We start from the raw sequence: 144179 nt of genomic DNA on the forward strand, positions 1-144179 counted from the left end.
TTTGCATTACATGTCTCTTGACTATGATGAGCTTGTGATAGGTTAGAAAACTACTCAAGATCGTATTTATGAGTCCAAGTTAATCTATCTTGGAACCTAATTGGCTTGAGTAACAATCTAGCCTACACACACTCATTTGTGTGTACAGTGTTTGTCTATCACCCACCTTAGCTAGCACAATCCCATTCCCATCAAGTGGTATCAAATCTATGGTGTGCTAGCTAGGTTTGTTGTTATGCATTTGTGTGTTGGTGATTAGCATCTCCATTCAAGTGATTATGATTTCTTAATCATCGTTACAATCCATTGGTATTTTCCATCATTAGTTGCATCTCTCATTAATTAAACCCTAATCTAGCTATGTGTGGGCATGTCCTTGGCACACCCAAAAGGCCACTACCATCCATGGCTAGGTAGGCTTGATTAGGGAGACGATTAGTATCCACTTTTGCAGTTTAGTTATTTTTTGGTGTCGATTTTCTAGTAGTTTGCATCTTCAATTAATTTCTCTGATTTCGTGATCACCGTGCATTGCTCACCTAATCTCGAAGTCACCTTCACAAGCTCTCCATAGAGCCTTCCAGATCTCTGCAATCTGACAGTTGAGAGCTCCATCAAGCTCATCACCATTTTTTATGTTATAATTGGGTATGTGTGCTCATTTTGTGTATGTGCACTACTACATGGAAGAATTTAAGATCTCTATTTTTTGAAAATGTAATCACCCAAAAGGGGTTGGGCACCTTGGTTAGGTGGGTTGACTCTGTCATTGCATTTGGTGGGTTGTGAGTTCAACTTGAGCATCCTATTTTAAGTGGGCAACGTGGGTGGAATTGAGCCATGCGGTAAATTATAGATGAGGTTTCGAACGGATTCGCTTCTTGTTGCCGGCTGTTCCCACTGCACCCCAAGCCCCTACAAGGGCTTATTACCCTTGGCAACTTATCACACTTGCAGAGGCATCCAAGACTCTGAACCGTTCAAGGGCCATTCCCATCGAACTGTAGCAAAACCAAAGGATCAAAAAAGGCTTCAAGGCCACTCGAAGGCATCTTCAAGCTTCACGTCAAGAAAAGCCCTTCAAAGGTCCTTTAAAGGAAACTTCAAGGATTCTCTCGAGCATCAAGTGGGCTCCTTCAAACATTCTAAAACTAAAGGAGTTCAAAGCTTCTTCAAGGGCATCAAAGAACACAAATTTTTTTGTGAAGGATGACTTCACTTACATGAAGAGGTACTTTATCAATAAATAAATAAACAAAAATTTCTCTCTCTAGCAATTAACTCTTTAAAAAATTTGCAACCAAGCACCATTTTCAATGCATGGCACTACATCTATCATTAAGTAGAATAATGTCATTGTGCACTTGTACGGAGTGAAGACCAAGCCTTGGAGAGTCAAGTGCAAAGACCGTTCCAAGGCACCATGGGGGAATTTGAGAATTCCACCTCAAGGGGAGGGAAAATCGGCAACAACAACATTAGCATGTGCATTAGTAGTTCTTTTGCATCAGTGTTTTAGCATTGTACCTGTTTTCAATAAATCTCAAGAAAGGGCATGTCGATGTCACCAACAAGGTGTGGATAGAAGACTCCAAGAATTAGATGAAGAAAAAAGGGGGAGGACATGCATGTTTCAAAGACAAATATTTCTACTTCAAGGGGAGATTTTTTGTCACCTTGTGTGGATACCATTTTTATCATCCTTTATGGATCTGTCATCCTTTGTGGATACGTATTGACATCCTGTGTGGATACCAGTGTCATCCTTAGTGGATATAAAATCTTCATTGTATTGTCCTTGTCCAAACTACAAGGAGAGGATTGCAAGGTATGGGCTTTGTCCTAAAGTCACTAGAGTGTGAATGAATGAGAGAAGAGGTGGGATTATCCCACATGTGAATGCGTGAGGCTATAGAGCTACTTAAAGCTCCTTTCATAAATAAGCAATCATTCCAAGTTTGTATTACATATCTTTTGTCTATGGTGAGTTTGTGATAGGTTAACAAACTACTCAAGATCGTTTTTATGAGTCCAAGTTAATCTATCTCGGAGCCTAATTCGCTTGAGTAACAATATAGCGTATACACACTCACTTGCGTGCACAATGTTTGTCTATCACCCACCTTAGCATCTTGGTACCTTTCCTTGGCTTTTGTGGTGCATGAGTGGTGCATGATTTGCTTCCTCCTACATCTTGAAATGTTAAGAGTAGATGCAGATAATTTTGGAGACACAACCGAGCAATTTCACAATCCCTGGACTTTGTGAGCTGCTATAGGAGGTGGTTACAACAAATGCTTTATATCAATAGCATACTTGGATATTGTGATTTTCACTTCATCGCTCGAGGTGGACACAACTTTGGGCAAATTTGTGTGGACTTAACACAAGCAAGCTAGCTACATTTCACTTCTTGATTAGTACCTTAAACAAGATGTATCATGCTGTTTGTTTTGGAACTTTTCCCCATGATCTCATTGTATATCTTTGAAGGTTTTTTTTCTCTCTTATATATGGACTAATGGTTGATTTTATGTAACACGAAAGGTTAAAAGCCCTACATTTTGTGCACGTACATGTGTGTGTGTGTGTGTGTGTGTGTGTGTGTGTGTGTGTGTGTGAGAGAGAGAGAGAGAGCATCTCCCAAGATTCCCCTGTGTTTGTTTTCTTTTGCAATCGAGGGAGATGTACTACAACTTACTAAGTACTAAAAAAAGCTAAGAGAAATTATCTTCTAAAGAGTAAAATAGATGTACTACAACTTCACAACAAAGATGAGATGAACAAAAAGCAACAAAGAAACCCGAAGAAGAACAAAAGAAACCAAAGCAAAACAATGCTAGAGTGCCGATTGCCCCAACTCTTACAACGGTTAGCACCCCGCTATCATGCACACACCAAGGCTAGCAAGTTGAGTACACCAAATCTAGGAACCTCATACTACCATGGGAACACCCACCCGCTCTCCAAACAATCGGTCAATAAGGTTGCTAGTGGATTGAAAGCTCAAGTGAGACGGAGTGGACCAAGTAGTTGGCGGTCACAACTGTTGCTGCGACCGAAGGCGTACATGAAACTAAAATACTCTCTCTCTCTCTCTCTAGCCCTTTGCATTACATATAATTCGATCATTGATCAATATATAAGAACTCTCTTTTTGGATAGAAACTTTTATCCTTTGAATAACATAGAATTTGATCATAGATCATTATATAAGAAATGTGTGCATGCGTGTGTGTGTGTGTGTGTGTGTGTGAGAGAGAGAGAGAGAGAGAGAGTTTTAACGTCGTAGGAAACTATCCCAAGAGACCTTATAGATCTAGCCGACGAGGAGAGTTGAACTCAAGACCTTTTATTCAAGAGGGAAATGGCATAACCAATCTACCACACTTGGGTGATAGAAAAGTTATACCATTTTCCTCTTTTTATTAGCGCGCACATCCACACCCGAGAAGAAGAGAGTTTTAACGTCGTAAGAAACTATCCCAAGAGACCTTTTAGAGAGAGAGAGAGAGAGAGAGAGAGAGAGAGAGAGAGATCATAGGGAAGGACACCCATACAACCACAAGATACATCGATGATAAGGTACAATCAATCGGGAAGCTGGTAGAAGCTAAACTGGCTGCGGGAAGCCTACACACGCCCAAAAGCTTTGTCCGCCTCTGGCAGTGTAGCGGAACCGTGTAGTCCAATGCTAGAAACCAAATGATATAACGTATCTGCTGTAAAACCCAGTCTGTAGCAGCTCATAGAAATGATGGGACTGAAAAGCCTTATGTTGTACCTCCAAAATCATCCGCATGCACTCCATCAAGATAGGATGCACACTTCCTCCAGAGCCATACTGTAAGAGAAATGGGAGAAATTCACTTGTCCTACACTACGAAGGTCAAGGTAAGGTACCAAGATAAACTTCTCTCTGATCATACCAACTTTCCCACGGCATTCATTCTCTCTCTCTCTCTCTCTCTCTCTCTCTCTCTCTCACACACACACACACACACCCCCGCACAGAAAACACTTGCGTGCATGCACATTCTCTCACAGCAATCTGTTTCATCGGGGACAAAACACAATTTCAATAACACATCCCTTAAAATTTGTTAAAGTGAATCCGTTTAGAGGCAGAAAGCTGCTGAAGCTGCTCGAGCTTCAGTGCTTCCTCAAATCTTTTTGCATTCTTGAGGCCAAAACAAAGGGCTCGGAATGTCCAATCATCAGGGGAGCACCCAAACTGAGGCATTTCATTGAAACAGTCCAAAGCATCGTCTATCCTGTTGTCTCTTACTAGTGCGCATATGATGGAATTACACACAGCCACAGTCAGGCATGTGCCCAAGACTTTCAATTGGTTGAAAACCTCTATAGCTGTTTGAACTGAGCCCGACCTGCCCAGCCCATCAATCAGACTACTGTAGGTGTATGGATCAGGCCCACAACCTCTAGCTTCCATTTCGTTCATTAGCTTATTTGTAAGCTCTGCCATACCCGCTTTCGCGAACGCATGTATCAAGGTATTGAAGGTTACTGCATTCGGTTCACACCCACTATTCTCCATCTCTTGGAAATATGCATACCCCTCTTCGAGCTTGCCTGCTTTGGCTAACGCACATATCAGAGAACTATAAGCAACTACATTGGGCGTAAAACCCCGTTCCTTCATTTCGCCAAAGTACTGTACAGCCTCATCCACATACCCTGACCTACCCATTGCAGTGACGAGGCATGTGTAAGTGACCATATCCACCACGCCAGGTTTTCCTTTGATCTTTTCGAACAAAGATTTCGCTGCAGACAGCTTGTTTGCCTTTCCCAGACTGTGAACAAGAATTGAGAATGTGTATGAATCAGGGTAAACTCCTTCCTCCGCCATCTGCTCTACAATGTAACTTGCCGCATCTATATGTCCTGACCTTCCAAGAGCTTTGAAGAGTGTGTTGTAAGTGACCAAGTTTGGCTTGATTCCAAAATTCTTCATGTCTGTCCACACTTCGTAGGCCTCATCAATCAAGTTGGCCTTTCCCAGTAGATTAATCAGCGTACTAAAAGTTATCACACTCGGATCAATCTTTCTCTTCTTCATGGTATCATACAACCTAAGAGCCTCTGGAAGGTTGCCACTTTTACCTACCATGTCAATAAGAGTGTTGTAAGTGATCACATTCGGCTGCACTTCCTTTTCCTCCATTTCCTTGAAAAGATTCATTGCATCAGTAAATCTGCCTTCCAATGAGTACCCTTTCAAAACAGAATTAAAAAGACTTGGTCTTAAAGCGCCGGATTGCAGAATGAGCTCCTGTAATAATGCGTAAGCAACATCGACCTCACCACTTTGGGACCACGCAAAAACCAAATCATCCAAAATGGTAGCATCTGGGACCCTATTCTTAGCCTTCAGCTCTACGTAAAGTTCATATGCCGCCTTTGCGTGCCCTGATCTGACAAGGTTTTGCACTAAAAATTTGAAGACAACCATACGAGAACCCACACCATGCTTTCTTGCTTGTTGAAGTAAGTCACTTGCCTCTTTGATATGACCTGCTCTACTAAGGCTAATAATCAAGGCAGCATAGATTGTCTTTTTATAGAAACCACCCATTCCTTTCAATTGTATGAATATGTGGAAGGCATCCTCCAATAACCCTAACCTGGCTAGTCCACTCACAAGTTCAATAAGTGCTGGCAAGGTTGCTACTTCATCTTTTGCTTTCATACTTTTGTACGCCCTATAAGCTTGCTCGACTTTGCCTTGTTGACAATAGGAGCTGATGAGAGTACTTTGTCGCAATACCTCTTTTGATATGCCCTCTAAGATCATACCCTCCTCACCGTTTCCTTGTGACTTCGATGGATCCTTTCTTTTGCCTTTTGTATGGTCCCCTGACGTACCTGAAGCATAAAAGATGAATGCCATTAACTTCCAAGGAAAGCACATAATATGCATGTTCCACCAGGGACAAAAACAAGAGCATGAATGTCTTTACCCATCCTAAACAAATTACCTTCAAACTCACACTCACTCTGATGATCCAATTAACAAGGTTGTTTCCAAGTAGCTTGTTAACTTGATAGGGGGAGATTTTGCAAAGTGAGGCTGATCAATATCTGGTATGCATACAACTTATTTATTACCAGAATGTATCCACATCGGCACATGTAAGCAGAGACTCAAAACTCTTTCTGTGTAAGACAAGTACAAAATTGTGTATAAGTACAAGTTTGTAATAAAGGATTCATGTTTACTCTTCACTAATGTTAGTCCCAGTCCCTCCCCGCCAGATGAGAGCCCAGGACCAGCGTCTCATTGGTATGCATATAGCACCAGACTGAAGTGTATAATCCTATGATCCAAAGAAAAACTCTCTCTGGGAGATGCCTCATACCCGTCTTACTGTAGTGCAGCCATAGAAGACTTCCCTGAGGATAAGAGCCCTGATCCCCAGAAACCAAATATCTAGACCACATTGAGGCTTCTCTTTACGCTGCACACTCAATGCAATAGAGGTGAGCCTTTTTCTTAGCATGGGATTGTGCATCATCGAACGTGCATTAACAAACACAGCATGTCCCTCACAAGAAGCGTCTATGACACCTACACTTTCATGGTGACAATAAATGAGTCCCACCTAGGGTTCATTCTCCCAGGACCTTATAAGCTACATTAGGACCACAAAGCAGCCACTGTCATTCACCCTTTCATAACACAACACTCACTTATGCTTTGGGGGCTAATATTTTGTGCCTTTCAAATGAGCTTCTCGTAATATATCAAATTCTTTGATGATGGAACTAAGAAAGAAAACTGTGAACCTCCTTTCCTAAGATGGGTCAAGTGTGGGGGGTCATATATAACAAGTTTGGAGCGACAAGTTACACATTCTACTGAAGAAGAAAATCCCATATAGAGAGATCTCAATACCTTCGTAATCAGATCTCTCTATGTGTGTGCACGCACGGACGTGCGTGTGAGAGAGAGAAAATGAAATGAAATGAAATGTTATATTAACGTCTTCAAAAGGCCAAAATGACCTATGAGACCAATCTGTTAAAAAATGGTGAATCTAATACCATGTCTGGGTACAAAAGAACTAGAACAAAGATACTACTACTAGAATCGATCCTCATCTGCACTTTGGATGTCGAGAGAGTATGGCACGAATCCTCTGTTGTAGTCTCCGTCGATGCTGTGTAGCCCCTCTCCTCAATCGTGGCCGTCTGGGGAGAGAGAGAGAGAGAGAGAGAGAAAGAAAGAAAGAAAGAAAGAAAGAAAGATTTTTAACGTCTATGTCAGGCCGAAATCGGCCTATGAGACAAATCAAATGTACATGGTGTGTATGTCATCCGTCTATCGGAAAGACAAATGAAACAAAACTGATACAAAACTGAACTGAATGTAGGTAGGGGAGTATCTGAGGAGGGATGGAGCTCTATCTCTAGGGGTGTATGCATGTCTATATGCTCAAGGTAGTACAATCATGAGAATGAGAATGCATCAAGCTATCTAGCTCCATCCTGTACAAATGGGGGGATGTAAGATGTGGTACATGGGCGGGGCTGGTGCCAAGGCTACCCGGATGAAAGCTGTCGGGTCAACCCTCATCTGAGCTACTCGCTCCTCAGTGGCACGGCGCTCCCGGGCTCGGATCTCCTCGATCTGTCGGTGGTGGGAGCTCGCGCCCCTGTAGCCTGTGACTCGTGGTCGTCGTCTAGCTCGGCTCACCTCCGCCTGTGGGAGTGTCACTCCCCTCTGAGTGTCTGGTGAGGGAGGGGCGGCAATCCTCTGAAAGAAGTCTGTGAGCTGCGACTGTCTCCCCTCTGTCTGTGTAGCTGTGCGTGGCTGTAGTAGTGTGTCCCGATGGCTCTGTATCTCTAGTAAGAAGCGTCCGAGCTGTCTCTGATCTCGAGAGTCCATGATCTCTCGGAGAGTGGGCTGTCCTCTAAATAAGGCCTCATACCTGCCTCTGATCTCAGTGTATGCTCTGCATCTACATACAAAGTGCTCCTCACTCTCCACCTCCTCTGTGCAGGCTCTGCAGACTCGCTCCTCCCTGGGAACACCAGTATGTCTCCCGATCTCGATCTCTAACCTGTGTGAAGCCACTCTCAGCTGACCAATCGCCACCCGTGAGCTATGTGGCATATATGTGTCCATATAGCGTGGTCTCTGTATGAACCCCCCAGACAGTATAGTGAGAAACTGGTCTCTGTAATCTGACATCCTCGTCCCCAAGCCAGGTGACTCCCACACTCTCCTGGTGTATAGCTGCCACAGATCCTGTCTCAATACCAAGTTCCTCTCACTGCGAGAGAGGTGAACAGATGGTGAGTGGGGGTCGTACTGGAATGGTGGTAGGCTCTCCATGTCAAGACCGTGTCCCTCAAACCATGCTCTAACCTGTGAGTACCATGCTCTCTCATGCCCACTCTCTGATAGCTGTATAGCTGCCTCAAATGCTCTACGAGTAAGTCTGTCAGGAGGTAGCTCTCTCATCCTCTGGATGAAGCAGACTGTCTGGAATAGTGCCTCTACAACCATAGGTGGTGTGGCGAGCTCGGCTCTAATAATGTCATGTGGCACTGTCTTCTTGCTGCGGAGCAAGCGTGAGATCATACATACCTGTGGCCTCTCAAGCTGTGTCCACTGGTCAGCTGTCAATCCTGGTGCCCATACTGCCGCCGAGTACATCAGGGCCGGGGTGACTAAGGTGTCGAAAAGCCACCCCTTCGTGCGGGGCTCCTGAAAGTGTGCCTGGTGGCATCTCCGCTCTAGCATGGTCAGAGCTGCATATCCTCGGGTGAGCCTGTCAGCAGCAACCTGCCTCATAGTGAAGGGTCCTGGTAGGCTGGTGAATGTGATGCCAAGGTAGACATAGGAGGTGACTACATCAACCTGTCCTCCTGCTGCTGTGAAGGTGGCAGCGCTCCTCACTGCACTGGATGTGTGAAAGATCATGACCTTGGTTTTGCCAAGGTTCACAGTCAACCCCCTGTGTGTGCTGAATTCGTCCAAGGCCTCAAGATGGCGATGCAAGCCCTCGGGTGACTCTGAAATCAACACAATATCATCAGCATATAACATGATGTGGACCGGAGTACCTGCCAAGTCGCTCCCCTCTCCCCCTGCTCGTAGTATGTAGTCGGAGATCTCGTCGATGTAGAGCCCAAAGAGTGTCGGGGAGAGTGGGCATCCTTGCTTAACACCAATGGTGCTAGCAATGGTCTCTGAAAAGCCGCCTGGGCAACGAACTCGACCCGTCACCCTCTCGTAGAGAGTATATGGCCCAAATCATCTCTGTTGGTACCCCAATGCTGTGAAGGCGCTGGAAGAGTCTCTCGCGTGGGACTGTGTCAAAGGCCTTGCGGAAATCCACAAAGCAGCAGTAAAGCCTCTTCTTCCGCGCCTTTGCCCCATCAATGAGGCAGCGCAGAACGAAGATGTGATCAGTGGTGGAGAAAGCTCGTCTGAAACCTGCCTCGCCTGGAGCTCGTAAACCCTCGGTCTCTGCGTAGCAGCTGAGCTGTGCCTCAAGTACTGCTCCATATAGCTTGGCCATCGTGTGGCCAATCATGATAGTCGTGTAGTTCCCTGGGTCCAGGGTGTCGCCAGATTTGTGGATAGGCAGAGAGAGAGAGAGAGAGAGAGAGAGAGAGAGAGAGAGAGAGAGAGAGAGAGAGAGAGAGAGAGAGAGATGTAATATTAACATCTTCAAAAGGCCAAAATGACCTATGAGACCAAAAGGTTACATGTGGTGAATCTAATACCAGGTCTGGGTACAAAAAGTACAAAGGACTGAAAAGAAAATAGTGGGTAGGTCTGGGGTGAAAGCTGATACAAAGGGAATACAAAGGGTGAGCCGATACAATGGAGCTCTCTGATGGTCGAGGCATCATATACATATACATCAGTATACGGGACGGCTCCTATGTCGCGCCAGTATGGTATGGATCCTCTGTCGCAATCTGCGTCAATATCGAGAGGGCCCTCTTATCCGTGGGCGACGGGACCGCCCCAACTCTATCGCCCGATCAAGCAGTATGCCTTTGGTGCCTCTGGTGTTGTTATGCTCTGGGGGCTGCTCTAACTCCTTTGGCTGTGACTGAAAGAAATCTGTAATCTTCCGTTGTCGCTCGATCTCTCATTGTGCCCCTCTTCAAGAGGTCCTCTCTGTGTTTGCAAATCTCCAGTAAGTATAATCCAAGGCATCTCTTATCCTGGTATCTCATGACTCTAGAAAGTGGCCCAAAACCCTCTTTGAATAGACAGTGAAAGCGGTCTCATATCTCATAGTATATTGGGCAGTGACCATAGCAACTACGGTACGGTACGGGACGGGACGTTTAATACGTGGTGTACAATACGCGTATTAGACGTATTTTTGAGAATCAAAAATAAAATACGTCAACTTTTTTTGACATGATACTTTAATAAGAACAAAAGAAGCGGTTCATGGACCTCCTCAATGACTCTTCAATATTAAGCCATAGCATACATAAACAAGCACCATGAAGCTCTAAAACACAATTGATCAATTAGAAAAAGACATACGTTTTGAGCAAAAAAAACGTTGGAATAGAAAACACTATGAGACGTATTGTACGTTTCAATACGGGACGTCATGTATTCTAAATAAAATACGCGTATTTTAGCTGCTATGGCAGTGACATATGTAATGTAGCTCTGTCTCTGACTCTATTTGGCACACCTGACAAATCCTGGACTCAACGGGTACTCCTCTAAATCTACCTGTCTCGATCTCTAGCTGATGTGAGGATGTGAGCACATCGTATCCCGTAGAATAGATGAGTATCCATGTATCCTAGTTTGATCAGAAAACCATCCTCCGTGAGTTAGAGAAGATGCTCTCTATAGAAAGTCATCTTCCTACCTAGCTCATGTGTAGGTTGTATCCATGTCCTCTTCGTATCCAATTGAATCAAGTCCTGTCTGATGAGCCTGGTAATCTCTGTCCTAGTGAGGGGAGGGGAATAGAGGGTGCATCCAGAGAGTACTGAAATGGGGGTAGCCGGTCCATACTAAAGCCATGTAACTGAAACCAAGATGCCATCTCTGCATACCAACATGATCTATCTCCCTGCAATGCCAGTTGTCGCGAAGACTCTAGTGCTAATCGAGCATATCTATCTCTAGGAAGAGCCCAAATGCTATGCATAAATGAAACTGATCGAGTGAGTGCCTCCACTACCAATGGAGGAGCAGCGAGCTCCACTCTAACAATGTAATGTGGTACTGAGGCCTTGGCCCTAATCATCCGAGAAATCATAGACACCAAGGGCTTCTCCATCCATCAGTACTGCCAGCTCTGCTATGATGATCAACTGAGGGGCCCCATATCTCCGTTGTGTACAGCATGGCCAAAGTAACCAAAGTGTCAAAGAGCCAAAGCTTTGTCTGAGGTTCTTGGAATTGAACCTGCGAACATATCCTCTCAAGTCTTCCCAATGTTGCATAAGCTCTGGTCAATCGCGTATCTGTTGCACGCCTCAGGGAAACTACTGGACCACTGGAAACCGCCCCAAGATAAGAGTATGTATCTGCATACTCCACAATCTCTCGACCATATGTAAAAGTGGGGGCGGACCTCCTTACCCACTGCGCCGTGGTGTTCACACCATTACCTTGGTTTTACCAAGGTTCACAGACAATCCACTGTCCTGTGCAAATACATCCAATGCATCCAAATGACGTTGCATCCCTTCTAGAGAATCAGAGATCAGCACAATATCGTCAGCATATAATAGCAACGGAATTCATGTCCCTGCAAGCTGAGCACCTCTATCACCCTCTGTATGTACATAATCTGAAAACTTATCTACATATATCCCAAAGAGAGTCAGAGATAGGGGACAACCCTGCTTCACCCCAATGGTGGAGTGAACCATATCGGACGTGCCCTGAGTAGTGCGTACCTGTCCTACCACTGTCTTGTATAAAGCTAAGATCCCCGAGATCAGCTCTGTGGACACCGCCATGTCTTACAATCTGCGTATGAGTTTGGCTCGTGGCACTGTATCAAAGGCTTTGCGGAAATCCACATAGCTACAATATATCCTCCTGCCATGGTGTTTACCCTCCTCAATAATGGCTCTAAGTGTCAAAATCTGGACAAGAGAGGAGATGAACCTTGTCTGTCCTGCTGCCCGTATGCCCTCTCTCTGCCCATCCACTTACCTCATGCTCAAGAATTGATGCATATAGCTTAGCCAGAGTGTGACCAACCATGATGGTTCGGTAATTCCCGGGAAGCATAGGATCTCCCGACTTGAAGATAGGCACAATAGTGGACATACTCCAAGTCTCGGGGAAACCCTCATACATGGCTCTATTAAACATCGTAGCAAGAGGCTCTGCAAGCATACCTCTGGCATGGATAAAGTGCTCTGCTATTAGACCATCATGATCTTGTGCTCTTCCTATCTTCATCTTGTCAATGGCTTTCCTTACCCTCTCAGCAGTAAAGAAACTACATGTTTCTAGGCATGCCTCTGGAGGGTTAGGCAAAGGTGGTTGCCCTGATGCTGTATAGAGAGATGTAGCATCCCCCCATGTCTCTGTGGAAGTGACGGCTGGCGGTGGAGAGAGCTCATTGAAAAGCCTCCATGCCTCACTAGAGTCCTGACTCATAAACAGCTAATACAGATCACGCTCTAATTGAGATAGGTAAGCCCTCTTCTTTCGTCGCACTAGGCGGCGGAAGATAATCCGTGACTGTCTATGTGTAGTAGTACCCATGAGCACCTCTCTCTGTAATCTGATCCTCATCTCTCTACACTCCTCATCATACCAACTGTTCTGAGGCATGCTCCCAGATCATCTGCTTGTAGGCTGGTTGTGGGGATATGCCTCTAATGCTGCATCATGTAGCGTCTCTGTCAGAATCTGGGTGAGCTCATCTAGTGGTCGTCTTGGCTCCTGAGTGCATAGCTGCCTGTATATCTCATCAGTGTACACGTGATCCGTCTCCCTCGTGAAGGTAAACCGAGTATATGTGGAGGCCTCTCCCAATGGAGTTGTGTTGAACTCGAACGATAGAGTGAAAGACAAAATAGCATGATCAACTGCTACCCCAACCGGCCTAGTTCCCACCATGAAATCCTGAAAGGAAGGAATGAGTCCTGGCGGAGCCATAACATAATCCATTGTACTAGCGCCATGTCGATGTGGAAAGCATTAACACCACCAGCTGCTGCAGGGAATCTCTGTAGGCCATTCAAAATGGCCAATCCATGTGCAGTCCCCATATCAATCAAGTATCTGCCATACTCAGTGTGCTCCTCATCCTATGATAATCTAGACAGGCCCATTTTTGTAATATCAAGCTCCCGCATCAACCCCTCTAAGGTATCATAGAATACTGTCTGGTGATGGGCAGTCCTAGCATTGAAATCCCCAAGATAATAATGTCGCCATCTTTGGAAAACTCCCATATATCATCATCTAAAATAGAGAAGGGGGATTGTCCTCTAGGTGATGCATAAACTGACGTACTAGGAGGGAAATAACAAACAACGATGTAGAGATATCTGCCTGTCTCTGCCTTTTAGTCTCACCCACATGTACCTAGCATGCTCATCCCTCCGAGCTATATGTATCAGAGATTGTAGCTCCTCCCTGAATAAGACTGTCACTCCTCCTGAACCTCGTCCTCTGCGCTCTGGTCGAGTCTCCTGTCTACAAGTTGTCTCCCATTTGTATCCGCTCACATGGGGCATGGACTGCCCAGAGGCCTGATGCGTCTCAGAGTAGAAAATGATGTCTCTCCCTGTGAAACTATCCTCAAAGGCCCCTACATCAAGGCGCAAAGATCCATTACAATTCCATGTAGCCACTCTGAGTGAGGTCCCACAAGTCTCGCACCGTCATGCGGGGTGCTTCTCCAGAATAACTACTCGTCCATCCCTGTAGAAGGCCACTTTTCCCTTCTCTCGAGCTGTCATTATCTCGGGCATTACTTCTTTCATATGAGCAAGTTGTGTGAGTGTGAGGTCATCTCCAAGGAATATGCCCGTTTTCTTTAGTGTAGGATGCTTCTTCAAGAAGTCCTTTGCTTCCATGGATGGGAAGCGCATGATTAGAGCTCTTTCTTTTGAAGTCTCCCCATTTCCTTGCGTCTTCTTCCCTACTCTCCATGCCTTTATATGAGTAGCCTCACTACCCATCATGCGGAGAAGTTCCTTGACTTCCCCTTCCACATCATCTAGATCTTTTAGACCGGTTCTGTCTTCATGATTACATCCACCCACGAAGACGTCTTTGCACCATTCTGTTTCTCTTCCTCTTTGATCATCCATACCTGTTCCTTGATGACCTTGATTTCCTCTATCACCGAGGGCTGGAATTCACCTTCCTCTAGTCCATTGCTTGCTCTATCAGCAAGCTCTCGCTCCTCTTCTTTGAGTGCTTGTGAATCCGCCTTAAGTGCTTGAATCTCTACGTGCAGGTCCTCTTTCTCCTTCTTCCATTGCGTGCCTTCGTTGAGCAACATTTGAAGAAGGTTGACCTTCTCCTTCCACCATCCTTCCATCTCTGCTTTCCATTCCTTCATCTCCCTTTCCACTTGTGTATCCGCTTGTTTGTAAGTATGAAGGTCGCCTTCGTACGGGACTTGCAAACTAGTGAAGCGCTCATGACCTCCATCGTAGCGGCCCCTGTTGCGCAGGCCCTCAGTTTTGCTCGTGTTTAGAGAGAGAGAGAGAGAGAGAGAGAGAGAGAGAGAGAGAGAGAGAGAGATCTTTACGTCTATTAGAGGCCGAAGTCGACCTATGAGACAAAATCAAATATACGTGTGTGTGTCCTGTATCTATCAAAAAAGGACAAAAGTACTATAATCACGTCCGACCAGGGATCAGGTGGAAACACAAATAACCGCGATCTACACAACTCGGCAACACCTTAAGCTCTTCAAAACAATTTGAATAATTGAGTGTGTGTGTGTGTGTGTGTGTGTGTGTGTGAGAGAGAGAGAGAGAGAGAGAGAGAGAGAGAGAGAGAGAGAGAGAGAGAGAGAGAGAGAGATGATGATGATGCAATTTACGTCCTCGGGGGGCCCAAATGACCCATGGGACCCAAAATCTCATAAATGAGACTCCCCCCTTCCCATGTGAAGGAGGGGACGTGTCATGATTCTGTGGTGATTTTGTTTGTGAGTGTGGTGTGATGTTCTAGCACTTTGGCAAGATAGATGCCTAGTGCTACTAGAGAGGCATGTGTTCTTGAGAGATGCTCCTCAAATGTAGTACATCCTTGAATAAGTTGGGGAAAGTCGACCCGAATGTGTGCATATGCTGGACATTCAAGGGTTACATGTGCCTCATTTTCCAATGAATTCAAGTTGCATTGAGTGCATCTCCTCATGTTTGCATCAATATTCAGCCATCCTCCCGTTTCACTCTTGAGCATGTGTGATCTTGTCCGCATCAAGGTGATGGCCCGTCTCGCACGGTAGGACATGGGTGTCCTGATATGTATTTGGGTTTCCCCGGTTTTGTACTCTTCCCAGTATCTCGTGTTTATGTGCTTGCAATAGTATTCAAACTTGGACCTGTGCATTGCATTCTTTCATTTGTTGTGAAGGGCCTCAAGTAATTGTAGTTCAAAATTCAGCTCGTGCTCATGCTCAGTACCTTCCTCTACATGCATGTCCACATGTGCTCCCACATTCCATTTAGAGAACCATTTCCTGATGTCCTCAACAAGGCTAGAGGTGAGAAACTTGATTTTGTGGTTCTTTTGCGGCTTACATCCTACCTCCCATGCTATGTGAGGCAAACGGTTATTAGGCATCAACTTCACCTTCAAGAGATATATATGCATTCTTTGCAAAGCAAGCATTTCCAATGGTCTTTGTTTAGTCTCCAATAGCATCACTGAGTATGGTGTTGTGGTTTTTATCCCCATATGTCTACATAAGAACTTTTTCTGAATTTTCTCAATGTCATTCCATGTGCTGGCCGGAATACTTGGTCCCCATACCTCTACCCCATACAATAGCGTTTGGACCACACATGCATTGAAAGCCATGGACTTTATGTCCCACCTTCTAGTGACGCTTTGTTTGCACATGTTTTCAAACTCGTAATACCTTGCTTGTCCTGCCTAAATTCTTGTTTTTGCACATTGCCCCCATCTATGATTCGAGGGTATAATGATGCCCAAGTATTTAAAGCTGTCCACTCCTTGAATCTCTTGCCCATCATACATAAGGGCGGGCTGATCCTTTGATTTGTGTGTACAAGTCGCCATACATTTTGTTTTTGTGACATTCACTGAGAGTCATGTAGCTTCGCAGAAAGCATGTACCGCATCCAAAAGTTTTTGCAAGAGAGACATGCTATGCGCTAAAAGAACCACATCATCAGCATGAATGAGGAGTAGCAAAGTAATGAGAGAGAATCCACCCGAGACATGGAGTAGTAGAGTTCTACTCCCAAATAGTACTGGCCCCAAATTGTGGAGCCCATTTCAATATTTCTTTATATTGCTTCAGCAAGGTACAACTCTATGTGGCTCTGTGCTTCTCCACATGGTAGAATGCAAAAGAGAGAGCCCACAACACTTACTTAAAGACCCATGGCCTCTAAAAGCAGTTTACATGAAATGCAACTCGTCCAAAAGCAAGAGCCCCAAAATCTGGCGCCCAAAAGCTAATAGCACGAATCAAGAAAATCCATACAATCATCCACGTCATCATCCCACACAAACTGAGTGCATGTGTGTTCTGCTTTGTTTTAGGGTTTAGGCCCCTGGGCCAATGTTTGTCGAGTTGCGATTTTTAATCCTAACCTAATTTATCTATTAGGCCACTTGGCTAGTCTTCAGTAAGTTGGTAGATCTTCTTCTTCTTCTTCTTTTGTTAGGTTATAGGCCACTCAGCCGAGATCTGCAAGTTGGCTAGGGTTAGGATCAAGGAGTCTTAAACCCCTTCGTCTTCAGTGGTTGACACGTCAGCAATTTATGACATAGCCCCTTTCTTGAAAGAAGAGGATGATTAGATCTGCAAAATCCATCAACTTAGCTCAAAAATCCGAGGGTCATTCAATGTTTCTCTTTCCATAACAATGCAACAGAGATGATTACAAATACAAGTACGTAAAAGAGAAAATTTGTGCGCGGCATAGAGGATTCTGGCTCTGACAAAGAGATTGGAATGGACCACCTTTCTAGGAAGAGAGAGTCTGTGACTCAGCCAAACAAAAGCGGTGATCAGATGCGCCTATGACCTCGATGTAGAAACCCTAACTCTATCTCCAAGGGGTGCGAGTGCAAATCTATATGCTTAGGGAAGTGCATCAAGCTAACTAGCTCCATCCTATGTCAAACTGGGGGTGTCACATGGGTGGGTGTGATCGCGGCTAGGTCTATCTAGTATCAGCATCTGAGCAAATCTCTCTTGGGCTGCCTGCTGGTAGCGAACCTAGATCTCCTAGATTTGTATGCGATGGAGTCTCGAAGCTCTATCTCCTGGAGCTTAGGGGCGTCTCCTAGCTTTGACCGTCTTAGCCTGCTGTAGGGTGACCCCTCTCCGTATCAATGTGACGGGCGGCGGTAGGGTTGTGGTTCTTTGGCAGAAGTCAGTAAGATGTGATTGTTCGCCACCCTCTAGTGCCACTACAGTTGCCAGCAATGTATTTATGTCTATGTATCTACACTAGAAAATAGGCAAACTGGCGTAGGGTGGGCTGTCCTATGAATAGAGCCTTATATCTGTCTCTCATGTTGTAAAATCTTGATGTGTAAACCTCCTGGAAAAGCTCACCTGAGAACTCTCTCCGACATAGGAGCACTTACAAAAGAGTGTCTTCCCAACCATAGGAATCCCTTTTCATAGATTGACCCTAGCTGTTTACACTTGGCCGGACATGACCCCTACGCATGTCGTGTCCGGCTCCCTATGGCCATAAAGGCCTCCTCAAACCCCATGTGAACTCCACCATTAAACTCTACATACACGGTGTGCTCTATGCACCTATCCGTGCATGACATTTGTGCTCCATGGTCCCGATGCTATAGATGATGTGGCATTGTCTCCCTCTACAGAGAAGTTTACGTCCTCATAAACATCCTTGGAACCCTAAGAAGAGAAAACCATGAGGTATAAAACTCTCCTTCATTGAGTTCAACCTATGAACTCATGTATCCTCTTCAAGTGAGTTCTCTCATTGAATACTCCTTGTTACCTTAAGGGTTTACTGTTGTAAACTCCTTATTTCTTTCTTATTTTCATTGTTATGAACTCTTTTCATATCTTGAATGGCAATCTCTAACCCTTTAGGCTCTTTGTGACAAACAATTACCTTTGGCACTATAGTGAAGAAAGCAAGAAAGCATACAGATGTTCAAAGAAAGCATACAGATAATATTTAGATTGGTATACTCTTGTTCAAGGCATCTATCATAGATATCTACTTCCAATGTAAGGTGCAGCGGAAGTGAATGTTGAACTTTAGTCAAGATGAGTGCTCCGAACTTTGCTCAAGGGTTCCTTTTACTTACGGAAGGGAGAGCCTTCCGTTCCTTTAGTGAGAGAGTGCAATGATCACAAACAAAGTGAATGACACTATGAATGAAGGTGCTGAGACTGAGAGAGAGAGAGAGATAGATAGATAGATAGATAGATAGTTCTATTATCGTCCTGGGAGGTCAAATATGACCTATGGGACCAAATGAACATGTCACGTGGTGTGAGTGGAGTTCATAAGTGACTCTCGATGCTCAAAAATGGCTGAAATGAACGTCGCAATAGAGAGTCCACATCGTGGTTGGGAGAGGAAGGTATGTAACTGGACAAAAACTCCTTAGGAGAGAGAGAGAGAGAGAGAGAGAGAGAGAGAAGAATATGACACCAGACGGTTCTCAAACCCTCCTCCAAGGGTCCCCCCTCTCTGTGGCGAGAGAGGTCTATGCTATTGATTGCACAAATCTGGTACAATGGTCTAGATGAAATGGACTTGCCAACGATGTCAACGACAATGATGACAACGACGAGGGCGGGCTGAAATCTGAAAACGCTAGGGCTGAACTGCTGCAATCTGCTAACTGCTGACTCTCTGTTGAATACTGATACTGTGTCGCCGAGGACGACAGCGACGATGCACTGAAAATGCAGATGCTGAAATCTACGGACAGCGGGCTGAATATGAGAACGCTAGGTGAGATTTGTTGTCACGTGCACATATAACCCTATGTGTACGTGGACAAGCTACCTTATAACAAGGGTTCAGTTAGCTTAGCTTAGGAAGTGTTATGGCACTTTTGTGAGTCCTTCGTAGACCGTGCATGTCCAGGCACTTAGAGTAGATGCATATCCTCTGGTTGCACACAGCATGATCATCAGAAATACCATCAGAATCCATTAGGAGTATTTTACAGTGCAGAAAACCTATTTTTCCTATTTTAGCCATTTTTCACTTATTATTAATAAGTGACTTTGTTGGGAAACTGGGTAGGGCAAATTGGCTAAGGATATATATAAGAAAACCTAGCACTAGCACTTTCAGACAGAAGAGGCAGCAGGGACCAAGTGTTCGACAGTGCACCTTCTCGGCAGGCAACCTAGCGTTTTCAGCCACCAAAGACTAGCCAACGTTTTCAGCATTTGCAGATCAGCCCAGCGTTTTGCAGCTGCAGATGATGCTTGGCGACAACACATCACAGCAAACTCCCTAACGTTTTTGCATCAAAGAGCAGATTAACCCAGCGTTTTTGCAATTGCAGACTACCTCTAGCGTTTGCAGATTCCCGGCGATAGAACCCATGATTACATCAACGTTTTCAGTTTTCAGCATTTAGATTCTGTACTGCAACCCCCAAACCTCGCACATCTCACCTTTTGGCAGCAGATCTTCGTCACACGATCAGATCAGCCAATGTTTGCAAATTCAGCCCGCTGCTATTCGCAGATTTCAGCATCTGCGTTTTCAGTGCATCGTCATCATCGCTGTCGTCATCGACATAGAGTTAGAATTCAGCAGATACAAGATTTACAGATTTAAGCCCTTAGTGTTTTCAGTTTTCAGCCTGTCTCGTCGTCGTCCTCATTGTCATCGACATCGTCGGTAAGTCCATTGCATTGTAGAGATTTATGCAATCAATAGTAGACCGCTCTCGCCATAGAGAGTAGGGCCTTTGGAGGAGGGTTTGGCAACATTCTGGTGTCGTATTCTTCTCTCTCTATCTCTCAGTCTCAGCAGCTTCATTCACAGTGTTTACCACTTTGTTTGTAATCATTTGCACTCTCTCACTTAAGGAATGGAAGGCTCTCCCTTCCGTTAATTAAAGGAACCCTTGAGCACAGTTCGGAGCACTCATCTTGACCAAAGTTAAACATTCACATCCGTTGCACCTTACATCTGCGAGGCTAGGGGCTGATCTGCTGTGTCTAAGACTCTAAGTGCTGAAAACTGAAAACGCTGATGCTAGGGGCTGATCTGTCGCCAGAAACTGCAAGATGCAAAAACACTAGGCCTAATCTGGGATCTACAGCTGCCAAGTGCTGGAATTTGGAAACGCTCGTTGACTTGGGAAGTCCAAAAACGCCAAGCTTGTCTTGTGGCTGAAAACGCTAAGTCTCCTGCCGGTCTTGCTGAGAAGGTGCACTACAAGTCACTGGAACTTCTGCTACCTCTTCTGCCAGAAAATCCTAGCGCTAGGTTTTGTTTATAGACACTTAGCAAATTTGCCCTACCCAGTTTTTCAACAAAAGTCACTTATTAAATAATAAGTGAAAAATGGATAAATTGGGAAAATGGGTTCTGTGCACTGAAAAATGCTCATGATGGGTACTGACACTCATGCTGATTTCCTAAGTTGACCTCAACCCTAGACCTGAAGTAGCTTGTTCACATGCACATAGGGTTAGATGTGCACATGCCATCCCCTCCTTTTCAAAGTGAGGTACCCAGCTATATGGCGTCGAGGCAGTGCGCCAATAACTCTTGGAATCCTGAGAAGGACTCTTCGCCGGCCCACTCTGATGCGAGGGTCCTGCGATACTTGAACTTTATGAAGGTCTGCAATGCTTGCTTCTTTGGGCGGTGCCGAAAGTGACACAAAGTGATATGTGGTTGCTTCAATGCTCCAACCTTGGCTATGGTCGTAGGTCCACCTTCATCAAGAATCTCCCAGAAGGAAAATTCCTAAAACCACTTCCAACACAAATTCCATGTAGAGTGATTGGAAAAATACTATGCTTTCGAAATGATTGTGCATCAGTGGCAAGGTTGTATGTACATCAAGGTGAAAACTGAGAAGAATGATGAATAAACGACCGTGGAGAGGAATAATGCCACATGATCGTGCCTCCATCCATACTAAAAAGAATTGTAGTACGCGCCCATAGTCGAAGAAACTGATGTCGTCTCCTCTCTGCTGCCCTAGAGAGGCCTACTGAAGAATCCCATTGGCTGTGCAAGGTATGCAAAAGCTCAAACCAAACTGCAGCCAAAGTAGTGGTCACATGGGAAGGACGACCACCTAGATCCTGAGTACAGCAAGCCTTCCATATAATCCACAATACTATGCTGCATATCGTAGCAAATAGAATATCATGAGGCTGTATGTCAAACTCATGTACTAAAGCAGGCACCATGTCCAGTGTGCCCCGTCTGTATCCATAGTAGCTATGGTACGGGACTGGACGTTTAATACGCGGTGTACAATACGCGTACTAGACGTATTTTTGAGAATCGAAAATAAAATACGTCAACTTTTTTCGATATGATACTTTAATAAGAACAAATGAAGCGGTTCATGGACCTCCTCAATGACTCTTCAATATTAAGCCATAGCATACATAAACAAGCACCATGAAGCTCTAAAACACAATTGATCATTTAGAAAAAGACATACGTTTTGAGTAAAAAAACGTTAGAATAGAAAACGTTATGAGACGTATTGTATGTTTCAATAAGGGACGTCGTGTATTCTAAATAAAATACGCGTATTTTAGCTGCTGTGTCTGTATCCCAAGGCTGTCAACAAAAATACTGGATCGGTGGAAGATCCCTCATACATGGTATGTGAGCCCGGATGTCGCAAAAGCTAGGTGACGGCCCCCCACGTCACAAAACCCTCCTGAATCCCAAGTCTACAAAAAAGGTAGCAAACAGCACGCCATACATAATGCGCATGTGGGCAGATCCAGAAACAATAGTGAAGCCATCATCCCATATGGCCCAATCAATATGAATCTACTCCCCTAACTAACGTCCTTCACGATCACGAGGGCGGTCTTCGGTGAATCTTACCTTGACGTACAGTCAACCAAATCCGTAAAAGTAATCTCATAAAAGGAGATAACGGAGTATAATCCATAGGAGCATTAGTGAAGATGAAACGAATAGTCGTGTGCCAAGGCCCCTCTGCAACTAATGATCCAGAAAGTGGCACTGCACGGGACAAAGCATGATACAAAAATTGTTTACAAGGCTCGGCCCAGCCTCTAACTGTCACGTGACACATCCAACCCTATGTGTCAGTGGACAAGCTACAGCATGATCAGGGTTCAGTACAATCAAGTCAGTCTAGAATAGGACGTGATCTGGCACTTTTGTGAGTCTATTCGAAGACCGTGCATGTCCAAACACTTAGATTAGATGCATATCATCTGGTTGCACACAGAATGACCATCAGATTCCAGTCAGATCCCATCAATTGCATTTTTACAATGCATAGGCCTATTTTCCCTATTTTTGACATTTTTCACTTATTATATTTAAGTGACTTTTGTTGGAAAGTAGGTAGGGCAATTTTGCTAAGTTAATATATAAGCAAACTAGAGCGAGCACTTTTTGGCAAAAGAGGCAACAGGAGCACCTGCTCAACAGGCAACTTCTCAGCAAGACCGACCCCCACGACAACTCTAGCGTTTTCTCTCAACAGAAGGCCTAGCGTTTTTGCACTTGCAAATTCCCGGCGACAATAGACAGCAGATCAGCCCTAGCGTTAGCAGATTTCCCCGCAAGGTCAGTTTTCAGCCCTAGCGTTTTTGGTTTGCAGATCAACCTCAGCGTTTTTGCAGATCTTCGCGACAGAATCAGCCCATAGACCAGCGTTTTCATATTTCAGCAGTCAGACATCACAGAAGAAGTCCCGAACCTCACAGATCTCACCTTCCCGCAGCAGATCCTCGCCGCACGGTCAGATTCCACAAGGTTTACAGATTCAGCCCAGAAAACGCAGATGCTTTCAGCGCTCGTCGTCGCATTGTCGCCATCGACATCGTCATCGACATAGAGTCAAAATTCAGCAGATAGAGATTTGCAGATTTCACCCTTAGCATTTTCAGTTTTCAGCCCATCTCGTCGTCGACATCGTCGGCAAGTCCAAGCATTGTAGAGATTTGTGCAATCATAAGTGGACCGCTCTCGCCATAGAGAGTGGGGCCTTCGGAGGAGGGTTTTACAACGTCTCTAGTGTCGTATTCTCTTCTCTCTCTATCTCTCAGTCTCATGCACTTCCATTCACAGTTTCCATTCACTTTGTTTGTGTCCATTGCACTCTCTCATTAAAGGAACGGAAGGCTCTCCCTTTCGTAAGTAAAAGGAACCCCTGAGCACAATTCGGAGCACTCATCTTGAGCAAAGTTCAAACATTCATTCCGCTGCACCTTACAATAACTAAAAGTTTGGACAGCCTAGCACCACTCTGCATCTCTAGATCAATGATGCCCAACCCTACCTCTTCGCAAGGCAATATAACGATACGCGAGCTAACTCTCGGACGGGTGTCGTCAATGCCATCCAAACCTCCCCACAAATAGTTGCGCACCAAACGCCCAAGCCAAATCAATACCCCAGAATGCATACTCCACCAAGAAGCGTTATACCAAACAGTTGCCAGGAGAACCTGGTTCACAATCAAGGCTCTGCCCGCAAGAGAGATGCATAGACGACCAATGACAAAGCTTCCTCCTGACTGACTGTAGAACTGGCTCAAATTGCTGTTCCGGTGATACATCAATGCCAACGTGAAAGCCCAAGTAACAACATGACTATCCAGGAGCCAACAAAGTAAACCCATCATGCACACCCCATTGTGGAGCTTCATCAACACCAATTAGAAAACCAAACGATTTATTCCAATTGATAAGAGTTGCGCTCGCAATGCAAAAAACAGTAAGAGCATCCTGCAATCTATCCAACAAATGAGATGCATACTGAGAGCAAACCAAGGTATCATCTGCGTACTCTTGATCCAATAAATCTGGTTCCCCTTGCACTGGCATGTGAAGAAAGTCCAGCGAAGGAGTTCTACCACGCAAGTATAAAGACATAGCCTCTGCAAAGAACAAGAAAAAGTAAGGAGCCAAAGGACATCCCTGTCGCACAGATCTCGAGAGGTGAAACCAGCGACCAATACGACCATTCATAACAACTGCACTATAAGAAAATTTGTATAAGGAAGAAACCCCCGTAATCCACCGTGTAGGAAAACCCATCCTCTGTAGCGTGCCTTCTAGAAAACCCCAATCCACACGATCATAGGCCTTCTCAAAGTCAAGAAGTATAAGAGCCACCGGCTGGCCAAACCGGTGTGCCCACTCCAAAGCCTCATAAAAAGTGAAAATGTTGTCCAGGATGCATCTATCTTGAACAAAGCCAGTCTGTGAAGCATGAATGAGATCACGTATAAATGGTCGCAATCAAGTAGCAATCATACGGGCTAGAATCTTGTACACAGAAGACATGAGAGTAATCGAGCGCCACTGGCGTATATAAGTAGTCCCCACCTTTTGGTATAAGAGATACTAACCCAGATGTAATGGCAAGAGGCCTCTCCCCTGTATCAAAAATATGTTGCAACCATCGCAATAGAGTGTGACAAATCAAATCCCAATGTACCAAAAAAAATTGGCGGATCAATCCATCTTCCCCTGGACAAGAGGCACCATCAATGCCACGCACCGCATCACACATCTCCTGTAGTGAGAATGGAGCTAATAGAATCATGCTCATATCCGCTGTAACTACATATGAGACCAAACCTCCGCTCTGCCCTCTAGGATGGCATGCGTTGTCGGCTCCGCTATAAACAAATACTCATAATAGTCTGAAGCCAAAGTGAGCACTACATCTGGGTCTATATGTAGAGTGTCTTTGAGTATCCCACAATGCCCGTAAAGATGTCCCAAGAGGCCACTCTCCAAAATATGCGAAAAAAAATTTGTTCATCCTATTAGCTTTAGAAACCCAAGAGGATAATGAAGCATGATAGGTGTAGTCAGACTTTTCCACCTAAAGCTGAGTGAGTGTCTCTTTAGTGTCTATCTCTCTATCTCCCAGGAATGCATCCCCTCGATAATCCTCAAGCAAACGTCTATCGCTCACGTCGAAACAAATCTCTACGTCTCGCCTACAACATGTCTACAGACATCAGATGATGCAGCAACGCAAGAAGCAAATTGTTGAGCCGGACCACATGCAGTAGAAACATCTGCAGACCAAATCAACTCTAGCGAGTGGGTCAGCAAAGTACCTTGCAATATAGTATCGGGAACACTCTCTCTCTCTCTCTCTCTCTCTCTCTCTCTCTCTCTCTCTCTCTCTCTCTCTCTCTCTCTCTCTCTCTCTCTCTCTCTCTCTCTCTCTCTCTCTCTCTCTCTCAGCTAGCTCTGTGGCGCACAGGCTCACGCCCTCTTCTCTCTCTATGTCACGCGCTGGTGATGCGCCCAACCCAATGCTCTGTGGCGCCCAACTTTGCGCCCTCTGCTCTCTCTCTTTGTGTCACGCGCAGCTCTGTGTCGCGCAGGCACACAGGAGCAGAACCCCCCCCCCCTCTCTGGCACGCAAAGGGCAGTCGGTGCTGGTGCAAACCAGGGAGCTGAACAACATGAGAAAAAGGGACCTTGAACTGGCAGGGAGCAAGGCACGTAGGGCAGCTCACAGGTGGGCTGAGGCAATTTTAGCTATAGATACAGGCCGAAATGGAAGCAAAACTAAAGAAGCTCGAAAAATCCATGGACAAGGCGATGAAGGATTACAAGAAGACGGTTGATAGTAACATCAACACGATCAATCGGGACCTTCTAGCCCGCATTGCAAAGTTGGAGGTTGACACGGAAGAGTGGAAGAAGGAGAAGCTTGCCATGCAAGCGGAGATGGAACGATGGAGGATCGAGACAGTGGGGATGCAAGAGGAGATCAACCTCCTCAAAGCCAAAGTAGAAAGTATGGAGGAGAAAGAAGATGGAGAGATTATGGAATCGGAGAAGGAAGCTCTAAGAGAAGAAATCACAAAAGCGCTCACCGAAACAATGGAAGAGAAGATAGAGGCCAAGAGAGAAGGATGGGTGGAGGTAATCAAGAAGAAGATAAGGCAGAGGTCAAAGAGGAGGTCAAAGAAGAGACTAAAGAAGAGCGCAAGCTTGAAGGAACACTATTGGTGAATGCCACCATAGAAGAAGAGAAGATGCGGCAAGCTCGGAAACTCAATGTGAGAGTAACCGGGCTCATGGAGACAACCGCCAAAAACGATGGGAAAGAGTTATGCAAAAAGCTTGGATATGTAGATACCCCCGTCCCTTTCGTGAGTGCATGGTGGGTAGGGAGAGACCCTACCAAGAGAGCGCTCATGTTACAATTCACTAACCTAGAAGCAAAAATGGCCTTTATGAAAAAAAGAGTGGCGCTCAAGGCATTGGAGGGAGACCCTATCTATCTAGATGATGACCTCACCATACTTCAAGTGAAACATAGACAAAAATGCATGCCTAAGATAAAAGAATTGAGGAAAGAGGGGAAGAAGGTATTCTACCGAGATGGGCGGATCTTTGTGGACGGAAAACCCCTCGCATAGCGGTTCATGATGATAAAGGATGTGCCTAGAGAGCTACACATCGCAGTTTGGAACTGTGACGGGGCCATATGGACACACCCAAGACGGCTAGAGGAGGTGATGAAAAGACATGACATACTGCTACTTACAGAGACACATCAGAGCCCGAAGAGAGGGTTACCTAGAGTGGAAGGGTACCAGTGGGAGTCAGCTTACAGGAAGACCATGCGGCAGAGTACGGCACGAGAATCAGGAGGCATAGCTATGCTTCTTAAGAGTCGGATGCAAGAACGAGTCCAAGTGGTGGCCCGTGACCCCGAGGCGAGGTACACGTGGATTAGGTTACAGTTATCTGAGGCTCGGATGCTCTATATTACGCTATGCTACTTCCCTCCCAGAGGATCAAGATATGCCACACGTAGAGAGGACACTTCTACTATTGCGGAAGAGGAGGAGACCACCTTAGTAGCGGCACCAGTGGGTGACTCCCCATACTCGGTTCTTCTCGGAGGACATCTTACACTACTCCACACAGGTGAGGTGCTCCTGATGAGGGACTTTAATGCCCGGACACAGAGCAGGCAGTGTGAGATATATGACAAGGAGGACCCAGAGCTGATGCTTGCTATGGAGGCAGAGGAGATAGAAGCCATTTGGCTCTCTGCCCACAAAGGACCAGATAGCACCAGATATGGGCACCACTTACTAGAGCTCGACGCCCGACACCATCTGGTTATTTATAACGGGATGCCACTGTGGCCCGGCTCCGGTGCACTAACTTGCTTCCCTTTGGGAGGAGGCGGCAATGTAGTAGATTATGTCTTGGGGTCCAGAGAGACAACACAGGTAGTGACCTCTTTTACCGTCCCACCTTGCCTGATCGGAGCAGACCATACATACCTCTATCTCTAGCGGGACCACCCAGCACATCTCCTCCATCTAGAGGCACACCCCATACCACTGTCTACTTCACAGAGGACCTGGCGGACATTTATTCGCATCATGTCTATGATGGCTTACTCAGATGGATCCCACAACACCCCTGAGTACACTCACTACACAGCTCTCTTCATTGCTACACACGGCAGCCATTAGCAGCTTCCCACATCACACACATACAGGCCACACAGTGAGATCTGGGACTATGCCCCAGAACCGATGGTAGGATGATGAGTACAAGAGGCTCTACGGGCGCTTCCACATACAGCAAGCATTAGGAGCGATCACCCAGAGGGAGGCCAGACGACAGATGCGACATCTTACACGCCGCAAGCGGCGGGTATACGAGGAGGCTCAGTATTGGGATCTATATCATTTATTCATAAGCAGAGATGCAGCCACAGCTTGGCGCAGGATTAGGGAGCCTCGCCCCCCTTCTCCCATAGAGGACCCACAGATATGGCATACTTATACAAAGAGCCTCTACCATGTCCCCCATCAGCCACCGATACCGCAGCCACTAGAGCCTCGCCCCACCACATCGACTTTCTTCATTGCACACATGATAGAGCGAGCTATTTGACGCCTACAGCACGGGAGATCGTCAGATCATACAGGTATACAGAGTGAGCACATTATACATGCAGTCGATACACTTGCTCCTTTTATTGCTTGCTTGTTTAACAAGGCACTCGCAGAGGCTTCCCAACTGAGTGGACCGTGCATACTATAGTCTATAGCACCTATCCACAAAGCTGGGGACATGACGGACCCAAACAACTACAGGACTATTATGATTGGCCACACGTTGGCCAAACTCTATGGTGCCGTGATGGAAGCGGAGTTGAGTACTTATGCAGAGAGAGGGGCTACGCGCTCCTGGCCAGGCCGCCAGCTTTAGACGAGCCTTCTCCACCATCGATCACATTTTCACGTTGCCTTGTCTAATTGACCAGGCAAAAGCACGGAAGAGGAAACTCTATTGCTGCTTTGTGGATTTCAGCAAAGCCTTCGACACAGTCCGCGTGAGTGACTCTTCCAACGACTTCAGTCGTTGGGGATACCAGCTGAGATGACTTGGGGATCTATGCATTGTATTGTATGAGCACGTACTGGGGCGAGTACGATGCCCAGGAGGCCTATCTCATACCATTGCTAGCACCCTTGGTGTGAAGCAAGGGTGCCCACTCTCACCTACTCTATTTGGGCTCTACATCGACGAGGTAGCTGATTTTATCATACGGGGAGGAGGCGGTGGGGTTGACATCTCAGGTACACTGGTTCACATTATGCTATATGCTGATGATATCATTTTAGCGTCCGAGTCACAGGAGGGACTTCAGCTACATCTACAGGCCTTAGATGACTTCTGTGCACAGAGGGGGCTAACAGTGAACCTTGGGAAAACTAAGGCTATGATATTTCATACCTCTGGGCAGGTTCGACGATAGACGACTCTCACTCTCACAGGAGGTCAGGTCGAGGTGGTGGACTCCTATGTATACCTGGGGATCACATTTGCTAGCACATCAGGGCGCTTTTCTATGGCCCGCGCAACCAGAGATAGATTGACACGAGGATATGCAGCTTTGGCCATGCTTGAGCGACAGTGCCATCAGGCACACTTTCAAGAGCCCGGCACAAAGGGGTGGCTATTCGATACTCTGGTTACACCAGCATTGATGTATGCAGCGACAGTATGGGCACCCGGACTCTCAGATTACTCTTGGATGCAGATTGACATCAGGCACACTTTCAAGAGCCCGGCACAAAGGGGTGGCTATTCGATACTCTGGTTACACCAGCATTGATGTATGCAGCGGCATTATGGGCACCCGGACTCTCAGATTACTCTTGGATACAGATTGAGAGACCTCAAGTTTTGATGCTCTCACAGGTGATCCGTAGCAAGCCTTCTGTACCACATGACATTGTTAGAGCAGAGTTTGTTGCACTACCCATGCTCGTAGAGGCTCTCTTTCAGGTTTGTTGCTTTATCCATCGGATGCGAGATATGGACCATGACAGATTATCACGCAGAGCTTGCATCCAGACAGTTAGTTGAGACCGGTGACACAGGACCATGGTATGCGGAGATGATACAACTACTGACGCACTGCGGCTGGGATATAGATCATTTACCACCTCTCCAGTATGATCCCCATGCTCCACATTTGCAGCTCTCACATAGTGAGAGGAACACAGTTATGCGACAGGACCTATTGCAGTGCTATATGAGGCGGACATGGATCACCCCTCCCGAGCCCTTGCCCACGAAGATGCTATACTATAGAGATTGCTTTATGAGCATCTCCAAGGATGGGTTTATTCAGAGACCTAGATATATCGATGTATACATGCCACACAGTGCCAGAGTGGCGATTGGTCAGCTCAGAGTGTCATCACATCAGCTTGAGATCGAGACAGGTAGAGCAGCACGGATCCCCAAAGCCGAGAGGATATGTAGGTTATGTCAAGAAGAGGTGGAGAGCGAGGAGCATTACATTTGCAGGTGTAGAGCATATGGTGACATTAGAGAGAGATAAACTACCATCTTCCGTGGGCTCCCTTCACTCCGTCAGATTATGGAGTCAGTAGATCAGCGTCGACTTGGCCAGTTCTTGGTCGAGATACAACGTCATAGAGATGCTCTGCTACGGGTCCCTTCTACCACTATGAGTGGCGGGCGACAGTCAACTCACTGACTTTTTCTAGAGATTTATACCAGTGACGTCTCCGACACAAGGGGGTTACACTTCAGCGGGCTGAGGACCTCCGAGCCAGACGGAGACCGCGAGCACCAGGTTACAGGACCCCTAGATCACATTAGGCGGAGATTATAATGATTCGGGACAGGCACCGTCGTCATATCTAGGAGCCGATAGCCTACCTCCACACACACCCAGAGATTATGCTCCAAGGGATTTTTACCTCACCATCACCTATGTACCATATATTACACCCCCACTATGGTATTGGATGGAGCTAGATAGATATGCATTACATTCTTGTATACCCTACGCATATAGGTTGCATATTGAGCCTTAGCAGTAGGGCTCCATCCACCATCCACTACATCACACCAGCAGCTCGGTACTTAGCCTACCTCTTTTCATGTTGTTATTATCATTCTGTCCTCTTTTGATATCCAGAGGACACTGACAGTTGTACACTAATTTGTCTCATAGGCCGAGTTCGGCCTCCTAGCAGACGTTAATAATAAAGCTCTCTCTCTCTCTCTCTCTCTCTCTCTCTCTCTCTCTCTCTCTCTTCCTTCTTTTGGCTCTGTTTTGTTGCATGCCCACAACTCTATCAAGTGGAGTTCTTCTGACTCAGGCAGCTGGAGCGAATACGGCTTTGGCTTTGTCATTGACATTGATTTCGAACTTGCTTGGTATTTTTACGGTCTCTCTCTCTCTAGCCGTCTCAGGTCGCCGACACAGGCAACCACAAGTCGCGAACCCTAACTGCGCAGGCGTCTGGAGGTTTTCCTCACCAGCGCGCAGCCATTTTGCACGTCAATCCCAACAGGTGCCTTGCACATTCTGCCCACCTGTGCGAGCTATCTGTCTGTGCGCCCTACACGTGCTGACATGCTCCAGCCCTGCACGTCTTCACCTGCAAGCTCTGAACGTGATCTGTCCTGCACACATTGTGCGTGATTTCCTCGCAGCAGTATCCCTCAGCGTGGTGGTTTTGCCTCTACGCAGTCAGCTCCCCGCAGGTACATACATCACAACCCCCCCCCCCCTCTCTCCCCTTCAACCCGCAGGTACATACACCCGGCAAAATTCAAAAAATTCCAGGAGGAATTCCCGCAGTCTCGGCTTTTCCGGATTTTCCAAACTTTCGAATTTTCAAAAATCTGCATTTTACAGAATTGCAGGGATTTTTACAAGGAATTTGGAAACTGCAGAATTCACAGAAATTGCACATTGACACGTACGGAAAGCAAATATATGCCATGTAGGCTGAATGTGGAAACAAATGTATGCATAATGCGGTGCGTATAGGTCGCTCTCTCCTCTCTCTTAGAAAGTGAATCAAATAACTGAAACAAATAAGGCAACAAAGATGGCGGCGCACTACATGGTCACAAGCAAGAGGATGACAGCCATTGAAAGGGAGTTGAAAGAATGCAAAGCCCACATGGATGAGTGGAAGAAAAAGAAGAATTTAATTCTTGAATGGAAAAAGAGGGAGGAACGGGTGAGGGAACTAGAACGCAAGGAGTTCCGGGATGAAATTCAAGCTTTAAAAGGTAGCATCTCAGCCCTTAGGAAGGAACTCGACGAAACCAAAGAAGGAGGACGCCTTGAAGATGGAGAAATTCAGCCATCAATGATCGATGAGCTGAATAGTATACGAGCACAAGTCAAAGAAATAAAGGAGGAAGGAGAAAAGAAGACCTCATGGGTGGAGGTTCTCTCCAAAACGCAAAAGAAGATGGATGAGGCTGAAAAATGGATTGAAGTTGTCAAGAAGGGAAAGGGCAAGGAAATCCCGACTACACCTGACATCATCAACAAGACACTTGAAGAGGAACAACGAAGAAGGGTACGCGCTCTACACGTGAGAGTGACCGGCCTAAAAGATTCAGATAAGGTGGACAAAGAGGTGAAGAGCCTCATGTCCATGATCGGGGTGGAGAAGCCCTCGCACACACAAGCTTGGAGAGTGGGCAAGAAGAGTGAAGGTAATGGGGAGAGTTCAAAAGGACGGGCTCTCATTTTGCGCTTTCCCTCCATGGAAGAAAAGAAAGACTTTTAAAAGAAGAGGCCAACCCTCAAGAAAACAGGTATCTTTTTAGGAGATGATCTTACGTTCTCGCAGCTTGCACATATAAGAGGGGTCATGCCAGAGATTATAGCGACAAGGGAGAAGGGAAAGTTAGCTTTCTACAGAAATGGACGAGTAGTGCTTACAGAGCACCGCTCTACATGACGGTGCGAGACCTATGGGACCACTCTCAGGCTGGCGGTTTGGAACTGTAATGGTTCGTATAGACTTGATGTGGGGGCCTTTGAGGATAGCTTCAGAGACAGAGACATTGTTTTCTACTCAGAGACTCATCAGGCTCCAGGACAGTTGATGCCGCACATATCAGGATACAGATGGGAGAGCTTGCCGGACAAGCACCAGATCTGCGCATGGGACTAGAGGATCAGGAGGTGTAGCAGTTCTTTTCAAAGAGGAGCTCCAACCACTACTGCACATAGTTCGGAGAGATGATCAGGCCAGATACTTGTGGGTGAGGCTGAGGGCAGAGACTGGACGTTTCTTGTACATCGCCATATGCTATTTTCCTCCTAGCACTTCAGTATATGCTTCACCCAGAGGACAGTCTCCTTACTCTGTACTTGATGATGATATCTGGGAGTTCTCCAGAGATGGAGACATCATACTCCTGGGGGATTTCAATGCCCGTACAGGCAGCTCACGGACGGTCTTCTATGACACCTCAGAGGAGATGCTTAGAGAGCTAGAGCCAGAGGAGATGGGACTTGAGAGAAGCTCACACGACAGAGAGCATACAGAGTATGGGAGATACCTGAGGGAGATGACGACTACTCACAGTTTAGCCATACTGAATAGCTTACCAACTTTCCCATTGTCTACAGGTTTTACTTGTTTTCCACACAGGCATGGGTCCAGCACTGTAGACTATGTTCTGACACATCCGAGCTTTATCTCTCACATTCAGGATTTCACAGTGGGGCCCAAGCCTGTAGGGATAGCAGTAGATCATGCACTTTTGACATTATCAGACTCCTTTGAGTACAGTACATCTCAGGCCTCACGGGGTGGTAGACATCCACGCTATACTTTTACACCAGAGACTGACTCAGTCCATGCAAAGGAGATACGTAGGCTTTTATGCACATCAGAGCCAGTATACACAGTGGAGGACATCACATCTATGCTGACAGTGACATTACATGGGGCAGCGACAGAGGCATACCCACACACTCAGCTTGGTCAAAGACGTCGTTCTGGGCACATGCCTCAGAACACCTGGCATGATGAGGAGTGTCGACAGAGTAGAGCTCAGATACAGCGCGAGCTTACATTGGGAGTGATCACCTATAGACAGTCTCGTATTGCTACACGACGACTAGTGCGACGGAAGAAGCGAGCTTTCTTGGTCCAGATGGAGCAAGATTTATATCAGCTCTTCCTTAGTAGAGATTCAAGAGAGGCTTGGCGTCTATTCCATGAGCAGTCTCCCCCACCAGTGATTACTTCTACAGAGATATGGGGACAGTATGCAGCATCTTTATACACTGTACCTGGACAACCACCACTACCAGATCCACCACAGCCATGTCCGGCTACGAGCACCTTCTTTACCACCGAGATGGTAAAGGAGGCCATTGACAGGATGAAGACCAAACGGGCACAGGATCATGAGGGTTTGGTAGCAGAGCACATTTTACATGCTGGGGATTTGTTGGCAGCGATGCTCGCACGGTTATTCAACTGTGTCATGTGTGAGGGCTTCCCTAAGTCTTGGAGATTATCTACTATTGTACCTATCTTCAAGACAGGAGACCCCACAGTGCCGGGGAATTACCGTACTATCATGGTAGGACACACATTGGCACGTTTATATGCATCCATCCTTGAGCATAGGCTGAGCAGTTGGGCAGAGATTATGGGCATACGGGCACCTGGGCAGGCTAGTTTCAGGAGGGGTTTCTCCACACTAGATCATGTCCTTACACTCAGAGCTATCATTGAGGAGGGTCGAGCACATGGTAGACGGATATACTGCAGCTTTGTGGATTTCCGCAAAGCTTTTGACACAGTACCGAGAGCCAGATTGATGCGCCGACTTATAGAATTGGGGGTACCCACAGAGCTGATATGGGGGATTATGGCATTGTACAGTTCAGTGATGGGCCATGTACGCACATCAGAGGGGATATCTGACATAGTTCACTCCACTATCGGAGTGAAACAGGGATGCCCACTGTCCTCTACTTTATTTGGTATGTATGTTGATGAGGTCTCTGATTATATTGACAAAGGAGGAGATAGAGGTGCTCAGCTTGTTGGGACATGGATCCCTCTTTTATTATATGTTGACGATATCGTGTTGATATCAGACTCACCAGAGGGTATGCAGAGACATTTGGACGCATTGCATAGTTTTGCAGAGGATAGTGGATTGTCTATCAACCTTGGTAAAACCAAGGTCATGGTATTTAATACCACGCCACAGTGGGTTAGGAGATCGGCACCTACTTTCACATATGGGCAGGACAATATGGAGTACACTGATGTATACACATATCTTGGGGTGGTCTTTAGTGGACCGAGGTTCACACTGAAAGTGGCAGCAGACACTAGATTGACTCGTGCCTATGCAGCCCTAGGCGGTTTAGAGAGGATTTGTTCGCAGGTTCGGTTCCAGGAACCTCGAACAAAGCTATGGCTTTTCGACACTTTGGTCGCTTCAGTTATGCACTACGGGGTTTGGGGGCCGTCTGTTGACAGTGCTGGATGGAGTAATATGGAGAGACCCTTGATATCTATGATTTCTAGGCTAATTAGAGCCAAGGCCTCAGTCCCACATGACATCATACGAGCGGAGCTGGCTGCCCCACCTATGGAGGTTGAGGCTCTCACCAGATCAGTATCATTTGTGCACAGCTTATGGGACACCACCGGGGACAGGTATGTCAGGCTTGCTCTTGAGTCATCTAGACAGCTGGCATTACACGGAGATACATCATGTTGGTATGCACAGATGAGCTCATGGTTTCAGAGGCACGGTTTCAGCATGGACAGGCTGCCCCCTTTCCAGTATTCTCTTGATGCACCACCTTTGGCTCTTACACGGATGGAGACTACTAGACTCATTCGGCAGGATCTTATCCAGCTTGATAGCAAGAGGACATGGATAGAGCCAGCACGGGAGTTGGGTACGAAGAGGGTTTTCTATAGACAGCATCTTCTCCAACTCACGACAGACGGATTTGTCACACGGCCCAGTTACATGGACACACATCTATCTCATGGGTTACGATGTGCTATAGGCCACATTCGCACATCTTCACACCAGCTTGGGATTGACACAGGTAGATTCAGAGGCATACCAGCAGACAGTAGGATATGTCAGTTATGCCATGCAGAGCCAGAGACAGAGTTTCACTACATATGTCGCTGCACAGTCTACTATGAGATACGAGGACGCTTTCATTGTTTATTCAGAGATGGTTTTGACTCGCTAGATAGAGTCATGAGATATCAGGATCAAAGATGTCTCGGATTATTCCTACTTGAGATACAGAGACATAGAGACGCTCTATTGAGTGGGCAAAGACAGAGACAGTCCCAGAGACGCATCTCAGATTTCTTCAGTCTGAGTACCACAGAGGCAGAGGGGACACCACCATCACAGAGCTCGGTTCCCACCCATACACACACCAGCGGTACTCTCATTGATCGAGCTATAGAGCTAGGGAGATCGAGACCACCACGACTGATGAGCAGGGGAGCCACGCAACACCGGCAGAGATTGCGACAGAGGATCCACAGGATTCTAGCACGACACCCAGAGTGTTGATCAGGATAGGCTTCATGCTACTGTTATATTGTATCATGATGACATTTATCCCCACTTTGTACCTTTATGGCATGATACCATTGATCAGCCTACCAGCCACCCATAGGAGTCGGTAGCACTCCTATCAGTTTCCTTGTTTGTAGTTTTCTTTGTTTGTACCCAGACTTGGTACTAGACTCATCATTGTAATCAGTTGGTCTCATAGGTCATTTTGGCCTTTTGTAGACGTTAATATATCATTTCATTTCATCTCTCTCTCTCTCTCTCTCTCTCTCTCTCTCTCTCTCTCTCTCTCTCTCTCTCTCTCTCTCTCTCTCTCTCTCTCTTTCTCTCTCTCTCTCTCTCTCTCTCTCTCTCTCTCTCTCTCTCTCGGCCGTTTTCTGACCTAGTAGACAGCAGTTCACTCTTTTGACCATAACTTGCTCATCCGAACTCCGATTTAGGTGATCTATAGCCTCAATCGAAGAGCACGAAGCCCTCTACGCATTGATGTAAAGACAGAATTTTTCTGTGTAATGGAAGGCTTTGTTGTAATAGCATCTCAGAACTGAAAAAACTGTCAAAACTTTGCGTTTTTGTTGCCGACTTGAAGGCAATGTCAGACAAAACTCGCAAGGGTGGAAAAGCCACACTCGCCATGGAGAATGATGCAAAATCTCCAAGGAATTTCGATGCTAATCCAACCACATCATCTACAACAGCGGAAGCGATGATCATGGCTTACTTGATCTCGTTACAAGAAACCGTCAACAAACAAGGTGAAGAGTTGCGCGCACTTGCAATGGAGAATGGTACTTTAAGAGTTCTTGTTGTGGAGAATGAGCACCTCAAGAAGGTTCTTGAAATGCAAACAACACGCTTGATGCATCTTGAGAATGATGTTCAAGAATGTAAACGCTCTCTTGTTGACATGAATGTATTGAAAGAGCGCTTGAGCAAAGTTGAGAGTAATCATGTATTGAAAGAGGAAACAATAGATACAATACGACATGATGTATGTGAGATGAGAAATGCATCCAAATCATGGGCTGATATATGTAAGGATAATGTGGTTTCTACATCTCCTATCACGCAAGCCGTTGTCCAAGCAAAGAATGTAGAGAATGTGGACACTCAAGAATTGCACGAACGACAAAAACGCTCAAAGAACATCGTCATTCGTGGAATCAAGGAGGAAAGCATGGAAACACCCCAATCTCTTACAGTTGCTATTGAAGAGTTTTTTGCTATACACTTTGGCATGTCAAGAATCATGGCTTATGGTGCACATCGAGTTGGAAAACAAGGAGTCCCTCGCTCGGGAGAAAGACCTATTGTATGTACCATGGCTGGTGAGATAAAGAGAGAGATCATCCTTGATAATGGTTGGATCTACCTCAAAGAAACAGGTTGTAATGTATATGAGGATCGCACTATTATGCAACAAAATGTACGTCGCAAAGCATATGAGGAAAGAAGCAAGAAGGTTAAGGTATCACCTCAAGAAGAAAAGCCACTTAAGGAGGATGCAAGTCCACCCAACAAATAGGGACACATGATCTATGAGACCAACTCACGCTTGCGAATAAGCTTTTGGAATTGTAACAGGTATCCATGGAATGCGGGAATTGACATTGATGAGCTTACCAATGACTCCGATGTGATACTTCTTGTCGAAACATGGAAGCATGATGCGCAACGAATTCTTGGATTTGACAAATACGATGTGGATTCTTTGATGTAGGCCAAAAATGCAAAGCAACGAAGAGGCCAAGGAGGCGTAGCATGTATGACCAAAAAGGGTTTGAAAGATGTTTCCATTGTCAAAGAAGATAAGTATAAACGCTACTTATGGCTGAAAATCAACCCACCAAATGGTCAAGTCATGTTTGTGGCCGGTTGCTACATTCCTCACTATGACTCCAACTTTTATGCTTGCTTGAATATGGATAGAGATCAGCCCTTTGTTGAACTAGAGGAAGACATTGCTCATTACAAAGATCAAGGTGAAGTCATTGTTTTTGGAGATAAGAATGCTCGCACAAATATGCTACAACACGACACACAACAAGTAGACATGCCACATGTCTCAAGAAGAATGGATGACTCATACATGTATAATCGAAGTTCTAATGATGCAAAAGAAGTGGATCACTATGGAAAGTCACTTCTACATATGTGCAATAGTACCGGAATGCTCATTGCAAATGGTGTATCTCTATGGCAAGGCACCAATGACTTTACATGTAGAAAGCACAACGGTGCTAGCGTGATTGACTATATGTTGTTCTCGGAAGCCACTCTAGAATGCATACAAAGCTTTACACTTGGTGAATGGAATCCGGAATCGGATCATAGGATGTTATGTATTGACCTCAAGTGTGGTAAACGGCCCGAGCATGTAGCCTCCAATCATGATGTGAATCATTTGTACCTACGTCTAGACTTCAAACGAGCACTTATATATGCTGATATGGTGGACCAAATGTTAAGCATGATAGAGCATCAAGAGAGTCCAACATTAGAATGCAAGTGGAAAGTTTTCAAAAAAGTAATTTTCTCTTGTGCGAAGGAATGCTTTTCGGTGAAACACATGTCTTGCAAAAGGTCTAAGAAGGGTAGCACCAAGAAGAAATGGTTTGACATGGAATGTAGTCAAGCCCGAAAACACTTGCTAAGATTGGATGCAATCAAAGACAAGGAAGTTTACTTGGAATGTTCACACACATACAAAGCACTTGTTCAAAAGAAGAGGAGAGGGTGGGAAGTCGAAAAACAACTTCTTTTAGCACAAGAGAAAGCACATGCATGTGGCAAGTTTTGGCAAAATCTAAAAGGCAAGCGCGTTGAGAGCTTTGGTGACTTGACTCTTGAGGATATGTATATGCATTGTAAGAATCTCTATGAGCAACCCAATGTTGATAAGATGGAGTGTTGTAGCTCCCTTCCGTTTATGTCTCCCTTCTTTACCATTGAAGATGTATGTCGCGCGCTTGAGAAACTTGCTACTCGCAAGGCAGGTGACCTTCAAGGTGTCAAGGCTGAAATGATTAAATGGACAAGCAAGAAAACACGATATTGGATATGCGATATGTTTAACCTTGCACTTCAGTATGGCATGCCTCATGATTGGAGTGCAAATTGGATCAAACCTTTGCACAAAGAAGGAGATGTAAACAATGTGAACAACTATCGCACTATAATGGTTGGTTCTTTAATGGCAAAGTTATTTGGATGTATCATGGAGATGAAGATAAGTGAATGGGCTGAAAAGAATGGCAAGCGTGCACTTGGCCAAGCAGGTTTTCGAAAGCATCATAGCACTATTGATCACCTTGTCACTCTTCGAGTTCTTATGGAAGCGTCTCGATTGAAAGGAAAAAAGTTGTATTGTTGCTTTGTGGATTTCAAGAAAGCTTTTGACATGGTACCGCGAGGAAATCTTTGGAGACGTATGCAAAGCCTTCAAGTGCCGAGAGAATTTATGCATGCAGTCTTTCGCATCTACCAAAAAGTGATATGTCGATTACGTATGGGAGATGGAATTTCAGAATTTTTTGCAAGCACTATTGGTGTCAAACAAGGATGCCCACTTTCCCCAACCCTCTTTGGGCTACTCATTGATGAATTGGAATGCATGGTTCTTGACTTTATGCAGCAAGAAGGCATAGAAGAGATTAAGATTGGAAATGCGGTGATCATGCTTTTGCTTTATGCCGATGATGTAGTGCTCTTGGCACATACCTTAGAAGATGCACAAAAGCTTATGAGTGTCTTGGAACGCTTTTGCCTACATAGCAGGCTGATCGTGAATGGATCCAAAACCAAGGTTATGCTTGTAAAGACCCTCAATGATGAAAATCCATGCATTGTATATAACAATGAGAAACTTGAAGTGGTAGATCACTTCAAGTACCTTGGCCTTGAGGTTCCATCCAATCATAAATGGAAGGATTGTGCAATGCAGGAGAGATCAAGTGTTGGGCTCTCAAAAAGTACCTCTTTGACACATTGGTGACACCGGTGCTTCTTTATGGAGTGGAGGTGTGGGGTGGAAGCATCGGGAAGTCTACTTGGAAAGAGTTTGAGAATGTCCAAAAGCGTTTTCTCACCAACTTTCTCCAAGTCAAGACACAAACACCCTACATGCTCTTACTTCTTGAGTCCGGATTGCTTCCCATTGAGGTCTTGGGCATGCAAAGGGTTGTGGAGTACATGCGTAAGACACAACGTAGCCCTTTGCATCGACTTCCTAGAATCGCATATGAAGCAAGTCAAATGGTTCAAAAGACATGCAAGAGCAAAATACTAAGTTCGGGGTGGATGCTTGATATCAAGAAATGGTTTGGAAGATGGGATGCATGTCACTTGGTCAAGGATGCGTCGATCGACTCCCAAGTTAATGAGGCCTTCTTACAACGCCAATGTATCACCGCTTGGGAGAAATCCGGAGGTTCTCGCTTCAACCATTACACCACACACTAGCCCCAAACTACAAATCTCTCTTCTTCTCGGAACGAGGTAACCGAACCCATTCCTACATCCTTGAGCCCATCCCGTTGAGTGCGATCCGCACCATTGCCTCCATTCGTCTTAGCTCCCATTCTCTACGCTGCGAGACAGGACGTTGGGGCACTGGCGAGGAGTGTCATCGACTTTGCACCTTATGCCCTCGTCAAGTGCGAGAGAGTGAGTACCACACACTACTTGAGTGCTCAGCTTTTGACCACATTAGGTCCTCTTTTCCCCATATATTCAGCCATGATCTCTCCCTACATACCTTCCTCTCCCAACCACGATGTGGACTCTCTATTGCGACGCTCATTTCAGCCATTTTTGAGCATCGAGAGTCACTTATGAACTCCACTCACACCACGTGACATGTTCATTTGGTCCCATAGGTCATATTTGACCTCCCAGGACGATAATAGAACTATCTCTCTCTCTCTCTCTCTCTCTCTCTCTCTCTCTCTCTCTCTCTCTCTCTCTCTCACACACACACACACACACACACACACACACAAAGATCAAGTCTAGAAATAGCCTATCTCACAGGATGTACAGGGCTGAAAAAAAACATAGAAGAATAGTGCAACTCCTCAAGGTGGATTATGAGAGGAGTGCACGATGAACCACTGTGGTGGGGAATAATGCCACGGAATGTAACCTCTAACAAAACTGAAAACCATCTAGGAGTGAGCCCATCATCTAAGAAAAACAAGCCTACGCTCCCCGGCTACCCTCGAGGAACCCGCTACTCAATCCCACAAGCTACGTACACTTTGGATAATACCACGAGGATGTCCGCAATAGAGGACGGTGCAACACTGAGAACGTGACGGCAACAAGCCTGCCAAACGTTCCACATGTAATGGCAACTAGCATATAGAAGAACTAAGGAGCATCAATCTACGCATCCCCTCTGGGTATCATACTCAAGGTACCTATCAGCATAAAAACCGGATACGTAGCAACACCCTCAGAAAACAAATGATTGCCAGAACTCTGCATCAACCACGAGACTGCTCCCCGCGTAAGAAAGCAAAACCTAACCACTGTTGTAATGCAAGAGCTCTCCAAACATGGAGTGATGTGAAGCAAACCCAAAGGTAGTGGCTGGGAGTCTCCACAATCCTACCTGTACAACGTTTACATAGAGGATTAAAGCCATAGCCAACTAAAAGACCACAATGAGTAAATAGCCAATGGAAGTAAGGAATACTTTGTGCCACTATCAAAGCCTGTAACGTAGACCAAAACTGACATATAAAGCATATGATAAACCTGCATGTAACCACTCTCTCTGTGGTTTGGGCATCCGCGATTTTTGACTCGCAAGTAATGTGCGACCTATCCTGACAAGTGATTGGAGCATGTTTCTATACATCCAACGGCCACTGCCACTCACCAAGATTCCCATATAGTTGAGATAAAGAACGACCCTCTCAAATCCAAAGCCTCCAATAGGCAGCCTCCTCTACAGAGAGATGAGGATCTACACATTGCTTTCTGCTACAGGAACCTACTATTCTAATCAGCTACCAAGCAAGGCTAGGAAGAACAGACCCTTTCTCATCAAAGTAAAAATGGGTTTGTATGTGTGCAGAGGAGTCTCTAGAAATAATGAACGATAAGAACAAATACTTGACAAAAAGGGTTGTGCCAGACTAATTGAAGTAACCTCTCTCTCTCTCTCTCTCTCTCTCTCTCTCTCTCTCTCTCTCTCTCTCTCTCTCTCTCTAGTAGGTAGGGATTTTTGATATTTTTTCCAACATCCCACTTTTTATCTTTTGTACCCAAACATTGTACTAGATTCCACCATGTTGTAACTTTGTGGTCTCATAGGTCATTTTGGCCTTTTGAAGATGTTAATATAGCATTTTATCTCTCTCTCTCTCTCTCTCTCTCTCTCTCTCTCTCTCTCTCTCTCTCTCTCTCTCTCTCTCTCTCTCTCTCTCTCTCTCTCTCTCTCTCTCTCTCTCTCTCTGTCTCTCTGTGTGTGTGTGTGTGTGTGTGTGTGTGTGTGTGTGTGTGTGTCCACCATGCCTGTCCACCACCCTCCTCGCCAGCCTCGCCAGAGCACATGCAGAGGCATCAGGGATACGCGCACCAGGACAGGCAGGCTTTCGACGCACTTTCTCGACTGTCGACCATATCTTCGTGCTTCGCTGCCTGATCGATGGAGCGAAAGCACGGAAGAGGAGACTCTAATGCTTCTTTGTGGATTTCCGCAAGGCTTTTGACACTATCCCTAGAGAGAGACTCTTTCAACGCCTTCTGGAGCTACAGATACCATCTGAGATGATATGGGCCATTCATTCTTTGTATGCACAGGTCTTTGGTAGAGTGCGATGCCCAGGTGGACTATCTGATTCCATTGCTAGCACCATTGGGGTGAAGCAAGGATACCCCCTCTCCCCTACTCTATTTGGTCTCTACATCAACGAGATATCAGATTACATTCTACGAGCAGGCGGAGCGAGATCAAACTTAGCAGGTATACCAATCCATATTATGCTCTATGCTGATGATATCATTCTAGTTTTTGAGACACAGGAGGGACTACAGAGCCACCTACGAGCCTTGGATGATTTCTGCACACATCGAGGGCTCACAGTGAACCTTGGCAAGACCAAGGTCATGATCTTCCACACCTCCAGGACAGTTCGGAGCACAGCAGTACTCACAGCAACAGGCGGGCAGGTCGATGTGGTTGATTCATATGTATACCTGGGGGTGACTTTCACTCGCACCACAGCAACCACTGGCAGATTTTCCATGGCCCAAGCAGCCCGAGACCGGCTTACATGAGGATATGCAACGCTGGTCACCTTGGAGCGCAAATGCCATTAGGCCCACTTCCAGGAGCCTCGCACCAAGGGGTGGCTGTTTGACACTCTAGTCACACCTGCCATGATGTATGCAGCCGCAGTATTGGCACCAAGGCTATCAGAATCTCTATGGTCGCAGATAGAGCGCCCACAGATCATCATGATCTCCCGTTTGCTCCACAGCAAACCCTCAGTAGCACATGACATCATTAGAGCAGAGCTAGCTGCACCTCCGGTGCTAGTAGAGGCCCTCTTTCAGACAGTTTGTTTCATCAAGCGCATGCGAGAGCTCCCACCAGACAGACTCACCCGCATAGCTTTTGAGGCATCGATACAATTGCATCAAGAGGGGGACACGAGGGCATGGTACTCACAGGTCATACAGTGGTTTACATCCCATGGCTTGGACATCACGGACCTGCCTCCTTTTCAGTATGATCTTGACTCCCCTCACATACGCCTCTCACACCGAGAGGAATCGAGTTCTCCGACAGGATCTATGGCAGCTATACATTAGAAAGACATGGATCACACCCAGAGAGCCTCTTGCTACGAAGAGACAGTACTACAGAGACCACTTCTTGACCATTCTAGCAGATGGGTTCATTCAGAGACAGAGATACATGGATGTATACATGCCACATAGAGCACGGGTCGCCATCGGACAGCTCAGAGTATCATCACACCAGCTAGAGATCAAGGTAGGGAGAGCAGCACATGTTCCCAAAGCAGAGAGGATATGCAGACTTTGCACAACAGAGGTTCAGAGCGAGAAGAATTATGTTTGCAGATGTAGAGCATATGAGGAGATTAGAGACAGATATCCGACCTTGTTTGCAGATCAGCCCACCTTACATCAGATTTTTGAGTCTAGAGACCAGCGGCAGTTCGGCCGCTTCCTCATAGAGGCACAGCAGCATCAGGACTCCCTCCTCCAGGTGGTATCAAGTGGGAGAGATGAGCGTCAAACACAGCTCACGGAGTTTTTTCAGAGGCCCACAGCAGCACCATCACCTCCGACCATCCAGAGAGGAGTGACTCTACAGCAGGCTGAGGAGGTCCGAGCTCACAGACGCCCATGTACCCATGGACGTAGGGCACCTCGCCTACACCAGAGAGAGATTCATGAGATCGAGGAGCACTACTATAGATCTTTGGAGGAGCGATGTATTCGAGCTTTCGCAGATCCAGCCGCCATCTTGCGCGGATTGTTCACACCCTATCCGCCCATGAATTATGTATTACATCCTGACTATGCGACTGGATGGAGCTAGAGATAGGATAGCATCTCTTGTTTGTACTTACCCCAGCATATAGGTTTGCATCTTCCCCCATTTTTGGAGTTCGCCCCCCACCCTTGTATCACTTAACTTCTCCCCAGGTCATTACACAGGATAGCTTACTTTTACTTTTGTACCTTTTATCCTTTATGGATACACAGAGGACACCCACCTCATGTACTTTGATTTGTCTCATAGGCCGACTTTGGCCTTTTATGGAGGTTAAAAAATATTTCTCTCTCTCTCTCTCTCTCTCTCTCTCTCTCTCTCTCTCTCTCTCTCTAGAGAGAGCATCTTCTCCACCTCACAGGAGATGGGTTTGTGATTCGACCCAGCTACATGGATACACATATGTCTCATGGTTTGCGGTGTGCCATTGGTCGCACATCCCCACGTCAGCTGGACGTTGAGACTGGTAGATTCAGAGGGATACCAACAGACAACATGATATGTCGCTTATGCCAGCTAGAGCCAGAGACAGAGCTACATTACATATGTCATTGCACAGTGTACTATGACATTCGGGGCCGTTTCCACTGCTTATTCAGAGAGGGTTTTGATCCTTTCTCTAGGGTCATGAGTTATGAGGATTAGAGATGTCTTGGTGTAAGGTGCAGCGGAAGTGAATGTTGAACTTTGCTCAAGATGAGTGCTCCGAACTGTGCTCAAGGGTTCCTTTTACTTACGAAAGGGAGAGCCTTCCGTTCCTTTAGTGACAGAGTGCAAATGATCACAAACAAAGTGGAAGACACTATGAATGAAGCTGCTCAGACTGAGAGATAGAGAGAGAAGAATACGTCACCAAAATGTTGTCAAACCCTCCTCCGAAGGCCCCACTCTCTATGGCGAGAGGAGTCTACTATTGATTGCACAAATCTCTACAATGCAATGGACTTGCCGACAATGAGGAGGACGATGAGACGAGCTGAAAACTGAAAACGCTATGGGCTGAAATCTGCAAATCTTGAATCTGCTGAATTCTGACTCTATGTCGGTGACGACGGCGATGATGACGACGCGACGACGATGAGCTGAAAACGCAGATGCTGAACTCTGCGAATAGCGGGCTAAATCTGCAAATGCTGGCTGATCTGACCGTGCGGCGAGGATATGTTGAGGGAAGGTGAGATATGTGAGGTTCGGGAATTGTTTTGCAATGTCTATATGCTGAAAACTGAAAACACTACTGCAAAAGGGTTTTCTCGCCGGGAATCTGCAAAACGTTGAGGTTGGTCTGTAATTGCAAAAACGCCATGTTGTCTTGTGCTCTGCTACAAAAACGCTAGCTTGCTGCTGTGAATCTGCTAACGCTAGGTTGTCTTGCAGCCTGCAAAACGTTGGGGTTGGTCTGCAGTTGGTGAAAACGCTAGGCTGTCTTGGTGGCTGAAAAACGCTAGGAGTTCCTGCCGGGTCTTGCTGATAAGGTGCACTGTCAAACATTGGGTCTCTGCTGCCTCTTCTACCAAAAAGTGCTAGCGCTAGATTTCTTATATATTTCCTTACCTAAATTGCCCTACCCAGTTTCCCAACAAAGTCACTTATAAATAATAAGTGAAAAATGGCTAAAATAGGGAAAATAGGTTCTGTGCACTGTAAAATGCTCATGATGGCTACTAACTGTAATTTTGATGATCATTGTCACGTGCACATCTAACCCTATGTGTACGTGGACAAGCTACTTCATGACATGGGTTCAATCCAGTTCAGTCAGCCTAGCTTAGGAAGTGTTCTGGCATTTCTGTGAGTCTATTCGCAAACCGTGCATGTCCAAGCACTTAGAATAGATGCATATCCTCTAGTTGCCCACAACATAATCATCAGATTATCATCAGAACCCATCAGGAGCATTTTTACAGTGCATACACCTATTTTCCCCATTTTAGCCAATTTTCACTTATTACTTTTAAGTGACTTTTGTTTGAAACTAGGTAGGGCAATTTTGACAACCAAGTATATAAGAAAACCTAGCGCTAGCATAATCTAGCAGAAGAGGCAGCAAGGACCTGACATCCAACAGTGCACCTCACCGGTGGATAACTTAGCGTTTTCAGCCAGAAGACCAAAGAAGAAGCCTAGCGTTTTCCATCAACAGCAGGCCCTAGTGTTTTTGCATTGCAGATCAGCCCCTGCATTAGCAGACTACAGCAGATCCATAGCGTTTTTGCAGCAAGACAATATTCAGTCCTAGCGTTTTTGCATCAGCATGACAACCTAGCGTTTTGCAGATTCTCCGCGACAAGACCATCAGAAGCACCAGCCTTTTCAATTTTCAGCAGTCAGACACCACAGTAGAAGTCTCGAACCTCGCAGATCTCACCTTCCCGCAGAAGATCCTCGCCACACGGTCAGATCCAGCGTAGTTTGCAATTTCAGCCCGGAAAACGCAATTTCAGCATCTGCGTTTTCAGCACGTCATCGTCGTATCGCCGTCGTCACCGACATAGAGTCAGAATTCAGCAGATAAAGATTTGCATATTTTAGGCATTAGCATTTTCATATTTCAGCCCGTCTCGCTGTAGAGATTTGCGCAATCAATAGTAGACCGCTCTCGCCATAACGAGTGGGACCTTAGGAGGAGGGTTTGACAACATTCTGGTGTCGTATTCTTCTCTCTCTATCTCTCAGTCACATGCACCTTCATTCACAGTGTTCACCACTTTGTTTGTGTCCATTGCACTCTCTCACTAAAGGAACGGAAGGCTCTCCCTTCCGTAAGTAAAAGGAACCCTTGAGCACAGTTCGGAGCACTCATCTTGAGCAAAGTTCAACATTCACTTCCGTTGCACCTTACATTGGTATCGAAGCTTTGAAAGTGTTCTGTATCACTCAAGGAAAGAACCACAGAAAAAAAAAATTGCTTGTTGCGGTCGCTCGTAACCCAAGTCCTCTTTGGCGTGTCGATTCCTAGTCGTGTTTTTGAAGAGTGACAGGAAACCCAAGAAAGAAGGGCTTGTCCAACCTCCCCTTCTGTCTCTTTTCACTCATTGAGAGCGGACCGTGCACTTAGCAGCCGGCCAATCGACGTGAGGTGGGAAAAAGCAACCTTGGTGTGAGAGCAAGACCGCTAAGGGGTGCGCCCACGGAAAAGAGTAGAGCTTGAGTACGAGAAGATCCTTCTCTAACATAGATTGTAAGCGAAAGAAGAACCTCAAGAACCCAAGAACCAAGAACCACAAGAGCTCAAGTTCCTTGTGAACTTAAGAACTCAAGACTTCAGTGGATGGTCATCACCCGAAGCGGAATGGATACTTCACATGGGGGTGGTGAGCATGGGAGTAACGAAGACAACCCTCCCCCTTCCCCACCAGGGGGTTTTTCCGGCCCTCCCCCTTCCCCATCTACGCCAAGGATTGCACCAACTCCTATGGAGGCTTTCGACAAGATGATGATGGACATGAAGTTAGAACGCGAAGAAAGAACAGCAGAAAGAATGGCAACCATAGAGCGTAAATACGAAGAAAGAATGACAGCCATAAAGCGTGAGCGCGAGCAAGCACGCTTGTCGAAAGTCTCCAGCTCCTATGGAGACTTTCGACAAGATGATGATGGACAGGAAGTTAGAACGCGAAGAAAGAACAGCAGAAAGAATGGCAACCATAGAGCGTAAATACGAAGAAAGAATGGCAGCCATAAAGCGTGAGCACGAGCAAGCACGCTTGGAGGCCCAAGTATGGAAAGCCGCATTGGATCGTGAGCGCGAAGAAAGAAAAGCAGAATTGGATCACCCTCACAAAGAAAGACAAGCGTTGAGAGACCGACGCATGACAGAGTTGTTGCGACTCTTTTCTAGTGTGCAGGCACAGATTGCAAAGGATCAAGAGAAGGAGACTCTCTCAGTCTCTTCTTTTCCAAAGCACAACACACATGATTTGCATGATAATGATAAGCATGATGATTTGCATGATCAAGATGTGATTACTCACAAGCACGATGATTTGCATGATACAGGTGTGATTGTTCACAAGGATGATGGTTTAGTTGATACTTTTTCTAGTGAAGCTAACCTGATTGCAAATTCGATCAATCACGACGAACCGATCTTGGCTCTCAAGTCGAGGTCCAAAGAACCCCCACAGGAAGATTCAATCAATCACGAAGAACAGATCTTGGCTCTCGAGTCGAGGTCCCAAGAACCCCCACAAGAAGTATTATATGTACGAATGATTAGTCAGCACGCATTGTTCAAGTGTTTCATTCGTGATGCTTTCCTGTATTTTAGTCACCGTCCTTATGTGATCCCTTTTCATAGGCATGACATTGTAGCACGATTAACTCATGAATGAGCACGGATATATGCGGATTACTCATGAAAAGATGAAATGTTTGCATTCAAGGAATTCACATTCCATGTCTCTTCCTTGGCATGACACAGTATCTGAAAGAGCACAAGAAGGATTGAGCATCAAGCATAGGCATTTCCATTGTGATTTGCCACAGTTGATTGATTTAGATCAGAAAGTCAAGATTCGACTCCATTGTTTGCGTATGTTTGATGAACGGTTTGGCACTCTGTCTATGTGTTCATCTACATTGCATGCACAGTCTTTAAAGAAGACTAGAATTTTTCCAATCACTTTATATGGAATGGGTATGTTCATGTTTTTGTGTTGGAAGTATTTTCATCCTCGGAGATTCTTGAAGTTGAAGGTAGACGCATGACCATAGACGAAGTTGAAGCATTGAAGGAGCCACAGAAGACTGTCTCGCTTTCAGCGCGGCCCAAAGAAGCAAGCGTTGCAGACATTTATGAAGTTCAAGTATCGCGTGACCCACACATAAGAGTGGGCCGGCGAAGAGTCCTTCCAAGATTCCAAACGTTGTTGGCGATCTCCCTCAACGCCATACAGTTCGGTACCAGTACCTCACTTTGAAAAGGAGGGGATGTCACATGCACATCTAACCCTATGTGTACGTGGACAAGCTACTTCATGACATGAGTTTAATCCAGTTCAATCAGCCTAGCTTAGGAGGTGCTCTAGCACTTTTGTGAGTCTGTTCGCAAACCGTGCATGTCCAAGCACTTAGAATAGATGCATATCCTCTGGTTGCACACAGCATGATCATCAAATTACCATCAAGAGCATTTTTACAGTGCATACACCTATTTTCCCCATTTTAGCCAATTTTCACTTATTATTTTTAACTGACTTTTGTTTGAAACTAGGTAGGGCAATTTTGATAGCCAAGTATATAAGAAAACCTAGCGCTAGCATAATCTGGCAGAAGAGGCAGCAAGGACCTGACATCCAACAGTGCACCTTCTCAACAAGACCCCTCCCCCCGGCAGATAACTTAGCGTTTTCAACCAACAGACCAAAGAAGAAGCCTAGTGTTTTTCATCAACAGCAGGCCCTGGCATTTTTGTATTGCAGATCAGCTCCGGCATTAGCAGACTACAGCAAATCCATAGCGTTTTTGCAGCAAGACAATATTCAGTCCTAGCGTTTTTGCATCAGCATGACAACCTAGCGTTTTGCAGATTCTTCGCGACAAGACCATCAGAAGCACCAGTGTTTTCAGTTTTCAGCAGTCAGACACCGCATTAGAAGTCCCGAACCTTGCAAATCTCACCTTCTCGCAGCAGATCCTCGCCACACGGTCAGATCCAGCATAGTTTGCAATTTCAACCCGGAAAACGCAGATTTCAGCATCTGATGAGCGCGGAGCGATGTGTGCAAGTGATAGAGCACGCGAAGAAGTGCAGGGCTTGTGCTTTGGAGAGGGGCGAAGGCTTGCAGAGTAGAAGGCACTACAGATCGAAGAAAGAGAGAGAGAGAGAGAGAGAGAGAGAGAGAGAGAGTTACTCGATAGTTGAGTGGATTGACTTAGTGAGTAAAATGAGAGAGAGAGAGAGAGAGAGAGAGAGAGAGAGAGAGAGTTACTCGATAGTTGAGTGGATTGACTTAGTGAGTAAAATGACTCACCTTCCCTTTATTAAAAGTATAGGACCAATTTTAAAGTTAGTGGCCAAGTTCAATGTGAACTTGGCCAAAGGTTAATAACCTTTAAACTATACACAAAAGGGGGCAACAACCTCCCACTTAAAAGCATGAATGGCGCCTTTAAGCTACGTGACTCCCACCATCTGTATGCATAGTTGATGTTGTGCTTTGGATAAGCACTTAGTGAGAGCATCTGCTAGATTTTGTGATGTATGGACCTTAACCAATGTAATAAGGCCATCCTCAAGCACTTCTCGAATGAAGTGGTACCGAACATCAATATGCTTTGTGCGTGCATGAAACATGGCCTTCTTTGCCAGACATATGGCACTTTGGCTATCACAACCAAGCATAGGTGCCTTGGCAGGCAAACCAAACTCACTGCATAGACGTGCTAACCAAATAGCTTCTTTAGAAGCCTCAATGGCTGAAATATATTCAGCCTCTGTAGTAGAAAATGCAACGATCTTTTGCAATCTAGAATACCATGAAACAGCACCTCCCGCAAGAGTAAACACATAGCCTATTGTGGATTTCTGTGTGTCCACATCACCAACCATGTCAGAGTCACAAAATCCCTTCAACTCCAATGGTCCTTTACCATAGCAGAGGCATTTGTTTTTAGTCCCTTTCAAGTACCTCATAATGGACTTCACTGCATCCCAATGCAACCTGCCTGAATTAGCCATAAACCGGCTCACAACTCCCACTGCATGAGCTATGTCAGGCCTAGTAGCAACCATAGCATCCATAAGTGAAACACAAGCTGAAGCATAAGGCACACTAAACGACAAGCTGAAGCATAAGGCACACTTTGCATGTCATTGGCTTCTTCCTGTGATTTGGGACAATCATCCTTGGAGATTTTGACATATGGTTGTAATGGCACACCAAGAGGCTTTGCTTCAACCATGTTAAATCTGTCCAGCACCTTTTCAATGTACTTTTCTTGTGACAAATACAATATGTGCCGGTCTCTTTGCCTTCTAACACGCACTCCAAGTATATGTTCAGCTGCCCCAAGGTCTTTCATTGAAAATGCAGATTTCAGCTGCCCTTTAAGAGCATCAACAGTGCTTCTTTTCTTTGCAGCTATCAACATATCATCCACATAGAGCACAAGAATGATAGGGCTGCCATCCTCATCACGTTTGGTATACGAACAATGGTCTGCATGGCTTCTTTTGTAACCATGTTTGAGCATGAAGCGGTCAAACTTCTTGTACCATTGTCTACATGATTGTTTCAGCCCATACAAGCTTCTATTGAGCATACATACCAAATGTTCCTTGCCAGGAATAACAAAACCCTCGGGTTGCTTCATGTAAAGCTCTTCCTCCACATCACCAGGCAAGAAAGCAGTATGTACATCCATTTGGTCCATTTCCAAATCAAGAGCAGCCACTATGGCAAACAATACACGCAAAGTGGTCATCTTCACTACAAGAGAGAAGACTTCCTGAAAGTCTATGCCCTTGGTTTGAACATATCCCTTTGCAACTAGCCTTGCCTTATACTTGGGTTTTGCATCAACTGTCTTGATTTTATACACCCATTTGTTAGGAATAGTCTTCCTTCCTTTGGGCAGTTCCACCAAATCCCAAGTATGATTAGCATGCAAAGCTTTAATCTCTTCTTGCATAGCAAGCTCCCACTTGTCGCTGTGCTCACATGTCTTTGCCTCTTTATACGTAAGAGGCTCTCCCTCATCTGTCAACATAATGTAATGCAAAGAGGGATCATATCTGCTCACAGGCCGTCTTTGACGAGTAGACCCCCTCACCCAATGATCCACATTATCCGGCAATGGGTTTACATCAGGTGGCATGATAAAACCATCAACAATGGACTGTTGTACATCATTTCAGCACCATTTTCAGCATTGTTTCGTGGCTGCAAATGTTCTTCAGCAGCCTCAATTTCCTGCCCAACATCATCTGGCTCAAACACCACTGGATCATCTACATTTTCAGCCATATGTGGTGCATCGTGAGGGTCCAAAATAGGCCTAACAGGTGGCTGGTCATGCTGAAATTTGACCCTTTTATGGTCATGCTTTGAGGCACAATTGTTTTGAAGCAGCATTGCCTCATTAAAAACAACATCCCGGCTGCGTATAGCCCTTTTGAGCTGAGGTAACCAAATCCTGTAACCCATTTCGCCTTCTTCACCATATCCCATGAAAAGGCCTTTAATGGATTTGGCATCTAGTTTACTCCTCAACTCAAGTCTAACATGCACAAAAGCCTCGCAACCAAAAATGCGTAAGTGATCATATGAAGCAAGCTTGCCAGACCAAACATCTTCAAGGATGTCACCTTTCAAAGACATGTGAGGAATCGATTGCATATATGGACTACAGTTTTCAAAGCTTCTCCCCAAAATCCATGAGAGAGATTAGTTGTGGACAGCATGCATCTCACCCTCTCACAAAGTGTCCTATTGAATCTTTCAGCCACACCATTAGAAGAGGGGCTGTATGGCACAGTAAGCTCCCTCTTAGTGCCCAAATTTTCACAAAATTTGTTAAATCAGCACTTGTGAACTCCCCCCAATTGTCCGTACGCAAGCATTTTAGTTTTCTACCTGTTTGGGTGGTAACAAATGCATGAAATTTCTTAAACGCAGCAAAGGCTTCATCCTTAGACTTAAGCAAATAAACCCAAATTTTCCTAGAATGATCATCAACAAAGGAGACAAAATAGCATGCACCTCCCATAGACTTAGTAGGCATGCTACATACATCAGAATGTACAAGATCAAGCACACAAGATTTACGAGACACCAGAGTAATAAGAACACGTTACTTGCTTGCCATATTGACAGTCATGACAAAAGTCAAGCTTTGTGCCTTTAGCATCAAGCTTGTTCAAACTTCAAAGTACAAAGCTTAGAAAGGCCCTTTTGGCTCATATGGCCAAGCCTCTTGTGCCACAACTCCAAGTGAGAGTTAATTTCAGCCAATGCAATAAACTTGCCCAACACGGCCTTTCCATGCATGCAGTAAAGTGTCCCTTTCTTTGTGCCCTTTAGTCATTTTCCATGATCCTCTCTCAAACAAGATGCTGTAACCATGCATATCCATCTGACCAACAAAAAGCAGACTCTTCTTGATTCTCGGCACATATCTAACATCATGCAAGACAAGCTCATTTGTGCCATCTATGGAGAGATGCACAGTGCCAATACCCTCAATGGAACATGCATGATTGTTTCCAAGCCATGCTTGCTTGCATCAAAAGTAGAGAAACACTCCTTGGTAGGAGTCACATGAAATGAAGCACCGGAATCGACGATCCAAGTCTGGGATAATGCATCATTGACAGTCAACAAAGCATCAATAAGATCACTAATAAGATCACTCTTGGTGATCTGCATGTCTTGTGAATGAACATTAAGAGAGGCATCAAGGTCATAAGCATCATCATCTAACAAAGTGGCACACAAGATGTCCTCTACATCTGACAACTCCTCAATCACAACACTAGAAGCCACATTGGCCTTCTCTTTGTCCTTTGAGCTATCATGTGCATCTGTCTTGACTTCCTTCTTCTCTTTCTTTTTGTCTCCGCCATTCTTTTTCCGTTCTAACTCGGCTTTATAGTACCTGCAATCGGGTTCCTTGTGACCTTTCCTGCCACACTGATAGCAGGTCCCATCACCCTTGCCTTTGGTGATGCCTTTGTTGGCATTTCCCCTTTCCTTACTCTTACTCTTACTCCTTTGTGCATAGACATTCTTCTTCTCTCTCCTGCCTTAACCATGTTGGCAGAGTTGCCTCCCTCTCCACTTGCTTTCCTCCTGATTTCCTCATTCAGGATAGAACCCCTAACACCATCAAAGGTCAAATTGGGGTTATTGGACAATGAAACCAACAATGTTTCCCATGACTCAAGTAAGGTCATAAGCAAGAAGATAGCTTTCACCTTATCATCAAAAGGAGGCAAGCCTGAATCCTGTAACTGCGACAAAGTACCTACGAACAACGATAAGTGCTCTGCAGCGCTCTTGGACTCATCTAGTTGCATGCCAACAAGTTTTCGCATCAAATGCACTTAGTTGACAGGCATTGTATTCTCATACATTCCAAGGTTGTTTCCGTACGTACGTACGGCTGCATTCAATACCGTACGCTACTTCCGTACCAAATCCGTACGTAGAGTATCATTCCGTACGTACAGGGCATTAAAAACGAAATTTCGCCGGTCGGTTCCTTATCCGCCTAGTCGGACTGTTTGGGCGAGGCTTTTTATAAGCCAACCTATGCTATACCTCTTACTACCACAACACAGTAGCAGAAAAAAGCCCCTGGAATCTGCACACTTTCTGCACAGAGACCAAGTGCAGGTGGGGTTGAGGGTGTACGTGGCCCAAGGCAAACCACATTGCCATCACGTGTACACAGTGATTCATGGGTAAAAGAGCGACAGAAAGTTGCAGAGATGGAGATTGTGCGGACTCTCATAGAGTGCAACATTGCATTCAATGTGTTGAAGACTGATCAATGGAAGAGGATGGTGAGAGCTATTTCACAGGTTGGTGCTACAGATTCTTGGAATGGTCTTGACTACCAAAAGATGCGCACTACCATGCTTGACAACCAAAAAGAGACCATAGACCGAGCATTGACTCCAGTGAAGGTTGGGTGGCAACAATTTGGATACACTATTCTTTCTGATGGGTGGAGTGACACGCAGAGGCGCCACATTATCAATATCCTTGTTTCCTCCTACTTGGGCACATACTTCTTACGAGCTGTGGATGCAAGGAAAGCTGGAGAACGCATTTGGGGAGAAGAACGTCGTGCAGGTAGATACTGATTCCTGACCATGTGGCATGCACATTTGAATTTTGCATACATTGTCCAACGTAATAATGTCCACACTTCATTTAATATCTTGTCATGACTCATTGTAGGTGGTCACTGATAATGCCTCCAATTGCAAGGCCATGGGGGATATGGTGGAGGCTGAGTTCAAGCACATTGTGTGGACACCATGTGCTACACATTGCCTAGACCTTCTCATGGAGGACATAGGCAAACTTCCCTGGGTGCAGCCTACAGTGTCTGATGCGTCCAAGCTTACCACTTTTTTCCGCAAAAAACACCATGCCTTGGCAATCTTTAGGAGCCACAACACAGTAGACATGGTGCGTCCCTCGAAGACCAGATTTGCATACATGTATCTGGTGCTTCAAAGGCTGTTCAGATTGAGAGATCCACTGTTGCAGACAGTTGTACATTCAAAGTGGAGATTGATGCACCATGCTCAGTCAAAGGCGACCAAGTACATTCAAAGAAAGGTTCTTGATGAGACCTTCTGGACACAGGTGCAGTCCTTGGCAGTGGCTCTACAGCCATTGTATGTACTACTACGGGTCACAGACGTGGAGGGCTCTACACTTGGGTTGGTGTATCATTTGTTTATGCAGATGAAGACACACATTTCTGGATGTACCTCATTGACACAAGATCGGTAAGTACAAACTACAAAGTGCTCTAATGTCCTCATGTGACATGTCTATTTATGATTTTTCAAAACACATACTTACTGTGACTATTTTGTTTGCAGTCGTGATGACATTTTGGCTATTGTAGAGACTCGATGGCAGTTCATGCGTCGTCCCATCCATGGGATGGCTGCAGTTCTCCATCCTCTCTACAAGAGCCAAGAATTGTTTGAGGAGGCTTCATTGCTCACACTACGCTCGGAATATCTGAACATTATATATGATGAGGATGAGCAATTGATTCTGAATTCAGAGATGAGTAGCTACATGAACAGTTTAGGACCCACCTTTGTACGGTCCGTGGCATTGAGAAAGGAAGCTACCAAGCTTCCTTTAACATGGTGGCAGAACTATGGACGCCAGGGCCTTCCCAAGTTGTGCCACCTTGCATTGCGCATCCTTTCTCAGGTGAATACTTAAGTCTGAATTATAATTTATAATTATTGAATGATGAATCTATATTGTCACACGTGACACTTGTGACCCATGAGTGTTCGCTATTTGAATTGTTGTAGGATTGCTCAGCTGGGGCATGCGAGCGCAACTGGAGTGCATACTCTCTTATTCACACGAAGATCCGCAATCATCTTAGCACCAAGCAGTTAGAGAGACTGGTTTATTGCCGTCCTAACATGCGGCTTGTGCGTAGCTTTCATGCCTTGGGGACACCCAAGCAGGTGAGATTTACATGCACATTTATGAAAACAAGTCAATGATCAAAAGACAGTGTTGAATCATGGACTCTGTTTTAACTTTTGTCTTGTCATTGTAGGTGGATCCCACAGAGTTGAAGATGGTGGCAGATCCTACTACGGAGGAGGTCGATGCACGGATTAGAGATGAGCAGGAGAAGATCCTTCAAGAGTTACACAGGGAGCTAGAGAGCGTGGATCGCCGGGTCACTAGATCTCGCTCTCGAGCTTACAGTATTCCTCTTCGCATTGCTGCTGCAGATCCAGAGGTTGCACACACAGAGAGCATTCGTAGAGGAAACTTACTCGTTCGGCCTGCTCGTAGACGAGCCAATGAGGCTGTTCGACTCATCCACACCCAAAGTTCAGAGGCTGATGATCCAGATAAGGGTGATGCACCCCTAGCATCTGTGCCAGAGGAGAGAGCCCGATTATGATGATGAGGGCAATGTCTTGACAGATGAAGACATGCTCTCTGAGTCTTCATCAGCCTCTGATGATGATTTTGAGTAGTAGTGATTGCCCAATGCTTTGGGTCTTGAGACTTGGACATTTATCATGACTCATTTATGCTTTTTATTTTGTTGCTTGAGCCACCCAGACTCTTTATTGAGTGACTATGTTATTTTTGTATCAGGATTCACTAATTCAGCATTCAGTTATGTACTTTTGAGTCTTGACTTACACTATGCCATGTGGTCTGGACTCGATTCTAGCGGTTACTTAACTTGTGGGGTGATTTTAAGTGTTTTTTAAAAGTTGTGGCTATGTTTAAGTATTGTGCAGTGTTTTTAAACTAGATAGGTTATATATAAATTTGAAATTCTTTGTATTTTTAGCTTTTAAAAAATATACTACGAATTTTACGTACCTTATGGCCCAATCCATACAGTACAACATAGAGTACATACCGAACATGTACCGAATACTACGTACCTTACAACCTTGATACATTCCCTTAACTTCTCCCACACATCAAAAGCACTTGTGAGACCTTTCACATCAATGACTGTCTCATCGGTCATGGCCATTTTAATGTATGTAATAGCCTTCCTGTTCACGCTAACCCATGCTTCATCCGTCATATTCTGTGGCTTTACCTATTCAAGTGCCCCTTCACAATCCTTAAGAAATAGGATTCCATGGATCCTGTCTTTCCAAAGGTCGAAACCTGTTCCATCAAACCTCCTAATCTCGAAGAGATTCTTCACATCCGAAGAAGATGAGGCCATAGTTGCACGAATAAGAGGGCTAATACGTTGAATTTTTGGGCAAAATGCACAACAACCGGAGTATAGCCTCACAGAGGTGTCCACTACAGCTCCAAATGGTCACAAGAGCAATTTGGGGCAAAATAGGTCGATTTAGGCACAAAAAACAATTTCTGAAATTTATACGCAGGAAATTTCAGCGTGCTCAAAAACAACAATTTTAGTTGTTTTTAGCCTCACAGAACATACATAAAGCTAATGCATAGCCTTTAGAAGCATGTATGAGCAAAAGCCCCAATTTGTAGCATCAAATTGCACAAAAATGAGCCACAAATGGTCATACATAGCCAAAACTTGTCAAATGTGTGTAGATTGCATCAATTTGCACTTTCCCCGCTGTAATCGCATCATAAAAACACTTGCAAAAACCTGCGTAAATCTGAAATTTGCTGAAAAGACCTGTTTTGGGACCTGTTTTTCGGCAATTTCAGTGTTTTCGGGTAGCGGGGACCTAGCAAAGATGTTCCCACACTTTAATACATGATTTGCAAAACCTGTATTTTGCTGTCATAACCTGTAATTCGCTGATTTTGACCTAATTTCAGGCTGTTTTAGGTCAATTTGACTTGCCGGGAGCTCTCTAGTGTTCGGGGACGAGTCCTTTGGCGATGAAATTGCAAAATCTTGCGTGAAAGTTGACCTCCTTGGCTGAAAATCAGCGTTTGCAGGTTTGGGAGCAAACCCTAATTAGGCTCTGATACCAGTTGATGAGCGCGGAGCGGTGTGTGCAAGTGATAGAGCACGCGAAGAAGTGCAGGGCTTGTGCTTTACAGAGGGGAGAAGGCTTGCAGAGTCGGGGGCGTTACAGATCGAAGAAGGAGAGAGAGAGAGAGAGAGAGCGCTACTCAATAGTTGAGGGGAATCACTTAGTGAGTAAAATGACTCACCTTCCCTTTATTAAAAGTATAGGACCAATTTTGAAGTTAGTGGCCAAGTTCAATGTGAACTTGGCCAAAGGTTAATAACCTTTAAACTATACACAAAAGGGGGCCATTTGGGCCTTTAACCCAACAGCATCTACGTTTTCAGTGTGTCGTCGTCGTCGTCGTCGACAGAATCAGAATTCAGAAGATAAAGATTTGCAGATTTCAGCCATTAACGTTTTGAGATTTCAGCCCGTCTCATCGTCGACATCGTCGGCAAGTCCAAAGCATTGTAGAGATATGTGCAATCAATAGTAGACCGTTCTCGCCAGAGAGTGGGACCTTCGGAGGAGGGTTTAACAACATTCTGGTGTCGTATTCTTCTCTCTCTATCTCTCAGTCTCATGCACCTTCATTCACAGTGTGCACCACTTTGTTTGTGTCCATTGCACTCTCTCACTAAAGGAACGGAAGGCTCTCCCTTCCGTAAGTAAAAGGAACCCTTGAGCACAGTTCGGAGCACTATCTTAAGCAAAGTTCAACATTCACTTCTGCTACACCTTACAATCATATTGTGTGTAACCAGAGGATATGCAACTACTCTAAGTGCCTGGACATGCACGGTCTGCGATCAGACTCACAAAAGTACCAAAACACTTCCTAAGCTAACTGAATTGAACCCTAGACATAAAGTAGCTTATCCACGTACACATAGGGTTAGATGTGCACGTGACATCCGCTCCTTTTTTAAGTGAGGTATTGGTGCCGAATTGTATGGCGTCGAGGGAGATAGCCAACAGCGTCTCGATGAATCCTGGAAAGGACTCGTCACCGGCCCACTCTGATGTGTGGGTCGAGCGATACTTGAACTTCATAAAGGTCTGCAACGCTTGCTTCTTTGGGCCGCGCCAAAAGCGACACGAAGTCTTCTGCGGCTCCTTCAATGCTTCAACTTCGTCTATAGTCTAGCGTCTACCTTTTTCAAGAATCTCCGAGGATGAAAAGTCCTGAAAAGACTTCCAACACAAAAACATGAACATACCCATTCCATATAAAGTGACTGGAAAAATTCTAGTCTTCTTTAAAGATTGTGCATGCAATGTAGATGAAGACATAGACGGAGTGCCAAACCGTTCATCAAACATACGCAAACAATGGAGTCGAATCTTGACTTTCTGATCTAAATCAATCAACTGTGGCAAATCACAATGGAAATGCCTATGCTTGATACTCAATCCTTCTTGTGCTCTTTCGGATATTGTGTCATACCAAGGAAGAGACATGGAATGTGAATTCCTTGAATGCAAACATTTCATCTTTTCATGAGTAATCCACATACATCCGCGCTCATTCATGAGTAAATCATTTTCATCGTACCATATGGCATGCCTATGAAAAGGGACCACATACGGACGGTGACTAAAATACAAGAAACCGTCACGAATAAAACACTCGAACAATGCGTGCTGACTAATCATGCGTACACATAGTACTTCCTGTGGGGGTTCTTGGGACCTCGACTCGAGAGCCAGGATCAGTTCTTCGTGATTGATCAAATTTGCAATTAGGTTAGCTTCATTAGAAAAAGTATCAACTAAACCATCATCCTGGTGAACAATCACATCTTTATCCTGCAAATCATCATGCTTGTAATAATCACATCTATATCATGCAAATCATGTATGTCGTGCTTTGGAGAAGACAAGACTGAGAGAGTCTCCTTCTCCTGATTCTTTTCAAGCTTCGCCTGCACATTAGAAATGAGAGATGAAGAATGAACAACTTCCTCCCCACGAATGACAATGGAAAAAAGTCACTCTTGGCATTGAAAGTGAAAGTATTAGCTGCCCAATGAATGAAACTCACGAAGCCATCGAATGCCTAAAAGCATATCACATCCTGAAAGAGGAGAGACTACAAATTTTCTGCGGAAGGACGCTTGTTGAATAGTGAACAAAACATCAAGGCACACTTGCGTGATGAGAAAGTCCATACCGGGAGCGAAGCCCAACATCTCGAAAGGAGATGTCTTGCTAACCTCCAAGCGGACTCTTTCGACAAGAGAGTCACTAATCACATCATGCATATTGCCTGAGTCAAACAATATGGCAAAACGTTGACCCTTCACATGACCATAACACTTGATGAGAGACTCATCAATGAGAGGATCATGAGAAACTTGGATCACACTCGTGTTCTCATTTATTGCATTGACAAAGGATGTGGGTTCTGTGGGTTCTTTAGATTCATTAGATTCAAGCTTAGGACAAGTTCTTTTTATGTGACCCTTAATGTGACAGTGATAAATGCTTTGTTCTTCTGACGTGATGTATCCTCCTAAAATTTCTTGTGCTGCTTTTTCATCTGGAGTGAGCTTAAATTTAGCAATCGTGTTAGCTTTAGCCTTAAATTCATTTTGTAAGTTCTTTTCCGAGAGACTAGAAGAATATTGGCTAGAAGAGTTACCATTCTTACCGCTCAGCGAGTTCTGAGGAGTCTGAGAGGTACTTTGAGAAGTCTTGGTCTCCTTCGGCTTTCCCTTATTATGCTTCATCTCTTGTGCGAGAGTAATCGCTACCGCCTTGTTGAGATCTACGGGGTTGAGGACTTCAACATCGAACCTGATATAGCCATCCAACCCAAAAATGAAAGCCTCTTTGGCTCATCGTCCGATTTGCGTAATTGGGCACCAAGCTGCAAAACACGATTAGAGAAAGACATAACTGGCAAACCATTTTGCTTGAGATTGCGCCAATCGTCCTTCAATCGTGCTAGGTACTGAGGTGGTATAAACCGCGCCTTGAGCTTGTCTTGGAAGTCGGCCCAATTGAAGGAAAGGGGCGCCCCTTCCTCGGCTTCCTCTAGATACGCGGCCAAATGTGTCTCTTGCCATGCGTGGTACCAATTAATGGCATCACCGGCAAGGTACATGGCTGTCGTCAAAACCTTGCTATTTCTTGTCTTCTTAGTTGTCGCAAAATAAGCATTAAATTGATGCAACCAAGAATGAAAAACACTAGCATCCATCTTACCGTCATACTTACTGAACGTGATCTTCTTTGTGACGGGGTTGTTGGAGTTCGAGTCTCTGCTACTTGATGAACCACCAATATATTTGGCAGGCTCGGGTTTTGAGGTGAGTACCTGTAGGACCAACTCTTGCATGTGTTGGTCTCTCTGCGCCTCATGCTCTAACTCCAAGGCATATCGTCTGTCTTCGGGCGCCAAGCGCTCTTACTCGCGCTCACGCTCTAATGTTGCCGTTCTTTCTTTGCGCTCGCGATCCAAGGTGACGTGTCACAAGACGGGCACCACGTGCCAATAGAAAAGCACAGACTAAACAGACTTTTAGCACTTTAATAACAATTGAATTGAAAGAGAGACGACATGCGACACGGAGTGACGGAATTCCACCCCAGAGAGTATTGGCCCCAAACCTTGGCGCCCCTTTCGGTATTTCTTTATATTGCATCAACACAGTACAAGCCGGTACTCCAAACTCTGCACCTTCTCTAGGAAGCATGCCAGAGAATGAGCCCTAGCCTCATATTTAAAGGCCCTAGGCCCCAAAAGCAGTTTTACATGAAAAGCCTTCAAATTCAAAAGCTTCTGGTCCAAAAGCAATGCCAAAAAGCTGTCAGCGTAATTTACGGAAATCCGTACAGCTTGCCACGTCATCAACCAGTGTAATTTTCAAAAATCTGCCACATCATCAGCAACTACGCAATTTCTTTTGTGTGTGTGTGTGTGTGGGTCCTGCTTTATTTCTTTTATGGCACTTGGGGCCCCATCGGACGGGGTCCCCATAAGTTGGTAGGACTTCTTCTTATGTTACTTGTTCTTCTTAGGGTTTAGGCTCTTTCGCCGGCATCTTCAAGTTGGCTCCCTTCTTCAAGGCTTTGACACGTCAGCAGTTTGTTACATGGCAAGTTGCGCTTCTTGTCGTATCATCATGTTCATCATCGTCTTGACCAAAGCCTCCATAGGATTTGGTGCAATCCTTGGCGTAGATGGGGAAGAGGGAGGATCGGAAAAACCTCCTGGTGGAGAAAATTTTTCTTCGCCACCTCCATGCGAAGTATCCATTCCGCTTCGGGTAATGACCTTACACTGAAGTCTTGGCTTCTTAAGTTCACGAGGAACTTGGGTTCTTGTGGTTCTTAGTTCTTGAGGTTCTTGAGCGTCTTGAGTCTTGAGGTTATTGAGATTCTTGAGTCTTGAGGTTCTTCTTTAGCTTGCAATTTGTGTTAGAGAAGGATCTTATCTTACCCGAGCTCTTCTCTTTCCCGCGGGCGCACCCCTTGGCGGCCTTGCGCTCACACCAAGGTTGCTTTTTCCCACCTCACGTCAATTGGCCCGCCGCTAAGTGCACGGTCCGCTCTCAATGAGTGAAAAGAAAAACAAGGAGAATCTGGAGAAGCCCTTCTGTCTTGGGTTTCCTGTCACTCTTCAAAACACAATTAGGAATCGACACACCCAAGTGGACTTGGGCTACGTGGTTCTTTCCATGAGTGATAAAGAAACACTACCAAAGCTCTGATACCAATGTAAGGTGCAACGGAAGTGAATGCTAAAGATGAGTGCTCCGAATTGTGCTCAAGGGTTCCTTTTACTTACGGAAGGGAGAGCCTTCCGTTCCTTTAGTGAGAGAGTGAAAATGATCACAAACAAAGTGGAAGACACTATGAATGAAGGTGCTCAGACTGAGAGATAGCGAGAGAAGAATACGACACCAAAATGTTGTCAAACCCTCCTCCGAAGGCCCCACTCTCTATGGTGAGAGCGGTCTACTATTGATTGCACAAATCTCTACAATGCAATGGACTTGCCGACGATGTCGACGACGATGAGACGGGCTGAAAACTGAAAACGCTGCCAGGAGTTTTTTGGAGCAAGGGATTGCGCATATGTACATACACATGCATGGTGCATCAAATAAAGAATTGCCCATTTTCCAGAGCCAGGTGGTTACGTGGGGCCCACATGTGTACAGGTAGAACAGCATGCACATAGTGCATCGATTTTCACTATCACCAGTACCAGTATGTTTTTTCTACAATAATGAGGAGTTTATAGCGCGTAAAACTTCTTGAGGAAGCTATCCGCGAGCCGACGACATGAGGTAAACAGGTGCGTCGGATGGCATCTAGTGGCGTCAGGAGGGCGAACGGGGTCAATATTTGCACGTGGATGAATACGGACACAAAGTGGTGTTTTCTTGTGAGAGTTATGCAGAAAGGTCATCATTAGGACCACTTTTTGGGGCCACTTCACGTGGTTGCGAGACGCATTATTGAAAAGAAATGAGTGCCAGGTGTGCGCATGGATGCAGCAGGGTGACAACTATGCACTGCGAGGTCAGTTTTTGGCCTGTTCGGGGTCCGTTTGAGGTCATCTACAAGGCCAAGGGTGCCCAACTAATAAAGCTAAGTGTGGGAACTGAAAAAACAGAGAGAAGGCTAGAAAAAACGTGGAGAAGAGAGAAGGAACAGCCGCAACTGTGTTTTTGGGGTTTTTGGAGCCTGTTTTGGCCGTAAACTGCTCATCCGAGGTCGGATTTGAGCACTTTGACGTTGTAGATTGGGGTTTTGGGCCGTTCCGGACGCGATGGCGCTGTCCATTTTGCCAAATTCCTCTCTCTTTTTCTGCTGTTTTTGCTGTGTAAGTTTCTCCTATGAGCGAAGCTTCTGCTCCAGTTTGTGATTATATCTGGCATATTTTACCCGTATTGTTTGAGCTGCTTGCCCCATTGGTGTTGGCCCAAGCTCTATTGTATCTAAACATCAGAAATTCTCCTCTTTTGAGCTGAGTTTTTGAGTGTGTGTGTGTGTGTGTGTATCTCTCTGTGTGGAGTGGGTAAACGAATAGTCTCTCTCCTCTCGCTCCATCGGTGTGTTCCCTGTCTCGGCCAGGTGTGTTGTGTAAGCCGAGTGGTGCCCCATAGTGTGTGTGTGTATCATTCCAAGAGTGTGTGTCGGGTTGTTATAGAGGCGCTGTGTGTGTTTTCATCCCGCTCACAACGCTATGGGCTGAGATCTGCAAATCTTGAATCTGCTGAATTCTAACTCTATGTCGGTGACGACGGCGATGATGACGACGCGGCAACGATGCGCTCAAAACGCAGATGCTGAAATCTGCGAATAGCGGACTGAATCTGCAAACGCTGGTTGACCTGACCGTGCGACAAGGATCATTTGCGGGAAGGTGAGATGTGAGAGGTTCGGGAATTGTTATGCGGTGTCTATATGCTGAAAACTGAAAACGCTACTGCAAGCGAGGGTTTTCTCGCCGGAAATCTGCAAAACGCTGAGGTTGGTCTGTAATTGCAAAAACGCCATGTTGTCTTGTGCTCTGCTGCAAAAACGCTAGGCTTGCTGTTGTGAATTTGCTAACGCCAGGTTGTCATGCAGTCTGCAAAACGCTGGGGCTGTCACAAGACGAGCACCACGTGCCAATAGAAAAGAACAAACTAAACAGTCTTTTAGCACTTCAATAACAACTGAACCGAAAAAGAGAGACAACACGCGACACAGAGTGGCGGAATTCCACTTCAGAGAGTATTGGCCCCAAATCTTGGCGCCCCTTTCGGTGTTTCTTTATATTGCATCAACACAATACAAGCCGGTACTCCAAACTCTGCACCTTCTCCACGAAGCATGCCAGAGAATGAGCCCATGGCCTCATATTTAAAGGCCCTTGGCCTGAAAAGCAATTACAGTGAAAAGCCTTCAAAACTCAAAAGCTTCTGGTCCAAAAGCAATGCCAAAAAGCTGTCAGCGTAATTTACGGAAATCCGTACAGCTTGCCACGTCATCAGCTAGCGCAAAACGCGGAAATCCGTGCAACCTGCTGCGTCATCATGCCCGGCCCAATTTTCGAAAATCTGCCACTAGTCTCTTTTTGTGTGTGTGGGAGAGTCCTGCTTTATTTTAATCCTTTATGTTACTTGGGGGCCCATCAGACAGGGTCCCTATAAGTTGGTAGGACGACTTCTTCTGCTACTTGTTCTTCTTAGGGTTTAGGCCCCTCGGCCGGCATCTGTATGTTGGCTCCGTTCTTTAGGCTTTGACATGTCAGCAGTTTGTGACATCTCCCCTTCTTGAAAGAGAATAATCGTCAACGATTAGAGCATATCTGTAAAACAACTCAAGTTAGCTCTCAAGTTAGCTCAAAAATTTCCGAGGGTCATTTCAAGGGACATTCCGAGGGACAATCAGTTTGCTCTTTTTGTTAAGGAGTTAGCTTCTCCTTTTGGCTCTTTTTATCAAAGAGTTAGCTTCTCCTTTCGTCCTGATCGGAACTCTTGATATTTTGGCATAGTAAAATTAGCCATCACACCCAGACCATACTGATCTTCCACGGGTGTCTTGATGCACTAAAATTACATACCCAGGCAATCTCATTTAATTAAGAATAGTCAATAGTTAGCACATCACAATGCAATACAAATGCCTACGTGTGCATGTTACAAGACATAGAAACATAAAGCCGCCGATGAACACTCCTCCCGCATAACCTAACAAGGTTCGGGCCGGGAGATATTCAACGACTCCCTTATCACTCCTCCCGCATAACCTAAAAAGGTCCGGCCGGGAGATATAGAGGCCTTTTACAACCAAACGCCCCCCAGACCGCAGCCTGCGTCATTTGGAGGTGCTGAGAATAACCACTGCTCAGACTTCTTAATACTCCTCCCGCATAACCATCCCGCTCCGGGCCTGGAGTCACAACAACAATTATTTTACAAGCATACACCAAACGCTCCCCAACCATCAGGAGGCTTGTGTCGTTCGGAGGTTTTCAAACATCAACGAAACGCTCCTCAGGCATCGGCCTGCGTCGTTCCGAGGTTCAAACAATACCAAAACAATATTTCTCATTTCTCCACCTGGGAGTAAAATCACCAATCATTGAAACCAGTATTAAAACCACATTCAAACATTTCAAATCGGCACCAAAACAGGTTCAAAACAGATACCATCCATCAAATAAATCTCAAACAGGATCACCAAACAAGTTCTCAAACAGATTTCAAACTTAGAAAGCAATCTCGACATCAGTCGAGCTCGAAAAGTCAACTGACTTTCCATCCTGAAACCTACACCAAAAATTAGGGTTAGGTTCATTCCATAAGGTCGTAGCCGAGCACAACATGATCCATCAACTCTTGGACAAACAATGTTTCTTTGGTGGCGATGGTAGTCCCAAGATAGCAATCGCACTGGACCTCCAAGGTCATCTGCTCGTGAAGAGACATCTACTGAGAGATGTCGAGAAATTTCAAGTTATAATCTGCTAGGGTTTCCATGGCAAACATTTCAAGATACCCCACTCTGCCAGAAATTGCACTCCAAAGGAAGATGTCATAAACCATACAACTTCGGGCAAATTTATTTTTTTTTGAAAGCTTGCCAAGTCCTTCGAAGTGTGCGGCTTGGTAGCTATAGACATCTGCATGGTACTGTCTCTCAGAAAAAACAGCAGCTCGAAACAAATATTGGATCCTTCTCTTGCAAGTGATCTTAATGGCTTATGCCCAGTAAGACATTAGCGGTGAAGACGGGAGCGCGCCCAATGCGCAATGAAGTAAGGGTGGGAGTGGCTAGTAAGTCCGGGGTAGGAGCGCGAGGCTAAAATTTCCAATGAACTTCGAAGCGCCACCTTGCTCTGTCTGCTCTTTTGTGGGACCGGTATGCTTTCAGAAAAGCACACGCCTGATGCTCTGATACCACTATCAAAAGACAGACACCACGTGCCAATAGAAAAGAACAGACTGAACAGACTTTTAGCACTTCAATAACAACTGAATTGAAAGAGAGAGACGACACACGACACGGAGTGGCGGAATTCCACCCCAGAGAGTATTGTAAGACATGAGCGGTGAAGACGGGAGCGCGCCCAATGCGCAATGAAGTAAGGGTGGGAGTGGCTAGTAAGTCCGGGGTAGGAGCGCGAGGCTAAAATTTCCAATGAACTTCGAAGCGCCACCTTGCTTTGTCTGCTCTTTGGTGGGACCGGTATGCTTTCAGAAAAGCACACGCCTGATGCTCTGATACCACTATCACAAGACGGACACCACGTGCCAATAGAAAAGAAGAGACTGAACAGACTTTTAGCACTTCAATAACAACTGAATTGAAAGAGAGAGAGGACACGCGACACGGAGTGGCGGAATTCCACCTTAGAGAGTATTGTAAGACATGAGCGGTGAAGACAGGAGCGTGCCCAATGCGCAATGAAGTAAGGGTGGGAGTGGCTAGTAAGTCCGGGGTAGGAGCGCGAGGCTAAAATTTCCAATGAACTTCGAAGCGCCACCTTGCTCTGTCCGCTCTTTGGTGGGACCGGTATGCTTTCAGAAAAGCACACGCCTGATGCTCTGATACCACTATCACAAGACGGACACCACGTGCCAATAGAAAAAAACAGACTGAACAGACTTTTAGCACTTCACTAACAACTGAATTGAAAGAGAGAGACGACACACGACACGGAGTGGCGGAATTCCACCCCAGAGAGTATTGGCCCCAAACCTTGGCGCCCCTTTCGGTATTTCTTTATATTGCATCAACACAGTACAAGCCAGTACTCCAGACTCTGCACCTTCTCCAGGAAGCATGCCAAAGAATGAGCCCATGGCCTCATATTTAAAGGCCCTTGGCCTGAAAAGCAGTTAAGTGCAAAGCCTTTAAAACTCAAAAGCTTCTGGTCCAAAAGCAATGCCAAAAAGCTGCCATCGTAATTTACGGAAATTCGTATAGCTTGCCACGTCATCAGCTAGCGTAAAACGCGGAAATCCGTACAGCCTGCCACATCATCATGCCAACCTAATTTTCAGATATCTGCCACAAGTCTCTTTTTGTGTGTGTGTGAGAGAGTCCTGCTTTATTTTAATCCTCTATGTCACTTGGGGCCCCATCGGACAAGGTCCTTATAAGTTGGTAGGACTTCTTCTTTTGCTACTTGTTCTTCTTAGGGTTTAGGCCCCTCGGCCAGCATCTGTATGTTGGCTCCATTCTTTAGGCTTTGACACGTTAGCAGTTTGTGACAGGGGCTGATCTGCAATTGGTGAAAACGCTAGGCTATCTTGGTGGTTGAAAAACGCTAGGAGTTCCTATCGAGTCTTGCTGTCTTGGTGGCTGAAAAATGCTAGGAGTTCCTACCGGGTCTTGCTGAGAAGGTGCAGTGTCCAACACTGGGTCTCTGCTGCCTCTTCTGCCAGAAAGTGTTGGCGCTAGCTTTCTTATATATTTCCTTAGCCAAATTGCCCTACCCAGTTTCCCAACAAAGTCACTTATTAATAATAAGTGAAAAATGGCTAAAATAGGGAAAATAGGTTCTGTGCACTGTAAAATGCTCATGATGGCTACTGACTGTAATTCTGATGATCATGATGTGTGAAACCAGAGGATATGCAACTACTCTAAGTGCTTGGACATGCACGGTCTACGAACAGACTCACAAAAGTGCCAGAACACTTCCTAAGCTAACTAAATTGAACCCTAGACATGAAGTAGCTTGTCCACGTCACATAGGGTTAGATGTGCACGTGACACTTGGGCTATATCTACTTGAGTTACACAGATATAGGGACACTTTACTGGGGAGAGCTACAAAGAGACAGTCCTAGAGACAGATTACAGGTTTGTTTTCACTAGATATGGGACAACCAAAGGAGCAACCATCACTGCAGAGCTCGGCCCACACTTATTCGACCACTACCGGCACTCTCATCGCTCGAGCACTGAAGCTACAGAGATCCAAACGGCCACGATTGCAGAGAGGGTCTACACAGCATCGACGGAGACTACAGTAGAGGATTCGAGCCATACTCTCTCGACATCCAGAGTGCAGATGAGGATGGATTCTAGTAGTAGTAGTATTTTTGTTCTGTCTTTTTGTACCCAGACATGGTATCAGATTGTAACAGTTTGGTCCTACATGTCATTTTGGCCTTTTGAAGACTTTTGAAGACGTTAATATAATATTTCATCTCTCTCTCTCTCTCTCTCTCTCTCTCTCTCTCTCTCTCTCTCTCTCTCTCTCTCTCTCAATTCGCAGTCACTTACAGAGATTGGGGTTTCCTTTGATACAGGAATAGTCCATTAGTCTTCTCTCTCTCTCTCTCTCTCTCTCTCTCTCTCTCTCTCTCTCTCTCTCTCTCTCACACGCACGTGCACACTCTCTCTCTCTCTCTCTCTCTCTCTCTCTCTCTCTCTCTCTCTCTCTCTCTCTCTCTCTCATCACGCCATCTCTCTCTCTCTCTTTACCATGCTTTCGTTTAGGGTTTGCTGCTGTATTTTAGGGTTCGCGACCTCTTTTTTTTTTTTTTTTTTTTTTTTGGGGTTGTTGGACAGATCTGCGTTTTAGGGTTTGCTGCATTTTCTGCACTTTAGAAACATCAATCCTCTCTTCTCTCTCTCTCTCTCTCTCTCTCTCTCTCTCTCTCTCTCTCATGTCATCCCCAACCTCACCTATGGCAACAAGCAAACTCAAATATATGCTTCACTCCAAACGAATTTCCATCATTGAATTGGAAATGAAAGCATGGAGAAAAGAGATGGAAGATTGGAGGAACGCGAAGACCGTTTTCCTCCGAGAAAATGAAGAAAAGGAGAAGAGGTGGAAGGACGAGAAGGATCATCTTCTCAACAAGATCGCCACGTTGGAGAATAGCATTTTGGACCTCCACAAAGAAGTGTTGGAAACACGGTCAAAAAATGGGCTTGAAGAGGGGGAATTTCAGCCCTCTTTGAGGGAAGAAATTGACAACATCAATGAGGAGAAGAAGTCATGGGCCGCGGTCATATCCGAAACGCAAAAGAAAGTAGAGGAGGCCGAAAAATGGATTGAGGTTTCCAAGAAGGGGAAAGGTAAGGAAGCTCCTTGTACACCCACTCTTATCAACATGACCCTCGAAGAGGAACAAAGAAGGAGGATGCGGGCTCTACATGTGAGGGTAACCGGCCTCAAGGACATAAACAATGTGGAAAAAGAGGTCACAAGCCTCACATCAATGATGGGGGTGGAGAAGCCTTCACACACAAAGGCATGGAGAGTGGGCAAGAAGAGTGAGGGCCCCGGAGAATCTTCAAAGGAGAGAGCTCTCATACTACGCTTCCCTTCATTGGAAGAGAAGAAGGAATTCTTGAGGAAGAGACCTACTCTCAAGAAGACAGGTATTTTCTTAGGCGATGACCTCACTCTCTCACAACTTGCGCATATGAGAGAAGTAATGCCCGAGATTCAAGCGGCAAGGGAGAAGGGGAAGATGGCCTTTTACAGAGATGGTCGGGTGGTGATTGTAGAGCGGCGCTCTACATGACGGTGCGAGACCTATGGGACCACATTGAGGATGGCGACTTGGAATTGTAATGGGTCTATGAGGTTGGATGTTGGTGACTTTGAGGACAGTTTCAGAGACAAGGACATTGTTTTCTTTTCAGAGACTCACCAGGCCCCTGGCCAACTGTTGCCACATGTGGTGGGATACAAATGGGAGACAGCCCACAGAACAGTCACGAGATCTGAGCATGGGAGTAGAGGTTCAGGAGGAGTAGCGGTGTTGTTTAGGGAGGAGCTACAGCCACTACTACATATTGTACGGAGAGATGATCAGGCTAGATACATGTGGGTGAGGCTGAGAGCTGACACAGGTCGATTTCTATATATTGCTATATGTTACTTCCCCCCCCGTACGTCAGTATATGCTGTATCCAGAGGGCAGTCGCCTTTCTCAATTCTAGATGATGATATATGGGAGTTTTCTAGGGATGGTGATATCATCCTCCTAGGAGACTTCAATGCTCGAACGGGCAACTGTCAGACAGTCTTCTACGACACTTTAGATGAGATGCTTAGAGAGTTGGATGTGGGTGAGCTGGGGTTTGACAGATGCTCACATGACAGAGAGCAGACTGAGTATGGGAGATACCTCACGGAGATGACGACTACACATGGGCTAGCCATTCTTAATGGCTTACAGCGGTTTCCTGGAGCAGCAGGCTTCACATGCTTTCCACACAGACATGGGGCCAATACAGTGGACTATGTTATGACACAGCCGAGCTTTATTCCTTGTATTCAGGATTTCACAGTGGGAGCAGGAGCCAGACCAATGGGCGTAGCAGTGGATCATGCTCTCTTGACACTGTCCGTATCTTTTCAGTTTAGTACAGCCCAGAAATCAGGAGGCAGGTCACACACCCGTTATACATTTACACCAGAGACTGACTCGGTTTATACAGAGGCGATCTGGGATCGTCTATGCACAGTTGCTCCAGGCCTCTCAGTAGAGGAGTGCACTACTTTACTGACTGAGACACTACATGATGCAGCATCAGAGGCATACCCACACACTCAACCGGATCGGAGGCGACATTCTGGGAGCATGCCCCAGAATAGTTGGTATGATGAGGAGTGCAGAGAGATGAGAGCCCAGCTTCAGAGGGATCTTCATTTAGGAGTCATCACCTACAGACAGTCGCGGATTGCTTTCCGACGCCTTGTGCGAAAGAAGAAACGAGCTTACCTGGCCCAGATGGAGCGAGACTTGTATCAGTTGTTCTTGAGTAGAGACTCAGGCGAGGCATGGCGACTCTTCCATGAGCACTCCCCTCCCCCAGTGATTACTTCTCCTGATGTGTGGGGCCAGTATGCGACATCGTCATATACGGTTCCTGGGCAGGATCCCCTTCCAAATCCTACAGAGCCATGTCCACCTACGAGCACCTTCTTTACCACTGAGATGGTAAAGAGAGCCATTGACAGGATGAGGACCAGGAGGGCTTACGATCGTGACGGTCTAGTAGCGGAGCACTTTATACATGCTAGGGATATGCTGATGGAGGTTCTTGCAGTGTTGTTCAATCGTGCCATGTGTGAGGGATTACCTGAGACTTGGAGGTTGTCTACTATTGTGCCTATATTCAAGGCAGGTGATCCTACAGAGCCTGGAAATTACCGCACTATTATGGTTGGACACACACTGGCACGATTGTATGCATCCATTATTGAGCAGCAGTTGAGTAACTGGGCAGAGGGTGAGGGTGTACGGGCAAAGGGACAGGCAGGTTTTAGGAGGGGTTTCTCCACTCTTGACCATATTCTGACACTCAGAGCTATCATTGAGGAGGGCAGGTCACATGGGAGACGGATTTATTGTAGCTTTGTGGATTTCCGCAAAGCATTTGACATGGTACCGAGAGCTCGACTGATGCGCAGACTGCAGGAGATGGGGGTGCCCACAGTGTTGATTTGGGGGATTATGGCTTTATACATATCAGTGATGGGACATGTACGCACCCCAGAGGGGATATCTGACTTAGTTCACTCCACTATCGGGGTGAAACAAGGTTGCCCATTGTCTCCTACTCTATTTGGTATGTATGTTGATGAGGTGTCTGATTACATTGACAGAGAGGGTGATAGAGGTGCCCAGCTGGCAGGGACGTGGATCCCATTGTTGTTATATGCTGATGATATTGTCTTGATCTCTGACTCACCAGAGGGTATGCAGCGACAGTTGGATGCATTACACAGTTTTGCAGAGGATAGTGGATTGTCTGTAAACCTTGGTAAAACCAAGGTCATGGTGTTTAACACCACACCGCAGTGGATCAGGAGATCGGCACCGACCTTCACGTATGGTCAAGAGATTGTGGAGTATACAGATGCATACACTTACCTTGGGATAGTCTTCACTAGGCCGAGGTTTTCTTTGGGGAGAGCAGCAGAGACTAGACTGACCAGAGCTTATGCGGCCTTGGGAGGCTTGGAGAGGATGTGTTCGCAGGTTCAGTTCCATGAACCTCGGACAAAGTTATGGCTCTTTGATACTTTAGTAGCCTCAGCTATGATGTATGGGGTACAGGTATGGGGACCTTCTGTAGGCCAGGATGGTTGGAGACGTATGGAGAGGCCCTTGGTATCTATGATCTCCCGATTGATTAGAGCCAAGGCCTCCGTACCTCACGCGATCATTCGAGCAGAGCTAGCTGCCCCCCCCATGGAGATTGAGGCGCTTACCAGATCAGTGTCCTTTGTGCACAGCCTATGGGATACTACTAGAGACAGATATGCTAGACTGGCCCTTGAGTCTTCCAGACAGTTAGCTCTACAGGGGGACACTTCATGCTGGTATGCACAGATGACTTCATGGTTTCAGACGCATGGCTTCACCATGGACAGGTTGCCCCCTTTCCAGTATTCTCTTCAGGCACCCTCGCTGTCTCTTACACGGGTGGAGATCACTAGACTCATTCGTCAGGACCTGATCCAGCTCGACACCAGGAGGACATGGATAGAGCCGCCTCAAGAGTTGAGCACGAAGATGGCTTTCTATAGAGAGCATCTTCTCCACCTCACAGGAGATGGGTTTGTGATTCGACCCAGCTACATGGACACACATATGTCTCATGGTTTGCGTTGTGCCATTGGTCAGATACGCACATCCTCACATCAGCTCGAGATTGAGACTGGTAGATTCAGAGGGATACCAGCAGACAGCAGGATATGCCGATTATGCCAGAGAGAGCCAGAGACAGAGTTGCACTACATATGTCATTGCACAGTGTTCTATGAGATACGGGGGCGTTTCCACTGCTTATTCAGAGAGGGTTTTGGTCCTCTATCTAGGGTCATGAGTTATGAGGATCAGAGATGTCTTGGACTATATCTACTTGAGTTACACAGGTATAGAGACACTTTACTGGGGAGAGCTAGAGAGAGGCAGTCCCAGAGACACATTACAGATTTCTTTTCACTAGATATGGGACAGCCAGAGGAGCAGCCACCACTGCAGAGCTCGTCCCACACTCATTCGACCACTACTGGCACTCTCATCGACTGAGCATTGGAGCTACAGAGATACAGACGACCGCGACTGAGGAGAGGAGCTACACAGCATCGACGGAGACTACAACAGAAGATTCGAGCCATACTCTCTCGACATCCAGAGTGCAGATGAGGATGGATCCTCACCATTTCTTCCATCTTTGTTTCACACACTGTTACATCCAGTTTACCAGGTACCTATTGTATCAGCTGCTACACCCACGTAGTTTTAGATTGTAGTAGTAGTAGTAGTATTTTGTTCCACTTCTAGTTCTTTTCTAGTTCTTTTGTACCCAGACATGGTATTAGATTCACTATTTTGTAACTGCTTGGTCTCATAGGTCATTTTGGCCTTTTGAAGACGTTAATATAACATTTCATTTCATTTCTCTCTCTCTGAGGCTTGGTACCCTTTTGTATTACGTAATCAAAATTACAGGCCCAAAGGCATTACATCAGCCCGTAGGCAGGTCTGGTAGTGAGAAAACCCCCGAGATATTCAATGATTAAAACCAACCTAGGGACAAACTACCAGCAAAAGATAGATGATACAACAAAAGATAGGAGCAAGGGAGTGAGGGAAGAAAGTGGCACAGAGCTGAAGCTAAAACAAGCCACTCTTACGTCGAGAGGAGGCCAAAAACTCCACCAAAGAATCTCCGATAGCCAACTCCATATCTCCAAGGCCATATACAACAGCGGATCCCAACAGAAGAGACATCGCCACCACAAGAAGACTCTACACCTAAATGCTGAGAGAGAGAGAGTCTCTAGCCATCCCTGGCAATGATCAACAGGGCTATGACATTCCTCAACCTGCAAGCAGAAGCAGTATATGGTGCAAATCTGAAGGCGAGGCAAAACAGCCCAACACACCCACCAAACCAATTCTAAACCTAAATGACCCATCAAACAAGAGAAAACAAAAAAAGAACAAGAAGTAAACAGGCAGAACATACAAGCATACACACGCGCACACCTCAACCACAAGCAGTCATGCAAAACGCACTCACCCCAAGCACATGCAAATCCACAAGCACAAGCATCACACAAAAGAAAGAAGGCGCATACAAGCAAGCAATCAAAACCGAGAGAAACCAGGAGAAACAAAGAAAAATACCTGCGTAAGAACATAAGGAACATAAGGAAACAAACCGTCACAGGTAGCAGAGGTGACATAAGAGGGGAACAGAAATCTGGTGAAGGCGGCCAGCAGACAAGTAGAGCACCTGCGGTCCTCTAAACCTTAAGCAACCACCATAGTTGGAAGTACAGTGGTTGCTTAAGGTGGGGAGCCCTCTCTCTCTCTCTCTCTCTCTCTCTCTCTCTCTCTCTCTCTCTCTCTCTCTCTCTCTCTCTCTCTCTCTCACACACACACATACAACCATGAGAGGAGAGATTTTAACGTCGTAGGAACAATCCCAAGAGACCTCAAAGATCTATGCACTCAAGTCCTGAGGATACCTGAGTCAGCCTGTACTCAAGAGCCGGACAAGCTAAGAGAAATATGTACAAGTCCTCCTGGGATCAAGGTGGCCTTTAGGAGTCATAGAATGAACCATGGTGACAAAGAGAAATGCCCGGTAATCTGATCTTGTAGTACTGACAGGAACGCAGAGCTACCAGCCCACCACCTTTTAAGAAGCGCAACAGCGTTCGTCTGCTACCATAGAAAAACCAGCTGAAGTATCCCACTGGCTGCGTAGAGTGTGAACTATCTCTTGCTCCCTTGAAGTCCTCACAAACTGCCTCTCTTATTGGGAAACGAGTCCTTAGAGTTCCCACAGGCTGGTTTCATTTGCTGAGTTGGTGGCGTGGTCGGTAATTGCCGACCACCATCCTCCTGCAGTCCTTGTTCTAGCATCGTAGCAACCTAGACAACAAGGAACTTCATTTTCCTGCATCTGCCTGTTGCAGCTGTTGGAAGAGCACAATGCAGAGCTGGAAAATCAGGGTTTTTGAGGCTTGACTGCCCCTTGCATCTGCATTTAGTCAGCATGGTGACAATTCAGCTGCAAAAAGGAACGTACTGATAGGATTGCTAAAGGTTGGAATATAGAGATTTAGAACATAGAAAGGAGGCAGGACAACAACACATTCAGTTCTGGTTTGGTTACCAAAGCACCTCCCTTCTAAAGTCTAAAGTGAACGATTTCAAGAGGGATCATTAGGACAGTACACCATTGGATGAACAGTCCTCATACTTCCACTCTTTGTGAGCCAATTGCCCTTCAGAGGGTGGTTGATGGACCATCTCTGGTGTTGGTGTATCTCCTCCTTGTTTGATTTAAAGTAAAGTTGTAATGAGTTGTGTCATAGAGAGATCCACTGCACATGACACTAAGCTTATAATTAAACAACATTAGTCAAAAAAGGGAACTGTGGACCTTTACAACATGACAAAAGCAAACCCTTTCAAAAGCCATATCATGTTTGAAATAAAACTAGCAAGGTTTGCTATGATCAAATACCATGATGAAGCACCTATATCAAGCAAGCACACCTATATCACGTCCAGAAAAAAGACAAGAATGCTGAATCTGAACTTGACGTACTAAATTGCGAGCGTTGCCTCGGGGAAGCTGCCTTTAGCATAGCCATAAAATCCCCATCCTCTGTGCGAGAACCAGACGAGAACATTCGATTCCACTGCCTAGAACCTTTCAAATGAAAAAGGTTTCTCGCCCAAAGCCTCCCTGCATGATACATTCTCAAGTAAAATACCCTATGATCAGAAGCAACATGAGATACATGCAATCAGACAAACAAACAAAGAATCTTCAAATATACACATTACCCATATATGCATGCATGTTGTTGCAAAAGAAGAACAATGCGTCAGTACCATATACTGTTAAATGCTATGAATTTAAACAAAATTCCTTTCTGCAAATAGATTGATGATGCCATCAATCTAAATGAGAAGACGGAACATAAAACGCAACAGTAATTTCAGCCTTGAATGCATAATTTGTGCTGTTAAATTTATAATGTGGAGTGCTACATCACCAAATACAGGAGCAGCGGTGTCTTGCAGCTTGCAAGCATCAAGGGGCAAGTACAAAAACTAACATTGAAAAAATGTGAAGCACGTAGCAAAGACATCTTTGAATGATGAATGAATATCAGCCTAAGAGGCAAATTTCTTAGATCTAAGGAGCTACGTCCTATTCGAGCGACTCCGCCCTGTCTTAGCAAATAACAATTCCCTAATCTGAGACTAGAGAGAACGATCTCTCGGATATGAAGGACTATAGACCTTAGAAGGACTACGTGCTGATGAAACAGCATCACTACAAAAAGTTTCAGCCCGAAATGTTTCGTTTTGAAATGTCAAGTTTCAATACAAAATGTTTCACCCCATGGAAAAGATGAGACCAAATGGCAGACTGAAACGTCAAAATATGAAACTCAAGAAAAATTCATTGCCCAAACAACTCAACTTTGTCAGCAGCAATAAAAATTACGGGGCATCTCAGCCAAGGTTTCATGTGCGGCGTAAATGTTTAAGGAGTTTCATCGTCACTGCACATCTAACCCTATGTGCATGTGGAGAAGCTGTAACTCCTATTTCTAGGGTTTAGGACAACCTAGGAAGTGTTCTAGCACCCTTGTGAGCCTATACGCAGGACATGCATGTCCAGACACTTTAGATTAGTTGCATACCCTCTAATTGCACATGAGCACAGCCAATGTCTGCTAGGTGTAGGCACTAGGGAGTGTTCCCATACAGTTGCATCAGTGCCCACCCTAGGTATTTACGTGCATGTGAAGCAGTCACTGACAGAGCAAGCAAGCCTAGCCGTAGAGGTGGAGTGCCTCCGAGCGACCTCCGTCATCTGCAAGATCATCGGCACCCGACCTAGCAGAGGAAAGGTGCTTGATCTCCTCGAGGCCCACCTTTTAGCAGAGGTGGGCAAGATCCTCGACATTCATCTTCTCGGGCGTGGCTATTACCAAATAGAGTTTGAGACCCCCAAGATGGCGTCCAAGGTCATTGTGATGAGCCCCCTGGCCATCCGAGTAGTTCGAGCTCATTTTCGACAGTGACGCCATGGTTTCAACCCAGCTACCGACGTTCTTGTCGAGAAGGCAGACCATCCCATTTCAGTCTGCTTCCCCGGCTTGAGGAGGGAGTACCTTCCGCTCATGTACAGGATAGGCTCAAAGATTGGGACCGTCCTGGAGATACCTCGCACGGCAACCTCTGTAGTTGCCAAGGCAGCTGGCATTCCCACAATACGTGTTCTGGTTTGGAACACCCACACCCTCTCAAAGGTCATTCTACTACCTCGGGTGAGTGGTAGCTAGCTCCGCCAAAGCGTGGAGTATTCGGGCCTTCCGAATCAGTGCTTCATTTGTCGACAGATGGGCCATCTTGCAAAGGCCTGTCCACGGAGGAGGCCCCAACCTTCACCTCAGGCTCAGCCCCAACCTCCTAGGGCTGGCCAGCAACAGCAGACAGAGTCACAAGGTACTCAGGCAGACTCACACTCCGAGCCTGGGGCTCATGCAGAGGAGGGTTGGCAGCATGTTCGTGGTCGGCGTCGACAGGGGCCACCCCGTCAACCTGGCCCTCCAAGTGGTCGCTAGGCTCCACGTCAGCAGTAGTGGGTTCCCACAAGGAACCGGTTCGACCCTCTTCAGCAGGACGAGGTCCCAACTCCACCCTCCACCTCAGCCTCACCTTCGACATCCCCTCCTCCCCTCGAGTTCTCCTCCCCACCCACCCACCCACCCCCCCCCCCCCCCGGCCGCTCCCACTCCTCCATCCCCCACTAGCCCCCTTGCTTCCGCATCTCCTCCCGTTCCTACCCCGCAGACGATCCATGGGACAGGACCTTCCTCGGCTGCTAGGAGATCTCGGTTTTTCCACGAGTTGCTTGGCGAGAGAGGGACAACCTTTCTTGCGAACCCCCCTTCTGGTGCAGACGTCTCCCTATGCAGCAGTTTCTCGTGGACAGACGAGCTTCGACATTCGTCATAGGTGGGACTTCTTTGCCTACCACTTCACACAGTTTCTCGGCGACCCTTCACCAGACTTTGAGACAGCTTGTTTCAGAGTTCATATATTGTTCCTTGCAGCTAGAGGGATAGAGGCCCTTGACACAGCGGTTGGCTTCTCTTTTCCCTTATGCGGCAGGGACTAGTTTGAGTGGACTTTAGACTCGGTGATGGAGTGGCTACAAGCACAGACCCTCGAGTTCTCTCACCACATGGGAGACCTGGGTGGTACAAACCTGGTACAGACTTTGTGGCCATTAGCCAAGTTCTCAATGACACCTTCAAACTCGGCAGGATGTAGACACATTGTGGTACACTTCTTTGCTGACACGCAAAGCCCACCATGCTATGTATACATACATGAGGACTCTTGGATAGAGGAGGTTTCATTGTGTACGGCACGCTCTTCTTGGGCCTGGGCTAGACATTCTTTGCAATCACGCCTATCTCGGGGACGCTCAAATGCGGATTACTCCCCATCTAAGGCAGCCTCGAAGATAGCACGGTTAGCTATTATTGCAGCATCGATTCTTTCTTGTTCTCCATGAGGATTGTCTCATGGAACGTGCACAGATTAGGTGGACCTAGTTATAGCGCCAATAGGGTCGATTGCATTAGGAGCTTCAGCGATGCCTTGTGGGCGGAGAGATTGGTTTTCTTATGCTCCAAGAGCATCATCTTTGTGAGAGCCGCATTAGATGATGTGGTCAGCTTTTGCGTGGTCGATATGAGACATTTTCGTCAGCTGCATTTGGACCTGGTGGTATCCAAGGAGAAGTATGTATGACTATCGCGACTCTTGGCAGCATGCCATTGGGGATAGAGGTATTATTGTATCTGGCAAGGTTCAATGGATTACTATGCAGGTTCGGGGCTGCCTCTTGGGCTTCCTGGACATCTATGTACCCAATGTGGCAAGTGCATGTGCAGAGTTTTGGTTTCACATTGTAGAGTCTCTGCCGCATGCAAAGTAATGGTGCATTGGGGGTGACTTCAACATGCTGGAGGACCCCTCTGACAAGATTGGAGGTAGCCATGCTACTGTGCATGGGGCTTAGTTGGCAGCCTGGGAGAGGCTATGTATAACTTTGAGGGTTTCAGATGTTTGACAACACTCTGGCTTTCTGAGGCCCCCAGTCAGCTTGGCATTCTCACTCGGACCGCAAAGTGGGAGGAGTGAATCTATCTCGGATAGATCGCTTCTACGCCAGTGACCACATCTGTGACTTTGGTGGGTCAGGTTGCATTTTGGCCGAGACATCTTTCTCGGACCATGCGCCAGTGATCCTCATTGTGACAGATATACAGAGGAGGGGGAGCACGATGCTACGCATCCCTGAGAGGATCTTGTTGGACTCAGAGCTCAGAGAGCGAGTGGTGGCTCTTTGGACAGAGGGCTTGGACACGCAGGACTCTTCTGCTGACAGAGTGGCCTCTGGACTTGCTCCGCTTAGTTGCTTCTTTCTCCAGGAGTCTACGGCTCCCCTCGCTAAAGCGAGGGAGGAAGAGCAGTTAGGCCCTTGGAGATCTTCCATCAGATGGATCTTTACAGAGATGCGCAGAGTTGGTCTGAGCAAGAGATTGGAGGATCGTTTTGCTATGAGCCTGCTTCGCTCTTGGGAGCAACTGCGGAGACGCTTGGAGTAGCACCAACCCACTTGCACGGAGGAGCACTTGAGACAGCCCCTTGTTTGGAACCCTATGGTCAACACTCAGAGAGGCCACTTGGTTGGTAGTAGGCCTCATGTTTCTTGGGGTCCCATGGCAGAGGGTCCAACGTGCACTCTAGGCGACTGGCTTCAGTTCTCAGGTTTGCCAGAGGAGTTACAGAGCATCCAACTGCAGGGCATGAGAGGCGTGCAGAGCATGTGTCAGGAGATCACAGAGGCAGTACCAGCTGAGTGGCTCACACCTCTAGAGACAACAGCTCCCAGATGGATGGGGGACTTCATGCGACTCGAGGTCCTCATCGCAATTCTTGAGCTTGCTTAGAGACTGTACCCTCCATGTTCTTCGAGATGCAGGATGAGGGTCGACTACACAGAGTCTCAGTAGAGGCTCCACAGGTTGCAGAGTGTTGTTTTCAAAGGATCCGAGTAGTGGGAATTTGCGGGAAGACTTGTGTAATCGATCCTAACCGAGCAGCTCTTGAGACGGGCCATTAGAGGCTTTGGGCTTGGGAGAGCCGCCCACTGGCATGAGTGCACTAGGATCTTGGAGAGTGGTTTTGGAGAGACCCTTTCTCTTCAGCCGACCATCCAGGGGTCCCTTTCTTTCAATACACTTTTTGACTAGGACGTCACATACTGGCAACACAAAGAGAGGCTCGTCCTGTTGCAGCCACTTCATTGGAAGGAGGAGGGTCTCACAGCTGAGTTCTTGTCAGCCTTTTGGGCGAGATTGTAGGACGCCAGACAGCCGTAGCGAGTCACTTTGTTCCAGTGGCTAGTTGCACATAGAGCTACAGCAGTGGGAAGTTGGCTAGTACATAGTGGCCTTTCGGCACCATGCAGAGCTTGTGATCATCCTTTGGAGAGTCAGCGTCACTGTCTGTGGGATTGTCCTATGGCAGAGTAGGTTTGGCTTCGGGTCCTTCGGCTGATGCCACCCCTTTCCACAGCGCGACAGTACACTTGGGGGGCACCTGCTTGGTCCACCCTCACGGGCCTTGCACTACAGTTTGAGCTATTCTCCGCCAACAAGATGATAGTGATACAGGGGGGTCAACCTACACTCCAGCCTGCTATAGAGCTTACCCCACAGGAGTGGTGCAGTGAGAGAGAGGTGTGCTGGGAGCTCGTCTGTGGCTTTACACTGGTTCATTTGGCGGGCATGTTGCTTCCGCATCTTCGAGGCTCACCTTGTGCCACCAAAGGAGACTGTTCGAGATTTTTGGCTGGAGTTGATCCATACTCTCAGGGGACAGTTTGAGAGACTTCAAGGCAGCTCCGATCACATGCGGGAGCGCAAAGTAGCGTTCCTTCGACTCTGGCGCCCTGGGCCTTTCTTCACCATGGTCAACAGTGAGCCCAGATGGCACTACCATCCAGCGTGCTTTTCCCTCCTCCCATCTCTTGATTTAGCCCTCATTGTACATATGTTGTTTTTTCATTGGGAGAGTCTCCCCTTATGGTTGATGTAGCCCTCTCTAGTAGAGGTGGTTGTAGCCCTATCGGGAGTTTTATTAACTAATAGAAGAATCTTTTTCTCGAGGGAAAAAAAAAAAAGACAATGTAAAAGGTGTACTTTGATTTGTCCCGTGGGTCGGTTTTGGCCTCCAATGGACGTTAATCTCTCTCTCTCTCTCTCTCTCTCTCTCTCTCTCTCTCTCTCTCTCTCTCTCTCTCTCTCTCTCTCTCAGAGGGCACGTCGGAGACCGAGGCTCCCAGGATACAGGACACATGGGTGTCACCAGAGGGAGATCTCGAGGATACTAACCTTACACCATCAGTATCTAGAGCAGAGTCATGTACCAGCACCAGGAGATCCAGCATTCCAGAGATACCTGAGCAGGCCACCACCGATGTACCACATTCTCTACCCTACATATGTTGCTTGTTTTTAGATACCCTCCCTATCATCTCATGGTGGTATCACCTTGCAGCCCCTAGTTGAGCCTGATGATGCGTGAGCACACCTCGACACGAGGACCCACACTATACATTGTACACCACATGCACCACCCTACCACACCCTCTTGCATAGTATAAGCTCATTTCAGTTTGTACCCTTTTTTTTATTTTCCGATGCCTAGAGCATCAACACATGTATATGATATTGTCTCATAGGTCGAGTTCGGCCTTTCGTAGACGTTAATAAAGCTTTCTTTCTCTCTCTCTCTCTCTCTCTCTCTCTCTCTCTCTCTCTCTCTCTCTCTCTCTCTCTCTCTCTCTCTCTCTCTCTTTTTTTTTTTTTTTTTTTTGTAAAAGTCAGGGCTGTATATTACTGAGTACAATATAATCCCCAGCGGATGCCAAATAGCCTATCACGTGGGGTGTACAAGCTGAAGGTAAGGAGGAGAGCCACTATAGTGAAAACTGACTAAAAGAATCTCATGGTGATCGGTGTGACCAGTGGAGGAGAAACCACCAAGGAGGGGCATAATGCCACATAATCTGTCCACCTGTAAGTGTGAAAAAGAGTGGGGATCGTGCCCAACGCCGAAGGAAGGCAAAACGGTGAGCCTCGGCTACTCGAGATGCACCTGAGGAAGAATCCCACTGCCAAATCAGGGTGTGAATGATATCCAGCCAAATGGTAGTGAGGGTATCCTGAAGGAGTTGTGGAGCCGCACTGAGAATGTGGAGACAACGAGCTCTCCAAACATTCCAAAGAGTGATGACTGAAAAAACCTCATCACGTGTCTGAGAATCCCCCTGCCAAGCAATCTGTGGTAGCATAGCCAAAGTCCCTCACTGATAACCAGCCGAGGTAAGCATGAAGGCTGGATCTGTGCCTGAGCCCTCATAAAAAAGATGGGGGCCGGGCATCGGCATCAACCATGAGACAGATCCCCAAGTACGAAATCCATGTTGAACACCTGCTCTGCTAAGTAGAAAGCAAACTGCAAGCCACACTACATGGGAAGCTGAGCATGACCAAAGACACTGTGCAGGTGACTCAGGGAGTCGTAAAGGACAGCGAGAATATAACGGATCATGACCCATAGTAGCTAGCCAAGTCCCAACTGGAAGTCCCGCATGCGCAATCATCCACATGAAAAAAGAAATACGACGAGCCGCATGTAAATCCCTGATGGCGAACCAAAACTGCTACAGATAGGCATGAGAGAGACCTGAATGTAACCAGAAACGCATACGAGTGGGCTGCTCTGGCTGCTGTCTCATCAATGCTAACCGTCCAATCTTGACAGTGTACTCAAAGAAGGATACAGGTGCACATGTAGGGTTAGAGTGAGGCCAATGCCACTCTCTTGGGTCCCAATATAGCTGAGATAGGGCACGACCCTCCCACACCCAAAGCCTCCAAAGTGCAGCATCAGCGGAAGCGAAATGAGGGTCAACACAACGACGCTTCCCGCAAGAGCCAACTACTCTGATTGCCTCCCATCGAGCTCCGGGAAGGATAGGATGTGGAAAGGTGGCATCATATGTCAATCTAGCATGAATCCCCTCAGACTGGGCAGTATCAATTGTGAACAACATGGTGTCTAAACGAACTAATAAGAGAGTGCTCTGAGCAAAGAGGCCTTCCCAGCCGCAATGGGGAGGCATCTGAACCGTGCCTCTCATGACTGCATCCCACTGTGAAGGAAGGGCGGTGTCAATCTCAAGCAATCTGTCTGCCACCCCACGACCAATGTCATAATGCTCTGCCACAAAATCAACATCTAGCATCCGTGTCTCATGAAACAACCGCATAGAGGCAGCGGGGCCAGCGTCCCAGGCAGCCCAATCAAGGCAGCCCAATCAATGTGAGTCCGCTCTCCAAGCTCACGGGGTGGATCAACCGAAGAATCAAGAACTGCAGCATTCCAAATGAGAGGCTGGCGCTCAATCTCCTCACGACATGAGGGAGGTGAGCGTATGATAGCCCGTCGCATGGAAACCCAAATCTGAAGGAGTGATCGAATAAAGGGGGAGAGGGAGGTGGTGGACAAGGGGACATCAGTAAAGAGAAAACGATACCCTGTCTGCCAAGTATGACCATCTCTAGTGCCGAGTCATGGAGTGACTGTGCAAAGAGCGGCCTGAAGAAGCATCTTCCAAGGTTCTTGTCCGGGAAAAAGACCCCGAACAATAAGCTTGGTAAGAAGGGCGCGGCTCTGTAACTCTAGATCAATAATGCCAAGGTCTCCCTCTGACCTAGGACGAATGATCGTGGACCAGCGGACTCGAGCACGGGTATCAATAATCCCGTCTGTGCCACTCCATAGAAAGTTCCGCACTAGGCGGCGGAGCGGAGCCATCACACCAGAATGTAACATCCAGCAAGAAGTCGTATACCATACTGTAGCCAGAATGACCTGGTTGGCGACCAATGCACTACCAGCCAACGACAGATGGCATGAAGACCAATGACATAGCTTCCTGCGAATAGACTGTAGCACGGGTGCAAACTGCTGCTGTGAGGTAACATGTAATCCAACCTGAAAGCCCAGATATCTGCATGTCTGACCCGGTCGCAGCCATGTGAAACCATCAGCTACCCCCCAAGTAGGTATGTCATCACTGCCAACCAGTAACCCATAGGATTTATGCCAGTTAATGCGTGCACCACTAGCAATGCAAAAAACCTCTAGGGCCTCCCGCATGGCATCAAGAGCAGCTAGCAAATAGCGTAACATGAGCATAGTATCATCAGCAAACTCTTGATCGATAAGGTCTGGAGCTGTAGATACTGGCATGGTCAAGCCACAAAATACATGACTCTAAGCACGAAGAAAGTCGGACATAGTCTCTCCTACAAACAGATACAGATATGCTGCTAGAGGACATCCCTGACGAACAGATTGAGAAAGCTCAAAACTGCGACTGACTCGACCACCAATAGTAATAGCACCGCTGGCAGTCCTGAAGAGAGCGGAAATGCCTGAGATCCATCTCGAAGGGAAACCCATCCTGGCTAACGTTCCTTCGAGAAAGTCCCACTCAACACGATCGTAGGCTTTCTCGAAGTCAAGGATGAAAAAAGCGAGAGGCTCAGAAGATGATCTGGCCCACTCCACAACCTCATAAAAAGTGAAGATATTATCCAGGATGCATCGATCCATGACAAAGCATGTCTGAGAAGTATGAATAATATCGGATAAGAACGGCCACAAGCGATGGCTGATCATCAACGCTAATATCTTATAGACCGAAGAGAGTAGGGTAATAGGTCTCCACTGTCGGAGCTGAGTGGTGTCAACCCCCTTCGGAATAAGAGATATGAGATATACATAGATGAATCCAGGATATACCCAGATTCACCCTTGAAGGAAAGTGCAAGGTATAGACTCATGGTAGTCACCCACGAGACAATATAACCATCAGCTCCATCATGCATAGTATTGACTAAATACCACGACATCCCCACTAACGTCGTCAGTGCCCAATAGTGGGTGTAGAACTAGGTACAAACATATGCTCCCAAACACAACACACACCACACGCGCACACACATGAGCATACATCAACACAAAGTTCAACGTGCTAAGTTTCTGTCATGACTCCGAAGATCAAGAGATATGAGACCTGAACAAAGATCCAGATGCAAAGATGTCCTGACAACCGCAAAGCAGTGGTATATGCAATACATCCCAATATGTCAAAAAGAAAGCTCTAGTGAGGCCATCCTCTCCTGGACAAGAGGATGGATCAAGACTCTCTATGGCAGCATGGAGCTCTGCAAGTTGTGAAGGGTGCCAACAAGATCTCTGCCATAGTGTCTGTACAACGGTGTCGCGTGTGATGCCAGATCTACTCACGTGCATGTAAAACCTCAGTAGTGCATACATCAACAGTGAACAATGTCTCAAAATAATCTGCAGTCATATCAAGTATAACATCAGGATGCATATGTAGTGTCCCTTGAGCATCGCACAGAGTCCGAAGGGTGGTGCCAGGAGGGCGCTCTTTATGCACAGCAAAGAAGTCTTTATTCATCCGATCAGCTTTAGCTATCCAATGAGATACTGAAGCATGATGAGTGAACTCAGACCTAGCCTCCTGTATGCGACAAATCTCCTCTGTGAGCTCTGTTTGTCTACCAGAAAGATAAGCATCCTGAGGCCACTTCTCGAGTAAGCGCTGAGTGGAACCAAGAGGGATGTGAAGATCAGACTCGCGTACCCTCAACTGACGATGAATAATAGCAGTCTGAGAACGGCAGTAAATACTAGACTGAGTAATGCAATGAGCAAGAAACTCTCCAGGGGGTCCACAATAAGAAGCATCTGTGGACCATAAGTCATGAATCTGCTGTTGTAATACCGGAGTGGTGAGAACACTGTCAGGGATGCGGCAACCTCTCCTCTGTGCAGAGGATCTAGTGAAGGAGATAAACAATGAGATGGGTAAATGATCTGAGAGGCTGGTCCCTCTCCATATAGTAGTGAATCCGCCTAGAGCTGCCGCCCAAGGGCCAATGTAAAAACGATCAAGACGCTCTAATAATCTCCCTTGCTGTCTCTGAAAGCCCCAAGAGTAATGAAGTGTAGCAGGGTGGTGACCAAAAGAGGGTATATGCCAAGCGTCAACGCCCTAAATAGCTAGAAGAAATCGATCCCAAGCTGGCTGCTCATCGGGAGAGATAGATGATAGAATTGGAGGTGTGGTGGCTCGCCAATCAGAATCGCTCTCAATGTTGTTGAAGTCGCCTCCAACAACCCAAGAGTCTACAGCAGGTAGAACAGCAACCAAAGAGGACCAAAATGTAGCCCTCTCCCGAGGAGTAGTGGGTGCGTAGACTGACATAAAACCAATGATAGATTCCTGAATCCGAATAGAAACATAAACTGCTCTGCCAGCGACGAGGGTGCCATGCTGCTGAACTGAGGCCAAGTAACGTGGTCCCACTGAGATGCATACACCGCAACTCTGTCCATGAAGGCCCAAAGCAGGCTCCCAAAAAGTGCGGGCGCCCGAGGGCATGAGATTGCCAAAGGGAGTGGAAATCTTATGCTCCTGTACTAGCAATATATCCACAGTGCCCACTACATGAGAGTGTAAATCTCTGCGAAGTAAAAACTTACGGGAACCTTTTACCCGAGAAGTCTGTAAACCATTAGCATTCCAAGAAACTACATGTAAATCCATGGACTGCATGAAAGAGTATGAATAGCATCTGACTAACAATGTATCTTCTTGGAGGCAACTGGGCCATCCAAGGGGTGGGCTTCAGGCGGTAGAAAAGCTACCCGCCAGCCCTCTCTAAAATATGCTGTCTCATTGCACCAACTGCGGACCTCAGCTTGTTTACATTGCATTACCGATGCTGCAGCTTTGACACCCCAAATGAGCATAGACATAGGAAGCACCACATCTGAGGATACATGAATGACCATAGGCAGTGAATAGCAAGCATAAACATCACTCCACTCCATAGCACCAATACATGAAGGGTAGTGAGGAGACGAAACATCAGGAGTGGAAGGAGACAACCATGAATGAAGCTGAGCCATAGTCTGTGAGTGCACAAAATGTAGAACCCAATCCTTGGACCATTCCTGAGCAGTGTGGAATGGAAGGAAAAAGGAATGGGTAGGCTGAGAGCGACTGCCTACCAAAGAGGGAACACAACCTGTCTTGTGATGCAGAAGATAGAGCTGCACCCGCAATGGCTCTTCCGAGTCACCGCACATCTCAGCCCGATGAGTGCCCCAGGAAAGAGGACAACAGCTGAGAAAAGTGCGTGAGATGTATGTATGAGTTGCTGAGGGAGGAGGAGGACCAGGAGGCGGAGGGGGGAGAGTAAGGGCGAGAGGAAGAGGAGGAGGAGGGAGAGGAAGTAGCGGTGGATGATCCATCTGCATAGGAACAGGAACCTCGGGAAGAGAGGAAGGAGCGGGCGGAGGAACTGCAGGTGAAGGAGGAGCTGCTAGCAGACGCAAGTGGTCCTGCCGCGAAGAAGAAGAATGGTGAGGAGATGCAAGGGGTAAGTAAGGGGGTGGTGGAAACCTGAGAGAGAGCTGGAGAGGTAACACTGGGAGCTGGCCGTGCTGCTGGTTGCTGACGACAACGAACGGAATGATTACGACCCACTGTCTGCCATGCTGCCTTAGTGTGAGCTGAAGCGGAGGGAGGAACAGGAGGGGCTGGAGCTCGAGGAGCGCCTGTAGACTGCTGAGGTGCTTGAGTAGTAGATGGGTGAGAAGGAGGAACCGGCTGTTGACGCTGACCACATGGCTGAGCATGACTGCCGCGGGCCGACTGTTGCTGCCGCCGATGTCGTGGCTGCGTGGGGCAATCTCACGCCAAGTGTCCCATCTCGTGACAGCGTAAGCACTGTCTTGGGCGGCCAGTGACTACCATCCGAAGAGAGTAGTCTCGATCGCGCACAGCCACAGTAACTCTATCTGGTAATGAAGTATCCCCAAACACCAAGACCTGAATGCGAGGTGGGCCAGACGAGAAGATGCAAGATCCTGGAACTACCGTGCCAAAATGAGCAGCAATCATCTGGAGGAGATGATCATCGATAAAATGGAGAGGCATATCCGGGAAGGAGAGCGTCAGAGGGAATCTGGGAATAAGGTGTCGACTGTCAAACTCCTCGGTGGAAAATTCGAGGTACCACCTCGTCAAGTATAACATCCTGCGATCAGAGAGTATTGGAGAGCGAGCCAGGAGAGCTGAGGCGGTGGCGGGATCTGAAAGACGTACCATGAATATGCCTCTGCCAAGAAGTGTAAGCTCTGAGATCCGTCCCTAAGTAGTGCCCAATGCAGTCTGACACCAATCACGTATAGAAGATCGGGGTGGAGACTGTCCAATCATCCGGCCAACTAAGGCATGCTGAGCCAAGTGTTGTACTTTGGAGTCAATGCGTGTCAATAGGTCGTCAGTGCAGTCCACGCGACAGCCAAGTGGTGATGGAGCGCCGTGAGGAGCACTCGAGACCGGCATAGCCGCCATGAAGAATGGGCGAGACTGGCAAATGCTAAAAAACAAGACCCAAAGTGTAGCTTGGACTGACAATGGAAAGATGGAGGCTGAGGTTGAAGGCATAGTTACCCGGAACGCGGAACGGGAACGGCGACGAGATCCCCGCGGAACGGGGGAACGGCTAGGGGTCCGGAATGGGAACGGCGCGGAACGGGAGGTATAAAAAACACCCAAATAGTGCATTTTTTAGCTCCTTGTGTTCAAATACAAGGAGTATTAGAGTGCTTTGACTCTAATACTCACAAAAAACTCGTTTTGAAGACCATTCAACCTTGCTGTGACTAGATGATGAGAGAGAGAGAGAGAGAGAGAGAGAGAGGGAGACTCGAGAGAGTGAGAGGGAGAGGTAGAGATTTGAGAGAGTGGGAGGGAGAGGAAGAGAGCTTGAAGGCTTGAAGCCTTGAGCCTTGAGAGAGTGGGTCTTGAGAGGAAGAGATCTTGAGAGTGTGAGAGGGAGATAGCTTGAGCCTTGAGGATTAGCTTGTGGAGAGAAAGGGGGAGGGGGGTGCATTTTATGAGTCCTTGAGGCCTTGCACACTTCAAAAAGAAGCCCAAAGATTTACTTCAATTTTTGCCAAATTTGTTTGTAGCCCTTGGCCGTTCCAAGGGCATTCCGGAACGTTTTTGGGGCGTTCCGGAACGGCCGTTCCGGTTTGCACTGGCCACCCGGAACGTCTGACGTTCCAGGACGTTTCGGAACGTTCGGGAAGGGAACTGCCCCCCGGAACGCCGGAACGGGGGCTAGGGGCGTTCCCCGGTAACTCTGGTTGAAGGGCAGGAGGGAGGCACGTCGAGGAAGAAGGGTCGATGGAGTAATTGCAAGGTGCTGAGAAAACAGGGCAAGGGGACTGGTTGCTCTCAGCGAGGAATATTGGCTGCTCTCTCTCTCTCTCTCTCTCTCTCTCTCTCTCTCTCTCTCTCTCTCTCTCTCTCCATTATATCCCCAGGCCCCAAACACACACCCACATTGTGTTGTATTAGCCCTCAATCACTACTTTCACTCCCCTACTCATATCCTACACAGTTCCAGCTAGCTGCTTAGTTCACATCTAGCAATTTAGAATCCTATAATACCTTTTTTTAGTACCCTTTTATTTTGGTACTCACACATTGTATCAGATTCATCGCGTTGTAACTTTTTGGTATCGTAGGTGATTTTGGCCTTTTGAAGACGTTAATATAACATTTCATTTCATTTCATTCATTCTCTCTCTCTCTCTCTCTCTCTCTCTCTCTCTCTCTCTCTCTCTCTCTCTCTCTCTCTCTCTCTCTCTCTCTCTCTCTCTCTCTCTCTCTCTCTCTCTCTCTCTCTCTCTCTCTCACACACACACACACACACACACATAACAGGTCTTGAGTTCAACTCTTCTCGTCGAATAGATCCTTAAGGTCTCTTGGGATAGTTTCCTACGACGTTAAAACGATCTTATTCTCGGGTGTCTGTGTGTGTGCGCGCTAATAAAAAGAGAAAAATGGTATAACCTTTCTATCACCCAAGTGTGGTAGATTGGTTATGCCATTTCCCTCTTGAATAACAGGTCTTGAGTTCAACTCTTCTCGTCGGGTCTCTTGGATAGTTTCCTACGACGTTAAAACAATATTCTTCTCCTCCTCCTCCTCCTCCTCCTCCTCCTCTCTCTCTCTCTCTCTCTCTCTCTCTCTCTCTCTCTCTCTCTCTCTCTCTCAAAGTTTAGTCATTTTGTAGTTTTTGTTTGTGTTGCTATTGATTTCTTGCTTGCAATGTCCAAGCCTATTACACTAGTCCCACGCAGGATCCTTCCTGCACACATGACATGACACAAGCCATACGCATGAACGAGCGTAGAGAGCGGACATCAAGCTCACCTCCCACCCATAGAGACAATACGGGCTCACCCCCGAGCCTGGGAGCCTGCAGCCAACGAGCTAGCCACTACCGCAAGGACTGGTGGCCCATATCACCAAGCCCACACCGATATGGGTGTGCATGTAGAGTTGCCAAGGGCCTAGAGTCCAAGTATGGTGATCACACAAGATGGCTCACAAATGAGTCTAGGGTTCTATTTATTAACCTAACGATAGGGCCATGTTCACACTTGGTCAGACAGAGCGCAAGCACCCATCCTGCTGTCCTGTGACGTAACACCACAGCACTCTGTATGCAAAGGCATGAGAATAAAGCTCTACTCTCTTCATCATACCATCTCTTCTGGCCCTTGGGGGGGGGGGGGGGGGGGGGGGGGGGGGGGGGGGGGGGGGGGCATAATCCCAAATCTAGGCTCTAGCATGCTGCTTGGAATGGACTCAATGGTGGAAGCTCTATGTCACGATTGTATGTAGCACCTATTGTGTGGTGAAAGTATCCATGGGCGCTAATGGATCCATAAGTCCTGCTTTTATATCTACGCTTGAACATTCTATAGCTAGCCCTGAGTTTGCTTTATCTTTTCCACCCTACTTCAACTTATTGGTTTTTGCTCATCCTTTTGAACTATACTGAATTGGCAAATGCCTATAAAGGGCAGCACTGCAGCAACTTGCAGAAGGCACCTTCTAGCAGCTCAAAATATCGTCGTTGCAAAGGAATAAAAGAAATACCTATACAAAAGATATTTTCAAAGTTGATAGCTGTGACAGTGCAAGACAACCAAGTTTTGTCCACAGATGCTCTACAGAGTTCCTTGGCTGAGAATCTCATAACCCTATCCCTAGTTTGTTTAATCACTTGAAGTTGCTGTTGTTCAAGTTAAATTTCTAGATTCTACGGTGCATTGTCTTACATCCTTCTACGAAGGCAGAAGCTAGTGATAATAAAATCAAGCAGCACACATGTACATGAAAGCGAAGAAAAGCAGTGTCAAAATATATTTTTCGATATGCCTCAACCTATGTGGAAACAACAAAAAATGAATCCCTCTACATTAAAGAGATTGCTCGCACAATAATTAAGATTAAGTAGACAGCCTATGCCTACAGTGGAACATTTGACGTGCCAATGCTTCCAAGAAATGCAGACCTGTGAATGTACTTTCCATTTGATGCCTATGCATTGCAACTGCTGCAAAATTGTTGCTTCTTCCCTATTCAAGAAAACCACAGCAGTTATATTGTGGACACAAACAAGCAAATTGATTCAAAATTACATATCAAACACATTCATATTAATACACTTAAGTTTGAATGATCATTACACAAGAACTTTATAACCATAAACTTAGTAAGAGTAGCTCTAGCAAGGGGCAACAACTCACTCCTAAAGCAAGCAGCGTATTACAGCATTCAATGGAATTTTAACTCACAAAGTGCTTCTATTATATTTGCAACACATCCGAGTCCAAAGACTTTTATCATTTGACACACGTGCAGGCTGAAGTAACAGAGCGTAAGGCTTATTTTCAACCAGCCCATGGTCGTTGAAACAACCAATAAGAATGCTTCAATACTAACCGCATTGGATACGCCCCAAGTGTCGCCAGCTGATGGCATGGCAGAATCTGATGATGTGAGTAATGATAGATCCTGCCGATGAGGTAGATGATGACATGTCAGGATGATGTGGCAATTGCTGAATGGTCGTTGCGGATATGGCAGTAGCTATTGCCGAAAGATTTCAAAAAGCTGGGTACCACAGCTAGTAGTCAACTATGTAGGCAGATTGCAATCCCTTTTTCGAACTGCTCTTGTCGGTGGGGGGAATTTGCAAATTCATGTTTTCGTAGTGGGAAGTTTTAATATATGCAATCAAAATGTCCTCAGCCTATTTTGCAACCTCCCCCAGTTGTTCCTCAACTAGGAACAACTGGTAGTTTCCAATGAGAAAGAAGCCTCTAACCCTAAATCCACCACTATTGGGGCTTCTACTTTGCCTGTTGCTCCTCCTTTGGATAAAGATCAAATCTGCTATTGCTCCATACATTCCGAGCAAAGGAAAGACTGTATCTACGCATGAGGCAAGGAATAAGGGGAAAACGTAGATTCGAGCCAAGAATCTCCTTTGGTGACCCGTATACTCTTACAGGGATGCAGTGATTCATGGAGCTTCTACTTCACCTGCCAGCTTTGCTTCCTGTCACGAGGCGGGCAACACGTGCCAACGGAAAAGAACGAACTGAACAGGCTTTTAGCACTTCAACAACAATTGAACTGAAAGAGAGAGAGAGAGAGAGAGAGAGTGGCGGAATTCCACCCCAGAGAGTACTCGCCCCAAACCTTGGCGCCCCTTTCGGTATTTCTTTATATTACTTGAACTCGGCACAATGCCAGTACTCGCGCTCTGCACCTTCACCCGAAAGAGCGTCAAAGACTCAGCCCTCTGCACATTTTTAAAGACCCTTGGCCTATGAAAAGCAGTTACATGAAAAGATTCAAACTCAAAAACATTGGTCCAAAAAGCGTGAGCCCAAAAAGCTGCCAGCACGTTTTGCGGAAATCCGTACAGCTTGCCACGTCATCAGCGTAAAACGGGGACGTCCGTACAACTACCACGTCATCAGCAATTTCGCAAAGAATTGAGTGTTAGTGGTCTTGCTTTATTTTGATGCCTTTATGTCACTTGGGTCCCATCGGACGGGGTCCCATACGTTGGTGGGAACTCTTCTTTAAAACAGGCCTCTCGGTAAGACTTTGTACGTTGATAAAACTTCTTCTGCTGCCTTTGCTTCTCCACTTAGGGTTTAGGCTCCTTGGCCACGATCTGCAGGTTGGCTTCTTTCTTTAGTGGCTTGGCACGTCAACAGTTTGTGACAACCCCCCTTCTTGAAAGAAAGTAACATCCATGATTACCATGTATCTGCAAAACAACTCAAGTTAGCTCAAAATTTTTCCAAGGGTCAATCGGAGGAACAATCAGTTTTCTCATTCCAAATCGGAGCTCTTGATTTCCTGGGTCGTTGGCTTCCCAAAAGAATCTCATCCAATAAGGAGTCTCATTCTAGATTGGAGCTCTTGATAACTTGGGTCGTTGTGTCACGTGCACATCTAACCCTATGTGCATGTGGACAAGCTACTTTAGGTCCGGGGTTTAGGTCAGCTTAGGAAGTGTTCTGGCACCTTTGTGAGCCTGTGCGCAAGCCGTGCATGTCCAGGCACTTAAGAGTAGTTGCATATCCTCTGGTTGCACTCAACATGATCATCAGCATGACAGTAAGTAGCCATCATGAGCATTTTACAGTGCACAGAACCCATTTTCCCTATTTTATCCATTTTTCACTAATTATTAATAAGTGACTTTGTTGGGAAACTCGGTAGAGCAAACTTGCTAAGTTAATATAAAAGAAACCTGGCAGTCAATCACTAGAGGTAGAAGAAACCAAGAGAGCACAGCCAGACTCTGAAGCAGGCCCTCTAGTGTTTCTCCTCAGCAAGAACCTCAACACAACCAGCATTTCCATCAACCACCTTCAGCCCTAGCGCCAGGGATTTCAGCATTCAGCGTTTGCAGATCTGTTGTCTACACCATTGTTTTCCTACTGCCTGCATCAACGTTTACAACAACCAGCACCAACGTTTTTCAGCAACCTGAATCAGCCAACCTCAGCATTTTTCAGCCCAGCTACAGTAGCGTTTTCAGCCAGATATAGCAGCGTTTTCAGCCAGCAGGTTAGCGTTGTGGTCGCCCTCGTCGTCGCCATTGTCGCCGACTTAGACCATCATTGCATCATAGCACCAAGAACTTGCATCGGCACCTTTGTAGCAGATTTGTGCAATCAATAGCATAGACTTTCTCTCGCCATCGAGAGAGGGGCCCTTGGAGGAGGGTTTGACAATAGTCTGGTGTCGTATTCTTCTCTCTATCTCTCTCTCAGTATCAGCACCTTCATTCACAGTGTCATTCACTTTGTTTGTGATCATTTGCACTCTCTCACTAAAGGAACGGAAGGCTCTCCCTTCTGTAAGTAAAAGGAACCCTTGCGCATAGTTCGGAGCACTCATCTTGAGCAAAGTTCAACATTCACTTCCGCTGCACCTTGCATTGGTATCAGAGCTTTGGCAGTGTTCTGCATCACTCAAGGAAAGAACCACAAGATTTTTTTTTGCTTGTTGCGGTCGCACGTAACCCAAGTCCACTTGGGCGTGTCGATTCCTGATCGTGTTTTTGAAGAGTGACCGGAAACCCAAGAAAGAAGGGCTTGTCTGGCCTCCCCTTGTTCCTCTTTTCACTCATTGAGAGCGGACCGTGCACTTAGCGGCCGGCCAATCGACGTGAGGTGGGAAAAAACAACTTTGGTGTGAGCGCAAGGCCGCCAAGGGGTGCGCCCGCAGGGAAGAGTCGAGCTCGGGTAAGAGAAAAGCCTTCTCAAACACCGATTGCAAGCTAAGGAACTCAAGAACCCCAAGAACTCACGAACCTCAAGAACTCAAGAACCTCAAGAACCCAAGAACCTCTAGACCCCAAGTTCCTCGCGAACTTAAGTACCCAAGATCTCAGTGTATGTTCATCACCCGAAGCAGAATGGATACTTTGCATGAATGTGATGAGCATGGAGGTGGTGAAGAAGAATTTTCCCCATCAGGAGGTTTTTCACCGACCCTCCCCCTTCCCCATCTACGCCAGGGTTTGCACCAAATCCGATGGAGGCTTTGGTCAAGTTGATGATGGACACAATGTTACAGCCGTTGCGCCACCTTTGATCACGACAACGCCCCACCTTTGTTCGCGAGCGCAAGCGAGCGCGCTTGGCAGCCGAAGAACGAAGGGTAGCCTTGGAGCGTGAGCGTAAGCAAGCGCGCATGGCGTCCGAAGAAAGAAAGGCGGCCTTGGAATTAGGACATGAGGTGCAGAGAGACCAACGAATGCAAGAGTTGGTCCTACAAGTTCTCACCTCAAAGTCCGAGCCACTCAAGGACGTGGATGAATCATCAGGTAGCTCAAGTCGAGAAGCGGATTCCAACAACCCCATCACGGAGAAGTTGTGTAAGGTGCAGCGGAATGAATGTTGAACTTTGCTCAAGATGAGTGCTCCGAACTGTACTCAAGGTTCCTTTTACTTACAAAAGGGAGAGCCTTCTGTTCCTTTAGTGAGAGAGTGCAATGGACACAAACAAAGTGGATGAACACTGTGAATGAAGGTGCATGAGACTGAGAGATAGAGAGAGAAGAGAATATGACACCAGAGATGTTGTAAAACCCTCCTCCAAGGGCCCCACTCTCGTCGACGAGAGTGGTCTACTAACGATTGCACAATCTGGTACAATGGCTGATGCAATGAGTCTACAATGCTTGCTATGTCGAGGTCAATGGTGTCAACGATAAGGACGAGACTATGGCTGAAAACTGAATGCTTGGGATGCTTCTTATCGGATTGTCCTTTCTTGCTTGGAATCACTGGATCTGCTAGGCTTCTATCTGTTGAACTTGCTGATGCAAAGCGCTGATGATGTCCTTGTCAAAACGTTGGTCCATGGGCTGCAAAAACGCTATGATGCAGGTGTTGAAATGCTGGTGGAAAACGCTAGGATGTTGGCTGGATTCTGCTTCTTTCGCTGAATAGGCTGCTGAAAACGCCATGTGTAGAGGTTGAAAAACGCTACCTGTTGAGGCTTCTTCTTGCTGAAATTTCTGGCTGGAAACGCCAATGCAAGGGGCTAAAAACGTGATGTTGTTCGAGAGAAAACGTTGGTGTGTTTGGCTCCAAAAACGCCAGGTTGAGGAAGGGGTCGTCTTGCTGAGAAGGGTCTCCAAAGGCCTACTGCACTGAGTGCCTGATGCTCTCCTTCTTCTTCTACCAGATAGTGCTAGCTTTGGTTTGCTTATATATTATCTTAGCAAAATTGCCCTACCTACTTTCCAACAAAAGTCACTTAAAAATAATAAGTGAAAAATGTCAAAAATAGGAAAAATAGGTCTATGCACTATAAAAATGCTCCTGATGGGTTCTGATGGAAATCTGATGATCATGCTATGTGCAACCGAAGAATATGCATCTAATCTAAGTGTCTGGACATGCACGGTCTGCGAACAGACTCACAAAAGTGCCAGATCACTTCCTATTCTACACTGACTTGACTAAACTGAACCCTTGTCATGTTGTAGCTTGTCCACGGACACATAGGGTTGGATGTGTCACGTGACATCCCCTCCTTTTCAAAGTGAGGTACTGGTACCGAACTGTATGGCGTCGAGAGAGATCGCCAACAGGGTCTGGAATCCTGGGAAGGACTCTTCGCCGGCCCACTGTGATGCGTGGGTCGTACGATACTTGAACTTCATAAAGGTTTGCAAAGTCTTTTTCTTTGGGCCGTGCCGAAAGCGACACAAAATCTTCTGTGGCCTCTTCCATGCTTCTGCTTCGTCTAGAGTCATGCGTCTACCTTCTTCAAAAATCTTCCAGACTGAAAATTCTTGATACCACTTCCAACACAAAAACATGAACAAACCTATTCCATGTAAGGTGACTGAAAAAAATCTAGTCTTCCTCAAAGACTGTGCATGCAATGTAGATGAACAAAAAGACGGAGTGCCAAACCGTTCACCATATACACGCAAACAATGAGATTGAATCTTGTCTTTCTGATCTAAATCAGTCAACTGTGGCAATTCACAACGGAAATGCCCATGCTTGGTGCTCATACTTGCTTGTGCTCTTTCTACGACTGTGTTGTGCCAAGGAAGAGACATGAAATGTGACTTCCTTGAATGCATACTTTTCAACTTTTCATGAATAATCCGCATACATCCGTGCTTATTCATGAGTGAAACGTGCTCAACGTATAATATGTCATGCCTAGGAAAAGGGATCACATAAAGACGCTGACTAAAATACAAGAAATGATCACGAATGAAACACTCGAACAATGCGTGTTGACTAATCATTCGAACACATAATACTTCCTGTGGGGAATCCTTGGACCTAGGCTCGAGAGCCAAGATCGGTTCTTCCTGATTGGTCGAATCTTCCTGTGGGGGTTCTTTGGACCTCGATTCGAGAGCCAAGATCGGTGCTTCATGATTGATCGTCTCTATAATGAGGTTAGCTTCACTAGAAAAAGTATCAACTAACACATAATCCTTGTGAACAATCACATCATCTTCATGCAAATCATCATGCTTGTGAGAAATCACATCTTGATCATCATGCAAATCATTGTCATCCAAATCATCATGCTTATCATTATCATTCAAATCATCATGCTTATCATCATGCAAATCCTGTGTATCATGCTTTGGAGAAGAAGAGACTGAGAGAGTCCTGTTCCTGATTCTGTGCAAACTGCGCCTGCACAATAGAAAAGAGTCGCAAGAATTCTTTCATGTGTTGGTCGCTCTTTTCTTTTCTTGCTTTGTTCTCGCGGTCAAATTCTACTTGTCTTTCTTTGGCTTCCAAGTCATACTTACGCTATGGTTGCCACTCTTTCTTCGTAGTCACGATCTATGGCTGCCCTTCTGTCTTCGTGTTCTAACTTCCTATCCAGAAAAAACTGCGGCAACTCCTTCATAGGAGTTAGTGCAATCCTTGGCGTAGATGGGAAAGGGGGAGGGTCGGAAAAACCTCCCGATGGGGAAAATTCTTCTTCGCCTCTCTCATGCTCATCACCTCCAAGTGAAGTATCTATTCCGCTTCGAATGATCACCATCCACAGAAGTCGTGGGTTCTTGTGGGTTCTTGTGGTCTCGGGTTCTTAAGTTCACAAGGAACTTGGGTTCTTGGGGGTCTTGGTTTCTTGAGGGTCAGGAGGTTCTTGAGGGTCTTGAGTTCTTGAGGTTCTTGAATTCTTGCGGTTCTTCTTTTGCTTGCAATCTGTGTTAGAGAAGGATCTTCTCTTCACCCGAGTTCTGCTCTTTTCCGCGGGCGCACCCCTTGACGGCCTTGCGCTCACACCAAGGTTGCTTTTTCCCACCTCACGTTGATCGGTCGGCCGCTAAGTGCACGGTTCGCTCTCAATGAGTGAAAAGAGGCACAAGGGGAGGCTGGACAAGCCCTTCTTTCTTGGGTTTCTTGTCACTCTTCAAAAACACGATTAGGAATCGACACGCCCAAGAGGACTTGGGTTACGTGCGATCGCAACAAGCAAAAAAAAAATTCTTGTGGTTCTTTCCTTGAGTGATACAGAACGCTGTCAAAGCTCTGATACCAATGTGAGGTGCAGTGGAATGAATGTTGAACTTTGCTCAAGATGAGTGCTCCGAACTGTGCTCAAGGTTCCTTTTACTTACAGAAGGGAGAGCCTTCTGTTCCTTTAGTGAGAGAGTGCAATGGACACAAACAAAGTGGATGAACATTGTGAATGAAGGTGCATGAGACTGAGAGATAGAGAGAGAAGAGAATACGACACCAGAGATGTTGTAAAACCCTCCTCCAAGGGCCCCACTCTCGTGGGCGAGAGTGGTCTACTATTGATTGCACAATCTGGTACAATGGCTGATGCAATGAGTCTACAATGCTTGCTATGTCGAGGTCGACAATGTGGACGACGAGGACGAGACTATGGCTGAAAACTGAATGCTTGGGATGCTTCTTGTCGGGTTGTCCTTTCTTGCTTGGAGTCACTGGATCTGTTGGGCTTCTATCTGTTGAACTTGCTAATGCAAAGCGTTAATGTTGTCCTTGTCAAAATGTTGGTCCATGGGCTGCAAAAACGCTATGATGCAGGTGTTGAAATGCTGGTGAAAAATGCTAGGATACTGGCTGGATTCTGCTGCAAAAATTCCCCTGAAGATTCTGATGGGAATGCTTATGATCATGCTCTGTGCAACCAGAGGATATGCATCTACACTAAGTGCCTGGGCATGCACGGTTTGCGAACAGACTCATAAAAGTGCCAGAACACTTGCTAATCTAGACTGACTGGACTGACGGAACCCTTGTTATGAAGTAGCTTGTCCACGGACACATTGGGTTGCATGTGTCATGTGACAATCTCTTTTTGCAGGATGATCTTCCACCCCGTCTCGTTCCCGAGTGGCCGGAGGACCATCGCATCGAACTCATGAAGGAGGCACAGCCAGTCAGTAAGGCTCCCTACCATTTGAACAAGACTCGGGAAGAAGAGTTAGAGCGGCAACTCACGGAGTTGGTGGCCAGAGGATACGTCCTAGTGTAAGTCCTTTTGTTGCTCCTATTTTGTTTGTCCGCAAGAAGGATGGTTCGTCTCGTTTGTGTATTAATTACAGGGCATTGAACAAGATGACCGTCAAGAACAAGTTTCCGATGCCTCGCAATGAGTATATCCTCGATAGGCTCAATGGGGCAAGGGTTTCCAGTAAGGTAAATAGTGCAAAAAAGAACTATTCAATTTACGATAAAGAACTTCTGTCTATCATTCACTATCTTAAGCATTGGAAGCATTTTCTGTATTGGTAGAGAATTCACAGTTCGCACAAGTCACCAAGCCCTCAAGTGGCTCCAGTCTATGCCTAGTGCACATTGGAGTGATCGCCAAGCACGATGGTCACAATTTTTTGAGCAATTTGGAGGTTTGATTGAGTATGTGCCTGGAGAAGCTAACCCTGTTGCAGATGCGTTAAGTCGCAAAGGACAGATCCTAGCTCTTGAGTCAAGATCCAGGGTGTGTCTATTAGGTGCAGTGGAAGTGAATGTTGAACTTTGCTCAGATGAGTGATCCATATTTGCTCAAGGTTCCATAAACTTGTTATGGAAGGGAGAGCCTTCCGTTCTTAATGGAGTGCTATGATCACGAACATAGTGAGTGGACATTGTACGTGCAAGTGTATGAGACTGAGAGATAGAGAGAGAAGAGAACACGACACCGAGAAGTTGTCAAACCCTCCTCCAAAGGCCCCACTTTCTATGGCGAGTGCGGTCTACTTATGATTGCACAAATCTCTACAATGCTTTGGACTTGCCGACGATGTCGACGACGATGAGGACGACGACGAGACGGGCTGAAATCTGAAAATGCTAATGGCTGAAATCTGCAAATCTTTATCTGCTGAATTCTGACTCTATGTCGATGGCGACGATGCGACGACGACGCACTGAAAACGCAGATGCTGAAATCTGCGTTTGCCGAAAACGCTAAGGAAAACGCTGATTCTGCTGGTCTTTAGGGCTGAAAATCTGTTCCTGTGTCGGGGTCGGAATGGCTATGAACAGAGGGCTGAAATGCACCTGCTGAAAATGTCCAAAGGCTGAAAATCTGCAGCGCTTCTTGATGGGATGAAAAACGCTAGGCTACCTGAAGCATGGCGATTGGTTGCTGATGCAAACACTATGTCCTATGATGGCTATGCGGTGAAGATCTGATGCAAAACGCTAAGCCTGTGGTCTGCTGTCGCCGGAATCTACAAAGCAAATCACTGGCTGATCTGGCGATGAAAACGCTAGGTCTTGGCTTCTGCTCCAAAAACGCTAGGTCTCTTGGGGGGTGTTCTGCTAAGAAGGTGCCTGTTGAGCGTGGAGCTCCTGCTGCCTCTTCTGCCAATTAGTGCTAGTCTAGGTTTGCTTATATACAAACTTACTCAATTTGCCCTACCTACTTTCCAACAAAAGTCACTTAAATTAATAAGTGAAAAATGTCAAAAATAGAAAAAATAGGTTAAATGCACTGGAAAAGTCCCTTGACTGATTCTAATGGATTCTGATGGGAATACTCGTGATCATGCTGTGTGCAACCAGAGGATATGCATCTATGCTAAGTGACTGGGCATGCACAGTCTACGAATAGACTCACAAAAAGTGCCAGATCACTTCTAATCCAGACTAACTGGACTTGACGGAAACCCTGTTAATGGTGTAGCTTGTCCACGGACACATAGGGTTGGATGTGTCACGTGACAGTGTCTTTCGACAGCATGAAGAACCAATACGCAGACTCCGAGTTTAGTAAGCGATGGTTGTAGGCTCTTGCTTCCCAAGGGCCCAGCAACTATCTCATTCGTGAAGATTTGTTGTATTTTCGTGACCGTTTGTGTATTGCCCTCTCTAACGACAACCATATTGCACGATACACATGACTCTCTCACGCGTGGGCACAAGGGAATGAACACCACTCTAGAAAAAATAGAAAGATTCTTTTATAGGCCTAAAATGCAAAAGGATGTGTTTCATTATGTCACACAATGTACTATTTGTCAATAGGTAAAAGCTCCCCGAGGTAAGCAACAAGGCCTCTTGCTTCCGCTGCCTATTCCTGATGGACCTTTTTAGGATATTTCCATGGATTTTGTGACTAACCTTCTACCTAGTGTCAAGTGACACATCCAACCTATGTGTCCGTGGACAAGCTACAGCATGATCAGGGTTCAGTCGGTCCAATCAGTCTAGATTTAGAAGTGATTTGGCACTTTTGTGAGTCTATTCGTAGACCGTGCATGCCCAATCACTTAGTGTAGATGCATATCCTCTGGTTGCACACAGCATGATCATTAGTATTTCGATCAGAATCCATCAGAATCAGTCAAGGGAATTTTCCAGGCATTTAGCCTATTTTCCCTATTTTTGACATTTTTCACTTATTAATTTAAGTGACTTTCCAACAAAAGTAGGTAGGGCAATTTTGCTAAGTTTGTATATAAGCAAACCCAAGTTAGCACTAAATGGCAGAAGAGGTAGCAGGAGCACCTTGCTCAACAAGCCACTTCTCAGCAGAACCTTGGTGGATTCCCTCCAAGCAAGATTCCAAGCCTTGGCGTTTTCTCCAAGCAGCAGATTCATATCCCTAGCGTTTTCAACAGCCTTCATCGCCGACAAGACCACAGCAGATCAACCTAGCGTTTTTGCATTTGCAGAACCACGGCGACAGAAACACCAATTTCAGCCCCTAGCGTTTTTTATTTGCAGCACCACCTCAGCGTTTTTGCAGATCATCGCGACGGAAAGTCAAGTACCATCAGCGTTTTCAGTTTTCAGCAGTTAGTACCCGCAGATCAAGTCCCGAACCTCGCAGATCTCACCTTCCTGCAGCAGTTCCTCGCCGCACGGTTAGTTTCCGCAAGGTTTACAATTTCAACCCGGAAAACGCAGATGCTGAGATCTGCGTTTTCAGTGCGTCGCATCGTCGTCATTGACATCGTCACCGACATAGAGTCAGAATTCAACAGATAGAACATTCGCAGATTTCAGCCCATAGCGTTTTTGGACAGTAGTAGAAAGATTGCAAATTTCAGCTCGTAGGTCGACTTCGTCATCACCGTCGTCATCGTCGACATAGCCTAGACTTGCATCAGTCTCATGCATACCATTTGTACCAAATTGTGCAATCATAAGTAGACCACTCTCACCGACGAGAGTGGGGCCTTCGGAGGAGGGTTTACAACGTCTCTGGTGTCGTATCTCTCTTCTCTCTTTATCTCTCAGTCTCATACACTTACACTCACAGTGTCCATTCACTTTGTTGTGATCATAGCATTCTCTCATTAAGAACGGAAGGCTCTCCCTTTCATAAGAACAAAAAGGAACCTTGAGCACAGTTCGGAGCACTCATCTTGAGCAAAGCGCAAACATTCATTCCTCTCCACCTAACACCTAGTTTGCATTCAAGGAACACTCAATGTTTGACAATTGTTGACCGTTTCAGCAAGTTTTGCATGTTGATTCCTTGTAAGGCCACAATCACCGCACAAGATGTAGCACGGTTGTTCATAGAGCATTGGTACCCCCTCTGTGGTTTGCAAAAAGTCGATTGTTTCAGATAGGGATGTTAAGTTCACGTCCAATTTCTTGCGTCCACTCTTTGAAAATTTTGGCACTAAGTTGAATTTTTCATCGGCTATTCATCCACAATCAGATGGTCAAACAGAGATTTACAATCAATTGGCTTTTGATGTTTTAAAGTCATATGTGCATGATCAACAGTCTCATTGGAAGTTATCTCCCATTGGTTCAAGCTATTTTGAACGACTCTTATTCCTCTGCCATTGGTAGAACTCCGTATGAGGCAGCTTTTGGCCGCTGTTCCAGTCACTTTTGACTCACTCGGTTAGTCAAATGCCTGATGCCGATGATGAAAGTAAGTCATTGGATGAGATTTATGAGAGTATGAAGCTTCGGCTAAGCAAGGCTCAGGAGTCTTACTCACGGCAGGCCAACAAGGACCGTCAGGATGTTTCTATCAACGAAGGGGATTGGGTGTATTTAAGAATCATGAAACAATGTCTTAAGCAAATTGGAAAGAAATGTCATAAGTTGTCTTTCAGAATGTATGGTCTATTTCCTATCATTAAAAAGATCAATGAGGTTTCGATGAAATTGCAATTGCCGAACTCATGGTCAACGCACAATGTTTTCCATGTTTCTTGGTTCAAAGTGTTCCAGGGAACCTCCGAAGGACAAGCGAGGACAAGGGAGAATCACCCCAAGGGAGAAGCGAGGACAAGCTGCCATGTGGCTCGTTGCATAAACCCACATGCAAAGTAGGGGCACAAAAATATGGGGTATTTAGACCAAACCATGGCCTATTGGTGGATGTGCAAGGGGAGAGAGAGAGCTCCCTCATTCCATGGCTATGGTGCCTTGTGTTGGCGCTGTGTGCACTGCTACAACGGGCCAAAATGGCGAGGTTTTGGCTATCGTTGATGGCCGCTGAGCTGTCGTGGTTGTAGTGAGTGCCGTTGGCCCTGTCCAACGGAGTCCGCTCATTGATGACGTGGTAGAGAACGTTCGTTAGGGTCCGGGTTCCCACGGGCCATTGGCCAGGCCCAAAGAATTTTGAAGACAAAGTGCTAGAGAGCACTAGCGCTGCCCCCTCCCTCCTCGAGTTCAAGCATGACAGTGAGAGAGAGTGAAGGAGAAGCCGACTAAGGAACTCCAAGCCTTGTGAAAATTGTTAAATGAAGCTTTTAAGTGGCCTAGTCAAATTAAAGTTGCTAAAAGAGGGTGGGGCTCCGCTATGAACCCCATTTTGAATAGTGTAGTGCAATAAAAGCCAAGAGTGAGCCTTTGGGGCCGTTTTCTGATGTGCTTGCTGTTTATGGTGTACAAATGTTTGTGTATACTTTAGCTAAGCAATTGAAAAGCCATTCCCCCCATTCTCTAGCGTCGTTTCCCCCTTCCCCTCTCTTTTCTTTTACTCTTTGTGTGTGCGTAGGTGCCGGTAGAAGTGTGTGCCCGCGAACCATTTTGTGGTGCAACAAGAGCAAAACTTGAGTTGTGATGTGTGTTGAGTGTGTTGAAACGAGCATTGGTGGTGTGTGTGAGTCGAATGGCGGTCTTGCTAGTTGAGAGGTGCACAGATAGTGGTCTATCAGAGTAAATTGTATCTTTTGAAGGTGTTTCTAAGAGGGTGGGGGTGCTGTGAATGCCCTGAGCTATACATAGGCATCTGTGTGTGTTCCCCATTCCCCCTCTTCATCGTCATAGCGATGTAGAAATTGTCCTCTTAGTTGGGAGGACACACCGTCGTCAACTGACACAAGATTTCTTTCACCCTGTCAAAGGCTTCTTGATCTTCTTCATCCCATTCAAGAATCAAACCCATGAACTTGCTGAGCCCTTTTTTAAAGAGGATACACATACTGGAACAACATCCAAAAAAACCATGATAGATACTATAACTTATGCACAAATGAAGCCAAACTTTGAGCACTAGAGGAAGGTTGCATCAAGATAGATATATGCCTAATGTGGTGATTGGTAGTGCTCAGTTGGCAAAAAATGAGCTCGATATTGGGTTGGTCAATATCATACCAAATATGGTGCAGTCTAGAGAGCAGTAAGTGATTGATGAGGTATTGATTATAGGATATGCCCATTTGGCTGTGGCAAGGTTTTTGTGGGTAATTTTAACCGAATGCAAAGGGAAGGCCTTTTGTCGAATGCAATCACCTATACTTGCATCTTGAAGTCATGTGGCACCATCTTAGACATTGAAATGGGCAACAAAATTCATGATGATATTGTCAGGTAAGGGCTGTTGGAAAAAGGGATTTATGCAAGGCAATGCCTCGCCTAATATATATGTTAAGACTTACACCACTCTGCTTCTTCGTAGGTCTAGGGCATACATGTATGGCTAGTGTGCCTCCAGACTGGCCACACATAGCATGTGCATATAGGTTGCATTGTCTGGCCGCCCACCTCTAGGCCGGCTGCCTTCTCTTGTCCAGGCACCTTACTCATTTATTTTGCTGGGTCATGGGGCATCATTGGGATTGCTCGGCCTCCCTTGGGCACCTATATATGGGGCCAGGGGGGGTACTCACTTCTCAATCTAGCATACGGTTGTATTGGTCTCTTGCTCTGGTAGTCAGTGGGGGGCTGATCGCCCCCTCTTCCCCTACACCAACGGCGTTGTGTCTACTGTCTCTCTGTCTCTCCTCTCCTCTCTCATGCTTTTGTACACGCGCACTCTCACATGGTATCAATAGCTTCAACTTTCCACGATCTCGGATCAGGCGCTTTTTCAGCAATAAGTTATTCTCCTCCCAAGATCAAATCAGCCAATGTTTTTGCAACCAGCCAGCGATCTCTGCAAAAGAGGGGGTGGCACCATCTTCTAGACAACATTTCTCACGACAAAATGCTCATGCCACCTACATTGTTGCAAGAACCCTGCAGATCTGCTATTTTCTCCACTAATACTAGGGTCTGGGACCTGTTTCCTTGCCAGAAAACCCTCCTCTACCACTTGCGTTTTCAGCTAGATCTGCATTTTAAGGATAGCAGGGCAGCAGAAGAGGGGGAGCGCTAGCCACACCATTTGAATCTTGCCTCCTACCCGGCTTGGCATCTGGTGCCTCGCCGGTCCTGTTCCTCTTCATCTGCTATAGATTTCAACCAGCATCCATTGCTGTTTCTCTGTTTTCAATCAACTTGGGGTTGTGACCATAGTTACCCGGAACGGGAACGGGGAACAGGAATGGGAGGGCCCGGAACGGGACGGGAACAAGGAGGAGGAGGGGGGGGCAGAACGGGAACGGGGCCGGAACGGTCCACCTAGAGTAAGGTTTGAATTACCTCCATTCAGCTTAGTCCCAAATAGACTCCTAAACAACCCCAAATCTGCCCCCTAACCTGCCCTCAAACTGCACCAAATATGTTCCCCGAACAGCCCCAAATCTTCCCCCAAAAGCCCACTTTTTTTCCCCAAATTCCTACTTTTGCCCGTTCCGCCTCATGTTCTGCCTTGTTCCCCCCATTCCGAAACACTGCCGGAACACCGTTCCGGTTACACCCTGTTTCAGAACGACGTTCCGTTCTCATCCCCGTTTCGGGAACGGGACTTGTTCGGAATGCCGTTTCGGAACGTTTGGGCCGTGTTCCCCCTGTTCCCTGTTACACTGGTTGTGACATTGATTCCCCACCCTCCCTACACCCCCTGAACCGCTTCGAACCCTACCAGGAGCGTACGAGCACGTTGAAAATCATTGGACATCAGCGTTTTCATTACCTCATAGTTGCATTTTTGGGTGGACAGCAGCCTCTTGGCTTGTGTTTTTTCACAAAGGATGAAGTTACCTGCTACCAGGACACCATCTGATGGTGGTCCATGCGGTCTCTCAGTGACTGCTCCAGTACTCGATAGCTTCAACATTGGCTTGATCATCTACAGGCATACGATCATCATTGAATCATTCGGCGGTTGCGGTGTTGCGCACTCCAGAGGGGGTGGTGACTTGTGGTTTGCTATGGACACACCTATGCACTCATCAAAGGAGTTCACACGAGATATGGCCATGCTCATGGCATATGGGATTTTGACATTCCCAGAGAGGACACCACCATCTTGGGTGGATAGACACTTACCACTTGACCTTGACACGTCAGATCACTTGCTTACACATGAGAATCTACATTGAATTAGGGAGAGGATCTTGGATCTCTACTTGGACAGGTTCATTGCTTGGATCTACAGACAGAGTCCCTATGGATAGACAGTGTTCCTATGGCAGTGATGGTAGTCCCAAGACATAGCCATCTCACTGGACCTCAAAGGTTATTAGCTCGAGAAGAGCCACCTAGCACAAGGTTATCAGCTCGAGAAGAGACACCTCTTGCTAGGTGTCCAAAAATTTCAAGTCGTATTCTGCTAGGGTTTCTGTGACAAGCATTTCAAGATACCCCACTCTGCCAAAAACCATGTAACTTCGGGCAAAAAAAAATCTTAAAAGCTTGCCAAGTCCTTGGAGTGTGTGGCTTGGCAACTATAGGCATCCACTACTTCATGGCATTGCCTCTGAGAAAAACAGCACCTTGAGAAATCTTTGGATCCTTCTCTTGCAAGTGATCTTTGTGGCTTATGCCCTGTAAGACAGAGCGATGAAGACGGGAGCGCGCCCGATGCGCGATGATGTAAGGGTAGGAGTGACTAATAAGTCCCGGTCGCGACACGAAGATTCTTGAAATAAAATTCTAGTAGACTTTGGAAGCGCCGGTTTGCTCTGTCTGCTCTTTGCTAACACCGGTATGCTTTCAGAAAAGCACATGCCTGAAGCTCTAATACCACTGTCACAAGACGGGCACCACGTGCCAACGGAAAAGAACAGACTAAACAGACTTTTAGCACTTCAACAACTGAATTGAAAGAGAGAGAGAGAGAGAGAGAGAGAGAGAGCACACGCGATGGTAGCTATAGGCATCCACTACTGCATGGCACTGCCTCTAAGAGAAACAAAGGCTTGAAAAATCTTTGATCCTTCTCTTCCAAGTGATCTTTATCAGTAAAAATAGCAGTAGAGAGCTTAATACTTGTGCAACAGCAAACTGAGAGAGGGATCCACGTGCAACCGTAAAATACTAAACCCCAAGCTTGAAGAGGTAGTACAAGTAACATCAATGCTATCGTCCACTTGAAGAACAAAACAAAAACCCAACCAATAAATGTAAACCTTGCTCACATGTAAACTAGTGCAAATCCACAGTATAAGACGTATGAAATTAAAACACCATGCTGATAAACTTGCTATTTATGCAAGAGAAATTGGTACATAGAAAGTAGCAACATGCAAACACTGCTGAAAATCCCTTTGCATCTCCTACCTGTATCCAAACCTCCACGAAATACATACTGATACCATGTGAGAGTGCGCGTGTGCGGAAGCGTGAGAGAGGAGAGGAGAGAGAGAGAGAGAGAGAGAGAGAGAGAGAGAGAGAGAGAGAGAGAGAGAGTAGACACAAAACGTTGATGTAGGGGAAGAGGGACGATCAACCCCCCATGACTACCAGAGCAAGAGACCAGTACAATGTCTGTGATCTGTGACTGTGGGTACCCCCCTGGCCCCATATATAGGTGCCCAAGGGGAGGTAGGACAAAGCCTCGAAAAATCCCCCATGACCCAACAAGAAAAGAAATATATATCTGAGGGCGCCTGGACAAGGGGGCAGTCGGCCCCAAACTCGGGCAACCAGCTTTTCTGCAAATCTACCTGCAAGAGGGGGTGGCGCCATCTTCTGGACAGCTTCCATTGCGAAGGAATGCTCTGCCACCTACGTTTTTGCAAGCAACCATCAAATCTGTTCTTTCTATTGTTAGAACTACACTTCTGGGACCAATTCGTCATCGGAATACCCCTCCATCTACCTGCGTTTTTTGCCAGATCTGCCATTTTTGGCAAAAGCAACGTTTTCAGTAGAGGGGGGCATCGTTCAGCTTGGCTCACATGGATCTTGCTTTCCTACACGACCCTCCGACGGCTTGGCATACAGAGATAAACCCTCCCTATACCATCTGCACCGCTACGGACCCTGCTGGGAGCGTACGAGCACGCTGAAAATCGCTGGACAGCAGCATTTTCATCACCTCGCAGTTGCGTTTTGGGTGGACAGCAACCACATGGTTTGTGTTTTTCACAGAGCATGAAGTTACCTCCTGTCAGGACACCATCCAGTGGTGGTCCGTGCGGTCTCTCAATGACTGCTGCAGTACACGGTATCTTCGACATTGGCTTGATCATCTACGGGCGTATGATCATCATTTAGCGGTTGCGCACTCCAAAGGGGGTAGTGACTTGTGGTTTGCTATGGACACACCTATGCACTCATCAAAGGAGTTCATACAAGATTTGGCCATGCTCATGGTATATGGGATTCCGACATTCCCAAAGATGACACCACCATCTTGGGTGGACAAACACTTACCACTTGACGTCGACACGTCAAATCACTTGCTTACACAAGAGAATCTACATGGACTTAGGGAGAGGAACTTGGATCTCTTCTTGGACAGGTTCATTGCTTGGATCTACAGACTAAAGTAGGACTTCAGTGCTTTGGACTCTCTTGGAGAGTTTACCTGCAAGATGCACGAGATCAGGTATCCCGCGACTACATCTGGAGTCACCGGAGCTTCGCTTGGATGGTAGTGCAGTTGCTCTTCTACACTTCTGATCATTTGGATTGCTACCTTCAGAGTTGCTTACACTCACCCTTGATAACCTTAAGCAAACTTATCCCCCGACCTGGGCAGCAGGCCACTACCACCTCATTCACATTGAGTCACACCAAGACATCACGTTTGGTGGCGTTGGCGCGGATTCTGTTTTGTTTGACACCGGAGGATTGGAGGAAGGAGATACAGGCAGGACGACACAAACAGATTGGTCTGGCTTTCCTCTTCTCACAGGATCTTCACAGCGGAGACTGCTCAGTCTGGCTTCCCTTCTTCATACAGGATAATTATGGTGCAGACAGATGGTCTGACCATACCTCTTCTCAGAGGCCCTTCATAGCGCAGACTGTTGAGTCTTGCTTTTCCCTCATCTTGGATTACCCTACCTATTGACAGGACACTATCCGGTGGTGATCCATGCGGTCTACTGGTGACTGCTGCAGCTGACGATAGCTTCTACAGTACAGACTGTTTAGTTCTGGCTTTCCTTGTTTTGGAGGACGTTTATGGCGCAGATTGCTACATCTGGTCTTCCTGGAGTTTTACACAGCTTAGCCACCTGACCACACTGGGTTGCAGGTTCATGCACTGACAGGCTTCCGGTCATTCTCATGACAGTTCCTGGGCTTCTCCATTTTCTCTAGACAGTTTGATTACAGACACCACGGATCCTATTGGGCAAGATACTTGCAGGCTTATTGGCACTTCTTTCACGACAAGGAGTTGTTTCCACACTCAATTCGGGACCTTCACGCAGTATCTTCACCCTGTATCGACGGAGTACATCAGTTTGCTACACTACTCGTGACAGCACTTTACCATGGAGATCTCTCGGAGGTTGGGACACCCCAGACTGCTACAGACATCGCGGCAGACATCTTCATCATTTGCCTCACATCTTCAGCTTCATGCGGTTTGTTCAGCATCAGGTGCTGAGAGGGAGTGTTAGACTTACACCACTCTCATGATCCACTCAGGTCTAGGGCATACATGTACAGCTAGTATGTCTCCGGGCTGGCCACCCATAGTTTAGGTTGTACCTGGTCTGGTCCGGCCGCCTGAGTTTGGGGCCAACCGCCCACCTTGTCCGGGCACCCTCATATATATATATATATATATATATCTTTTCTTGTTGGGTCGTGGGAGATTTTTCCAGCCTTTGCCCTACCTCCCCTTGGGCACCTGTATATGGGGCCAAGGGGTACCCACAGTCACAGATCACAGACATTGTACTGGTCTCTTGCTATGGTAGTCATGGGGGGCTGATCGCCCCCTTTTCCCCTACAACAGCATTCTCTCTCTCTCTCTCTCTCTCTCTCTCTCTCTCTCTCTCTCTCTCTCTCTCTCTCTCTCTCTCTCTCTCTCTCTCTCTCTCTCTCTCTCTCTCTCTCTCTCTTCCACACACGTGCACTCTCACATACGTTGTATTCAGAAAACCAACACTCTTACTTGCACATTGTGGATCAAGATTCGGTGTAAAAAGGCTCTTGAGAAGTCATCCCACAACCACACATGCCTTCATTGAGCTCAAGATAAGGACGGTGCTAAACAAACTCCCACTCCAATCTTGGCCCAAGCCAATGCAAACAGCAAGTTGAAAGAGCAACAGTTACAAGCATGTTGCACTCACTGAGATCAATGAGACCACGTTGAAGTTATGGTATCTTACAGTGTTTTGATCTCTTTCTCTAGATTCTTGTTTGGCCATTTTAGGGATAATTTTTGGCTACGTCAACAATGACAAAGCAAGGCCATTGCAATATGAGACACTATGTATAGTAGCTATGTATGTATCACACGCAAATGAATCCAGTAAAAGACAAATTGGTGGGCAAGAGTCACCTTCAAGGCGATGAACCCATCACTTCATCATGTTACATTACTATATTGGTCAGGCAGAATGCACCCTTATTTCATCTGAGCACAACTCAAGGCCAAAAGCCCATGACAGATTTTGGTTCTCTTGACACACCACAGAATAAAGAGTATCCAGCTCAAAAAAAACTCGGCAAGAAAACAGGCAGAAAACAGAGTACCTGGGGTAATTGGGGGCCTTGAATTCTAGGACCATTTTGCAGAGGCAGGTTTATAGCCTCAGCAGATGTTGGGTGCCCGGGACATGCAATGTGGCGTGAAATGGGGAACGATGGTGAACATTTTACTGCACGTTGCACGTAGCGGTAGGCCTTCGATCGTCCAGCCATTGCCATCTCTCTCTCTCTCTCTCTCTCTCTCTCTCTCTCTCTCTCTCTCTCTCTCTCTCTCTCTCTCTCTCTCTCTCTCTCTGCTTTTCCAAGCAGCGTGTGTTGGGTCCTGAGTCCTGATTCCTGAGTTCAAGCTCGTCCAGTCTGCGGAAGCTAGCTCTTAGTGTTTGGAGAGCTTTGTGCACACGATTTTCAGGCATAAGGCTGCAGGCACCGGTTCAGGTGTTTTAACAATGCTTTCGTGAAGTCTAAACAACGCGAAATGGACCAAGAGATTGCAATTTAGGTATAGGCGGCCAAGCCTCCTCACTAACACGGGCAAGGGAGGGGATCAATGGCCCAAGTCTGTTTTCCGGGGATCAGGTGCAATTTGAGCCGTCCAATCCGCTTTTTATATATTTGAGAAAATAGGTAAACTCGTGTGCGCTAAACATGTAAAGTCAAGCGTCCCCCTCCTCCCCCGAATTCAAACCCAAGATATCACCTTTGCAAGCATTTCACCTTAACCACCTCACCTGTTTGTGTTTGTTGAAAGCATTGGAAGATGTGTTTCTTCTATGATGAAGCCGTTGCATTGTAAAATCGGATTAACTTATTTAGTAAACTCGGGGAAATTGGTAATCGGGCGGTGTCGCAAGATCGATGCCCCCGCTCCTCGAGATAAAAATTGGCCATTGATTCCCTCCTGCCCATGCCCGTGTGAGATAGTAGTGCTAAGGTTATCACATTGTTTTTTTATATCACCTGCCACTAACAAAAGGGGTTGCCATCTTTTGGGTTGCCCATTTTCACATAGCGGTGTGTGAACACCCTTAGATCGTGCATGCACATCGTTCCTTTCCTACGCTAACCAATCAAAGGATGCACCCTTCAAGCCACCATTCACACCGCATTTCTGTCCACTCTCCTATCGATGTTGACATGCTGAGTCATGCTCGTGTTGTCACGTAGGTGTTTCGGGTTGTTCAGCTTTTCCACGGGTGGAACTCTCCAAACCTATGCAATCATCAAGCGATAGAGCTTGTGAAGTCCAGTGATCATCGTGAAAAGTGCAGTGTGTCCAGCAGAGTGTGAATATTTTCCTTGGACAAGCATGCCATCTCTACATTTTTTAGTGGAAAATGGATGGGAAAGACGGTCTCTACTCATGTGTAGTCTGAACAGCCCCTTGCTAGTGCATCTCTTTGGCTAAAGGTTGTCTTAAGGTTCAGCCTCGACTCTAAGAAATACAAACATGCTAAAATTGGCTGAAAAGAATGAGTGGTGGAAACTTAAAGAGGTTCCAAAGGCTAAACAAAGGGGGAGAAAGTGCCTTCTATCTATAGATAGCCCTCTCCACCAAAGAAGCTATGATTGTGCAAGTGCAAGACAATCCTTCACAAAAACAACCACAACATGGGTTACAACTTCCACACTTCGCTTATAGGAATCTGTTGGGAGATAGAGAAGTTGAATTCTACCTATGCTATGTGGACTAGATTTGAGGAGTTGTATGCTCAAAAAAAGGGTGCTAGTAAGGTTTACATGTTGAAGAAGTTTATGGACCTTCGGATGAAGGAAGGTACAGCCATGACTGTACATCTTAATGAGTTCAACTCGGTTTTCAACCAGCTAGTTACTCTGAAATTCAACATTGATGATGCATTTAAAGCTACTTTCCTACTATGCACTTTACCTGAAAGTTAAGATACATTAAGGATAGCCATGAGCAACTCCATGCTATGATGATGTCTTCTGATGTGGAGAGCTCTTTGATAATGGAAGAGCTGAATAGACAGAATTTTGCAGCTAATAAGTCTTCCAGTGCACTGCATACCATAGGTGGATCTCAGCAAAGGGAGAAATAAAAAAACAGAGACAACAACAAGTTTTATGGGAAAGATGTTGAGTGCCATCATTGTGCAAGAAAGGACACTTTAAGCGTGATTGCTTTAAAATGAAGAAAGAGAAAAACAAGGGTAAAAAGTATGATGATATCAGGGCTGACAAAAAGGATGGTCAACCTGAAAAGAAAAGCACAGTTAAGATAGAGGATATCAATGTAGTCATTCATGTGGATAGTGGCAATGATATTCTCTTTGCTTCTTCTTTTAGTGCACAGTATGTGATTGTTGATTCTGACGATGACATGCACACTTGGATTTTGGATTCAGGTGCTTCATTCCATGTGACACCACATCGGGAATGGTTCTCTAGCTACAGTGCTGGCAGACGGGGCGTTGTTCATTTGGGGGACAACCTAGCATGTGATATTGAGGGAATCGATAGTGTGCAGCTGAAATTTCAACATGGATCGGATTTTACATTACATCATGTGAGGCATGTACCTGAGCTCAAGAAGAGCCTGATAAGCACAGGGAAGCTAGATGTTGATGGCTATCACACTACCTTTAGGGATAGCAAGTGGAAAATTAGAAATGGATCTAGGATCATTGCTAGAGGCCCTAAAAGCGACACTATATATCCCCTTCATGTATCTAGTGTGCGGAAACATGTAGTGGCCATAACCGAGCAGCCAAGTGTTTCCATGTGGCATGGTAGGTTGGGACAATTGAGTCAAACCGGAATGAAGGTGCATTCTCGTTTGGGGTATTTACCATGTTTGAGGTATGCTGATTTTGACCATTGTGACCATTGTATCTATGGCAAGCATTCCTCACAAGAAATCTCTTTCATTGAAAGCTTCTCCCTTGGAATTGATACATTCCAATGTATGTATTACTTCCAAGCAGATGACAGGGCTATCTCTCTTGGAATTGATACATTCCAATGTGTGTCAGATGCCAGGGCTATCTCTAGGGGGAAAGCAATATTTTTTTACCTTTGTGGATGATGCTACCCGCAAGGTGTGTGTATATCCAATCCAGCATAAGGACGAGGCCCTGGATAAGTTCAAACAATTTGTGGCACTTGCTGAAAATCAGGTCAGCAGTAAAGTAAAGTGTTTGCGCTCTGAAAATGGCGGCGAGTACGTGTTAAAGTCTTTCTAGGACTTTTGTGCCAGTAAAGAGATAAAGAGGGAGTGACTACACCTCATAATCCACCGCAAAATGGTATTGCAGAGTGGGTCAATCAGACCATTCAAGAAAAAATCCGATGTATGTTGTCTCATGCTATATTACCCCATGGTTTTTGGGCAGAGGTTGTTATGACAACCATACATTTGATTAATCGGTCACCACAAAGGTCTTGGGGTGGGGGAGTTCCCCAGAAAGCGTGGTTGGGCAAGCCACCTTCATACGCTCATTTGAGAGTGTTCGGTTTGCGAAGCTTTTGTGCACATCCAAAAGGAAGAAATCAACAAGCTGGAGCCAAAGTCCTTAAGTGTGTATTCCTAGGATATGGTGATGATAACAAAATGGGCTATAGATTATGAGATTTTGAAAAGAGGAGAATTTTCCGCAGTCATGATGTAATCTTTCGAGAGGATCGCATGCACAAACAACCTCAAAGGACTAAAGAAGTCAGGAGAGTTGTTTTACGAGACGATGAACTTTTGGACAGCACTGTATGCCCAATGGTTGACAACAAATTGTTGATGATGTTCCCAAAAGTGCAAAGAATGGTGCTAAACATGCTCATCCAAAAATTCTCTATTGTAGTACACAGTCGGAGCGCACAAATCAGGAAAATCAGGATTGGTAGACTCGTATATGCATGACAACAAGTAGGATAATCAGACTCGTATATGCATGACAACAAGTAGGATAATCAGACTTTCAATAGTCTGAATTAGTTGGCCAGTCTAAAATGTCAGGACAAAAAGCTGTAGTTTTTCAAGCTGCCTAATTTCAATATGAAGGATCTCGATGAGGCCAATCATATTCTTGGACTGCGTATATTGAGGGATAGGTTAAAAGGTCTCCTTTATTTGTCACAACTGGAATATGTATCCAAAATTTGGAGCCTTTCCATATGGAGGGGGGGAACAATTGGTGTACCATTGCCTCTATATGAGAAACTTAGTGCAGTGGACACCCCTACATCTTATGATGAAAAGGCTGAAATGGCCAAGGCTTTGTATGCTTCAGTTGTTGGTAGTTTGATGTATGTTATGGTGGCTACACGTCCGATATTGCATTTTCTGGTTGGAGTCGTTAGCAGGTACATGGAAAATCTTGGCAAAAAGCATTGGGAAGTAGTGAAGGGTATCATGAGGTACCTCAAGGGCACAAAGGATTTGTGCATCTACTTTGGAAAGCAGAAGGCATCTTTGGCAGGCTTTACGGATGTGGATTGCAGAAAGTCTACTTCAGGGTATGTTTGCACATTCACAAGGGAGCCGTCTCTTGGATATCCACACTACAAAAGTGTGTTGCATTGTCTAAAAAAGAGGCACGGTATGTTGTTGCCATAGAGGTATGCAAGGAGGCATTATGGCTTTCACACTTGGTGGGAGAGCTTGGCATTTTAGAGATTTTGATTCTCCATTATGACAGTTAGAGTGCTATCATGCTAGCTTGGAATCCTATCTTTCATGCAAAGACAAAGCACATACAGGTGAAGTATCAATTTATCGGGGATGTACTTGACAATGAGAGCATTGATCTTTGTTAGTAGCAGCTAACACAGGCTACACCAAATATGCATCAAGCGGGAGATATCTATGGTTGTGCATAATATTTCCATCTCACCTTGTATAAGTCTTGGGCTCACTTGGAATTCCAAAGTTGTATATGCTAGCCTAGAGGGCTCAAGCTTAAACCCATAGTAGAAGGGATTGTAGTGAAAGCCTTTAAAAGGAAGCCTTTATGCAAGGAGGCTTCATTCTTGAGTATCCACTCTTGAGGATCCACTTTTGAGAGCTCCCTCTCTCTTGAGTGTTCACTCTATGGTCTAATCTTGAATTAATGTTTATGCTTGAGGTTAGTGCTAATCCAATTGTAATTAGAGTAAGATCTTCTTTATTAATCTAATTCATATTTTCTCATTAGTCTATTTATCCTCTACATTTCATCATGTCATGGAGCAATAGTACACTCTCATTATTCTAGATTTGAGAGAGGTATGTACATCTTGCTATTAACCACTCTAATCTCTCTACGAGAAATTGATTTGCGATATTTAGCATCATAAATTAGGTTGATTAAGTTGGGTCTTAATCTTGTAATTTGTGAGTGTGCCCTATTCTTTGCTTGTGTGTAGATAGGTTTTATGGAGCTCTAGCACCATTCACCTCGTGTGTGTAGCTATTGATGAAGTGCCGTAATTGACATGTGGTAATTAGTGTGTGCTTATCATTATTGTGCTTGGGGTTTCTAGTCTATGGCAAGTCGGACTTCGGTGGACTTGATGTGTGTAGGGGTTATTAGATTAGTGATTAGAGAATGATTAGAGTTAGTTGTGCCATGACTATCTCTACTTGCATTGGAGAGTTGATCTCTTGAATCCTCTATTTCTAATCATCTGATGCTCGTGCTTCCATGCCCTAGCCGGGTTGCCGATCCATGGATTTGATAATTTTGTGTGGGTTGCGATAAGGTTGTGCTACAACGCCTCCCTACATTTGGCATCGTTGCCTGGGATCGATAACCTAAGCTAGTGAGTATAGGATGTTTAGAATAGAGTAATTTCACTACTAATTTCTTGGTTTTTGAGTGTGTGTAACTCAATTTTGGTTTGATTTGATGATGTTCTGCAAGAAATTGAAGCTAATTATTGAGTTATGAATACCCCAAACCTCCTTTCGCTTCAATTCCATGCTAATTGTACTAATTTCATGCTAATTTCTACTAATTTTGACTGACTTTGCTAACCTAACCACTAACATTTGAAGTGTAATGTATGTTCAATCCCCTTGCAAGAGGTGGAATCAACACTTTCATCAAGTTAATTGTGCTAATCCATGCCTAATTTGATGATTTGAGTGTTCGATTTTTGGCCTACAATGGTCAATGTTTGGGCTAATTTGGAAGAGCCACACATGCGTGTGCCTGATGGAATTGTCGCGAGCAAGGATTACCTTGGATGCAATCGATTGTAAGTGCATTGACCTACTTCATTCAATTTTTGAGTGGTTAATTTGATTACAATGTGTTGCTAATTTATTGCTAAAATTAGGTGTGTAAATCGATTGACCTACACTTTGCACCTAATTTGATAGTTTTGGGATGACGTTGAGGGTCAATTTTGACTAATGAATGATGTTTGTGTCAAGTTAATGCTTAATTCTCATCAAGAAATCATGTGTGTGCATAAAAATCATTGTGTGTGTAATGCACCAAAGAGGGAAAAAAATTGTCAAAAATTTCAAGTGTGTGTGCACCTATCTTGAGTGTGTGCATGCATAGAAATTGATAAAATTGATGATACATGATTGTGCTATCATGTAAATGATATGTATGCTAGGCTAATTCAATCATTGGATAAGCTTAATTGCCAAAAATTTGGGCAAATTGAGTATGTGTGCCTATCCAGGACCACTTGATTTTCTATGATTGATGGTCAATTAGGGCACCTAAATGATTTTTGATTGTGACATGATCATGAAAAGTGTGTGCAATCATTAGGTGTAAGCTTAAATGCATTGCCACTTGAGCCAAATTTGAACTTTTGTGCTTAATTTTTGAGTGTCTGCATTGCTTGATTGGGTAAAAATAGTGTAATTTTTTTTAAATTAAGCATGCATGCATTTATTTATGTTTGATTGAGTTTGCAATTTGAGCATTGCAATGAGAAATTGATGTAATTTTTGCATATAATTTTGGCCTAAATTCAGGTGTTTGTGCCTACTCAATGGCATGTGCAATCCCGTGCTTGAATGAATAATTGGTACTTTTTACCAATTATGATGATTAATTTGGCCAAATAATTGATGTGTGTGTCACAATTGGCTTGGACATTGGGATAGATCACTCAATTATTACTCAATTGTGTATATTTTTAGTGTATTTCCATGCTAATGATGAATCAATTTGATGAACATGGAAAAAATGCACTAATGTGTGTGCCTACTCAATAGCATTTGAGATCCAAAGTGGGGATGAATGATTGGTCTCGGTCACCAATTGTGATGATTAAGACCTAAAGTTTGGTGCATGTATGATTTATTGAATTGAAATGACTCAATTCCACACAATTAAGGATGATTGAAGGCACTACTGTTGGATTGAAGCCAAATTGATTGGAATTTTATTGAATGTGTGCTTATACATTACACTTACTTATGGCCATACAAACCAAAATGATAGGCCGATTGGGTCTGGAAGATTTGGACAATTAGAGATGAGCAATTAATTTTGCGATGATTGCTAATGATGTTCGAAATGGAAAATGGTCATCCAAGAAGTTTGTTTAAGTGCAGTTGGGAGATGTGTATGCATTTTTACATTGATTGAATTGTCATAACATTGATAAGGCTCAAGAGTGGAGCGATCAATTAAAAATTAAGAAAGTAAAACAAATTTGGAGATCTATTGAGGGCTATGAAAGGATTATTTTCATGCTAACCCACCATCACAGCTACACCCACACCATCACCTAAATATTTGCTTGCCTTTGCTTACGCTCACTCACACACCTTCGATGCCTGTGGGAGACTCCTCTTGTAAGGAGAGATTTCAGAAAACCAAAATTCGGAATAAAAGGAGGGCCACAAACACTAGGTTCATAGAGTCATGTGCTTGTGGCCCCCGGGGGATTCACTCTATATATAAAATGGGACGCCACCCACGAGCGGACAACTTTGATAAAACCCCTATAAATGACTCATATTAGGGAATATGACCCCCCTTTCTACGCTTATACCACAATCAATGCAGAAAACTATCATACCCTATCTTACATATAAAATTTACGTCTCACATGATCTAACTGAATAAAACTAGTCAAAGAGCGTGTAGCATAGTGATTGGCAACGTACTAAAGAACCACTTCTGTTGATAACTAGATGTTTTTTAGTTTGAATTTCAAACTATGTGCCATTCAACCTGCACTCTAGCTACTCGTCCAATTCTGACCCATCTAAATTACTCAAAAAACATGGTTAGAAAGTTGTGCTAGGTTCTCTATGTAAATTTGCATCTATACAAACTCTTTATAGCTTTCATCCCTCAACAAATGAACTATAATCACAACACAAGCAATTGATACAAAGCAGTGTTAGTTCTTGCATGTATCTTTCTGCTATTGACTCACAAGTTTGAGAGCAGACTCTTTTGGGAAGCCATGATTTTGAAACACAAAAACTTCCTCTCATTTTTCCCTTTTCTCACTACTTTACCCCACCACGAATAAATATGATATCCCCTCCCTTATTTTTAAGCTTGGGAGATAAATTATTGGGGGCCTGCCCCTAACTTATACGCTTATGTAACTTGTAAAATCCTCCCCTCCCCTGCACTTACGTGGTGCGGTAAGTTTTCCATGGTGAATCTCCCGGGCTTGTGGTGCATTCTCATAATGATGCAAAAGTTGCATGCGATGATCCAGGACCCATGCTCGGCATCCATTCTCCCTTTGGCGTGTTGCTATTCAAATTTTGGAATCAACACACACAACACATGCTTCAGCCTCAACAAGTGAGCCGACCACTTTCCCGATTTGCTTGCCATCTTGGCCCACCTGCACCAGACATGGTCGCCTTTAGCTATTGGCTGAACACACACACAATCTCATGCCCACTTGCCCTGCCGCTTTTGGCGTACCTTGCTACCTGCGCAATCCCGGATTCCGCCTGCTTGACCTACCCACTATTGGCGCATACTCCCGGTTGCAGTTCTCACACGCAGCAAGTGCCTGATGACGCTCTTGTCGACCACACTCTTTTGCAGAGCTGGGCTCTCAACAACACACACATACACACAAGGGCCACAATGGCTGCCGAATATGGCGCAGATCACACACACACGCACATGCTGCCAAGCTACCCTGGTCCCGCCTTTGCTCGCAACAAGACACACACACACACACACTTGGTACAGCTTACCAGCTTGGGCCCTCGTGAGTCAACACACACACCAACACACACACACACACACACACACCCTTCATGCTTCCTGTCTCACAGTTTTTGGCATGTCGCCATCGAACAACATTAAAGTTTTGATTTTTTGCAATTAAATTTAAAAAATGAAAAAATGAAAAAAAAGGGTCAGACGGACATTTACACCTCTCGTTTCGCCGATAGCTCATAGGATGAATTAACTTTACCTTGAGACGGCAGAAAGGGAGAACCAGAAAGACTTTCAACTTAACCACAACCTAAGCGAGCTTCTAAATAGCCAGAATAATGATTTAATTGAAGTTTTTTTGTGGGATTTTGTGATTTGAAAACCATTTCAGGGAATTGCATAAAAAATGCATGATTGGTGAAATCTTCATCGTTCTCATGCTTGCCTTAAATGCAAAATTTTGTTCATTGAGATGTTGGCCAAAGACACCATATCAAGTTGAGTAACTCGAGGAATTATGAGTTTACTTCATTATAAGCTCTTGTTCACTCTCGTTATTTATGTGCAAATTTATGAGAGCACGAAAGACATGCAACTATTGTAACTGAAGTGAGATCCCGAAATGGACTACGTTGAAATCTAAGAGGCATCATGGAGCATAAATTTTCGTGATACTTGAAGTGTATGCAAAATGCTTTTGTGCACTAAAATTTGGGTTTGGCATTGCTTGAAGAATGATTAATGCTTGATTTGATTTCAAAATCCTTGCATAGCACTAGCCATTGAGCTTGTTCAAAGGGCCATAAAACAACACTTTTGATTATGATTGAGTTCTTTTTGAAGGGATGATTGGTAGATTGGGAGAAATTTGATGCTCTATCTAGCTATTGAGTTCAAGAGCCATTACATTTTTCCATTATGAGTTGAATCATCTGCTCTAACTCGAGTGTGTTCTATGAATTGCATCAATCTTATGGGCTAGAGTTAACCAGCTCATAATACATCAAAAAGAGGGTAAAACTTGTCATAATATTGTGTTGAGCATTCTCTCATCTTTTTATTATATATGCCATATGTGCTATGTAAGAGCAAGCATGTGGGTAATGAGTGTATGCTATGATTGTGTGAGCATTTCCATGCATAAATGAGCATCGATGCACATATATTTTTGATTTAGGCATTAGGGAAATGCTTGACATGATTGAAGTCTCATTGCACTACATGGAAAATTCATTTGTCATGTATGAGAGCTTCCCTTGTTGAAAGTACCATTGACATTGCATTAAGGCTTGATTGAAACTTTGTACTTTGGCTTTGGCATTGATTGTACATTTTTAGTGCTTTCTTTAAATGCAAAACCCCTACATAGCACTAAAATCGAGCTTTTTTGAATGACCATGAGAGGGCAGTAAAATTTCCGGGCTTGTGATTCAGCATGCTTTTCGTGCTTGTGTTAAATGACCAAATGCTTAAAAGCACTAACAATTGAGCTTTATTTTGAAGGGTTGTGGGTAGCTGCAAGAACTTTCATTGATCCAAGAAGGGGTCATCATTGCAATATTGCAAAATGTGGCTAGTTAGAGCCATTCCAATTATATGGATTAAAAGTTGTATACATGCTAGCTCATAGCTTGGTCTATTTTTTTTCATTTGAGCTAGTGTTTACCCAGCTTTTTAAAAAGAGCTTTCAAGTACAAATTTGGCTATTAAGAGCCATTCATTTTCATTTCATCAAGTTGCAGTCATCTCTAGCTCATAGATTGCTCTGAAAATTGTAAAATTTCATGTGTGGTAGTTGTTAGCCAACTTTTTCAAAAGCTTAAAAATGTAAAATTCGGCTATCGAGAGCCACTTCATTTCATCAAAGTTGCATTATTTTTTTAGCTCTTGGCTGGTTTTTAAATCCATATTTCATTGAGGTAGAAACTAATCAATTTTGAATCATGCATGAGAGATGGTAAAAATTGCAAAATTTGCTTATGTAGAAGCATTTTATCTCTCTCACTGTTGATGTGTATGCATAATTGCTATCAAAGAGCATCATGTGCTTAACCAAAGGTATTTTTTCTGCCTTGGGTTTTTTCCCTTTGGCAAATTCGGGTATGCAAGACCCTAGTTTTAGGTTTTCATTAATGTTTTTTGTGTGTGCTTTTTGCTTTCAATAAAAGGCTTTTGTAGCTTGTGTTTACACTTAGCTTCAAATCAGCTTCTTTTGCAAATAAAAAGGATCAAGAGACTTCTCTACACAAAGGGGATGCTGGCTCAAGGATGCTCAAAAGAGCATGAATAGGTGTAATTCTTCCATGATTTTGTCGTTTTGTTTATCTCTTCATTCTCCATGCTTGGCTTAAGTAAATTTCGCTTCTAAGCTATGGTTCTTTCATGTTCAAAAGCTAGGCATACTAAAGTTTCAACACTTTGCTTTGTGAATATTAACTCATCAAAAAATTAGGTTTTATGTGTGCTAATCATAGGTAATTGGCCTTGACCTTAGATTAATATAGGTTCATTTTTCATTAGTCTTAGACTCTTAGTGATAGTCTTAATACTCCATTCATTTTTAACATGACCTAGGACTATGATTAGGCTTTAGTCTTTTAGTCCAATTGCCATTAGCATCTCATAAAGGGAGCAATAAAAAAGTGCTAAACAATGAAACAATGAAGCAAAAAAGTGTTAAGAAAAAGTAGCAAAAATGCTACTAGACACATGAAAAGAAAATTTCTATGTTATGTTGTGTCTTTGTGAGGCCTAGCGCCTTATTGGCACTTGGCAGGCGAGGGGAATCACCTTGGCTCACTTGGTCAAGGCCCTAAATTGATGCCCTTGAATGATAGGGGTTAGCCATTGCCTTGGTAGGCTAGTAGGCTTTTGGAACACCTTCTTGAGGGTTCAAGGAGACAAGAGTCGCACCTAGACTTGCCTTGGGGTGGTAGCCTTGTATTGTGTTTTACTTTTTTTCAATGAATGACAAAACCAAAATTTCCATGAGCTTCAAAAAGCTTTGACAATGTACTGATAGATTAGAAGTCTTTTTATAGCCCATAGACATGCTAGACTTGAATGATTTATTAAGATTGGTCATATAGTTTTTAGGCTAGTAGGTTTATGAACTTGCATTAGCCTAGGGTCATAATTGATTGTTTGTGTTTCATGCATAAAACTGAAATTTCAAGTGGTTTAATCTTCATGACAGATTGAGTGTTTTTTTGCTTTATGTTGTCTAGTTTTTGACTATGATTCACTCATCTTTTGGAAGCAAAAAATTTAGTATGCATGATTGTTCATTGTGCTTCATGCTATATTCATTCTTGGTGGCCTTTAATGCTCATTACTTGTTCTTATGTGTTGCAGCTCAACATTTCTTCCATGGACTTGCTTTCTACCATGTCATGGTGTTTTGCTTCACCGGCACACGAGGACGTGCACCAAATTAGAAAGGGGGAAATGTTAGTAGCGGCTTACACAGGCTACACCGAATATGCATCAAGCGCGAGATATCTATGGTTGTGCATAATATTTCCAACTCACCTTGTATAAGTCTTGGGCTCACTTGGAATTTCAAAGTTGTATATGCTAGCCTAGAGGGATCAAGCTTAAACCCATAGTAGAAGGAATTGTGGTGAAAGCCTTTAAAAGGAAGCCTTTATGCAAGGAGGCTTCATTCTTGAGTATCCACTCTCCACTTTTGAGAGCTCCCTCTCTCTTGAGTGTTCACTCTATGGCCTAGCCTTGAGCTTAATGTTTATGCTTAAGAGGCTAGTGCTAATCCAATTGTAATTAGAGTAAGCTCTTCTTGATTAATCTAATTCATATTTTCTCATTAGTCTATTTCTTCTCTACATTTCATCATGTCATGGAGTAGTATTACACTCTCATTATTCTAGATTTGAGAGAGGTATGTACTTCTTGCTATTAACCACTCTTATCTCTCTACAAGCAATTGATTTATGATATTTAGCATCACAAATTAGGTTGATTAAGTTGGGTCTTAATCTTGTAATTTGTGTGTGTGCCCTATTCTTTGCTTGTGTGTAGATAGGTTTTATGAAGCTCTAGCACCATTCACCTCGTGTGTGTAGCTATTGATGAAGTGCCGTAATTGACACGTGGTAATTAGTGTGTGCTTATCATTAGTGCACTTGGGGTTTCTAGTCTATGGCAAGTCGGACTTCGGTGGACTTGATGTGTGTAGGAGTTGTTAGATTAGTGATTAGAGAATGATTAGAGTTAGTCGTGCCATGGCTAATCTCTACTTGCATTGGAGAGTTGATCTCTTGAATGCTCTATTTCTAATCATCCGATGCTCGTGCTTCCATGCCCTAGCCGGGTTGCCGATCCACGGATTTGACAATTTTGTGTGGGTTGCGATAAGGTCGTGCTACAACACCTCCCTACAATCTTGTCAAGGTACATATGGATGATTATCCTGCAGACCTTCTTAGGAAGGGTCTTCCAGCTAAGAAGTTTGCTCATTACCGACAGATGATGGGGCTTAGATAGATATAGGTCTTTTTTAGTTTTGTACATAGCTAATTCTTTTCTCCACTTAAAGCACATTGCCTTTAGGTGGGAGATCGTTGGGATAAAGGGCCATGTGCCCGTCTGCACCCTTATTGGGCGGTTGTATTTTTGCACCCTTATCGGGTGGTTGTATAATCCTACACTATATCTATATGAAAAAACCTAAAAAGGTACAATGTACGTGCATCTCCATCACTTCACTACTATGTTTGATTCTACAATACAGTCAGTCTGTTGTCTAAATTTGACAAACTACTGCGTCTCGTTCTGCAGTACAGTCAGTGTACTGTGAATTTAACAGACTGCTGTGTCTGAATTCTGCAGATTGAACAGACTGCTAAGTCTAAATTTTCAATTTGAGCTTCACTCGATCCTTCCACAATCGTGCAAACAAGGATGTAAGAAAAGGAGAAGAAAAGCTCTCTTGAACCCTTCCACATTTGTGGATCTAGAGAAGCCAATGCAGAAGCTATATTAAAGACATGAAAAGTCATTTGGCCATTCCAACCCTCGCTACCATCTCCCTCCCTCTCTCTCTCTCTCTCTCTCTCTCTCTCTCTCTCTCATGATGATAACCCAAGACCAACAACGATTGTGTTGCTTCTTACTTGAGATGTATCAACACAGAAAGTATTTGTCACATATCGAACATTCTCACACTCCACGCTACATAGATGAATTGTTTCCCTATCCTAGAATTTGCTTAAATAGTATAAAATATGCGACTACAAAATTTAGTCCATTTATGTTTATGTATGCCTTTCATAGAAAAAATTCAAAATGTCAAGAACTTCCTCCAGATCCATATGAACATGTTATGTAGTATTAGAGTATTGGCAATATAACAATGAAAAAATGGAGATTAATTTGTAGATCAATCACTTTACGTATAACTAAGCATGTTGTAGCATAACATTTGCAAAGACATGCATAATTTCATCAAGATTCAATCACGCATGCACACATGAATTGAAACACAATGTGTGTGTGTGTGTGTGTGTGTGTGTGTGAGAGAGAGAGAGAGAGAGAGAGAGAGAGAGAGAGAGAGAGAGAGAGAGATGATGAGCCTTGAGAAGAGCATGGAGACCTTTCCTTAGACTGAGGATTGCATGGAGATTCAAGAGCCAAGAAGACTGAAGTACCTTTGCTCTCTCTAGTACAACCCCGCTAAAAAACAAAAAATACTTCCCTTTTGCTATCCTCAAATCAATAAACTCTTGGAGACCTTTCCTTAGATTGAGGATTGGAGCTTCAAGAGCCAGGAAGACAGAAGTACCTCTACTTTCTCCAGTGCAGTCCCGTAGAAAAACAAAAAATTCTCTCGTTTGCAATCCTCAAATCGAAAAACTATGAACATCAAAGTTGCATGTCTTGTTGTTTCCAATCTCGCCCAATTTTTAAGAAACTCCTTCTTTTTTAAGTTATTTGTAAAATACTCACACTAGGTTCTTTAGAGGCAGTTTTGTAAAAATAGAAAACTACTTTAGAACTACTTCTTTTACCTTCTCTCTTTGCATGGGAAGCTTGTGGACCACATCCCTTATCTCCACATAGCTTTAGGTTTGCATGTGTTGATAATACTTCCCATTCTCACCTTTTGGTAGCCATAATGCCCACTTTTAGAGAATTTTGGGATCCGTTTTGGACTCTTTTGGACTTGTAAATTTCTGATTTTTATCCCGTAAAACCCCGATTGAATCCTTGTGAAATTCCTTTGGCACTTCTATAAAATGCGTTCACCTCTTGGAACTTTCAACTTTTAGAATACATTTTACTACCCATTTATAGCCCTTTTACTATTTTTTATTTTCTCTCTCTAGAATGGCCAATTTTAAAGAGAGAAAATCATTTTAGTAGATCAAAAATGAAATTTGGTGGCATTGCCAGGCCCTTGAAATCATAGTCATCCTTGACTATGCATATATACAAGAGAGGCATCCTTAATCCATTGGCTTTTTGCTCAGGAGCCACTTGGGGCACATTGGCATCTTTCCAAAGTAGACGACCAATCTACTTGGCACTTCGGAGAAGATTTATCACAAGTATGTCTACCCATTTAGCACTAGCATATTTTCACGATAGCTAACAAGGCTACTTAGTACTTGGAAGAAAGTCTGTCACAAGTGTGTTATTGTTATGCAATATATTTAAACATGAAAGAAGAACATGAGAGAACATATTTCAACAGAGAGAATCATGCTATTCTTCAATATATTTTTCATGGAATACATTATGTAAATAAATCAAGGCTTTGTGTGTAGTTCATTATAGGTATTTGCAAGGGTCATGTTATCCTTTAATTATGGCTCTTGCATCCATTTAGCATCTTCAAAACGATAAGTTTTGGATGTAACTAGATACTTATGCAAAACCTTATCAATATGTAGAACCTTGTTTTCATAGTGAAGATATGCTCAGGTTGCAATATCTCCTCGGCTCCTTCAAATTTAGCAGGATCTTCTGCTACTAGCTCTTGTGGTGGACCACCCTTATAGCCTTTGAGTAGATTGACATGAAAAGAGTTATGGATTGGCCAATGATAGGGAAGCTTAAGTAGATAAGCCATTTCATTGATTGGCCTTTGAATTTATAAAGGTCCATATACATGCGTTCTAGTTTAGCATAGTATTTTTGATGAGCTATGAGCTCACTTTGTCAACTTTTATGTGTCGTGTGTCTTAAATGAGCTTCGAGAAATTTTAGGAGAACCCATTCATTTTCTTTGAACTAGAGAGCTCGTCTATGTTTGTCAACAGTAGCTTTGTGCTTTTGTTGTTCTATGGAGATAGCCTCTTTGATGTTAGCGAAAGAATCACATAAGTCATACTATATTCATCTATAGAAAAAGCTTGCCCATGCATTTTTAATTTTGGGGAAACTTTTATCCAGTCATCAATTACCTCAAAAGATGCTTTACTTGTAGAAGTATGTTTAGATTGTTGTATGCATATTCTACGAGAAGTATATAACTCTCCCATTGATTGTGTTGGCCTATTTCAGTGACATAGCATTTTAGTAGATCAAGCACAATGGAGTTAACAATTTCACTCTGGCCATCCGTTTGACGGTGATAGGACGAAGAAAAATTGAGCCTTGCTCCAAGATTTTCAAAGAGTCCCATTCCAAAAATTACTAGTTCTTGTGGGATCTCTATCAGAAACAATACTTGTTGGCAAGCGGTGATACTTAAATATTTGAGAGATGAAAAGTTGTGCTAGATGTGGAGCTTTTATGGTATTTTTGACATGTATAAAATGAGTTTGTTTGCTAAACTTTTCCATATTATTGTGTTCCCATGGATGGACTTTGGTAAGCCAGACATAAAATCCATAGGTATACTCTTCCATGGAGAATCAGGAATTGGAAGTGGCTATAGCAAATCGTGTTGTTTTCCATATATATATTTGTTCTTTTGACATACAATGCATTAAAATACATATTCTTGGATGTCATAGTAGGCCAAAAGAAACATGTTTCAATGGCACTCATTGTTGCCTAAATCCCTTTGCCGGAGCATGTGCTTCATACATGACCTTATCTCTCAAAGATTTGGTAAGACATAGCTGAGAGCCATAGAGAAGGTAACTATGTCTACCTTATATGGTTCTTGTGTTCTCCCTAGAGCTATGGCTGACATAACATCTCAAAAATCTGGTTCCATAGTATACTCATCTACCACAGAGGTAAGATTATTGTGAGAGGCTCTCAAGAGGCTATAGACACAACATTGCAATGAGGTCTTTGCGATAGTGCATAAGCTACTTGATTTTTCTTGCAAGGAATGTGAGAAATATGAAAATGGAGTTGTGAAAGAAAATTTTCCTGCCTCATTTGCTTGTCAGATAGCTTGTTTTGCGCCATGAAGTACTTGAGACTTTGATGATTCATTCACATGATAAAGGGCATCCCAAGAAAATAATTCCTCCATGAATCCAAGGCATGTAGGATAGATGATGGTTATTTTTCATAGATGCCAAGGCTCATCTCATCATAGTACAATCAACGACTCTCACATGCTATGGCATGCCCTTCTTGGAGAGCAACCCGCTCCAAGGTAATCACCACAAGCATCACAATGAACTTTAAATGGTTTGAAGAGGCCATGTGACACTAAAAAAGGTTGATATGCAAGTCTCCTTTTAATTTTAATGAATGCTTCTCACTCTTTATCAGTCCATACATATTTGATGTGCTTCTTGGTCAAATCATGTAATGGTATTGCTATAGCATAGAACTTTGGTATGAATCTTCTATAGTATGAGCACATTCAAATGAAACTCCGTAGCTCATGAAAAATTATTGTATCATGCCATGGATTTATTACCTCAAGCTTTTGTGGATCCATTCCATTGCTTGAAACATTGCCTTGAGACGTTCTTTGGGGTTCTTCTAAGGATTTAGAGTAGACTATGATATCATCAAAGAATAATCAAACATAAGTCTTGTGTACACAAAAGATACTTTCCATCATTTGATTAAATATGGCTAGAGCATTTTTCAATCCAAAATGCATGATACGATATTCATATAGCCCAAAGTTGTCCTGAAGGTTGTCTTCTGAATATCTTCTTGTATCATTTATATTGATGACAAACGCTTTTGAGGTCTATGCTACTAAAGTAGGTAGAACCTTGTAGCTTATCAAACAAATCCTCAATCCTTGGGATGAGAAATCTATTCTTTACTATTGATTTATTTAATGCACGATAGTCTATACACATCTTGCCTTTTTGTGCACTAATAAAACATGAGAACAAAATGGTGAAGAGCTAGGCCTTACCATTCCTTTTTGTACAAGCTCATTAGCTTATGTCATAATTTCCTCTTCTTAAGGTGGTGAGACTTGATAAGGAGGATTATCAAGAGGTGAGATCCTTGGAATTAAATTAATCTTGTGATCATCATCTCCTCTTTTAGGAGGTAACTCTCTTGGGATGTCATCGATGAACAATTCAACATGCTCATTTAGAAATTCAACCATGAGAAGAGATAAGATTATTCATTGGAGCATCTTTGACAAATATCATGTAAGTAGAAATGAAATTTGTTATTGATTTGTCAAAATAGCTTACCATTTTGTCATAAAAACTAATATCTAATACTCCCAAATGATTTTCTCACGTTAAACTGATCATTTAATATGGGGAAGTACAAGGGGAGTAAAAGCTAGAATATTGGTAATGCTGCCAGACTGGTCTTTGTCAGGGATCCAAAGGAGGGAAAATAGGGATCCAAAGGGGGACAATCTGCAAAAGAGCAATGTGCTTCAATGGGGCTTAAAACACCTAAGGTTCAACCCCACTAAGACTTCCATATGCTAAAGTTTCTAATTTTAATTGTATTGTCCAAAGGCCAAAGTAGGGGAAATATTGGATGGTCATGGGAAGACTAAAAAGTCTTCCCACATCCCTCTTTATTGTAGGGGATGAGAGAGAAACACACTCTCTCTCTCTCTCTCTCTCTCTCTCTCTCTCTCTCTCTCTCTCTCTCTCTCTCTCCAAAGCTCCTCCTTGACACAAACGAAATACTGGACACATGTCAGGCTCCTAGCCCAGTTGCTCCTAATCTCCCCTCAAATCCTATTGCATGGTCATAGATGTGGACCAATGAGAATTAGGCTAGAGTAAATTTAGTATAATCAATTTGAAAATGCTTGATAAAAGAACCAATAGAAATTAAGATACCTAGAAGACTATTGGACAGTCTACTAAGGGGTCCAATGAGCATCCAAGAACCCAATGGCTTGCCTCATTCCTATTGGCCAGAGGACAAAAAGGCCCGATAGGAATCAATGAGAGTTTAGATGAATTATTTAATTACCTAAAGCTCTCACAAAATAGGAAGCCTCCTAGTGATACTTACAAAAGAGGTCTCTCTCCGATAAGGGAAGAAGAGGAGGATCTGTACGAAGGGCTCAAAAACTTACTCCCAAAGGAGAACCCAAATTTCAACGCTAGAGCCCCCACCAAAAGAACGAGAACAAAGTGAGTCTCCTGCCACATCGGCAGAGATGGCTCCACGAAGACGACGGGAAAAACGCTCTCCAACACCCTCTAAACAGAGAAGACCATTGCATACTTCTCTACACCATGATTTAAAGAGGGAAGAGAAAAAACAAGAGAAGAAAAAGGCGAGAAAGAGGTCACCCTCTTCTCCATCTTCTTCATCCTCTTCCTCTTCTGAAGAAAGTGATGGTGCAGACAAGGAGGAACAAGGGAAGAAAAAAGGCGAGAAAGAGGTCACCTTCTTCTCCATCCTCTCATACTCTTCCTCTTCTGAAGAAAGTGATGGTGCAGCTCTCAAACCACCTAGAAGAAGAAGCCATAGGAAATCCTATGCTGCCTAGAAGAGGTCATCCAAGCTCAAAAAGTTCAAAGAGGGAGGAATTTTTTTTTCCCCCTTACCTACGGTGGCACTTTTGGTGCTACGGACAAAGTCTTGGCCTTTATCTAGCAATTCGATACGGCGTTTGGAGATGAGGGCTTCACGAAGTCTTCTAAGCTATGTCACGTAGCTATGCATTTTCAAAAGTCCGCCAGGCAATGGTGGTCTAGTGTACGAGCAAAAGATGAAGCTCCATGAACATGGAAAGCTTTAAGAGCCTCCATCATGAAGCAATTTTTTTTAATCTATGCCAAAGACAAAGTACTCACCGAATGGCGAAGCTTAAAGCTCTCTCCCTACGAATCTATCCACAAATATGTAGACAAGTTTTGGGGTTTACACCTCAAAGCCACTGTCTTCCAAAAGATGGATTTTGGAGAGCAAAAACAACAATTTTGTGCGGGTTTAATTGAGGATATGGCGGAATATGTTCACTCCCAAAGGCCACGCACCATATCTGCTGTCATACACCATACCATGGTGGCTTCAAGGATCAACTTCCAACAAGGGGCTAAGAGAAATCTTAAGCCCACGAAAAACAAGGACCGTAATGAGTCTAAGGGGAAGGACAACGTCCAAAATTCTCCTAAAGGCAACGCCAAAAACAACAAAGCTAAGGAAAAGGGAGTTCTACTTAAAATTTCATATCCACAGAGCTGGCCACCAAGCTAGGTATCCAAGCCTATGAGATGGGAGATGTCCTACCTGTTGATGGTGCTTTCAAGGGGTAAGAAGCCTTAGTCGCTCTCTTAATTGGGAAATTGAGGCTCCATGTTCAAAGCTATGTGGACAAAGAGGATTTCTTCATCTCTCATCAAGCATGAGGATGTAATCCTAGGGGCATCATGGTTTGATCGCATGGCTGCTAATGTTAAATTCCTTGAAAGGCAAATCTACTTTAGGTTCAGGGAAAAATATATGTACATAGATGCTAAGGAGTTGGGTAGTACCAAACGCCTTGTACATAAGCAAGATTTCAATAAGTCAATAAAGAGCTCTATTTTTATGTACATGATTTTTGTTAAAGATTCTCAAAATGAACCTAATGCTTTAGCAAAAGAAAATATAAACAATCAAGAGGATTTAGAGTTATCCAATTTTCTCAAGGGGTTCCAAGATGTTTTTATTGACGATATCCCTTGTGAACTACCTCCCAAATTAGGCAATGACGACCATGCAATTGAACTTCTTCCAGGAAGCTCACCGCCTAATAAACCTCCTTATCGAGTTTCTCAAGCTCAACAAGAGATTATGTGGCAAGTGCATGAGTTAGTTGAGAAAGGAATGGTTAGGCCTAGCTCATATCCATTTTGTTCACCAGTGTTATTAGTGCAAAAGAAAGCTGGCACATATCGTACGTGTGTCGACTATAGAGCACTAAATAGGATCACTATCAAGAATAGGTTTCCCATTCCACGGGTAGAAGACCTATTTGATAAGCTACAGGGGTCGACCTACTTCAGTAGGATTGACCTAAAAAGTGGCTACCATCAAATAAAAAATAGTTGATCAAGACATTGTAAAGACCACATTTCGCACTATGTTTGGTCTTTATGAGTACATTGTCATGCCTTTTGGCTTGACCAATGTACCAGCCACATTTAACCACGTGACGGAGAAGCTATTTAGGCCTCATCGAACCTTTACTTGAGTTTTCTTTGATGATATAATCATCTACTCTAATTCATTAGACGAACACAAACAACACCTCCAGGTAATATTTCAAGTTTTGCGAGAGAATAAGATTTACATAAATCGAAAGAAAAGTGAATTTTTCTTACAAGAGATTCATTATTTAGGTCACATTATCTCTCAAGATGGAATCCATATGGATCCATCAAAGTTAGAGGTAATAAAAAAGGATGGCCTAATCCAAGGGTTCTGCATGAATTAAGAAGCTTTATAGGTATGTGTGCATACCATAGACGCTTCATAGAAAAATTCTCACAAATCACGGGACCATTACATGACCTAACAAAGAAAAACGTTAGGTATATATGGTCCACCAAAGAGAACAATGCTTTGGAAAAGCTTAAAGAGAAGCTTATCTCTCAACCTGTCCTTACACTGTCGGATCTCTCAAAGCCATTTGAGGTCCAAGGCGATGCTTGTGGTGATTGTTTTGGAGATGTTTTGCTCCAAGAAGGGCACGCCATAGCCTATAAAAGTCGAAGGCTCGACCCTGTTGAGAAAACTCTAGGCATGTATGAAAAGGAACTCTTAGCAATTCTACATGCTCTAGATTTGTGGAAGCACTATTTATTGGGGACTCCTTTCATTCTACGCACGGATCACCAAAGCCTTAAGTACTTCATGACGTAGACCAAGCTCTCCGACAAACAAATGAGGTGGGCAAATTTCCTTTCAAAATTTCATTTTCATATTGCTCACATTGCTGTCAAGCATAATCAAGTGGCCGATGCACTCTCAAGATGACCGAAAGTGAATGCGATATCCATAGCAACTCACAATGATCTATCCTCTATGATAGATGAGTACGCTATTGATCCAGATTTTAAAGATGTGATTTCAGCCCTTGCACTAGGAAATAAGGAAGAACCATTTACTCTACAAGATAGTTATCTTCTCTATGGCAATAGACTATGCATTACTACTCACTACATGAGAAAGTAATGTATGAATCTCATGCTCCTCCTTATGCGGGGCATAAATGGATTCAGTCTACCCTAAAAGGGATAGAAACATATTTCAAACATACAAGAGTATGTTTCAAAATGTGTGGTATGCCAAAAGACGAAGTTTGATAGAGGGAAGCAACCTGGTTTTCTTCAACCGTTTCCAATCCCTAATTCACCATGGGAGATCATATCCATGGATTTTATCTTTGGATTGCCCAAGTCTATCCATGGGAATTTGGGAATATGGACAATAGTAGACAGGTTTATCAAAACAAGCACATTTCATACCTGTCAAAAAGACAATTAAAGCCCATCAAATGGCAACCCTCTTTATATCACAAATCTTCAAATACCATGGCTTGCCAATGTCTATAGTATCGAATAGAGATCATAGAATGACCAGTAATTTTTGGAAGCGTCTCTTTGAGAATTTAAGTATATGGCTAAACTTCTCTTCGGCTTATCATCCCCAAACGGATGGCCAAAGTGAAATAGCTAACCTAACAATTCTTGATCTACTAAAAGCTTATGTCACATAAGTAGATCAAAAGTCCCAATGGAAGAAGTACTTACCCTTAGTGGAGTATACTTACAATAACACTACACATACTTCCACGGGAAAAGCACCTTTTGAGGTGATATATGGAAGATAAAAAAGTCCCTTGCTACTCAAGGTACATGGGAAGATCTTCATTGTAGATGAATATAGCCGAGACCTGCAAGAATCTTTCCAAAAGATTGAGGATGGTATATCCATCTCTCAGCAAAGGCAAAAGGCTGCTGTTGATAAGCACAGAAGAGTCCTAACCTTTAAACAAAATTATTGGGTCTTGCATAAGTTTCCCAAGGCTCGATTAAGGCCTACAACGGGCAAGTATCCTACAGGACACCAAAAGTACTATGCTAAGTTAGCAAAAAGGTACTATGGTCCCTTTCAAATTCTTAGGCCAATCAATGAGATGACCTATCAACTTAAGTTGCCCAACCATTAGCTCATACACAATGCTTTCCACGTGAGCCTACTAAAGACTTACACAACAGAGCCACCTGAAGAAGCAATAATTGAAGACCCATCGAAGATCGAGGACCAAGAAGAGGTGCTGCAGCCTGAGTCCATTCTCCGACATGAAGACACGATATTACGAGGCGGTAAGACTATCCAATGATATCTTATCGAATTTAAAAATTATCCTTTTGAAGATGCTAGATGGATGCAAGGCATACAATTAAAGGATAACCTAAACCTTATCAATGCTTTACAATAATTCCCTAGAGTAAGCAAATGTAAATATGTATAAACGAACCAAGTTTTTGTCTTGTAAGACTCTCTTTTCTTTATTGTGCACATATGTTAATAAGTATGCATGCTTAAGATCATGTTTGTGGAGATGATGTCTCCCGAACACCAAGTAGAGCTTGTCACTCTACTATGGAAGATTGATACGGACTAATGTGCAGACATGCTTGCAACAGATAAGGCTCTCAAGCACCAAATGGACTAGTCATCCATTTTAGAATGGTGTCGTAGGGTAAAATAGGGATCCTCTATCCGCTAGCAAACAGACTAATGACTAGGATTTATCTTCTCTAGCTCATAGTCGAGGACGACTATGATTTCAAGAGAGAGGTAATGTCATAAAAACTAATATCTAATAATCCCAAATTATTTTATCATGTTAAACTGATCATTTAATATGGGGAAGTACCAGGGGAGTAAAAGCTAGAATATTAGTAAGGCTGTCTGTCAGGGATCCAAAGGGGGACAGTCTGCAAAAGAGCAATGTGCTTCAATGGGGCTTAAAAGACCTAAGGTTCAACCCCATTAAGAATTCCATAGGCTAAAGTTTCTACTTTTAAGTGTATTGTCTAAAGGCCAAAGTAGGGGAAATATTGGATGGTCATGGGAAGACTAAAAAGTCTTCCCACATCCCTAGGAAGGAGGGGGCGAGCCTTTATTGTAGGGGATGAGAGAGAAACTCTCTCTCTCTCTCTCTCTCTCTCTCTCTCTCCAAAGCTCCTCCTTGACACAAAGGAAATACTGGACACATGTCAGGCTCCTAGCCTAGTTGCTCCCAATCTCCCCTCAAATCCTATTGGATGGCCATAGAGGTGGACCAATGAGAATTAGGCTAGAGTAAATTTAGTCTAATCGATTTAAAAATGCTTGATAAAAGAACCAATAGAAATTAAGATACCTAAAAGACTATTGGACAGTCTACCAAGGGGTCCAATGAGCATCTGACAGCCCAATGGCTTGCTTGATTCCTATTGGCCAAAAGACAAAAAGGTCCAATGAGAGTTTAAATAAATTATTGAATTACCTAAAACTCTCACAAAAGGGGAAAGGGGGACACATGTCACAAGGCTATCAATTATGCTTCTAATTTATGATTGGCTAAGCTTTGCAGGAGCCAATGAGAGGCCAGCATGAGCAAAAAGCAAGAGGGGTCGACCAAGAGAGAGAAAGCTTGGCATTTTTAGTCTTGCACATTTTTCTACACACACACACACACACACACACACACACACACACACACAAGTCATGTGTTGAGAAAGAACTCCATCTCCTTCTCCAAGCATTGAGAAGTAGAGGCCTACACCAACAACTCTTGGCTATGGAATGCAAATCCAACCAAGAGCCAAGCTTTAATGGCATACTCATCTCCTCAACCATGTTAATTACTAAGCTAAGCTTGCTGTTAGAGTGATTATGTGAGGAGAATACTTCTTTCTCATAAGATACACCTTCTTCCTCTCAATATATCCTCATTCCCTGCTAGCTCTCACCAGTTTTTGAAGGTGTATGAGGTCTTGGGACTGAGTCTAGGGACACTAGGTGTGTTTTTTTTCAAGCATAATTTGGTGCATGATCTTCCATCTCATTGCGCCAACGAGTTTATCAAGAAACACAAGAATTGTATTGTACAAAAGTCTCTTTTGATCACAAAATGTGAATGTTCCTCTGCGTTGTGTGTGGCTCATATAGTTGACTTCCACCGCACAGAAGCGTTGTCAAAGTGCTCTTGTCAAAAAGTCTGCATTGCCTCTCCAAGAGATAGGCCACAATCGTGTGTGGCGCGTCATGTAGCTTCTTCACCGTGGAGTTCTTGGCCTCCATCTTCTCCGCCAAGCTCAATACACCCATGCACTCCAAGTATTAGTAATGTTGTAATACTATATATGATCTCGTACTTTAATGCTACTACGCTCACTTTTCTAGTTGCCACCAATATACGTGCATTCTCAACCATTGTGAGAATGGCCTCTCTTGAGTTGGAATAGATGCCTCCACCAACGACACATTGCCCTTGGCCAATATATTGACCAGGTGACATTTTCTACAATATATCAATGGAAATCATGTTAAACAATAAAAAAAACAAATAGTGCTTTTAAAAGCAAATAATACTTACTCCGCAGGACCAATGCATGCCCGTGAAACCTCAGACGTTCTGAAGAGTGTCATTTTGCAGCCCTTCTCTTCCCAACCCACAAAAGATGTGCATTTTTAAAAAAACTATGTGCCATTCTTATGATTGGCTATGATCACTATTTCCAATCCCTTATGCATAAAAAGGTTCTTGGTCTCTTTTACCGCCAAATCATAGCCTGCCTTGTAATCATCTTTGGTCAAAAGGTACTCTCTACTCCCCTTGAATGGAAAATTCTATGTTTTGAGCCGATACATTGCATCAAACTCTTCCTACAATAAACAATCTCAAAGGTAAAGTGATTTTGAAGCAAAACCACATGTATTCACTTAATGCATGTGTATTATAAATTTAGAATTACCTTTCACAATAGTTGTGCTATCAAAGAAATAGGTAGTCTAAGCCATTTTGATCAATTTATTGCGGTGCCACAAAATGCCCTCTCAGATTTTGCTATATCCCTTTCATTAAATTTGTCCAATAAGGATTGTGGGTCGGCAAGCACTAATTTTTGCATCATCAAGATGTCATGGGTAGTGGTGTGAGGCACATGGACTCGAGTAACCCTATTTTTAAATGTAGAATTTTACTAATGATTAATAACTCAAGTGCACCAATAGAATTTTGAAGGAACTTACTTGTTGATCATGACGAGCACTAATAGAAATTCTACCATCTCCTCTGTATCAAACTTCACAATTGTGCAGTAAACCATTGGTGTAGAGAAATCATCTAACCACTCCTACAATGCCCAATCTTTCCATGCATGGAGCCGATGATTGCCGTCCCATCCAATGAACATTTTTTCCTCCATGTAAGAGAGCTCAGGAATCTGTTTTTAACGTGGTCATCAAACAACCAACATCACTGACTCTCTTCCATAAGTGCCACGCCTATTGAGTGGTATAGGATCTTGCCCAATAAAATCTTTGTACATAGTGAAACGAGAAATCGTGGGCAAGTAATCACTTTCAACTATAGAGATTGTGAGATTTGCCATACAACCGTTTGTTTCAATGGCCGGATTTGCCAAAAGATAACAAAGAGAGATCCGTGGCAATAGGTTAGTGTATTGGACAACATGTGCATCCATCTAGCCTGAAGAAATGTGGCTATCAACCATAGATCCACAGAGATCAGTAAGAGGGTCATTACCTGTATTTTGCACTTCTATGGATAACGATGTGACTGCAGCCTTCGGTGGAGGTACGTGTGATAGCTGTCAATACGGACGCTCCAACCGCGGATGTCATCGCAAGAGAGGAGCAGCTCTCTTGAGTGGCATGGATTGGAATTTTTTCTTGGCGGTCCGCTCCTTTAGACTGATTCCTCGTTAGAGTTGGCATTTTCTTTATAATAAGGGTGTCAAAAAAAAGAGCGAGAATTCGGAAGGTGAGGGAGAAAAATTCAAAAGGAGCAAGCTTATGGCTTTGAGAAGAAAAGTGGAGAGTGAGAGTGCTATAAAAAAAATCTGGAATGGGTGCCTCCTTTTATAGGCAAGGGGAGGAGGGGGAGGGGGAGGTTTGAGAGAAAAGAGCTATGATTTATAGTTGCTGATTACATTAAATTTGGTTAACATTCTTTCCTTTGTTTTGGTTATTCAATAAATTTGACTTGAATTCCAGTAACCAAATGATTATACACATTTAACTTATATTACTTGCTTATCAATTGATTACTTGCCATATACAATGTACCATCCTAGTATTTCTTCTATTTCCTTCTTTATCTTAACATCTCCACATTATGCACCACCTCTTATAGCATCTTCTTTTATGAAAAATCCTCCAATTTAATATAATCATTTGATAAATGCTCTTTTTCTTTTAAGTTACTCTCTTTGCAAATATATTTAAGGGGCTACATTCAGGAAGTTATGCAACAAGGGAGAATACCAATGGACACTTTTAGAAGGAAGGTCTCTTTTACTTACCTGTATTATCTTATGAGTTATGAAATCAATCATCTCTAACATCACAACTTGTACTTGCACTGATTATATTTACTCTTGAGATGATTAATCACTAAGATATAAAGCTACTCACATGAGCTTAGGTGATTTGGGATTATCAACAACACTTTGCACGTACTTCACTATTCCAACCTACACCAAATAGATAGTAAATGTTTTGTCTTTTATGGCTTGCCTAGTCCATTAGTCAAGTGCACATAGATTTGCCAATTTAAGAAGTGCGTAAATTCTCATCCTTGTATAGATTCACCAATTTAGGCAGCACCAATTATCTGTGTAGATCGGTCATTCTAAGCAGCACGAGTGCAGATTCCTCGATTTAGGCAGCACACCAACAAACAAGAAATTCACTAGTTTAAACAATATCAATGCAAATTCCCCAGTTTAGGTAGAAGAAGTGTAGATTCGCCGATTTAGGCAGCACGTCTCATTGGTGTCAATTTGTCGATTTAGACAACACAATTACAAGATCATGTTGCAGTGGGCTGGTGAGCATTATGGTGTGATTTTGTATCGAGGTATATAATAAAAGTAATTTGAATTTGGATTTGGATTTCTATTTGGTTTATGATGATTTGATGTTGACGATGTTTATGAAAATTGGACTTGAAATTCATGTGGATTGATTATTAAATGATGACTGAGACCAATGATATCCTGATATATTGAGATATGTTATATACTACTTATTATCATGGTATGGGACACTATAACATGCAGTATGTGGACGGCAACATGCATAAGAAAATATTTTTTATTTGATTTTACAAGTTCTCATTTTGACATGTGATATTTTTGACATATAATTTTAAGCATTGTTTTTTATAAGCATGATTTTCATATTAATAACATAGCAACTGAGGAAATTTTCTTTCCTAATGGAGAGGTATGTAATGGAAATTATAAATATGTATTTATTACAAAGGTGACAGGTGAAAAATGTGAGTGCGCGAATGCGATGCGTGCGCAGAGAGTGAGAAGGGGGGAGAGAGAACAGTGGAGCAACTCAACACTATGTGTGTGTGAGAGCCCCTTATTCATCTAACTAGTAAAGAATAAGGTGTGTACAAGTAATGGGCAATCGGATGTCTCTGGCTTGTCTGATCAGGGTAAGAAGCACAACGCCTTTACCCCAAAACTCTCCCACTTAAAGGCAAATGTGTTGATAAGAGGTACTACTATAGGACCAAGTAGTATGTACAATAGGTAGGGGAGGAAACTTGTCTCAATCTATGCCCACTGGATCTCTCAAAGCCAATGCATGCCACAGTGTAGGCTTTAGTGGTGTGCAAAAGTGTATGTCCCTGCTAGAATCAGCATGCATACCCTGCAGGTTGCCTATAATGATCTGCATCGCTCCATGATGCATCATGATAGTGTCAGTCATCGCATGACTGACAATGCTCCCACTGTAATTGCTATGTTGGGTCTTGCCACTAAGAGATCGTACATGAGAGTCCCGAAGGTTGATGACAAACGCGTAAGCTCTGCCAGCATACTCGTGCCAATCACATCAATCATAGCATGGCCACTCTAAGTCTACATCTATAGACATGTCATGCATAGCACTCTGGAGCTCATCCAAAAAAGTACATGTCTACAAAGTCATTGAGACTCCACCGTCTTGTACATGTGACTCACTGCTCTGCTCCCTAATTGGCAAAGCCTCAAAATCTGTCACCGCCACCAATGATTTCTCTAGTCGTGCACTCAAAGAGCTCTCTTGCTCTACATGTCTGACCTCATACCTTATATGCACAATGAGTGAAAAGTCATGTTGCTCATCAGTAAAGTGTACTCGCCTAGACTGTGAACGTCTATATGGCAATGGACTCACAGAGACTATGGCATCTTTGACACCAAGAACGTAGAGAAGATTCAAACGAGCACCACGATGGTCTCTCGCTATCACAGGCAAACCTCTCCTCACCAGTAAGACTCATCAATCCATTGAACATGACACCCATGATCTCCAGTAAGCTGTGAGATGGAGATCAAACTCTTATGAGCATCAAGCACATATTGAACATCATGGAGCACAAGCATACTCCCACTGGCAAAACGCAAATCAATGTCACCCACACCATGAACACCATCCTGTCTCAAAGGAGAGACCGTTCTAAATCACTCTCGCGAGAAGTAACATGGCGTAAAGCACTGCTGCCCACTGCCCATTGTGAGACAAAGTCCACGTATGTCTAGGCAAACCTGCAAAACTAGGAGTGTCTACCACAGGTACTCTCAACAGTAGTCAATGTAATCCTCCGTTGTCTCCAACGCATGAAACAACGTCTCCTCATGTGCCTTGGTCTGCCACAAT

The 144179-nt window shown here is 44.8% G+C and overlaps 2 protein-coding genes across 2 annotated transcripts; one reads left to right on the plus strand and one right to left on the minus strand.

Moving 5' to 3' along the window:
- Positions 1-4076: 4076 nt before the first annotated feature.
- Positions 4077-114268, minus strand: LOC147419980 (uncharacterized). Its single transcript, XM_086504113.1, has 4 exons — positions 113851-114268; positions 93609-93672; positions 77558-77698; positions 4077-5889 (listed from the first exon to the last, which is right to left on the minus strand). The coding sequence occupies exons 1-4, from the start codon at positions 114022-114024 to the stop codon at positions 4094-4096; spliced, it is 2175 nt and encodes a 724-aa protein (XP_086360239.1). The 5' UTR covers positions 114025-114268; the 3' UTR covers positions 4077-4093.
- LOC147419981 (uncharacterized) lies at positions 56262-56937 on the plus strand. The gene is made up of 4 exons (XM_086504077.1): positions 56262-56311; positions 56408-56454; positions 56709-56753; positions 56861-56937. The coding sequence occupies exons 1-4, from the start codon at positions 56262-56264 to the stop codon at positions 56935-56937; spliced, it is 219 nt and encodes a 72-aa protein (XP_086360203.1).
- Positions 114269-144179: the final 29911 nt, after the last annotated feature.

This window comes from Adiantum capillus-veneris, chromosome 28 (assembly GCF_014529385.1).
Source record: "Adiantum capillus-veneris isolate H3 chromosome 28, ASM1452938v2, whole genome shotgun sequence".
Lineage (NCBI taxonomy): Eukaryota > Viridiplantae > Streptophyta > Polypodiopsida > Polypodiales > Pteridaceae > Adiantum > Adiantum capillus-veneris.

What these genes read in the sequence shown, in the direction of transcription:
- LOC147419980 (XM_086504113.1), bottom strand. Translation starts at nt 114,024, where the DNA reads ATGGCAATGGCTGGACGATCGAAGGCCTACCGCTACGTGCAACGTGCA. An exon ending in AATGGAAAGTACATTCACAG is followed by an intron (nt 77,699 to 93,608) that starts GTCTGCATTTCT and finishes TGTATCATGCAG; the next exon opens with GGAGGCTTTGGGCGAGAAAC. An exon ending in GAGGCAACGCTCGCAATTTA is followed by an intron (nt 5,890 to 77,557) that starts GTACGTCAAGTT and finishes TTTATGCTTCAG; the next exon opens with GTACGTCAGGGGACCATACA.
- LOC147419981 (XM_086504077.1), top strand. Translation starts at nt 56,262, where the DNA reads ATGCAGATGAAGACACACATTTCTGGATGTACCTCATTGACACAAGAT. An exon ending in ACCTCATTGACACAAGATCG is followed by an intron (nt 56,312 to 56,407) that starts GTAAGTACAAAC and finishes TTTTGTTTGCAG; the next exon opens with TCGTGATGACATTTTGGCTA. An exon ending in GACTCGATGGCAGTTCATGC is followed by an intron (nt 56,455 to 56,708) that starts GTCGTCCCATCC and finishes TATGGACGCCAG; the next exon opens with GGCCTTCCCAAGTTGTGCCA.